We start from the raw sequence: 144179 nt of genomic DNA, 5'->3' as shown, positions 1-144179 counted from the left end.
CTCTACCCAGATCCCCCCCGGGGGTGGTGGTCCACCCTCGAAGGCTGATGGAACCCAAAAGGTTCCAGGAAGCCCTAGAGGGATACATGGTTGGAAGTGACGGCGACTCTGTTGATGCCCTGACTGGTATTTGGAATACCGGTTTCTCTAGGGCTATACACAGCATCGCTCCCAAGCGCCCTCTCAGACCCGCTTCCAAGTGCAAGCCCTGGTATACGGAAGATCTCCGGGCAAGGAAGCGGGAACTGCGACAGCTAGAGTACCGTTGGCGGAAACACCTTCGCTTAGACGACAAGGCTCTCCTAGACCAACTGTTAGAGGACTACGGAGAGGCGATACGAGCAGCTAAGAACTCGTTCTATGGTGCTCGTATTGCGTCCGCGGAGTCGCGTCCAGCAGAGTTGTTCAGAGTGGTCAGAGAGCTAACTCAGCTCCCTCCCGCCCTGAACCAGATCCTTGAACCTTCTAAGGCCTGCTGTGACCAATTTAATAACTTCTTCGCGGATAAAAACTGGGGTCCCTCAAGGAGCCATTCTGTCTCCCATGCTATTTAACATTTACATGAAACCGCTGGGAGAGATCATCCGGAGACATGGGGCGCGGGGTTATCAGTACGCTGATGACACCCAAATAATCTTCTCTATGTCTCCGACTGATGCAGTGACTGAGGATGGTGTCTCTCCTCTCGTGGCCTGTCTGGAGTCAGTAATGGGCTGGATGAGGGAAAACTGACTCAAGCTGAATCCAGAGAAAACGGAGCTACTTGTGATAGGTTCCCCTGGTCCAGGAATGGCGGTGGTTCCACCTGTCCTGAACGGGGTCACGCTCCCTGTGAAGGACTCCGTGCACAGTCTGGGGGTGCTTCTTGACTCGTCGCTTCACCTGACCGCTCAGGTGAATGCGACGATCAAGAACACCTGTTATCAGCTTCGGCTTATTCGCCAGCTGCGCCCATAACTGGCCCAGAGGGACCTTGAAACTGTGGTACATGCTCTGGTAACCTCGAGACTGGATTTCTGCAATGCACTCTACATGGGGCAACCTTTATGCCAAACCCGGAAGCTACAAATGGTGCAGAATATGGCAGCCAGGCTGGTCACTGGTACTTCCAGGGCCAGCCATATAACACCGGTGTTAAAAGACCTCCATTGGCTGCCCATTCGCTTCCGGGCACAATATAAGGTGTTGGTGATTACCTATAAAGCCCTAAATGGCTTGGGCCCGGGGTACCTGAAGGACCGCCTCTCCCCGTATATTCCGTCCCGCACCCTCAGAACATCTGGGCATCAATTACTTAGGGTACCAGGGGCTAGGCTTACCTCCACCACGAGGAGGACTTTTTCCATCGCCGCCCCGGCCCTTTGGAACACGCTGCCCACAGAGCTCCGCTCGGCCACCTCCCTGGCCCAATTTAGAAAGGACCTAAAAACCTTTCTATTTCAGTCTGCATTCCCCAAGTAAAGTCCTAACAGACCTCCCTTCCTCTTTAAGAGCAAGAGGATCGGCTAACGGGGCTTTTAGTTTATTTTTATTTCATTGTATGTATTTTATATTAATGTATGTTGTTTGCTTGTATTGTTTTTATTCTACTGTGAACCGCCCTGATCTTTGGAAGGTGCGGTATAAAAATAAAAATTTTATTTATTTATTTATTATTTACTGGCTCAGAGTTTGGGGGATTTTAGTCCTCCAAGTAATATTTGAAAGCTTTGATTGATACTATTGGTTTTCATGAAATATTAAAACGAAATACCATACCAAATGGACTGGGGTGTGTGTGTATTTCTTCAAACCCATGGGTTTCCCCAGTCTTTTTGATATCTTCTTTTTGTATGTGGACAGTGTTGCATTAGCTGAATAGAAAGAAAATAATTAAACACATGCAAAGGAGTATTTGGGGTGCAAATTTATTTGATGTACATTAAATATGTACTGTTGAGAAAATTCCAGCACCCTCTCTTCACCTTTCTCCTGCTGTTAAGAGCAAGTGAGGTTTAGACAGAATAGCACTTCCTGCATAAGAAATTCTTTCTTTTTACCCCAGCAAAACTTTCCCATTTGCTCATACTATCCTTTTAAGTGTATGATCATAAATATCTTTTGTAACCAAGTAAATAGACCACATGACCCTGAACACTTCATTCCAGATGTTCCTCACACAGAGACCTCTTCTTCTCAGCCACACTTCATCTTTCTTCTTCTCCTATACTTCTACTTTTACAGATCACTAAGCTGGTGAATTAAAAACTCAAGCTTTTTCTTTACCTAATCTATTCATTAGTTAGTTATGATGTAGGCCTCCATGTGCATATGTAAATGCAAGCCAATAGTCAACCTTTCAAAGTTTGTAACCTGAAACTGCCTGACTTGTTTATTTTAGTCATTTTCAGTTCTCAGAGAAGCAGTGTCAGATTGAGACAAAATTTTCTGCTGCTTTTCTAAAGATAGCTATAATAGTTTTAGCTTTTATATTTTTGATACTTTAATAATAACCAAGGCTGACAGCCTAGGAAACTTTAATTCCCAATAGGTACAAGTAATTTTGCAGATAGATAGACAGATTGGTAATCTTAAATTCCTGTGATGCTGTGAGCCACAAAACTGCTGCTTGGTAGTACCATTAAGAAAATGTTGAGTAACAGGAGGAAGCTAAAGTCCCTGCAGCAGATGCCATCTGTCCTAGATATACCCAGGCAGATGTCACAGCTGTGCCAATTGCTCATGTCTTTCCTGCACGTTCAAGGTTCTCCTAACTTTCCTGTGACAAATGTGATTCTTTTGCCAAGAAGCTATCCTGCCAAACAACCATCCTTTATAACATGGAATCATTCCCTGGCTGTCAATTATACTTGAAGTCAGAATGTTGGCACAGTTTACCAACATATGCATTCAGGATTACTTTAACAACCAGAGAGCAATTGTGTTGTTATCACAGTTGTACACATAACCCTTTATGTCCTGTTAATGTAGCCTATGTAGCTCTGCCCAGAGGCAGCTGCCAAGCCAAAATAGTCTCTCTCACATGTGCTGGGTCCAATAATCATTTGGAGCTCATTTTAAAGGATAGATGTTTTTCTTAGTCTGAATCAACAGGTGTGAAAATGTTCTGGACAGAAAACAAGTGTTTTATAAATTAGACACTAGGAACAGAGTGGAAAGTATGACACACACACACACACACACACACACACACAGAAACATTATATTTTATTTTATAAAGTTTAAAACAACAAAAGTAGAAGGATGAACATACAAAACAACTGCATCATCCCAGTAATTCCAATTATAAAATAAGAGCAGAAAGAAATATAAACTGGTCAGTATAATAATTTGTATAACCCAGGGGTGGGACACATTGGGCCTTCAAAATAATCTGTAAAAGAGTTCCCATACTTTCTTATTAACCATGATGGCTGAGATTTCTAGGAACTGAAACCCAAAACAACTAGGAGCTAAAGTTACTGCACTCCATGCTTAACATAGAAGAGACGGAATAAGAAACTTGGCAGGTTTGATGAAATAAAATTGGGGCGTAAGAGAGAATAAAAGCATTTGGAATGAATTCCAGAACCAGAAGCTTGCTTCATAACCAGCCTAATATCTGTAAAACAACCAGAGTGTTGATGGCCATCTATGATTCTATGATTCTATGACTGGGCACTGCACTTGTACAATGTACACTGGGTCCTGTACATGTGCAAATATCATAGTCTCACAGGTTTTAAGTGGAGAAGAAGAATGTATCTACCAATTCTGTTATACTTTTCTCCAAATCCCTAGTAAGTGCACCAGGTACCAGTTGACAGATCTGCCTGGCAGGTTAATGAGTAAAGGTGAAATCAATCTCAAGCTCTCATCCTTGTAAAAGTTACAGAAAAATAGGACATGAATTTGGAGACTCTACAGAACCCTTTTCACAAGGACAAACACATTCTTTATAATTGACTCCTTTGAAGCGGCTCTCTAATAAAGCAGAAGGGATAATACTGAAATGTGTGCTGGTGAATGCAGCATGATATTTTGGAATGGTTAACTTTTGATATTTGGGAATGGCTAACTTACCCCACCCCTCAGGATTAAATTGTAGCCCTAAAGTAATAAAAGAACAGGTTGTATGGGCAGTGAATACAGAATATTGTGTATCTGTATCTTCAGTGTGGTATGCCAGGGTGAGATATGCCTGGGTAAAATCCTGTGTAACATGAACATTTTCTAAAAAAAACAGGGCTGTACTTTTTCTCCAGTCTGACTTGTCTCTGTTCCCCCCTCCCCCCCCCCCACACCCAAGTCCTTCCTAGCTTCTTGTGAAGAAAACATATTTGGGAGGCAAATTCACCAAGTAAGAACATTCTTTTTTGCATAAAGAATATATGTAAGAAAACTGCATATGGTTTTCCTTGTATCCATGTATGCAAATTATGTAAATAAAATGCACTTTACATAAACACAAATTCCTATGCAGAAAAGCCATATGTAGTGTGTAAACAAATTTTCCCTAATGAAGTCCCTTAGTACAAAGATTCTTGCAATAAGTCTGCTTTTCCTTGGTAGGATATCTTGAGTGTTCAGACTCTCCTTTTTCATTGAGAATGCAAATATTAATGAGTATGCTTTGCACTTCGATAGCTTGGGTCATTTATTTCATTATTTGAAAGAATTGGTTCAGGACAGAAAGTAAATGATAAAAGTTTGAATGAGTAAGCACAGGATGCAAAGGTCTTATACTGGGAAGGGGGACAAAACGAGGGCATTACCCCCACAAAATTTTCCTTCAGTCCTTAAATTTCTAGGATTGCAGAGCATTCACGCCTTGAATATCTATCTTTCCTTTATTTGCATTCCCTTGGCAAATTTGCCTGACCTTTTAAATTGCTACAATGCTAGAAATTTTGGCAGTGAAGGCGATCCCTTTTCGGGGGGGGGGGGGGGGGGATAGGATCCTTATTTGAAGGAACAATACTCCCTTCCTACCCACTTACACCTTCTTCTGTTGATTTGCTACCTTCTGTCATAGGACAAGTGTAAGACTCCCCTATTGACTGCTACAGGGTGGAAAGTTTTGCAGTTTCTGCTTTGGGTACTTTTTTGTTGTAATCTTGCACTTTAACTCTGTATACTGTGGAATGTTTGATGGTATGGTGGTCAGGCCATTGCATTTCTAAATGAGAGTGAAAGGGAGATTTTTTTTTCCTTCTAAAATGAAACTTGCGATCTGTAATTTTTTTATAGTTGGGCTCAGCTATGGTTGGTCCATTTCTCCTTTGACTCCTTGGCACACATAGGCCAACTCAGGTCCTAGGCTGCATGCTGACTCAGGCTCATTCATTGCACCCCTGATCGGAGCTCTGTGCCTAAACCCAGTAACATATTGCCCTCTGCTAAACCCTTGAAATCACTATTAGCTACTACCTTTACATCATTAATTCTTCCATGTATGGTGTGTGTCTTGTGTGAAGGTCAATTTTCTCTTGCTGTTATAAAAAAATAAATAAATTAATTTGGAATCTGCAGTCTGGAGTTCTTTGTTTTTGAACCATTATACATAGGCTAGACCTCAGCTTTAAAATATTACCCGAAGCCCTCTCACTGCTTCCTGTTGAGCTAGGCTCATTTGTCTATTGAAAACAACTGCAGGTGCCCTCTTGGAAACTTTGTATTTTGGGTAACACAAGAGACAGAAGAAATCGTTGTACTTGCTCTTTCTGCCTTTTTAGGGGCACAGCAGCATAGTCATTAAGCTATTTTTACTAATTACTGTATATACAGTCCACCCTCCCCATATGCAGATGATCCGCTCTGGACACACACACACACCCGTGTATGGGGAAAACAGTGTATGCTCAAGCCCCATAGAAAATAATGGGGTGCTTGCTCACGGTAGTGCATGGGGTGTGTGGCGCGAGTACATGTCCCATTATTTCTGTCAGGGCTTGCCTTCCACATAAGCTCAAAGCCATGAAAGGCAAGCCCACCTATAAGGAGGGCCGACTGTACCTATGTATAAGTCTAGAAATTTTAGTCAAAAAATTGATCCAAAAAACCTGAGTTGACTTATCCATGGATCAATCTAAGTACTGCACTTTAACTCTTATTGTAAAAGGAACAATTCCCTGGTGAAAGTCAAGAATGTAATCTGTCCTGGAAGCACTGATCTCCGTCTGCTCTCTCATCCATCTAGCCTTTAGTGTGAGCACAATTATGCCTGCTGGAATTTTGTAAATTCTTGGTATTATTTTCCGTTGCTTCATCCTTTACATCCTTTGTTACATGCCCCTAAGTCTTACCCTCAACTTATCCACAGGTCATATCAAAATCCATAAATCTATCCCCAAAACCTACCCTTGACTTATACATGAGGTCAACTTATAGTTGAGTATATATGGCTACAATTCCCACTATCCCTTACCATTGACTGTGCTGGATTGGGCTGATGAAGGTTGAAGCCCCCAAAAATCTAGTAGAAACATACTTGCTGCCACCTGCTGTGAATGAATTGCAGTAGGTTCTAACTGCTTGATGACGAAAAACATCTAAGCTTCAAGGGTGGCCTGAAAGACAGGGCTCCAAAAGCAGGGTCCTGTCTCTTTATTTCCTGGGGCACTGGATTTTTCTCAGACAGATGATGTTGGCTTGATATAGAGGTGGGCAACTGTGGAAGGTTAGAGGAACTTTCAACCGAGCTAAGTTTGAAACGGAACATGTATAAGAAATGGAAAAAGGGGGAAATCACGAAAAAGGAATTCAAAGAAATAGCAGGCATGTGTAGGGGTAAAGTCAGAAAAGCTAAAGCGCAGAATGAACTCAGGCTTGCTAGAGAGGTTAAGAACAATAAAAAGGGCTTTTTTGGATATGTCCACAGCAAGAGGAAGAAGAAGGAAACGGTAGGGCCACTGCGTGGAGAAGATGGCAAAATGCTAACAGGAGATAGAGAAAAGGCAGAAGTACTCAACACCTTCTTTGCCTCAGTCTTCTCAGAAAAGGCAAAGGGTGCTCAACCTGAGGATAATGGAGCAGAGGACAGAATAGGGGAATTGCAGCACAGAATAAGCAAAGAGATAGTAGAGGAACGCCTTGTTAATCTAAATGAATTTAAGTCTCCGGGACCAGATGAACTCCATCCAAGGGTATTAAAAGAACTGGCAAAAGTAATATCGGAGCCATTGGCAATCATATTTGAAAACTCCTGGAGAACAGGAGAGATCCCAGCAGACTGGCGAAGGGCAAACGTTGTCCCCATCTTCAAAAAGGGGAAAAAAGAGGATCCCAACAATTATCGTCCAGTTAGTCTGACATCAGTTCTAGGAAAGATTCTGGAGCAGATCATTAAACAGAGAGTCTGTGAACATCTAGAAGGCAATGCCATAATCACAAAAAGTCAACATGGGTTTCAGAGAAACAAGTCATGCCAGACAAATCTAATCTCTTTCTTTGATAAAATTACCAGCTTGGTAGATGAAGGGAATGCTGTGGATATAGTATATCTTGATTTCAGTAAGGCCTTTGACAAGGTTTCCCATGACATTCTTGCAAACAAGCTTGTAAAATGTGGGCTAGACAAAGGAACTGTTAAATGGATCTGTAATTGGTTGACCGGCCGAACCCAAAGGGCGCTCAACAATGGCTCCTTTTCATCCTGGAGAGAAGTGACCAGTGGGGTCCCACAGGGCTCTGTCCTGGGCCCAGTGCTATTCAACATCTTTATCAATGACCTGGATGACAGAATTGGGAGCATACTTATCAAATTTGCAGATGACACCAAATTAGGGGGAATAGCTAATACCCCAGAGGACAGGATCAAGATTCAAAATGACCTGAATAGACTAGAAAGCTGGGCCAAAGCTAACAAAATGAAATTCAACACAGAGAAATGTAAGGTATTGCACTTAGGGCGGAAAAATAAAATGCACAGATATAGGATGGGTGACACCTGGCTGAATGAAACTACGTGTGAAAGGGATCTAGGAGTCCAAGTAGACCACAAGTTGAACATGAGTCAACAGTGTGATGCGGCAGCTAAAAAGGCCAATGCTATTTTAGGCTGCATCAATAGAAGTATAGTGTCTAGATCAAGAGAAGTAATAGTGCCACTGTATTCTGCTTTGGACAGGTCCCACCTAGAATATTGTGTCCAGTTCTGGGTGCCACAATTCAGAAAGGACATTGAGAAACTGGAGCGTGTCCAAAGGAGGGCGACAAAAATGGTGAAGGGTCTGGAAACCATGCCCTATGAGGAACGACTTAGGGAGCTGGGGATGTTTAGCCTGGAGAAAAGAAGGTTAAGAGGTGATATGATAGCCCTGTTTAAATATTTGAAAGGATGTCATATTGAGGAGGGAGCAAGCTTGTTTTCTGCTGCTCCAGAGAACAGGACCCGGAACAATGGATGCAAGCTACAGGAAAAGAGATTCCACCTGAACATTAGGAGGAACTTCCTGACAGTAAGGGCTGTTCGACAGTGGAATGCACTTCCTCGGAAGGTGATAGAGTCTCCTTCCCTGGAGGTCTTTAAACAGAGGCTGGATGGCCATCTGTCAGGGATGCTTTGATTTGGATTTCCTGCATGGCAGGGGGTTGGACTGGATGGCCCTAGTGGTCTCTTCCAACTCTATGATTCTATGATTCTATGATTGCATTTCACACACACCCGTACAACATACCTTCCCCCAAATGCCTTCTAGGGTTCATTTTCAGCAGGTTTTTAAGCCTTCTTGGGCCATTATAAGTTATGGAGAGGCCTTTTTAACAACAAGAAGTGAGCAGGTTATTTCATGTTCATCTCTTGCTTTAACAAAGGCCTCTCCTGGGCCTATGTTGATCCAGAAGGTCCAAAACAAGGTGTATATGCCCCCTCACTCTCTAGAGAACACTTGGGGCAGTTTTAAAAATCTCTAAAAGGCCCTCAAATATGGTGGAAATGCCCTCCACATCACATAAAAGGCATTTTAGGGGTTGGTTTTTTTTTTTTTTTTTTTTTTTTTACAAAACCTCCTGGGAGCGCTGGCTTTGAGGCCATACTTTGCCCACCTCTGGCTTGATGCGTGCCATCATCACAATGAACAGAGTGAAAGACTGCAGTTGGTTGTTCCAGGTGGCCAAGCCAACAGGGGAGCTGTCAACATATATGGACCACTTCAAATTCAATCTGAGCAACTCATTGCTAGAGCAGCCATGTAAACTGAGGACATGCAAGAACTAAATCATGATCACTAAGCCAGAAGGGCTCTTGGGAGCATAATTCTTACTGTCACAAAAAATTGAGAGTTGTGGATTTCTTGAACCAACAACAGGTTGGATTAGATGACCTTTAGAAACATTTTCAATTCTAAATTCTATTATTTAACAGGAAGGAAGGAAGGAAGGAAGGAAGGAAGGAAGGAAGGAAGGAAGATCATCAAAAGAGTGGTTTCAAGCTTTCTAATCTAAGTTTCGGTGTCGTGGGGGCTTAAAATCATTTAGAATATTTTCACTTCAGACTTCAAAATGAAAATGAACTTTTAAAAAAAGCCTGATTAATCGCAGACAATTTTTCAGTCCATTGCAAAGAAATTCATAAAACCAATTAATTAATTAAAGATGTCAATGGAATGCTATCAATGATTCAACTAATGAACCATTATTATTATTATTATTATTATTATTATTATTTAGTCATTATTAATGAGCCATTATTATTAATGAGCTTAAGGTGGGGGGGGGGCTTTGCTTGATATAGCTGCAGATTGCACAATGAAGAAGAACAGCCATAATTTGGAAGGAGGGTTAAAAATCTTTCTATTTTCCTAGGAGTCTGATTTTTATCTCACACATTTCCCTCACTTCAAAGAAATGGTGAATATATGAAATTTAATATGGCCTAGATAGGATCGCCAGTCCTAAAAGTAAGTGGACATTTTGCTAGCCGCCTCTCCAGAAACAATCTAGTAAGTTACCTATTTTTAGTTTGAAAAACCATTGACTTGGTTGTTCCAGAAGAGGGTGCAGTTCTCCTTTAGAAGGCTTCTCTTTAAAGACTTCAGGAATCCAGTGCATGCAACTGAAAACACCAAAGAAGAATTCCAGCAAAATTGGGATTGTTTCTCATTGGCATGGTGTTTTTAATAATGATGTTGGGGGGAAACAAAAAAAGGACAGTGAATATTTTTAGACACATACATTTATGTGTGCATGTCTTTTGTACCACATTTTCATTTTTAAAAAAAATTAAAATCAGCAGTAAATTCATTAGCTAAAAGTAATCAAACAGTAAAATAATGTACAATTTATTTAAAAATCACTGATAATTGATATGGTTAACAATTAGGAAGATGCACAAAAAGGTAACTGAAATCTTGCAAAGATACTTTCAAGACAAAGGAATATAATGGCATTCTGAAGTCCCTGTCATGTCATGGGATTTTGGTGTAAGATGTTGCTAATTTTCTATGCAGTATAAAGGTAAAGATGAGAGAATCTAAGATGTATTTTACATGTATTAAATAATCAATTTCTTTTGTTATGTTCAGCTTTTGATAATAAAGTATTGTTTTATATTTATATGCTTTTAACCTCTGGAAATGCTATATGTTAGAAATAAATAATAAAAAAAATAAAAATTTTATTTATATACCGCCCTTCTATAAAATCAGGGCGGTGTACAACAATCGTAAAATACATAAAATACAATACAATGCAAACAAAATCTAATAAAAACACTCCAGCCAGCTTGGATTCAGATGTCATGTCTGTAGTGCCAGCAGTGGATAAAGAGGGGTGATGTCCAGTGAGGATATAAATTGTATAATATTTCACACATGTGACTTGAGGGTATCTAGGAGGTGCCCACTGTTGACGGTGCCCATTGTTGATGGCAGCAGGTGCCTGCTGTTGATGGCAGCAGCAGTAGGACAAGAGGAGGTTCTTGCATTGGTAGCAGAGGTGGAGGTCAAGGGAAAATCCTCGCTCACTCCTGGTGGCAACAATGAGATTTGTGGAAGTCTTCACATTCAGTGGAAACAGAGATTTAAACAGAACTTTACATCTGGGGGGAAAGCAGCAAATTATGATAAACCACCACAGTCCTCCATAACTAAGTAGTTGATGGTTATGATGCTATGACATCCCAGGAAGGTGGCCAATGGATTAATTTGAGATTAATCAGGTCAATCAACTAATTAACAAATCAGGATCTGATCCAATTTTTGTGATTGACACACATATATATTTACAATCACATAAACTTCATATGATAGAAAGAATCTGTGAAAAGCTTCTAGGGAACCACTATAATGTAATGCATGCCTACTCAGTACTAAACACCAATGAGTCCAGTGCAGTTTGATGGCAGGTAAGTGTTCATAGTAGTAGAGGGAGAAATCCAGCCTTATAATTTAGCCTGCAAAATTTCATATAAGGTCTAAATATCCTGATGGCATTAATTCCTGTCTGATATTAGAAGCTAAGCAAGGTATGGTAAGAGCTTGGATGGGAGACTTAGGCCTGAAACAGACAGGGCAAAAGGAGCAGCTTCCAGCCACTTCGAAAGCATGGGGTGCAGATGACGCATGTCCCTGAAGTGTCTGGGAACTGTTCTGAGGTCACCTGCAAAAAGACCAGCAAAAACTTGCTTCTACCAGCAGTCTGTCTAGGACCATGGCAGAGGTCCACATTAAGAATGGGCTGTTTGGTCCTTGGCTGAATGTGGCCCAATTGTGACTGGAGTGTTCAGAGGCCACTCTTAGCCACTTGGTCTGTTATGCCCCTAACAAAGAATACCAGGTGTTAGAGGTTGAATTTAGAGAAAGGCAATGGCAAGCCACCTCTGAATATTCCTTGCCTGAGAAATCAATATGAAATTCATGAAGTCACCACAAGTCAACAGGTGACTTGATGGCATATATATACACAGAATTCCATATTCCATCTGTAGTTTTTTATTCATATTTTTGGTTGCAAAATAACAAGGACTCTAATTTGCAGGCAAGATAGATTATGCCTGGCATGGGAACTCTTGGTAAGAGAGTCAGTGTGGTTTAGCAGTTTGAGTGTTGAACTATAATTCTTAAAACCAAGTTTCTAATTCCCCCTGAACCATGGAAACCAACTGGGTGACCATGGGCAAGTCACACACTCTCAGACTAAAACAAATGCAAAAGCAACCCCCCCCCCCGCCGCCCAGGAGTCTTGCTTTGCAGACTTGCAATGTTTTACCTAGCACAGGAGCTCTTATTTGCAGATCAGCAATGTTTTGAATGCCTGAAAGCTATTTCACAAGAGCAAGTTAAAAAGATTTACATTAGTCGCCATCTCTTTTGCTTTGGCCTCATGCATTGCTGTAATGTGGTCCTTCAGACCCCTCCCAAATGGCAGTCAGGCAAAAAAAAGGACTCCTGATGTACAGGATTAGAATCCAAGGGCTTCATCTTATATTTACACTGAGGTTGTTAAAACCCAGGCTGATCAGTAGACATCAGCTGGTATTTCTTGCCTGCTCGGTGTGGCTGCTGTATTCTAAAGACTAATGAACTGCAGGTAAAGTAGATAATTAACTCTTCTGAGACAAGCATTTTCACCAAGGAATAGTGGCACTTCATTTCCAAAAGAAAGAAAGAAGGCAAAAATTTCCTTCACAAATTCCCCCTGATAAAGGTTAATCCTGCAGTCAGTCCATGGGTTAAATCAACATGAGTTCAAAAGACAAGGGGGAAACTGCCCTCTCTGTATGAGAGAGTTTTAATGTTTTGTACCTATTTTCAGACGCATAACCCTCATGACTTGCTATAACAGGATTTGGGAGAGGATCTAGCCTGACAATGTAATGTTTGTTCAAGATACAGGAAAGCAAGAGGATTATTCTGAAAGCTGTATTTTTTTAAAAGATGAAATCTTTATTTGGAATGCAGACACCATGTGAAATTCTCGTGGCTTAACATTTCCATGAAAAGATCACCTCTGTTTCTAAGGAGGTACTATACCTCAGTAAGCATGTCCAAATAGGATTGCAAATGGGCTGGGAGAAAATACTGATGTGTGAATGTCTTGTTCTCTTTTATGCTAGACAGTTATATCATTTTGCTAGCCTTTTAATTATCATGCCTAACTCCCACAGAACACTTTATTTCCTGAGGTACTTGAGCTCTCTGGCAGAGAATTCTAAATCCCTCATGAAACTACAAATCTAGGATTCCAAAGGATAAGGACATGACAGTTAAAATGGTATCAAAGTGTTATAATTTTGTGATGTGAAAGAGACTTTAGTCTGTTTTGATCTGCTCTTCTACCTTGCAGAGATCAACCAGCAGGTTTTTTTCCTCCCTAGTGTAAGAGATCATCTGCTGTAACAAAGCAGTTTGACACCACTTTAACTTCCATGGCTCAATGCTATGGAATTCTGGGATTTTTAGTTTGGCATGGCACCAGAACTCTATGACAGGGAGAGCTAGATATCTCACAATACAAATCCCCAAAGTCCATAGCATTGAGTCATGACCCTTAAAATAGTGTCAAACTGCTTTAATTCTGCAGTGTGCCAGGAGCCTAAATCACCTAGCAGCTAGAGATACATAAATAGGAGCCATTAGAAGACATTAGCAAGCCTATTTCTAAACCTCATCTTCACTTGTTTCCATCAATAGATTCAAGATAACAAGCATTGGGGCTGGAAAAGACCACTACTTAGCTGTGAGGTAGATTTGAATCATTTGACTTGGACTCAAGTCACTTCAATGACTTGATTTGGTCTGAACTCCACAATAAATGATGCACTGACTTGACTCCAATTTTTTTATATTTTTAGCAACTGAATTACTGGTCTAACTTCATCCATTTGCTATTGCCTTCCCATGAAGCTGAGATCATGTGACTTGCCTAACAACACCCCATGGGTTTTATAGCTGAGCTGGGAATCAAACCCTAGTCTCCAAAGTCACAGTCCAAGACTCAAACTACTACACCACACTGGATCCTAGAATTAAATAGTGTTCCAAAGGCCCTGTGCAGACTGGCCTTAATGGCCGGGGGCAGAATCAGGGCATAAATTGCTCATGATGCATACCCCGACTCTGCCCCCAGGGCAGTGTGACACCGTGTGCCACTCCACATGGCTCACGGTATCACAGCACTCCTCTGGTACTGTGTCCACATGATGCAGCACCAAAGGAGTGCTGTAAAGCCACGGCACCACAGCTATTGTGCTCTTTGCAGAGCGCAAAAAGGACCTGCTTTTTGTAGCTCCTTTTTGCACCCTGCAAAGACCAGATCGGGGCTGCAATGTGTAGTTGCTATGGTCCCAATTTGGCTGTAAAAGGAGTGGCTACAGGCCACTCCTTAGAGGTTGTCTGCACAACCCCTAAGTCTGTCCACTCAAGATCCACTCATACTCACCCCAACCCATTTTTTCCCATCCACTGTTTTTAGATACTGTTTGTATTGTTTTTATCTTGATGTATTTTTACTTAAACTTGTACGCCCCTTTGATCAAAATTGGAAAAGCGGGATATAAATAAACTATTTATTATTTATTATTATTATAGTCCAGGACAAAGGGGGGGGTTGTATTCTTTTTGTTGTTGCTATTATTGACATAAATGCCAAGTCAGAAATCATTACTGATCTATTGTCCCATTCCCCAGTAAGAAAAGACACTGCCAGCACCAAGAAACAAGCAACTGCAATACACATTTCCCCCCCTGAAAATGCTACAAGGCACATTTCTGGCCAGCTGGCCAAGGAAAGAGAGAAACAGTGGTGGCAAAGAATACTTGGCAGATTTTCTCTGAGCTTTTTTTGAAAACATTCATATTTCACAAAAGGATTAAGCCTTTGCGAGTGTTCGATTAAAATGTTCACAAAGCCCTGATGCCCTTTGAAATAGCAGTGGGATGCCTGTATGATCTTAGAAACAGGAAACCAATTACATGGCCCTCCTAAGGAGCCCAAAGTCGTGATATTGTGCCAGTAAGCCCTGTATGGAAAGGTGAATCATGTTTCTATGACTTTCTGACTGATTCCTTTCATGGAAATTTGCCTAGAAATCTCACTAGGTTTCATGAATTCTAAAATACAGTATGAAAAAATGGGCCAAATTTCAACAGTCCATGGCCTGGGAAAAAACACAGTACAGTCAGCAAACAGGACTCCAAAGAAAGCAATAACAAATGCAATGAAGATAATACAGGCCTCTAAGTCGGAGGACCACAGAAGTGGGAGCTGAATAGAAATCAAAGTAAGCAGCTGAAAACAAATATGATGCCTGCCATCCTTAAGAACCTGGAGAGATCTCTTGCAACTTTCCAGTGTCCTAATGACAAGGAAGGAGGAACAAGGATCAGCAAATCCCCCCAGCCTATGAAAATGAAAGAAAGACTCACCAAGTGGACTGCCAAGGTCCTGGGGGCAATACTGGCACATTAACCATACCAAAAATTGGAAGACAGTAATAGAACAATAGACCAAAAGGCCTGAAGGCCTGAAATAACTTATGGCTCATATAAGCCCTGTGTGTGGAAAGAGCCAGGGATGAAAGGACACCCTGCCTCACAACAGACATCTAACCTCCCACAGGTCCTCTGAAAGGTGATTGGCAGAACTATATAAGGCCCCTTGAACCTCTGGCATTGGTGGTGGCAACTCCATCCTTTCTGCCAGCAGCTGCTTGGGCAGGGCCCCCTGAGCAGAATGGCTGCTGGGAAACTGGGGAGTGAGAGCACAGAACCTTGGCATGAGGACCCCTGCAAACCTCACAGCAGTTCTCAAACTTGCACTGTGAGCGAGAACACTTGCCAGCATTTAATTCCCAACATACCAGTCTGCTTGAATCCTTTTTACCAGACCCTGGGTGCCAACCTTGAGCAGCCAGATTTCATTATGGAGGAGATCCCATCGCTCCCTAAAGTTTTGGGAAGCGTGTTGTCGAAAGGCTGCCTCGTAAGCAATAGCCGCTGCTTCACCTGCAAAAGACTTAGCCTGTAAGACATTTAGCATGTGGCTATCAAGGTGCCAAGCCCTCTCGGGTAAGGCCATGGCGATGACAGCCCTGAAAATAGAAAAACCTTCTAACCAGTTAGAGAAGCCCCCAAAACAGGCTCTCCACCAGCCTGAAAAATATTCTGTCCCCCGGCTTGCCAGGCTCTTCAGCTCGGCTCTGCACTGCTCAGAGCCAAGCTTCAAATGCCGCCCAGGGTGAAAGCCACATGGCCTTAAATAGGCCAAGCCCTGTGAGGAGCCAGGAGAGAGGCAGCCCCAATCCCAGGCAAGCCAACAAATCAGCTGCCCAATTGAGAGGGTCCCTCCATCTCCCAGAGCAGCCCTGGGAGGCGGATGTCCCTCCTCTTTTCCTCCCAGCTGGCCAATCACGGGCCCCAGCGCTCCAGCAAGGCATGCTGGGGCACAATTGGGCCCGCGGGGAGCAGTGGTGGCAGTGCGCCATCCCCAGCAGCAATGCAGCCTGCCCGCTTAGTCGGGTGGCCATCACTCTTCCCAGAGACATTAGACTAGCATGGTATTAATATCTTTCTGCACTCAAGTGAAGATGTTTTTTAAAATTCTAGCAGCCCTTTGAGAATTGTAGTTTTTAGGGGAAATGGGTCCTGAATAATGCTTTGGATTTTTATTTGATTTTTTTAAAAAGGTTTATAGTTTAAGTGATTTTTATTTTTATTTTTTATTGCTAAATTATGTTTTAAATTTTGTATGCTGTGATTTGTAATTCCCAGATTTGTTTTAACTGTTGGAAGCCACCTTGAGTCCTGAACCAGGAAAAAGACAGGATATAAACAAACAAAGAAAAAGACTGGCAGATGTTTATAGTGGCCATATTGAAGAACCATTGCACCCTAATAGAGAAAAAGCACCCACAGCCTTGTTCTTTTATTGTATAAGAGAGTTAAATTAATGTTAAGTCTCTAGTTCTGTCATTCTCCTCATGTGGAAAGTTATGAACTAAAGAACTTCCATAAGCATGGACTCACTTCACACTATTGGGCAGATAAAGAACTGAATAAACAAATAAATAAGCAAACAAATAATCAGAGTCCACAATTCAGGTTCAAGTCCCCAATAAGACATGGAATTCATGGAATTCATTCTCACTTATCTTGACCCATTTACCAAGTTGTTATGAGCTGCAGTGTAGAGGAAGAGAGCCATGTATATCAAATTGAGCTTACTGGAGGAAAGGTGGAGAATACAGTGAACCCTCCACATTTGCTCTAGTTAGGGGTGAAGTACCACCATGAATGTATAAAAATCACAAATAATAAATATTAAAAAAAAATTTAACCTGAGAGAACACCTCTCCAGCACAACTCTATGGTCAACATCTGCCAAAAAAGTGACCATAGAATCATGCTGGATGACCTACAGATGCCCAGGGAAGTGTTTTCTCTAGTAATCTCTAGCTCCCCCAGCACAACTTGATGGTCAAATTTCTCTGGAGGACCTAGAGATTCTTCGAGAGAACATATTTATCAAATCCACAAATAATCAAATCCATAAAAGGCAAAGGCCCAAATGTGGAGGGCCAACTGTACATTTAACAGGGGGAAATTATGCCATTTCTTCTCAGTTATTTTGTAGCCTACTTTCCCAATTTTGTTGGACTTCAACTCCCAGAAGTTCTAGTCAACAGGGTCAATGATTCTGGGTTTCTGGTCCAATAAAATGTGGGTATCCAAGTCTGAGAACTATTGCATAGCTTCTTCAGGTGCAAGTTCAGTGACATGTTTGCTGCAGCTGCAGCAAAAGTATGATTCATGTTGTTCTTGCCTGAACAGGCACAGATAATAGTTTATGTAGCCCAAGCCAGGGCCACTCACAAGATTTATGAGGCCTGGAGCAGAAGTCACATTAGATGTCCAGCTTCTGCCCCGTAAAATGACTCATGTGTCTGGTGAGCAATGAGGCAAAACCAGCTCAAGGGTCAACAGCATGTACACGAGCTGAAGAGAAGAGTGGAAGCATTACTTTGGGGAGACTTAAGGCTGGTTTCTACTACCTTTCCCAATCCAAGATTTGTCCCCAAGTGAATTTAAGCACTAAATTGTTCCTTGTCTGCTTAACATACAGTTACATTCTCCAACCTTTAAAGTTTATTTTATTTCCAAGCCTTTAAATCTAGAGAAAGAAAATGGTGTGGTTATCTTCAGTTTTCTTATCACTATTTCCATGTAATTTCAGTACCAGATGCCTTTAAATAATGTCACCTTATCCAGCCAAAGAATGCATTGGAAAATAAAGCCATATAGCTATAGCAACAAGAGCAGTATCACATTACACACCCTCTTTTTGCAGCACACTCCTGCTGTTGGAAAATGGAAATACCTTCAAACTGTCAGCTAAGACAGAACTCTACACTTGATATAATCAAGTGAGCCAACAAGAAAAAGTGCCTCAGAGCTGGAAGGTTTAGGATTCTGAAGGATAATTTTGGCACACACAATCACATGAATATTGGTGAATGACAGAAATAATCTTTCTGGAAGGGTGGGGTAATAAAAGCAACATTAAAACATTAAGAGCAAAGACTTTTATAGAAACATATTGTGCTCATAGGAGGAATGACAGGGAAATAAACGGAAATCACACCAACACCACAGTTAACTACATTTCAAGGAAAAAAAAAAGAGTGAATGAAACCCTAGTAAACTTAGAGTATTGCTAGATGTAGAAAAACCATAACAAAGCATGGAATCCAGAGACATAAAAGCCTATTTACCAAAACACCTGGCCCATTTGGAGGAGTCTAGACATACAATATTGATAAGTGGGATATTTTTCATTTCAATTTTTTTTACAAGTGGGGCATGGTGTTCAAATGATACCCTTTCTCCCAAGCCACCCAGAGGTTACTCTGAAGAGAATCTAAAAAGCTGATCCTGCCAAGGGCCCGTTAGGGACCACCACAGTTACCAGCTTGGGGACCACAGCATCTAATTGCTGCAGGCCCAGAGTGATAGGAGCAGGAACAGCCTCTGGCTGCTCCTTTTGCCCTATCTGTTTCATCCCTTAGAAATGAAGTCCGTTACAAGAGATCTAAAGATATTTTGGGAGACAGGAGTAAGGGGTCTGTATTGGGAAGACAAGACCAGCCCAAGATATTTGGCTACTTGAGACAAAGGACAAAATGGCACCCCTTTCATTCCAAGAACTTGACTGGTAGTTGAAGCCTTCAGTACTATCAATGGAAAATGAGTTCCCACTATAACTTGGGCATAACAGTTCAAGTATTCAGGACAGTCTGTGTGGCATATACATGTTATCTTTCAAAAGGAGTGGGATTGCATTGAGGCCTTAGGAAAAACAGCTGAGTTTTGCCAGTCCGGTATCTGGCATGTGTCACTAGTGGTAGTTGACTGCCCAGTATTACATTAGACCTTGACATGCTTGAGCAAAATCATATATATATATATATATATATATATATATATATATATATATATTGGTATTATGAGCACAAATTATATTGCTTATGATTTGCATAGAACTTATCAAAAGGGCTTGAATTATTCCTGATGCAGAAAGGCACAGCTATGCATTTAATACAGTTAATCTAAAACAGTTAAATCTAATTTTCACTGGGTTCTCTACTCAAAGAACTATAATATTCAGCTTCCAGGTGGGTTGGAAGAATGGTCAATGATAAGGGAACTTATTGTGGAAATGAATTCGTTAAAATCAATCCTTTAAAAAAATGCTATAATGCACCCAACCATTTAACTCAAGAACTCATCTGATACCACAAGCACAACAAAATGTGGACTGTGTGTCTCAAATTCTTCCTTTATATCTGAGTGGATTCTCCACCTAGTCAATTAATGTGCAAGCTGGAGACGTTCAACTTTTTAAGCCTTTGGGGATGCCAAGAGCTCTCAAATATGACACTGAAGAGGGAGGGCAGCTTTCCAAAATAAGCATGCTGACGTCAGGAGTTTTTTGTGTTGCTAAGTGAAAAGAATGAGCATGGCTTGGGAAAAGCATGCTGTTTCAACAAACCCCTGCCAGTTGGCGATCAAACCTGGCTAAAGATAACAGGGAAGCAGCGCACAGCAATACACCCCAGATTGTTACATCAGCCTTGGTTACATGAGCTAGTAACAAGTGCAACATCAGTAAGGATTGTGCCTGAGAAGATGATCGCCCTCTGGTTCAAGCTGGCTTCAGAGATGCCAGGATTTTTATTTTATTTTATTTTATTTTATTTTATTTTATTTTATTTTATTTTATTTACTGACAAACTCCCCAATTGTTTAAGCTGTAAAGGAGGAGGGTGCATTACCAAATGTTAATAATGTACAGAATATTAAAGATGATTTAACAAAAGAGAAGGTGTTAATCACCTTCTTTTTAGCCAGAAAGTGATCCAAGGTTTAAAGATGCAATTATTATATAGAATTTGGCTTGATTTTTCTAATTCTTCCTAATGTTTATTATATTTTACACAGCCTCTTTAGGGCCTTTCAGCTTGCAGGGCCTTTTCATACTGCTCAATTATTGAGACATGACTTTAACCGCCATGGCAAAATGCTATAGAAACTAGGATTTGCAGTTTAAGGAGGGGTATTTAGAATTCTCTGCTAGTGAGCTCATGGAACTCCCAAAATGACAAATTCCAGGATTCCACAGGATGCAGTCATGACAGTTAAAGTGAAATCATAAAATGTTTGTCTGGTTTGAAAAGAGTCACAGTCCTTTGATTTCTTAACTGAAGTAACTAGTATATCATTGCTATCCATATAATTAAGGCACTAGAAAACATCTTCTCTACTATTATGATTGTGATTATTATTATGATGACTATTACTGTTATTTTACACAATAATTGTAAAAAGCACCATGTTCCACATTTTAAATAACTGAATGGAGAAGAAACTTCAGCTTCGTAATCAGGCTAGTTAAGATACCAAAGACTTCTGTAGGGATAAAGGCTTGATATAACTGTCTGTCTGTCCAGCCAGCCATCCTGCCTTATATCCAAATATCTCTATCCACATATCGTATAAGAAAAGAGATTCCAACTCAACATGAGGAAGCACTTTCTGACAGTAAGAGCTGTTCAACAGTGGAACACATAGTGTGTTAGAATCTCTTTTGGAAGTTTTTAAACAGAGGCTGGATGGCAATCTGTTAGGGGTGCTTTGACTGCAAATTCCTGCATGGCAGAACTCTATGATTCTATATCCAAAGACTTCTATTCAATTGGAAGACTTAGAAGATTTTCATACCAGCCCCTACGGCTGGTAAATTGTTGCTAAAACGTTGAGGAAGCACACATGTGTGAAAGCCTGGTGTGCTTCCTCAACATCAGGGAATCGTTGGCTCCCCTCCAGCGTCACTGAATCATTCGGGGAGAGAGCATTTCCTCTGAATGCAGTTTCCATTCAGAGGAAATTCTCTCTCCCCAAACGATTCAGTGATGCTAGAGGGGAGCCGATGTTTCCCTGACGCTGAGGAAGCACGCCAGGCTTTCACACACACACACACACACACACACACACACACACACACACACACTTCCTCAATGTTTCAGCAATGGATTAGGAGCACTTACCCCATGGTAAGCGCTGGTATGAAAATCTTCTTTGTTTGTATGGTCAGCTGATGACTGATGCAGGAAAAAGAAACTGACATGCAGAGAAAATGAAAAGGAATTTCCTGACTTGTTCTAAATTCTATTTTTCTGCTAAAAGGAATGTTTTCCTCTCCCCTGCTTTGTCACTAAGCCCTGAAATAACTAATATATTGAGAAGAACCAAGTAACTAAGGGCTTGTTTTCATTACTTATGAACCCTGAATTCCCTCCAGGCTCACTGTGCACTGTTTATAGCAAGCAGGCCCCAAACCCTGAATCTGCTCCAAGCTGTTTTCAGAATGCCCAGACCTGATTTGGCGTTTATACCTCTTGTCCCTCATTTAAAATACTTACCTAACGTGGTGGCGACAGCCGACTCCCTTCCCACATAGTCAGAACAAGGTGTCTGACACTGAGAACATGGCTGACATCCTTGTTCTGACCTCAGAGCTACTCACACCTGCAGCATTAGCACCAGCCATCTTGCAGGGACAGTGTAGGGAAGGTGACAACCAGTCATTTTCTGAAAACCAGGTTAGACATGCTACTGCTCTGTAATGATGTACTATAGTACAAGAGGAGGGAAAGTATAATGTGAAAGTGTCCTTATAGAGTTGATAAAATTTTGCACTTAGTTGCTCAAGAATTAAAATGTTGCATTTTCCTAAAGGCAACTTAAATTCATGATTACATTTGCATTCATACATGTGACTATGCAAGTTTAAACAAGAGAAAATTCTTTCAACATCTTTTTGGCTTCATGGATGTAATAAACAGAAGTTAAAACTTAGTTGTTCCTTGATTTTCAGCAGGGCTGGCCACAAACATTTGCAAGTTAAGACAAAGAACATAAAGATGATTGGATTCACTGCCAGTTGTATCCTTGTAGTTTGTTGTGGGCACCCAAACCCTCTCACAGAGAAGGCTAAATATCTAACAAGACTACAAATCCCAGAATTCCATAGCATTAAAATGGTGTCAAACTGCATTATTTCTGCAGTGCAGATTCAGCCTTTGGGGGGTTCTCAGAGATATCTGTTCTCTGTTCTGGGATGCTGAAGCTGTTGATACCTTTAATTTGATCTCCTCTAAAAAGTAGATGTCTTATAAAACATTTAAAAGAGAGAAATGAAAAATACTCATGCATCTTTCTGTTAGGGGCTGGGTGTTTCCTCAACCAAGGGACTAGTAACCATAAAAACATATTAGATGCCAATTGATGTGTGGATTAAATAGAAACATATCCATGCTATATCTAAATTAAACTCTATACATCAACACAGAAAGTTGCTATGCAAAATCAGAACTGCTCATTTTTGTCCTCTGAGAGAGCTTATGGCTGTTGCTGAGACAGATGTATGATGATAATATTTGCAAGCAAATGTGTTCAGATAATATATAGCTGTCATTACACATTGATCTAATCCACTGTTTTCCATCCTCATAAACTTTTCACTTATGTCAGCAATAACATGGGCTGTTTTTTTTTCTATTGGTTGTGACAATACAGTTTTGGCTTTACATTTTCTCTCCATATGTTTAGTACATGGATTAGTTAAAATAAGTAGACGAAAGAAAAAAAGAACAGCTGGCTGACCTCTTGTGTCTACTCCTGCACTGAATTTAATTCTTGACCTGGAATTATTTTGGAGTTGAGAGTGGTTTCTATAACATGTGGATTGTCAATAAAGGAAAAGAAAGCAGTGAACAAATTTTCTGTCCTGGAAGACCAGAACCCAAAAACATAAAATAAATTCCAGCGTTCAGGCTGGAAATCCCAGGTGGCTATGAGTTTTTGGATGGAAAGGTGTTTCTCAGAAAAAGAAACCTACATAAGGGAAAACACCTGCCCTATATCCTATGCTGTCTTCTCGTCCAACTTCCGTGGTATACTTCTTTCCAGTGACTGAGCCATGTGGCAAACATTTCAGCTCTGCAAAACCTGCCAAACTATAAGAGTTATCCTTTTTTAAAAAAAATAAAAAATAAAAGTCATCTACATTATACATTAGATATTTATTGACATTGGAGTTTTGTAGACAGTCTTTGGAACAGATGTACAAAAAAGACAGAGCTCCTGCATGTATAAAAGCTGTGTAGCAGAAGGCATTTCAGCAGGTAAAAATTGTCATGTGAAACACATATTCTGAATTATTTCTTCTACATGTCTACTAAAGGTTTAGAAGTCCTGACTACTCTTTCCTACATCTAACCACCACATTCCTGATCTACATTTTTGTTTAAAGATGGGGAACATGTAAAATGCCTGGCGTTTGAGTGTTAAATGCATGCTGATGATGCCCAACTCTATATCTCCTATCCACTGAAATCCAAGGAAGTGGTTTCAGTTCTAAGCCAACATCTGGCAACAGTAATGGAAGAGAAGAAGAAAAACAAGCTTAATCCAGACAAAAGAAAGGTACTCATAGTCAGTGAACTTTCCAAGCTCTGGTTACAATATCCTGCAAAATAACTATGTGAATTGTAGCAGGAAAACTGAGTGTAATAGGGGCTGTACAGACTGCCCCTAAGGGCAGCCTGCAGACCCCATTATCTGTGCTGGATTGGGGCTGTGGCAATTGCATGCCATGGCCCTGATCTCTCCTTTCCATGGTGCAAAAATGAGCCGCAAAAAGAGGTTCCTTTTTGTGCCCCAGAAAGGGTACCATAGCCACCAGCACATTGATTTTTCATGCTCCTTTGGCACTGCATCATGTAGATGCACCACCAGAGGAGAACTGTGATGCTACGTGCCATGTGGAATGGCACACGTTATCATGCCATCCTGGGGGCAGAGTTGGGCCATGTGTCATGTGGACGCCATGTCCCGACTCCACCCCCAAACTGGCCTTAATGGCTGGTTTCTCAAGCCCCTATGTTGCTTATGTTGTTGCTGCTGTTGTTTGCCTTCAAATCATTTCCATTTTATGGCAACCTGAGTGACTGTGGCATGCCTAAGATATATTTTCATGGTTGAGCAAAAGTTCTAACCCTGGTCTCCCAGAGCCCTAATCATGTGCTTAAACCACTATATCACACTGGATCTCTTAACAAAAGTTCCCATGTCATGCAAAACCTGCCTGCACATTAGAGTTCTTGACTTTTGGTATCAAAAAAGTCATAGTCCAATGCTCAAACCACTACACCATGCTACACCCAGATAATGTGAGCAATATTTGGAATGATTTAAAGATAAATATAATTCTTAAGTTTTTAGAAAGCAGCAAGGACAAAAAAAAGTTGTTGCTAATTTTGGTGATCATTATGGCTGCTATCTGGCTTAGCTCCCACAATTTAAAAAAGAAAAGAAAAGAAAAGTTTGTGTATTCAGGGATTCAGTTTAAATATCCCTGTGTTTCCATGGTTCAAATGGTCCCAGAGAAATAGTTGAAAGTGCATGCATGCCATGCCCTTAGGCGTTTGGTGAAGCAATTTACACACACTGCCAAAATTATCATATATGGAACTAATCAAACAGGTTCTTGTCAGTCTCAGGTTGAACTCATAAAACCTTTGAATCCACAAGTAAGGTGACTGGTTTTTATTCACCTTGTCTCAAATATGTAGGAATCATTTGTAAAAGTTACTGGTTTTCATTTCTACAAAAATACAGGCAATGGGAAAACTAACAACATTTTATGCATCCTAGCCTTCCCCAAGAGTAATGGCAGGGGGATGAATGCCAGACTATAATTAAGCCTTATATAATATCATACTATGACTTAGCTCAGGTGTGGAGGAAATTCAGTCCATGGTCTTTGCGCCCTCAACCCTCCAGACATCCCCCATACTCTCAGACATCCTCCCTAATTTTGGAGACTCAAAAATTTGTCCAAATATTGTCCAAACTGCCACAAAATGGTGCCAAAATATGACTGTGCAGGCTACTTCCTTTTGCCTATCCCTTTAAAAACCCAAAATGCTTACCCCTCACCAAAATCACAACTGAAATTTACTTCTGGGCACTTTGAGGCTGACACAAATCAAGGATCGCTGAAAAATAGAATTATAGAGATAGAAGGAAGTACAATCCCTTGCCATTCCAGAATTTGCTGCTAAAGCTCAACTGGCAAATAACTGTCCACAATGGCATCACTAGCTATGGTGTCACCCAGTGTGGAGGGCTGCTGGCAGTGATCTGCCCCATCTCTTCCTGCTAACTTGGACACCTCCCCCCGTCCCCAGCCACTCAGTCACCGGCTGCCTGGCCAGACCCTGGAAGGGTTGCCAGGTGGCAGTCGACTCCCTTGCCTCTCCTCCCTAGCCTCTGCATCTTCCTGGCTAGGCAAGTGAGGCAGTGGGAGGCACTCTGTCCCCCCTCTCCTCCATCATCAGGCTTCCTCTACAGGCAGAAAGTCTGGCAACAAAGCAGGGAAGGGTGACCATTGGCCTTCCTGCACTGAAGGGGGAAGAGGGCCCAACTGGGTGTCACCCGATGTGGTTCCCCCCACACACACACACACACAACCACCCAGTGATGCCACTGACTGTTTAGCCTCTGTTTAAACACCTCTAAAGAGAATCCTCTACCTTATGGGGTTGTCTATTCCATTTTCAAATAGTTCTTGTCATAAAGAACTTAATTTAAGTGGAACCTCTGCTCTTAATATTTAAATACCGGTTTAGGTTGTAGTTTCTGGAGCAGCAGAAAACATGTTTGCTCCATCATCTACATCACATCCCTTTGAGTATCTAATTACAGTGGGCCCCACTGGGTTTGGTTCCACCCCCCCCCCCAAGTGGATACCAAAATCCATGGATGCTCAAGTTACATTAAATATAAAGGCTTAGTAAAAATTGTGTCCTGTATATAAAATGGCAAAATCAAGATTTGCTATTTGGAATGTATCCTTTTTTTAATATTTTCAATCTGTGGATACTTGAATCTATGGATAAAGAAATCTGTGGATAAGGAGGGCTGACTGTATTATTTAGTCTTCCCTTCTCCAGTCTAAAATATCATCTTTCCTCAATGCTTCTTTGTATGGCGTGTCATTCCATCTTGTCAGTATACTTCTTGAAATGTGGTACCCAGTGTATGTATGTATGTATGCACCTGCAGCAGTCCCAATGGAGTTCTGGAGGCCCTGCGGCAACCCAAATGTGGTGCTGGAGGCTCCATAATGGCCCACACGGGGCTCTGGAAACCCCATGGCAGTCTAAACAGGACTCTGGAGGCCCCGCAGTGGCCCAAAGTGCAGCTCCAAGGCCCCAAGAAGACCCCATGGGGGGAGGTGACTGACTGGATGTCACCCCATCAACGCCCCCTTCTGGCATGTCACCTGGTGCAGTGTGCAAGACCTGCATTCCCCCTGTGGTGCTACTGTCCCTGATGATGTAGCCATTACATACTTACTTATTTATTGCCCCACCTTTTCCCAATATGGGATGTAAAAAGCTTATAGTATAACATGAAACACAATACAACTCAAACAATGTATAGTAATTTTTAAAAATAAATAAATAATCAAAATTAAATTAATTTTTAAATATTTTTAAATACATTTAAAGCATGAAGATAAAAGTTCAACACACACCCTCTTCTGTTCAGCAGTCTCTTCTTCCTGACTTCCTGCCCACAGTTGAGCATCTCAAGTCCAGAGCCCTTCAGCTCATTCCTGCACCAGTCTGGAGGCAGTTTAACTGCTTGATTGTAACCTGGAAACTTTTGATGACAGGAAATATTTGAAATGGCACATAAAAAAATAACACAACAAGAAGTCATTTAACAACTGAAGATAACATAAGTGAGGATGTATTTCCAAATCATTACAGTCCTCCAGGCTAAATATGGCTAGCAGGTGACTGTATAAGCAAAATATCCCTGGGAAGCCAGTGGTGATAAATTGAGATCCTCCAAAATGCAAGGGAAGCTCTATCTGTTATCTTTGCCCACAAGCTGAGGTACCAAAAATGGATTAAATTTTATAAACTTTTAAGTATGCACCCACTTTGATCTCAAGAATCTTTATCTGGAATTGTTTTAAATTATCGTATTTTCCAGCGTATAAGACAACTGGGCATATAAGAAGACCCCCCAACTTTTCCAGTTAAAATATAGAGTTTGGGATGTACTCACCATATAAGACTACCCCTCTTCCAACGCACACCTAATAAAAATGTAAAAAACATCAGATTTAATTTCAATATGATAATTTAAATTCAAATGCTTATGACATGCAGGTCATTAGCAGGAAACCTTGTTGTATACAAAGCCTGCTTGGATTGGTCAGCTCTCCCTGCCTGCCCAGTGCTCCCTGTCTCCAAGATAATCAGAGCAGTAGCTGCTTTCATACGATCGCCGCATACAGCAGGGATGCGGCCATGGCCGTTTTTGAGCTCCCCCCACCATATGTGGCGATCGCAGATTCTCCAGTCCAGCTCGGAAGTTTCAGCACCTGCCCTATAATATGACACCTGGCGTATAAGACGACCCCTGACTTTTCAGAAGGTTTTCCTGGGTTAAAAAGTAGTCTGATACGCCAGAAAATACAGAGCAGCAAATAAATTTAAAGTAGATCCTGATGGCAAAAAAAAATGGATCCTTGAGTGGATCAAACCAGAAATCTCCCTGGAAGCCAAGATGACAAAACTGAGGCTGTTGTACTTCAGACATATCATGAGAAGGGAAGACACATTTTTTTTTTAAAAAAAACCCTAATAATACTGGGAAAGGTGGAGGGAAGTAGAAAAAGACAAAGGATGCATGCAATATAGATGGACTCTATTAAGGAGGCCATGGGTATGAGTTTACAGGAGCTAAGCAGAGAAATGGAGGACAGGGGATGTCTCATCCACAGGATCACCATGAGTTGAAATCAACAACAACAACAACACCGGGCCACACTGGAAACCTGACGTGCACCTTCCGTTTTTGACCTGCCAGGGAGGGACAGTTTTGTTTGGCTGTTCAGCCTAGTAGATCCCTGAACATTCAGCATTACACCCAATGATGACAAAAGAGTCAAAACAGGGAAACAAAAGACTTTGGTTCAAGAGTATCCCAAGGCCTGGGTCTAACGTGAATAATTCCAGTACGATGGAATTGCCTTTGCTTCCCCTGGCTGCTGCAACCTTCAGTACTCCTGTCACTCCAGTCTCTCTGTTGCTGTCAGTGACTTTAAACTCAGAATCAATTTGAAAACATAAAAGATTAATTTTCAAAATTAAAATACATTCTGGCAGACATTTCTGATAATTTCATTATACTATATCAACTGCTGTAAATGGCCTCTGCAGCATATTACTGTACATTGAAACCCAACTGTCTCTTTGATCTTGCTTGATCCATGAAGGTTGGCAGCTTTTGCAGCTCCATGGGAGTTAAAGAGGAGATTAACTTTTAAAGAGTACAGGAGTTCTCTCGTGGTGTAGAGGCAAAAATTCCACTATCACCCCTTGCCCACTGTTCTTATTCTTCCCTGCCTATTCTTTCAATTTCTGCTAAAAACTCACAGCTCTGCCGACTCCTAGACCCTATTTGAGTTTTACTGAATGCTATTTCTTCTCAGCTCTTCCTTTCCATCTCATATTTCCACCACCCATAACTTCATCAGATCCCTGGGTTTCAGCCAGCTATTTACTCTGTTCCATTTCCTTTTGACTCTCTGCCTCCTAGCTAGCCTCTTTCTGTTTAACATTCTTACCTCCACCTCCTCTATCCCACTTCCAGAGAGCAATATAATATTGCTACTACTCTCAAATTCTGTGAGAACCATTTTCAAGCTCCCTTTTATTGGACTCACATTTCTTCAGGTTCCTCTTATCTGTCCATCTAGCTCCCAGGCTTCTTTTTGACTCATAAACCTATTTTTTTTTCAGGTTCCCTTTCCTCACCCAACTCACCTCCATAGTTCATACATAGCTTTCGTACCACTTGAGAAACTTTTGCCTTCAGTTGTAGTTGGCATGTGTTCCTCTTCAGGATTTTGACCAGGCAGCTAGCCACACCCTGCTTGAGGATACTCCATTCCATTGCCCATGAGAACTCTATGATCAGTGAAGATGGTTACTATTAACTGAGCTGTTTACATACAACTGGGGGGGGGGGGGGGATAGCTTTTTGTGGTCTATGCAGTCAAAAGAATTTACTGTAGTCAATGAAGCAAATGCAGATTTCACAAGGAATACTGAGGCTTATTAATGGTATTTGTGTGATAACTTTTTTTGGAACTCAATAAGCCTCTATTTTTTTTTAATGATAGTGTTATCTCTTTATTCTCTCTCTGGCTTTTCTTTGCAAACGAAGATTCAGGAAGGACTCATTCCGCGCTTTCTCTTTATTATTTATTTATTTATTTATTTATTTATTTATTTAACATGAACCCTATCACTCCATACATGTCCAAATGCCTACTAATCAAATATTCACCAATACTTTAAATTACAACTCAGATCATTTGCAACAGTATGCTACTGCTTGGAAAGTGTGTTTTGCTTAAAGTACTCTGAGGACTGTTAACTAAATTCAGATGAAGAAATGGAAAACAGAGGTGAAGGCAGAAAATGGCAGCATTGTCACTGTTACATACTAGCACTGTGAAATCTGTAGCAGCACTAATCATTTGCCTGGGACTGTCCTATCTTTAAAGAAATGTCTTTGTTCACTCCAGATTCATACACATCACATATACACACACACAGTGAAATGGAGAAGAAAGAAATACTCATCTGCTGGCTCCAGAGTCCTTTCTATTCATGAACAGAACCAGCATGACTATAACTGCAGACACAACTTTCTGTGGGCACCACTATCTTTTGCAGGGTTCTTGAACCATTGAACCATGGAACAAGAGTACCTCATACAAGTTACACTGTAGAGGTCTCCTTTATACAAAGAATCAAGTTGAAATAGCAGATCATTAGATGTCACCATGCAGTCACATGAAAAGTACTCCAGTAAAGGGAGTACAGGAGGGCTGATGAATAACCTTTGGGCAAACAAGCCCACATCAAGACTTGTTATTGATCAAATGAATAGCATTTCTAGCCTCAGTTTGAAAATGCAGACCTCAATCTACATTAAAACCACAGAGAGCTTTGAATGCACTGGGCTGTTCTTTTGTTGGACTATTCCTCTTTCATGGCCCAGGACTCTCCCTGCCCTCCATCAAGCACAGAATGTGCAATTTTCAGGCTGTCATTGCCTCTGGTGAGAATTAGATTGCATGGAGAATGCAAGAAAGATCACCAGCAGGGTAAGTTCACCAAGAACATTAACTTTGCTGATAGTTTCAGAATCAGAAATGCTTTGTGCAAGGAAAGATGGCATTCATCTTGTATGTATACTACCATAAATCCAAGGCAACCATTATAACTGAGACAGAGTAAGCCCCTTTTTTTGCACGGTGTTGCACATTGTGCTAATATAACCCGAATGTTCATTTTAGGGCAGTTTTGTTTCTTCAGCCATCAAAGCACAACTCTGGGAAATAAAGTTGGGAAGCAAAAGCACCTTGTCATTTAAAAGGACCAGGCACTGCACAACAAATATGATGGCAAGAAGTCCCTTTTGGAAGCCACCCACATTGAAGTAGGTGGCACACTGCTTGCTGGAGAAAGTAGGAAATGAGCTCTCAGCTACTGGGGAAAATGGTGGTGAACAGGATGTGAACAGAATAATATGCCATGCCTCTGTATATGCCTCTGTATATGCTGGGAAGCTGTAAGGAGCCAGGGCACCAATAATTTCCTTGAGGGCTCCAAGCAGCCTGTGAGCTGTTCATTTTCACTCCTAATGTAGGGCAAAGCATGCTGATTCTGCACTAACAAATACCAGTTTGCACTGCCATAGTTGAAGCAGCCCTTTGGAAACATCAGACTGTAAAAATGTGTCCTGAAAAAGTTTTATGGAGAAACAGGAATACATTTTGAACAGAGGATAACCTCATGCAATAGTCTCATATTCTATTCCATACCCTTTAGCAGGCAGTATAGCATGAATTCCCACGCACAAAGACCAAAAGAATGGAGCCAGGATTACAAATATATCTAACTGAGGTGGGTTACAGACCGCCGAAAAGCGGCGGTCTGCTGCCGCCGCTGGTTGCAGCGTCAAGGAACCGCAGCAGCCAAACGGTGCGGTTCCCGGACACTGCAAAGAAGGAGCGCAAAAATCGCACTCCTTCCTGCACCCTGGAAGAGACGCCGCAAGTGCCAAAGCATGCACTCGTGGCGTCATTTCTGGGGCATGGCGTGCGGACGCAGCACATCCGCTACATCTGGATGGCGGCGGCCGTGTGGAACGGCCGCCGCCATTTCATATGGACTCAGTCCATACTAGGGTTAGGGGCATCTGGAAGAGATGCCCCTTTCTAACCCTAGCACGGACTGAGTCTGTGCTAGGGTGCCCATTTCTAATGGGCCTGAGTTTATTTTGTCACCTGCAACTTTTGGTCTGGCATATATAACAGTGTAATACTCAAGTAAATACTATAACACATTATTAATGGTACATACCATACACCGTTAATGGTGCATGCTTTAATGTCAGCCATTGAATCTTTCCTGATAAATATCTGATGTTTAGGTTTTCAGATGAGTGATGGATGATCTACCATGGAATAACAAGACCAGGCACAAGAGGCTGAGTAAATAAGGATCACTTTATAGACCTAAATCTATTTTAATTGTAGTAAAGCAGCATGGCAAAAGTGGTTTGAGTGTTGGACTAGGACACTGGGAGACCAGGGGGTGATTCCCCATTCAGTCATGAAACCCACTGGATAACCATCAACATTGTGATGTGGCAGCCAAAAAGGCCAATGCAATTTTAGGCTGCATCAATAAAAAGTATAATGTCTAGATCAAGAGAAGTAATAGTGCCACTGTATTCTGCTTTGGTCAGGCCTCACCTGGAATATTGTGTCCAGTTCTGGGCACCACAATTAAAAAAGGACATTGAGAAACTGGAGCGTATCCAAAGGAGGGTGATTAAATGGTGAAGGGTCTGGAAACCATGTCCTATGAGGAACGACTTAGGGAGCTGGGAATGTTTAGCTTGGAGAAGAGAAGGTTAAGAGGCGATTTGATAGCCCTGTTTAAATATTTGAAAGGATGTCATAATGAGGAGGGAACAAGCGTGTTTTCTGCTGCTCTGGAGAACAGGACCTGCAACAATGGATGCAAGCTACAGGAAAAGAGATTCCACCTCAACATTGGGAGTAAGGGCTGTTTGACAGTGGAACAAACTCCCTTGGAGTGTAGTGGAGCCTCCCTCCTTGGAGGTCTTTAAGCAGAGGCTGAATGGCCATCTGTCGGGGATGCTTTGATTGAGAGTTCCTTCATGGCAGGGGGTTGGACTGGATGGCCCTTGTGGTCTCTTCCAACTCTATGATTCTATGATTCTAAGTCACATTCTCTCAGCTTCAGGGGAAAGCAATAGCAAACCTCCTCTGAAGAAATCTTGGCAAGTAAACCTCATTATAGATTCACCTTAGAGTTGTCATAAGTCAGAAATGACTTGAAGGCACATTATAACAACAAGAACACCTGGATGTGTACAAGAGCAACCTGATATGGATCCAGGTGAGGACAGGTGTTACCCCTTGACTACTTCCTCAGCCTTCCCCTGGATGAATACCTGGGTCCCAAGGGCAATCTAGTAATTGGGTTGCTCCCTGGACAGCCATCTACTGAAAGGTAAGACCAGGGCACTCCCACCTGAGCTCCAGAACTAAAAAGTGAGAGCAAAATCCCCAGGTCTGCCTCAAGGGTAGAATCTTTCCCAACCCCCTGAGTTCCAGGATCTAAAGAGGAAGTTCTAGAACCCTACACTTTACCAAAAGGGTGCCTAGGTGTACACAGAAAATCTTATATTCTTACCCCACTGTGTGCCAAGTAACAGCCTATTTAATGACATCACCCACAGCCAATTGGCCAAGTCCCCCAGACATAATTGGGATAGGAGGAAAAAAACAAGTAAAGGGGAGAAAAGTTCACACTGTATTGGAGTCATGGGTGGGCCAAAGTGACAAAAAGCAAGAGGAACATGAAGTGACAGAACAGCCTTATGCAGGCTATCTCTCTGCCTCTTAATATAACCAGCATCTTGACACATCCATCTGGTCTCTCTCCAAGGAGACATGTTGTCTCCAAAGATCAAAGATGGCTCCTCCTTACAGCATCTGCACCATGTGGATCTGGGACCATAATTGGTGGTGTATGCATGTTCTAATGTATTTATATTATATGTTAACATATTAACGTCAGCAACAAGCTGAACATCACCCACCTTAGTAGTTTTCACCCTAAAGAGCTGCAATATTCCATGAATTATTTTTCCATAAGAATAAGGGCTAAAGTCACTAAAATAGAACAGAAACTTTGTAATTCATTATTTCCACATGCCTATGGAGTGATCCCTTGGTATCCACAGATTTGGCAAGCTTGTTTTTTGTTTGTTTGTTTTTTGCTGCTCCAGAGACTAGGATGTGGAGCAATGGATTCAAACTACAAGAAAGGAGAATTCACCTAAACAATAGCAAGAATTTGCTGACAGCAAGGGCTGTTCTACAGTGAAATATGCTGCCTTGGAGAGTGGTTGAATCTCATTCTTTAGAGGTCTTTAAACAGAGGCTGGATAGCCATCTGTTGGTGGTGCATTGACTGTGAGTTCCTGCATGGCAGGGGCTTGGACTGGATGGTCCTTGTGGTCTCTTTCAACTCTATGATTCCTCATCAACAAATTTACTTAAGGAGATATGTTGATTAGAACTTAATATTCCTACAGTGCACTGAGATTTTGCCTTTTTTTTAAAGAACCCACAACTTTCTCCAATTTAGCATTTTACAAATGCATCCCACTACAAATCCCAGCAATTCCAGACATTTGTAATCCAACACATCTGGAAAATTTCTGCCCTCATCTGTCCTATCCCTGAACCACATAGCTACTCCTTGCCTTGATGCCTTTAATTTCCTTTAAGTTCTGTTGTCTCCTCATGTTGTTGTTGTTGTTGTTGCTGCTGCTGCTGTTATTGTGTCCCTTTAAGTTGTTTCCATGTTAGGGTGATACTAAGGTGATCTGGTGGTGGTGGTGGTGGTGGTGGTGCCTTCAAGTTGTTTCCAGCTTATGGTGACCCTAAATTGAACCTATCACGGGGATTCTGGGGCTGAGAATATGTGACACGCAAAGTCACCCAGTGGGTTTGCAGAGCTTTGCAGGGAAGTGAACCCTGGTCTTCAGAATCATAGTCCAATGCTCAAATCACTATACCAGCTGCTGATCTTGTCTCTCTTAAAGATCTTTATATGTTCAGGGTTATTGCTTACATATTTACATATGTGGTCCATATGCACATGTGAATAGGGCATCCAATTGGTTTGTAGTCTTGCACAGGCATCTGATCTCTCCCTTTCTCTCTCATTAAATAGAAGGAACAGATCTCAGTCCTTCCCATGACTGTTCTGATTTCTAGTTCATAGCCATTAGTTGCTGGAGCTAATTTATTCTGAAAAATATGTTTTGTTTGTAATATCTTTTCCTTGACACACATCACAGGACTCTTCAAAACTAATTTTTAAACTTGTGTTTCTTCCCTTTTGGCTGCCTAGCTTACTCACTAAGGAAGTATTGGTGCAGAATGATAAAGGAGGATTTACCAGTAGTTTCTTTTCAAAGGAGGCCATCTAGTATCTTATCACTCTAATGTATACAAACATGCAACAAAATATCTGTTATAATAATGATATACTGTTGAGGTGGTTTTCTGTCACCTTAATCCAGATGGTTTGTAATAATTTAGACCAACAACATTTTATACTGCCCTTTAGCTATCAAGCTAAATTTCTTTAAATTATAAATTATACTAATTCTGTATCATAAATTACTCTAAATGATATTTTTTAAAAACAAATACATTAATGGTTAGTGCTCTTTCAAAATTATGCCTCTTAATGTTGACTGGAATTAAGGAATTACGAGCAATATAGTTAACTGTAACCTCTTATTTCTTTGATGAAGAAAAATAAGAAGTTAGATTTCAAAAGTAATATTACAAGTGGAAATACCATCTTTTTGGTCCAAAAATACTTTCTTGTTATTTTTAAAATCTATTTCTGGAAATTTAAGCAGGATATTTTCAAACAGGATGTTTCATTTTTTATGTATTATTTCTTTGCACAATTTCTATATTATATTTATACAATATATATTTATACAATTTTTATTTTAACTTTTTTCTTGCCGAGGGACCCAAGGTGGCTATCAATTTTGTCTTATCAGACCTAACAGGGTGTTTTTAAACAATAAAATAAAATAAAAATATAACCTAAATTCATCAGATCCTGTAGGATTTTGGAAATTTAGCAGGGTCAACCCTGGTTAGTACTTGGATGGGAGACTATCAATTAATAACAGGTGTTGTATGCTATATTTCAGAGAGAGAATCTGACAAAACCACCTGTGTAATAACATAACTTATGTAAAGAGTTACATAACAAATTACTTTTTAAGAGGTAACATTCAAAGTGTTGTCATCATCTCAGAAGTGCAAGCAGAGTTTGGAATGTGACCTTTTAAGAAGGATTAATGTAGTGGTCTGTTGAAGCAGTCCATAACTAAGCAATGGTAGAATAATTCTCAAACTAGACCTCTGATCTCAATTTAATGGCATATAATCAATTAAAACCACTGTCTGCCACATATATGATTTGATTTTCTCGTTATCAGAAACAACATTCTCCTTTACAGAAGGAAACACAGATGCAGAGTACCTTTTTTCCCAGCTACTGAGATCAAGGATCTGATCATTTTAGAAGAATGTACTGATTCCCTTGTATTTCAGACATGCTATTATTTCTCACATGCTACAAAGCTTCTGGACAGCTCCCTTATTCTGCATGTTGAGCAACTATGTACTATGTGGTACCTGCAAATCTAGAAAACATGTCTATGCTATGTTGGCCTTACAGCAAAATACAACAGTGATACTTTTGTTGCATCAACCAAAAATGCACAAAATACACAAAGAATACAAAATACATTAAGCAGCCAGTGGAGATTCCAAAGCTTGAATAACACATATAGTGCATTTTTGTTAGTCCTATAAAGGTATCACTGTTGTGTGAATTTTGGATGTTATTGTATTTAAAAAGTACAATGTGCAATTTAATAGACCTATATATTAAGTAGCCATGCCCAAGGGACAAATACTTTTCCTGTAACAAGTCTGCTTGATCTATGTTAAAGCTGTTTTCATTTCTATAGGGATTTCAAGATTTTTTTAAAAAAAATAATCACTACAAATGGTTTAAGGGACATATTTTTCTCAATTTCTTCACGAATATATCCCAAAGTGAGCCCTTTAAGCTTTGCCAAGAATATCAATACTTACTTATTTCTGTTAAAGCCATGGGAGGTGGCCAGGCTGGGTTTGGGTTTAACCATTTAGTAACCAAGGTTGTCACTAGGATGTGGACCACACCAGGTGACACATTGGGGTTGTATACCCAATGGAGTGGTATACCTGGCAGGATTAGTGCAGCTGCCAGGTAAGTGAGAAAGGGCATTGCTTCCCTTTCTCACTCACCCAGCAGCCATGCCAGACTTGTTGTATTAAATAAATTAGTTTTTATTTTATATTATTATTACTGAGATGATGTATTGGATTTTTTAAACTGTATTTGTATGTTTTTATCAGGTTCTAATATATTATTATTATTATTATTATTATTATTATTATTATTATTATTATCCAGGAAGCTCTTTGGGCACCTGACTGGGTGACACCAACCCTACTGACACCACTGTTAGTACCCAAAGAAGACACAAGAAGCGCATCTCAAGAATGCTCAACAAGGATTGTTTTATTAGCACAAAAGCTATGTGTACTATGTTTACTCTTAAGGTCTCATTTGGGGAAGGTGTATAAAATCATGCAAGGACAATGCACAAATATATAATATCATATGATGCAAAATCATTGTTATATTTGTACATGGTCTGTGGCCTGATTGTATGTAATGATATTATATAGCCACCCCCAAAGAAAGCCTTGAGAGTACACCTAGGCTAAAACCTGTCAGGCTTTTCTACATATAAACACTCAACTTATCTTTTGAACAACTTGAGGCATGTCTCTGCTTTCTTCTGTGGATTCCATTGCATGCTCCCCAGTTTCTGCTTCTTTCACTTAGCAACCCTAATAAATTTTAACACTTTAAATGACTGCATTTAGATTAATGTGTTTTACAAAATGACATGGCTCGTGTTAAGCAGTGATGATTCAAAATGTTGAACACATTTGGCTGATTTAATTTGTTTTTTGTTTTGTTTTGATTTGGTTTGGTTTTTGCTAGGTGGCTTAGATAAATATTATTATTATTATTATTATTATTATTATTATTATTACCCCGCTCTTCAGCCAAAAGGCTGTCAGAGCGGCTTGCAAATTGTTAATTAGACATTTCCCTGCCCTCAGGCTTACAATCTAAAGAGACAAGACACAAAAGGAGAAGGGAATGGCAAGTGGAGAAGGGGGAAATATGTGAGTTAGATGCATGTGATGTTTTCAGATGCTGCTACAAAACCACCAGAAAGAATTATGTACTGTATTTTGCTGTATCATGTCGGTGTAATTCCCTTACATAAGGGTGCATCTGCTGATGATGCATCTTAGCTGTTAATTGGACCTGCTTTGTTGTAAATTTTATACAGCTTTGCACTCACCATGGGTTTTTAAGAAATGATTGAGAATAACTTTGTTAAACTGTCTAACAAATTTATTATTGAGGAACATAACAGATGAACATAAGAGATGAGAAGGTGATATGCACATAAATACTGGTATCTCCATTGCTGCCTGTCAGGAAAAACTAGGGCACATCCCTACTGAGTAACACAGAATAAATACAATTTTATGAAGTGCTTTTGAGGATCTTTTTGCCGAATGTCAAGGTATCAGACCATGAGATGGTCAGGCACAGCTGTGGATTCCTTTTGGGATCCTGAGCCTATGTTGTTCTACAGATAATCCTTTTAAAACAATAAATAAATACACTCTGGCCTGGCTTTACCAAATGCTATATTACAACAGCATCACTCATGGCATTCTAGTTTGCTTGAATGGAGGCCAGTCAGGGACTAATGCGATTACATGTCCAGGATCCTTTTAAGAAGAAAATGGTTTAGAAACCTGCAATTGGATTGAATATATAATCCCCTGAAAGCGAGGTGGCTTTTTGAATCCTGATACTGAATAAATATGTCTAGAAGCCCTTTTTATATAGAAAAGGCAGCAGTTTTTTTCTTATGAGTCTGAACCTGTAATACATTTAAATGCCTATCAGACTGGTATTGATCAAGTCTATATATTCACTTCAGGCATCTCTCTGAGGCAAAACTTCAGTCATCTCTCTGTTACAGCATATATATTATCTCTTGAACAATTATGCTGTAGGAGATGATCCTTAAAATCCATGTTACACCTATTCATTTCAGCAGCTATGAGTAAAGGAACTAATGCAAAAAATGTCTATCCAGCTGTGTGTTTCTCATGCAGCCAAATTAGAATTACATGTATTGGAAAATGGTTTATTATCTCTGCAGGAAGCTACCAAAAACTAGAAACTGTTTATACAAACCTGTGCAGTTTAGCCAAACCACTTAGGATCACTTCACGTGATGATACTTTTATGGATTGGATTTTGCCACCTTTCTTACTGGTACTACTCCTATGCTTTCACAATAGTTTCTCACACACATCAAGAGCAAGAATAAGAATACAAATGATTTTTTCCCCCATGGTGAGAGCTGGGAAGAAAAGGTTCACGTGCTGATTTATGTATCTCAGGCATAACAGAATGAAAAAATCCAAGAATGAAGATTGCATGTGTTTGTTTGCTAGCTGATCCTGTAGCTAACATATCCCATTGGGGCTATGGCCAAACCTTTACACCATATGTGGGGTGAAGGTACCATTTGTGGGATTAAAGTGGTTCTACTTGAGGTGAACCATTTTAGTACAATGATTCACCAAATTATCATTCCATGTGGTCTGTCTTAATGGATGCCCCCACAATGCTGGCACTAACAAAACTTGATGGCATCTATCAATCCATATGATGAGCTGTTGACTACTAATGAAAAGGTACACACAGGTGATCTCAAGCAAGTGAACATTTTCAGTAAAGTGAGCCTTCATTTACAGCAAGATAGACTATATGGGCTTATGTGGCCAAGTCTACATCAGCTCCTAAGAGATTATTATTTCATGATGTCTGTGCATTTAAAATACATCGTGTTCTTTCTTTTTCAACTGAGAGGATTAGGTATTCATTCAGCCTGAGACTAGCATTAATCAGTAGTCTTTTGGAATGTAGTTAAAATGACTAAACAGCTTGGTCATGCCTACTCAACCCCTTAAAAATGCTATCTCAATTTTCTTTGGGGATTCTGTGTAGTATAATCATAATACTGTGATTCTCTGTCATTCATGGCCCTACTGAGTATAATAGCATTTAGGAAAAAGAAATTACATAAACAAAGAAGTGTATTAGTCACTAAAAATTCCATAGTATTAGACTCAAGCGTATAGTTGCTCTCCAAATTGGAATGTGACCGAAGCACTGGAGCTATTTTTATACACTGCCCACATACATTCCTCTTGCAATGTCAGTTGGCTTAGGAACTTGTCACTTCTTGTCCTGGATATCTTGTAGGCTACATTTCTTCGCTGTAAGGGGAAAAAACAACAACAGTGACATGACCCACATTTCAACAAGGGCTGGATTTCAACAGGGCAATCTGTATAGTTTAACCCAGAGAATCACTTTGCCTTAAAGATGGTGCAGGCTGAGTACTGGCCACCACTAGTGAACAACATCTGAGGAGAAAGATGGGTCCTTAACTGAAACAATGAGGCAATTGAGGCAAGGGTGCTTTGACAGCACTGTTCTAGGATATGAGTATCGTAAATGGCTTGAAGTTCTGGCAGTGGCAGCTACCCAAGTTGCTACTTGCCATTCAGCAGGCACTGGAGTGACTCTGGATAGTACTGACAGAGCTAATCCCTGCCTTGCGTCTTCCTTCAATAGAGACCTTCTTCTCCCTTTAGTTGCTTTTCTCAATAGAAGTGACACAGTATTTCTTCCCATGTAGGGCTTAGAGGCCAAACTGTTTTCTGGAGTGCCAATCTGAGAGCCTTATTGATGGACACTTCACATCTTGGGGATGAAACTAATTTATTAACCCATTGCACACATCACAGTGAGTTAGAATGTTTAAAAACGAAACAAAATAAAACAAAAAACTTCTGACCTACCATGAAGCAGCAAACATGATAGTATAAACTGTTCTGTTGCTCTCACTTGGCTCATATGTCAGCAGGAATAAGACAGGGGTTCTATTGTCCAATTTTTTTGTGCAACATGTGAACTAGGGTCTCCTAACAGACTAATCATAATCCAAAATTTGTTTTGGGGATAAGACTCTAACTTTTTGGGAGACCACCAAGCCAAAGCTCCCTGTTCAGTTGGCATGCTAAACAAATTACAGATGGAAAATCCCTGGGTTGTTTTGCTACTCCTCTTTAGTGTTGTACTTTTCATTACTAGGTGGATCTAAGTCTCATTGGTTCCTTGAATTAATGACCAATACACTTGGATGGTGTATTGGTCCAGACTCTTGTGTGACATTGTAAAATTGTGTTTTCACGAAAATTTTGTTTTCACAGATTCTATGTTCTAATACATTCATACTCTCTCTCCATGCCTCCTAACTCCCACTCAGGTATGTAAAGAACTTAAATATGCATAGCAACAATGTTCTTCCCTCCTCCACACCAAGAATTTGGGGAAAGTGTGCATTAACAACTTTTCCTTACTCTCTAGGGGAGCATTGTAGTTGGTGTTAGACTAGGACTAGTGAGATTCGCCACAACTTTCCACCTAGACATGAAGTTTAATGGGTTGACCTTGGGTCTGTCACTATTTTTAAGCCTAATTTATTTTACTGGATTGTAGTAGGGTTAATGACATAGGGAAGAACCTTGTACTATCTTGAGACCCTTGGAGGCTATGTAATGGCGGGGGGGGGGGGAATTGTAGCAAGATGAGGCTAAAGACACCTATGACCTTCATATTTATGTGTATGTACTGTGGCTCTTCCTGCCAACCCAATTACACATAGGGTGGGAAGAGGGTGTGGAACATTTCTGTGATGCCATCTTGGTACTTCACCTGCCACCCCATGACTAATGGTGCACATGTATGGTTAATGTGCTTGTTGATTCCTTTCATAGATGGCTCATACAGGGATGTATTTGATAAGCTACAGTTATACATGAACTCTGGAAGAGTTACATCCCATCCCTTGGGGACAAAAGAGGATAAAAACAAATAAAATAGTTGCCTAACTGGCTGTTCATGTTGCTACACTAACATTTGTTGCTGCCAGTACTTCAGCACTTTTGGTTTTGTTAGTAAGGGACCAATTAAATTGCACCATTTTTAGCCTTATTGTAGTGATTATGGTTACTCTACCAGGACTGGCCTCTGGTCTGTACTAATCTGGCATTCCTGTTTGAAAGACAAGATGTTTTTTTCAATTGTTTGTGGAGAAGAAAATTCACCTTCTTGTTGGACTCCCAGCCAAATGAGAGTCCTCATGTCTGTGCTTCTCCTTTGCAAGTAAAGAATGTGCTGGAATGGGAAAATCTCATACTGCAGCATTTCCAACAGGTTCAGATCTGGGCTCCCTCTTCACCCATAAGCTTAGAAAGGAACAAGGACCCTCCAGTTTCAGATGTACACATAAGTTTAGTAAGATACAAGTTGAGGAAGGAGTAGACAAAGTGCAGCCCATAGGTCACATGTGGGTCCCTGGGGCTTTTTTAGTGGTCCCCAGACCTCTACCCAAGATTTTAAAAAATCAATATCTAAGGAGGATAGAGGGCATATTTCCACAGTTTGTCCCCCTTGGTCATTTTAGGCCAAGGAGGCCTTTGTTAAAGTGAAGTGAAGAGGAATGAACTCTAGGTCACTTCGTAGTGAACAAGGGGGGGAAAGTCCTCTTCTGGCCTCGGAGATGACAAATATGGAGGGGGGGTGAGGAGCCCCCAATGCACTCAAACATGTTTGGAGCATTTCAAGGGCAAATAAATAAAATAAAAATAAATAAATAAAAATGATATTTTCTTTGCAGGGGATACAGTGGAGTTTCTTCTCTTCATTCTCCTGGGGGGTTACTGTGACCACCTATCCACTGATAGGTGCTTACTCTTTGCTTTCAGGCATCATAATATGATGGTGTGTATGTGCCTTTAAATCACCTGTTGACTTATGAATTTGATAGGGTCTTCTTAGACAAGGAATACTCAGAAATGTTTTTGTCAGTTCCTTCCTCTGAAATATAGCCTACAGCACCTGGTATTCCTTAGCAGTCTCACATTCAAGTACAAACCAGGACTGACTCTACTTAGCTTCCAATATCAGAAAGAATCTGGTGCCTTTAGAGTATTTTCCAACACCCCCCCCCCAAAAAAAAAACCCAAAAAACCCTCGATATTTCATTTTGTCATCATTAGATCAATAAACTTTCTAGAATATGGTATGCTTTGGAGCCTCTTAAACTGACATAACTTAAGCCTGCCTTGGTCTAATATTTTGGACATTCCAGTGGATTTGTGACAAGACAGACACTCAGCTGTTCTCCACCCCTGTATCCAGAAGTGTTGGTGATTACCTTTAAAGCCCTACATGACTTGAGTCCAGAATACTTAAGGGAACGGCTTCTTCCATACTGCCCATACTGCACATTAAGGTCCTCAAGTAAGAACTTACTTCAGCCAAAAAGAACTAAGCTAACTTCTGTCACTCAAAGGGCCTTCTCTACTGCTGCGCTGAAGTTGTGGAATGACTTTCCGGAAGAGATCCACCATATCTCCACTCTCACAGTCTTCAAAAAGGCTCTTAAAATGGATCTCTTCCAGCAGGCCTTCCCAAACTAGCTAATAAATTCTAGCTTCCTCCCTTTGTGTATGTTTACAGATATGATCTCAAATTTGTGATGTATGTCTCTCTGCCCGCCAAATTGTTTTTAATTTTAACCTAATGCTGTATAGCATTTTATTGTTTTTAAACTTTGATTGTTTAATTGTAGTTTTAATATTGGGGAAGGGGTTGGGAAGGGATTAGTTAGCATTTTATTGTATTTCTAATGCATTTTTCCTGTTGTAACCCACCCGGATTCCTAGTGATTGGGTGGGCTATAAATAAATCTATTATTATTATTATTATTATTATTATTATTATTATTATTATTATTGAAGAGAGGATGGAGAGGGGGAAGTGGGAGATTCCATAGTAGTGTCTTGGGATTTGCTCCTGTTAGGCTGAAGCACATGAATGAAAGCTGAAAATGTAGAAATAAAAGCAATGGTGGGGCTCACATTTGCTTATCATGTCTGTCATACCTCTGCTCCCCATTTTTACAGGGCTTCTGAGTTACTCTGCAACTTTGGTAACAGACTGAAATACTCTGTTCTTAATCACCTGAGTGATTTTTCCCCAACCAATATCTATGAAAAATCAACCATAATGTGTATCAAATGGCAGCAGGACGAGTCATGCCTGCTTGCAAAAGAGTTTATTATTTTTACACTTCATCCCAAGTAGAGTTGTTGATAAGGTTGTATAGTGCTTGAGGGGAAACAGTGTTTTGTAAACCAACAATTATCCTTGAGCAACCTGGAATTATTTTGATCTAGGAGAATCTTGCCAAAGGCAATGACTGCTAAAAATACATCCTGTGAGCACCCCTACCAGGGGTTGTGTTGGATGTTATTATGAACATAAACTGCAACCTAGCTTTAGAGTATTTTTAAATTGCTGCTTATAATAACTGGATCTCTCTCTCTCTCTCTCTCTCTCTCTCTCTCTCTCTCTCTACACACACACACACACACACACACACACACACACACACACATCCCAATTCCTGTTTAGATTACTGGTTAAAGGCTTGCAAGAATATCTCACCAAATGGAGGTATGTTGGCCTCACTTCCACTATGTTTTAAACCATTTTGCATATCAGTTTGAAGCAATTTAAATCACCCTGGCTCGCACTTGAACCGAATCGCTGAAGTGAATTGGAGAGGAAGCCATGCACTAGACTCATTTATCTGCATCTTTTTGATGCTGATTTTTTCCACGTCTTTTTGGAGAAATTGATTCTGTGCAAGTGTGAACCAGATGTGGATCTGAATCAATATGAAGAATCGATGTGAAGAATCAAATTCACGAATCAATTCAGTGTCAGTGTGAATGAAATGCAGATTGGAATCGATTTACTATGATGTGATTCCCCAGGTGGGGAAGCAGAAATTAATAACCTGTGTTCACCCACCCTTCGACCCTTGTACGGAAGTATGTAAATGTGATTGCAGTGATGGACAGAGAAAAAAAATCCTGTTGAAAAGGCTTCAGATTGAACCAATTCTTTTGCCAGTGTGAAGTACAAGTGGGTTATTTTGAAAGACTCCTACAGGAAACAGTTTAAATGGAATAAATTCATTCATCAATATGAACCACAAATGGGTTATTTTATTTTATTTTACAGCAAGAAAATGTGATCGGGGCAAATGTAGTGTGAACCACACTCCACTGCCGAACCAATCCATCGATTTGGATCACAAAGCGATTTATTTGTAAGTGGAAATGGGGCCTTTATTTGTCTATAATCTCAAAGCTATAATATATAGGCATGAAACTCAGTTTTCAATCATTGGGCCTGCACATATTTTAGACTTCAAATCCCAGAAGTTCCTGAAGCTTCTGGCCAGCATGGCCAATGGTCCAAGATTCTGAAGTTGGAGTCCTAAACATCTGGAGGACCTCCAGAACTCCATCTTAGACTTTTTCTCAATATGGAAGAGTCTTTCATCTGGAAATTTATTAAATTTGTTAATATTTGCTATATGAAAAACATGTGCCCAGTGTCACACATTTGAGAAATGGCTACAAATAGGATATAATAGTAATCCAAGATGGCAGAATTATACTCATTGGATGATTTAAAAAACCTCAAAAAGTTTAATTACTTATCATGAAAGGTAATAAAGCCTGACAGTGTAGCTTAAGTGATAGAACATACCCAAAGGACATTCAATTCATGCAAATTTTTCCTGGCCTGTATGTATTGTTCCATCTAAGGTTGCCAGGTCAGCAGTATCCCATTCCCTAACATTTCAAGGCCTATCCCCAAAGCCAGAAGGCGGGTACTAAAGATGTTACAATGGCAGATTCAAATAATGTCATAGGGATGGATCTTTGTGATTGCTGAACAGGTAAGACTTGGCAGAGAGGCTAGAACAAAATATGAGTCAGCTGATTTCAGAAATGGAAATGAAGCCAATCTCAATATTTGTATAAAACCCAGTTAACTGTGTGCTATGGAAACCCAAAGAATGAAAATACCAACTAACCACTTTGGGGCAGCCAGGCAGGATGCAGCTGTTACAACCATGTCTGCTACAACCCATATTTTCTACCTCTTTAACAACAACACATGTGACATCCAGGGAATTTCTCCAAACTCTGTAGTGCTTCTGGGTCTTATGGATGTTTCATTGCCAGATCATGGAGACTGGTTCTTCTTCTTGTGTCATTACTTCTAGGTTTTGTATGACAATGAAGGCTAATGAATTATGATGTTGCTGTTCTACTACCTACCTTGCTCCAAATGAAGAAATGGATCCAAATGTGTGCACCCACTGTTTCTGTTCCTGGAAGAGTTGTCATTTAAGGATCATCCAAACCCCTGGGTTTTCCAGGCCAAACCACGAGACCAACTACAGTTGCAGACAGCTTGCAAACAACATTCAAACACACACCATATTTCTGTTTGGAAATTCAGACTCAGCTAAAGGGGCTGTTCCCAGATAAAGGTGAAGTGATTATTCCTTCTTACTTACTTCGGAAGATGAGATGAGGAACATTTAATCTAGACTCCTTGCTTCTAGAAAGAGGGCATAGAGTTGAGTGTGAGCCCTGGCATTATAATGACTGCAAGGAAAGGACAACACTCGCTAAGAAAATGCATAGACAGACATACATACACACTTCATGGGTCTTGAAAAATTGCAAGGACAAGAGAGGACAACAGAGAATTTATACCCCTTTCTCCTGCTTGGAGATGACCCATGAAAACTAGAGACTTAGGGCCATGCCCTGAGATCTGACAACCCCACTCTCTAGTCCCCTCCTATTTCTTCGAGCTTTCTGATGGATTAGCATTGAACAAGTATTACATGGGGAGGACTAAGAAGGATGCTTATATTTTAAAGTAATCTCATATGCAAAAATCAAATTCTCCTCCAGCGCTGCTCACTCAGAGATTTCTGTCCCTTCCTGAACACCTGGAGAAGCAAAAGGTTTCCCTGAAACCTCATCTGGAACTCTGGAACCCTTAACATCAGCTACATATAATTCTATATTAATAGTTATATATAAATGTATATTTGCCAATATACAGTACAATACAGATAACTATACACACTGTATATCAGAAATGGGAATAATATGGCCTCAATATGTTGTTGGACTAAAACTCCCAGCATCCCTCACCACTGGCTATGGTGGCTGGGGCTGCTGGAAACTGCAGCCTGACATCTGGAAGGCTGCATGATTCCCACCCATACTGTATATAGTGTTGTTGTTGTTGTTGTTGTTGTTGTGTGCCGTTAAGTTATTACCAATTTATGGTAAACCTAAGGCAAACCTATCATGGGGTTTTCATGACAAGATTTGTTTAGAGAAGGTTTGCCATTACCTCCTTTGATGCTGAGACAGTGTGACTTGTCCATGGCCACCCTTTGAGTTTCATGGCTGAATGGAGGATCAAACCCTGGTCTCCAGAGTCGTAGTCCAACCCTCAAACCACTGCACCACACTGGCTCTCTATACAACCCTCACCTATATTTAGTCATACATTCAGCTAATGAAATCCTTAAAAACAACACTCCATCATAGAACCTTTTAAAAAATCATTTCTAATATTTTCCCCACTTTATTTCACAGAATAGATTTGTTGTGAGCAAGTGGCAGTGGTGGAGATCTGGCAAGAGCATTATGAGTATTTGCATTTCCTAAAACGATAAGAGCTTTTAAAACTTCAGTTCTGTAACCTGATGCAGTAAGAATGCTTTCAACTGGAATAAATTGTTCTGAATGTTTAATATCCATCTGCATTCTTCTACAAGAACAGGACTTCATCTTACCAATTGTATTTTGCCTTATCATTACCATACATTTGTTGGGCCATGAGTCCTGTGACATATAACACACAGGCCATTCATGTCTTGTCACACACACACCACACACACACACACACGCATTAAAACTCTTTCCAGTGATGAACAGTTATCATACAATCCCTTTTCAAAGTTCTCTCACCAGGAATGCTTATAAAACCACAGATCTGTTCTAAATTTGGTTACTTTCACAAAGGACAACACTGGCCAAAGTAAATGACCACAACAATGATCAAAGAATTTGATCTTGGCTAGCCTTATGCCATTTAAAAGGGCTTGTCCTGAAACACATAACAAAAGCCAAATCCCAACCTTTTTTGTTTTTTAGACTAGTATCCCTGTGAAAAATATGTATCAGATTCTAGATGTTAGATGCTATTTTACTGGATTGGGCATTAAGAAATTTGTGTGCGGAGATGGCCATTCCACTGAAGAAGGTTGGGTGCTTCTTCCAATTATGGTGGTAAAAAGCATCCTGTGCACATTTATTTTATTTTATTTACTGTATATATACCCTGTGCTTCAGCCCTAAAGGCTCTCAGAGTGGCTTACAGATAGTTATTCAGAAGGTTCCCTGCCGTCGGGCTTCTGGTATGAGAACAGCTAAGGTCCAGGGCACAATGAAACACATTTTAGATATTTCCTTCCCATTAGTAACATTTATGTGCTAAATGTAATTATAACAGCAGGCTGAAATGGAGATTTGCAACAAAATGTCTATATCAGCCCCACTTGTTAATGAGAATGGTGTGCTTTTGACTGAGAACTTTGTCCATTGTTCTTCAACTGGCCACAATCCAATGGGGCAATACAATAACTATAATTTATTCTATTTCCTTCTGTGCATGAATGGGAAAGTACTTACAACAATTCCTCACTCAGTGTTCCACCTCCTTTGCATAAAGAGACTCCAAGTTTCAGGGTGTAGTATCTTCAGTTAGAAAGGTCTGAGACCTTGTAAGCTGCGGTGAGTTGGAATGGACAGTACTGGAGTAGATAGACCAGTGGTGTGACTCAGTATAAGACATGCTCATATGTGAACACCATGCAAGTATGAACATTAAATAACTGGATTCTGCAACACTGTTGTTATGTACATAGTATTCACTTTTTAAGACAGCCCGGTTGGTGTAGTGGTCTGAGTGTTGGACTGAGTCTGAAGGCCAGGGTCTCAGATTCCACTAGGCCATGGAAACTCACTAGGAGACCTTGGGTGAGTCACACTCTCTCTGTCTCAGAAAAAGGCACAGGCCAAACTCTATCTGTACAAATCTTGCAAAAAAAAAAAAAAAAAAAAAACCACAAAAACAACCCAAGATAGGGTCATTGTAAGTAATAAGTGTCTTGAAGGTACACAAAAACAATATTCACTTTCTAAAAGTATTATATTGGAGTAAAAAGCCGTTGTTCACTTTTCTAAAAGTGAAATGTTCCACTTGCTGACTAGAAGATTCTGGGCATTATGTACTATTTTTTTCTCCAAGTCTCTGAGATGATCATAACCATTCAATTGGATCTTTCACTGATTATTCCAGCCAGCAGCAATCAAGTATGTTCTCTTCCACTTTGCCCCATTCCAGGTAAAGTCTGGATCAATCCACATTTTACCTTTTGTCTTTTCATATGTTTGTGGAAATCAAATTCCATCATCCCTCAACATTGGCTGATGGGATCTGCAAATCATCTGGAGACCTACAAAATGGAACCTGTTTTTACAAAGTTAAAAGAAAAGGTAGCATTTTGCTGTACCTGGAGTATAGTCAATGACCAAACTAGCATGAAGCTCAGCTCTTAAATAGAAGTATTTTATTTGTGTAGCATCACACACTCAAGACCAATAACATCCAAGTGAAAAAGTAGTAATGTATCAGGAATGAGGTGCATTAGAACACAGTTGTACTCTGTCAGAACTAGGAAGGTAATCAGCTTTAGCTATCTGAAGAAATGTCATTGATACAAAAGTAAATATTTAATGGAGAATACAGAGATGAGTGCATAAATGTTAAGAGCTAAGTACATTACTAAAGAATCTGCAAGGGCAATTAACTTTTGGTCTGTTTACATGTAGCTGGGGCTGTCTGCATTAATAGTCTGATTTATTGAATGTGCCTTGTAAGCTTTTGTGCTAATGCCTCTTTGATTGTTCAGTTATTGGAAATATTTACGTTTGCCAGAACAATAAAATCTGAAGGGTTGGGCTTTAAAGTCCACCGAAATGCTAGTGCTGAATTGCTTTCTTGTGATACTGAGATTTGATTCTGTTGTACTTATGAACTGACTGACCCAGAAATGAATTTCTTTTGCTTGAGTAGGATGTTTCTGCTTTAAGCAATTGAGTTGGATACAAAATTGTAATTGTAAGCCACAATGTAATTAACCTTGGACCTTAAAAGAACCTGTTTTGCAAACACTTAAAACATGATTCATTGTCATAACAAGCAGAGGATGTTGTCAATGATGCTGAAATACTAAGAGAACTGACTGTATAATAGGCACACACCTCAGTTCAGGGGATTTATTTCCAGAACTGATATGTCCACTAAATGGTAGAAGAGTTTACATTAGAAAGGCTCTAGCTGAGTAGCCAAGTAAATTTCTGTCAAAGTTCCTCATTGTAGCCAACATTGTCCCATCTCATCTGTAACTCTGGCAGGCTCCAGACCTTCCTACTTCTTCTACCTCTCCTTTTATTGTTCCTTCCCTTTTTCCAACTTTATTTTCCTTCTTCCCTTAGACATTTCCCACCTCCATTTCCCTTTCCTCCATTCTCCTGGGTCTTCACTTGTTTGTATCCTGTTTTCCCATCTCTGGTCTTCTGCTCCCCTATACCTTGTTTCCTAGTTTACTCACCATCTCCATAACTCTATGCAAGTATTCATAAAATTAATTAGAATAAACATGAGGTGGGGAATTAGCCCTGCTCCTGCCATCATTATTTGTATTGCCCTCTGAATATGAAGAGTAACTTCTGAAAGGAAGTGATTTCACTATCCACAAAAGTGCTTTACAAAAGCCATAGACCTGTTCACCCTGTTTTACTGTTTTTCCTTGCTACAGCTCCTGAAAGGAAAGGGTATTTGAAGGCATTCTTCCTTCATCCCATGAAGTTAAAGGTTAACCAGAGAATGCCAGTTTCCCCTTCCTTTTGTCTGACAATAGTCATTTCAGCCATGGCGCCCCCTTCTATGGCGCCCCCTTCCATCGCCAGAAATGATCCAGTGGCACCTACCTTATCATTTTGATACCACCCAGAGGCTTTAAAACACACACACACACACACACACACACACACCTTCCAGACCTTTACAATATTATAATCTTCTGTTTGATTTGTTATATTACTTTGACATACAGTATGTTTTGTCAGGAGATAGCACACAGAAACATAGAAATGTGTGTATATATATATATATATATATATATATATATGTTCACAACTGAGTCTACAGACTATTTAATGTGCATTCTTTCCCCTAAAGCAAAATTCTGAACAAATGATATCCACAAAGTCTGAGATCACAGGCAACTGATTAAATTGTCTATGCCCAAATAAATATAGCACAGGTGTTATATTTTTACCAAGTGTTAGTGCTCCCCCCTATTTAGAAATATTAGCAATTATATGTTGTTTAAATATGAAAGAAAAAGAATCAATCACCAGAATTGTTATAACATTTATCTTGATCATCTGTCAACATTACGTTAACATTACATTATAAAATAAAGCAGGATTAATTGAAATCACATGCAGATTCTGGACTCGTGCAATTGCCATCTGCAGGAGAAACTCTGACTCATTAATGTAATGCGTATGTTTGAACAAGGTCCAGAGTCTAGTGGTTGTGTTTATATGATAAATTGGATGGTAACTTGGCATACCCCATGAATCACACAAGTCAAACAATGTAACGTCACATTCCACTCTCCATCTCTCTTATAAGGGAGAAGGAACTTCACCATGGTCCCCATATTTTATAATCACATAAACTTCATTGATTTCCAAACAAATAATAAGCGGTTTGTCAACAAACTTAAATGCCAAGGCCAGGTCCATTGGCTGTAGTGTTGCCCTGTCCCACTAGGCACATCATCTAAAAAGGAAAGTTCATAATCACATCATTCAGATGGGGAAATGGTGAATATCAAGGTGACAATATGGTGGTGTCCCCATTCATAAGGCTAACTTTCTCTGTTGCACTGCCCCAGAGAGAAAGGATGATAGAACAGGTTGATATCTCTGCTCATGCTTTCCCTCTAGGCAATATTTGTGGACTTCTGTTCTCCTATTTGTGGTGCTCTGAAGGGCAAGCAGGAAATATTAAGTAGGAGCTGCCACTGCTTTCTTTTGCACTCAAGTAGTGATTGGAGAAACTCATATTTTTCTCCTCGTTAATGGAGAGCTTGAGGAGAACTTTTTAAAAAAATATTCGTTCCACAAATCCCCTTTTCAAAGGGTGATTTCTTCTCTCCCTTTCAGCAGCCAGGGAAATATTTTTCACAGATTTCTCTGAATGACAATAAAAGACAAGGCGAATAATTACGCTAATTACTTTGCATTTCAAACTCAATTACCATCTCAAAAGGAAGTTTGGCAGAGGTTTAAAGAACATTCCTATGCTTAAAAACCCTGAAGGCACACACACAAAAGGGGGGAGGGGAATCCCAGTCTCAAAAAATAAACTGTGAAGCCCCAGCAAGAAATGCTAGAGTTGAGGGGACTCAAGGACCATCCAGTCCAACCCCTTTCTGCTATGAAGTAACACATAGGAATACATGGCATACTAGAGGGCATGTAGTCTGACCCCTGTTCAACATCAGGATGACACTGGAAGATGGGACAAACTGAGGGTTTTCTTGGCATAAAGAGGAGTTTTGCCATGGGATGCCCCTGAAGCTGAGATAGTGTGACCCCCACAGATGAGAAGGGGAGGGGTCGGGTGCCAAGTGGCAATGCTCTTCTGCCAAGCAGGAATCCTCAATTAGGAGCAGAGTAGGGTGTGATGGCAAGAATTCTGCCATGAATAAAACCTACCATGAAGGAATACTTAGGAGTTGGAGTTGAAGCTGAGAGGATGTGACTTGCCCAAGGTCAGCCAGTGAATTTCTAGGGTGAACTGGGAGGCTAGAGTCCTGATCCCAGCTCAGCCATGTAAATCCACAGGGTGACATTGAGTAAGTCACACTCTCTCACTCATGGATATTCTGCACTCTCCTTGCCAATTATTATTATTGTTGTTGTTGTTGCGTCACCATGGGAGAGGTGCAGAGTTGGAGTTGAAGCTGAGAGGATGTGACTTGCCCAAGGTCAGCCAGTGAATTTCTAGGGTGAACTGGGAGGCTAGAGTCCTGATCCCAGCTCAGCCATGTAAATCCACAGGGTGACATTGGGTAAGTCACACTCTCTCACTCATGGATATTCTGCACTCTCCTTGCCAATTATTGTTGTTGTTGTTGTTGTTGTTGTTGTTGTTGCATCACCATGGGAGAGGTGCAGAGTTGGAGTTGAAGCTGAGAGTAAGTGAAATAATAATAATAATTTATGCCCAGCTCTTCAGCCAAAAGGCTATCAGAGCAGCTTACAAGACCTTTCCTGGCCTGCTAAGTTTTGAGACTTGAATTTCTTGTCTTCTGTAAGAATTTGAATGTCAGAGCATGGCATAAAGGGCAGAAGGCCTCACCTTTTGTTCTCTTTTGTTTTTCAAACCAAACTCTGCCTGAGCAAAGTTGGAGTGAGAATCATCCTAACAAAAGAAATAGCCTCCAGGATGAATGGTAGCTTTTCTTACACAAAATATGCAAATGCTGGCTATCCGAGAGTCAGTTGAAAGTTTTGTCTCTCCCCCTCATTTCGAAATGACTAACAATCAAAATTCTTACTCATTGATAGAGAACTGCTTAGAATTTCTTTTCTCTAACATGTTATAGAAATTGTCGAATTAGGCATATTTCTCCTAATTTTCGAATTTTGGAGAATATTCTTTACATCCCTACACTCAAGCTTTCTCACCCATATCCCCAAATGGAAAAACTCAGATGAGGTGGTACCATGGGACTCAGCAGGAAGCTTAGATGCTACCTGCCTGGGAATCCCTATTTTTTTCTTCAGCCTATGCTAAAGGAGTAGCAGAAAGATAAATAAATTACAAATTGTTATAAATAAAATGTTATTTATTCAAATACCAAGGCCAGGTCCACTTGTTGCTGTGTTGCCCTGTTCCACTAAGCACACTGTCTGAAGAGGAGAGTTCAGAATCACATCATTCAGACTAGGAAAGGGTGAGTGTCAAGGTGACAATATGGTGGCATCCCCATTCATAAGGCTAACTCTCTCTGTTGCACTGCCCCAGATTCATTGTAAAGAAAGATTAGGTAGAAGTGGCAGATCCTACCTAATTTTCTTTACAATTATTAAGTTTCATCTCCCAAACAGCTTCTATCTCTTCAAAAAGTGTTATGCATATGGTTCTTACGTATTGTAACTCTCTGTGTACCATTGCAGGACCATTGTTAACAATCTTTTTAGGTGGCACAATAAAGATCTAGGGGTGGACAAACCACCACAAAAGGGCAGATTGAGCCCCCTCAAAGCTAGTCACTCCAGAGCCACAGCAAACTCATGCCACAACCCCAATCTTCCCTGACGCCCACCCAAATAGGAGCAGTAAAAAGCCACCTTAGACATGCCCGCTGCAACCCCAGCGTGGCTTCAAGCCACTCTGGGAGCATGTGGCATGTAAACACTACGCCCCCAGAATGGCTGGAAGCTGCCCAGTTGGCCAGATCGGCTTCTGGATGTCTTGGGGGCGTATGGCATCTAAACACTATGCCTCCAAACCGCCCAGAAGCTGGCTTTTCAGGCTGGTCTGTTTCAGTCCTTAGTTCACAAGGCACAATACCTATTAGAATACTTAGAAATCTGATGAGGCAACTACTCATGAACAACCATGGATGTAGCACCACCGAAAGAGGAGGAGGATACCTTAGATAGCAGAAGTGGCTGCTTCCTCTCTTTCCTTTGACTGAATTCACCTACAGGCCCAATCTATCCTGCTACAGTAGCAATAGCAGCCTCATTTATATACCACTTCATACTGCACTAAGCAGTCTCTACATGGTTTACAACTGTAAACTAATTGCCGCCAACAAGCTGGGTACTTATTTTATCAATCTCGAAAGGATACAAGGCTAAGTTGACCCTGAGCACTCCTGTTTTCACACTTCCTTGCTTGTCTCTACAAGGTTGTCACAGAGAAAGGAAAGAGTGAGAGAGATATAAAGAAAGGAGTAGTAGCTATTTCTTACAAGAACAGTTCCCAACAATTATTCCACTGTTCTGTCCCTTGATAGAAGAACTGGGGAAGTAGTATTGCTCATCTGCTCAGTTCCTCTGGAAACCTTTCCACGTATAGTTCAGTTAATGAAGTAGATGCATCTGTGTGCATTATTACCTCTTTAACAGACAATCTAGTTATGTAGAAATAACATAGAAATAATAGAAAAGACCAAAAAAAGCACAAAGTAATTCAAGATATTTCAATGAGTATTTTATCGAAAATTTCTAAATATGCATGTGTGAAATGAAAAAAACCAGTCAGGTAAGCCTTACCCAAGTAAATGAAAACATTTCAAACCTTCCAGAGACCACTTAAAGTCTCATTTGGGATCACAAGAAGAGCTATTTTCCATATATATTAGCAATCTAAATGAGCAGAGTTCTCTGAGGTTTCTGTTGAAGGACTCATCTGAGTCTCTGACAATTAGAACACAAAGGGTTAACCTATGTCTTACTGAAGTAGGATGGGGCTTTGGGAATCTCAGCGTTCCCATCTCTCTTCATGTCATTAACTGCCTCATAGGCAGAGTTAATCAGCTCTATGTTGTAAATATGCTTTATTTCCAGTTCACCTTTGTTAGCAACATAAAGAATAAGGGGCTATACAGATGAGTGACATGCAGCCGCCCCTTTTCACCCCAAATCGGTGCCATGACAACTGCATGCAGTGGCATCGATCCGGTTCCTGAAGGGAGCAAAAAAAAAAAAAAGCTGCGAAAAGCAGCTTCTTTTTAGCTTCCTGAAAGGGGCATCATGGTGTGCCATGATGATGCCCCTTTGGCACTGTGCCATTTGGGCACTGTGCTGGAGGTGTGGCATCATGGCACGCACTGTCTAGAAGGGCACACACTAAAATGGTGCCCAGGTATCATTGTTAGGGCTTGGACCATGCGGACGCTCAGCCCTCACCCCGCCCACAGGCCAGCACAACGTGCCGGTCTGTATAGCCCCAAAGTATTCTTCCAGATCTGCTTTTACACATATGGAGCTGATTCGCACCTGTTTAAGCTCTAGGATTCCTTGGGCTGATCATTTATAAACTTTTAGTTCAAAAGCCTTGCACTTACTTGCACATCCTTTCTCTTTGGGCAATGCAATGGGAAGTAATGTACTTTTGTTGTTGTGTGCTTTCAAGTTATTTCCAACTTAGGGTGACCCTAAGGCAGACCAATCATGGAATTTTCTTGACAAAATTTGTTCAGACGTTTGCCATTGCCTTCTCCTAAGGCTGAGAGCATGTGACTTACCCAAGGTCACCCAGTGGGTTTCATGGCCAAGCTGGGAATTGAACTCTGGTCTCCAGAGTTGTAGTTAAATGCTCAAACCACAAAACCACACTGTCTCACAAGTAATATACATCAGTATATACAGTCGGCCCTCCATTTTTGCAGGCTTGGTGTCTGCGTCCCTTGAAAATATGCAAGGGGCAAATGGAGGGCAACACAATGGGGCGAGCGCAGGAGCAAACTACCACTGTAGTCAGTAGGGACTCCAATATCGAGGATCTTAAGTTTTCGTGGGGGGGTCCGGAATGGCTCCCCCGTGAAAACGGACTGGCGACTGTATTACTTTCTATATCAGTGAAAACTATTTATTTATGTTTTTATTTATGTAAGTATTTATATCCCACCCTGTATCCAAAGATCACAAGAAACAGCATGGTGTAGAGGTATGAGTTCAGGGGTAGGACTCTGGGAGACTAGGGTATGAATTTCCACATGCCCGTGGAAATGCACTGGGTGAGAGGAATGCAATGACTAAAGAAATATTGCCAAGAAAATATTATAGCCTAGCCTTAATGACTTGGAGGCACATAACGAACAACTGTTGTAACCAACACTGAGTCCTGAACTGGGAAAAGGGTGAGATATAAATATAACAACTACAGGTTCCAAAGTGCTCAGGGGGCTTTACAATAAAATTGTTTTAAACAATTTAAAATATAAATCAAGAAAAGATAAAATACAGTCTAAATCATATTATACTAGCACACTAGAACAAGTTAAAATAGTTAAAAACCATGTACATGTACAAATTGGTTAAACAAAGTACAGGTACTGCCTTATTTTAATTAAATAAAGTGCTGCTACCTTTCCCTGTTCATTCATGCTTTCTGGATTTTGTTGCTGTTGTGTACCTTCAAGTCATTTCCAATTTATGGTAACCCTAAGGCAAACCTATCATGGGGTTTTCATGGCAAGATTTGTTCAGAGGAGGTGTGTCATGGCCACCCAGTTGCTTTCATGGCAGAGCGAGGAATCGATCCTTGGTCTCCAAAGTCCTAGTCTAAAACTCAGACCACTACACCACACTGGCTCTGGATTAAAATTCTGGATTAGTGGGAAGTTATTAACCAACTAAACAGATGGAACACCAACCTCTCTTATGAACTGAGAATCTAAGTCACATAGCATACTAGTATACAAAAGTTATATTTAAAAAAGTAAGCTGTGAATAAGGAAAATCTATTATGGAAATAGTTATAATATTCACCAGCTGGGGTCTGAAATTCACATGCCTCCAGACCCTGACATGTAGTCTAAAATGTTTTGGTGTAGTGATCAGTCAAATATTGTCCCTGATAGGAACTTGGGTTTATTGTTGATATATATGTAAACACACAGAGTACACCTAACAGGACATACCTCAATTCACCACAAACATTTTGATCATACTTTCTTAGTTTGTACTAGGGTCCAGCCACACCCAGTTTCAGATGAACTTTACTTCCAGTGCTCACAGATAAACCCATCCTAGGTACAAACTTCATACTTCATCCACTCCTCCTATCTCACAAGGAGCAGAACTTGACCCTTATGAAGGAACTTGCATTGTAGCAATCGTGGCAGCAGTTTGGATAAAGAGATTATATCAATCCCTTCCTGCATTATTATTATTATATTACAAAGCCTGCATGAATTTTCTTGGATGTAAATCTTATGGCAGTCAGTGGGTTTATTCCTAAGTAAATATGCATAAGATTGCAAACAGCCCAATTCAACATGTTTATTCAGAAGAAATTCCCACTTTATTCAGTGCAGCTTATTCCAAAATATATTTAAAAATTGCAGTCTTCATTCTACAGTTAATTAGGGTTGAACTAACAATTCCTTGTGGGCAACTAGCTTGCCATACTTGTTACCCAAGCTTCCATAGGCTGTGACACATAAGAGCACATGACACAGTGTTTGCAAATAGGTATAATATTAGTTTGCATTTGTTTGATGAAAATGAGACTGTGACAGAATGCTTTTAAAGCATTACATATAGGGCATGAAGACTCTTCTATTGATTCATCACCACTCTCTCAGGGTGACCAGATATACTCACTGCAAAGGAGGGCAAGGCACCATAAAATGTAGGACTTTCAAGAAAAATGTAGGACATGCCTAAAGAAAAACTGGGAAAAAACCACTCATATAAATACAAATTCATGCTTCTTAGCTATGCTCAAAATGGAGGACATTTTGTAATTCCTCCTAGACAGAATGCTGAAATGTCAGACAAGTCCTGGAAAAGGAAGACTTCTGGTTATCTTGCACTATCTGGTTTCTGTATCCAGTTCATGAGAATTTATATTGCTGTGTCACACAACAAATCATGAGTCACATTGGAAAACAATCACATATGAAATTTTTTAAAAAAATATTCAGCTCAAAAACAAATGTCAGGCTGTTTAAAAAATCTTTTAATTATACAAATTTCAGGGATTTTTGAATCTAACAGTCTAGATCAGGGGTAGGCAACCTTTTTGAGCCGGGGGCCGGGTTTCTGTCCCTCAGACAACTGGGGGGCCGAAGCCGGGGGGTGGAGCTTCCACCCTCCAGGGGCGGGGCCAGTGCTGCAGGCCTCGCCCTCTTTCCGGGCCCCTGACGGGCCCCAGGCCCTTTCAGGGGCCCGCACAAAAGCCAACGGCAGGCGCCAGCGCTAGAGGCCTGGCCCTCTTTGCCAGACCTGCCACCCCCCATCTCACATTCATTCTCTTTTCTTCCTCCCTTTTCCTTCTTCCATCTCCTTTTCTCATTCTCCCACTTCCTTCCCTCACTCCCACTCTTTTTCCTTCCATCCATCTCTCTCTTCCTCCCTTTTCCTTATTCTTCCCTTTCTATTTCCCTTTCACCTTCTTACTACCCTTCCATGCCTTTCTTCCTCCATTTCCTTTATTCCCCCTCTCTCACTCTCCCTTTTACTCTTTCTTTCTTTCCTTCCATTCATCTTTCTTCCTTTATTTCCCCTTTCTTCCTTCCCTCCATTCCACCTCTTCCTTTATTTCCCTCTCCCTTTCTCTTCCTCTTTCCTTCTTCCTTCCCTCCTGTCTTCCTAGCTCCCTTCCCTTCCCCCCATCTCTCCACACCTCTTTCCTTCCTTCCTTCTTTCCCTTCCTGCTGGAGGCAGAGGTCCATCCCTTCTTCCTTCCCATCTCCCCTTCTCTTTCTCCTTCCTTCCTGCCCTATGTCTCCCTTCACATCCCCCTTTCCCTCATGTCTGTCTTCCTCCCTCCCTTTCCCATCTCTCCCTCCACACATCTTTCAATCCTTCTCGCCTTCATTTCCCCCTTCCTTTCTTCTTTCTTCCTGGCTCTCTTCTCTTCATCTCTACCTCCACACAGCTCTTTCTTTCTTTCTTTCTTTCTTTCTTTCTTTCCCTTCCACTCTGTCTCCTTCTTTTCATCTCTTTCCTTCTTTCCACCCATCTCTCTCTTCCTTTTCCTTCCCCCTCCCTTTCTCATTCTCCCCTTTCCCTTTCTCTCCCTCCCTCCACCTCTCTTCCTTCCTTTCTTTCCTTCCATCCGTCTCTCTCTTCCTTTTCCTCCCAGCCTTCCTTTCTCATTCTCCCTTCTCCCCATCTCTCCCTCCACACCTCTTTCTTTCCTTCCCTCCTTTCCACTCTCCTTCCTTCCATCTCTTCTTCTTTCCCTATCTTTCTCCCTTTCTTTCTCTCCCTTCCACTCTCTCTCCTTCCTTCCTTCCTATCCTCACTTCCCTCACCTGCTGGAGGCAGAGGTCCAGGAAGGAGGAGGCCAGCGGCTCCCCAAAGGCCCCACCCACTCATGTGAGAGACCTTTGGCCTCTCGCGCGAGCGAGCGGCGCCTTCGGCCTCTCGCGCGAGCGGCCGCTTGCGCGACAGGGAGGAGGCCGGCGCCCCCCCAAAGGTCCTGCCCGCTCACGCGCGAGACCTTTGGCCTCTCACGCGAGCGAGCGGCGCCTTTGGCCTCTCGCGCGAGCAGTGGCTCATGCAAGAGGGAAGACGCCGGCGGCCCCCCCCAAAGGTCCTGCTTGCTCGCGAGACCTTTGGCCTCTCGCGCGAGCAGCAGCTCGCGCGAGAGGGAAGAGGCCGGCGGCCCCCCCAAAGGCCCCACCCACTCGCGCGAGAGACCTTTGGCCTCTCCCGCGAGCGAGCGGCGCCTTTGGCCTCTCACGCGAGCAGCAGCTCGTGCGAGAGGGAAGAGGCCAGTGGCCCCCCCAAAGGCCCCACCCGCTCGTGCGAGAGACCTTTGGCCTCTCACGCGAGCGAGCGGCGCCTTTGGCCTCTCGCGCGAGCAGCGCCTCGCGCGAGATGGAGGAGGCTGGCGCCCCCCCAAGGGCCTGGTGCTGCTGCCGATTGCCGCCGCGGCAGCAGCACTGGCCGCAGGCCAGTCCCCTGGCCTTGGCGGGCCGCATGTGGCCCGCGGGCTGGGGGTTGCCGACCCCTGGTCTAGATCATATCTCAGTAAAGATAAAACTATGTCATTTCACTATTTTGGCTGGGTTGGGCTCCATGCTGTGGGATTCAAAATTAAAGAGAAACCACTTGTTTCTAAAGTAAAATAAAAATACTGTTGTTTGACTAAAGAATAAAATTTAACACACCTTGTTACTAAGTTTATGTTTGAGTTCAAAACAAGATATTTACCTATTTAGCATGTGCCCTATGCTGCAGTACAAGCTCCGTTTCCTAATAACATCTTTGCTGACATCCTGACTCTATCCTATCATTTTCACTGTAGGGATAATTACCTTTGCTTATGAGATACCTCAGTCAGTTATTGAGGTGAGATGCTTCTTCAAATATTTATGGACATTTGGGTTATCAAGATTACTGGTCTTCATGAAAGTGGTATTAGCAACAATGATACATACCTTATTTTTTTAAAAAACAACACTAGACTGTACAATACACAGTCAATCAACTCTAGATCCCTCTTCTTTTGCAATATGGTGGTTTTAAGAGAATCTGAGTTTTAGCATTTTTGGCCCCATTCCCACTGGCAATTTTGCTCCTGAAGGAACTGGGCAGATTCAGGGGGCCCTCTCCCGAATCTCAACGTAAGCAAGTGCCCACTACAAAATGAGGGGTATTTTAACCCAAATGACTTCTTCAGAAATCAGGTTTAACATGAAGGCGCCTGTTGTCAATCAAGAGATCGTCATAGGTGACATTTGCAGCACTCATTGGGGCATCAGAAGTGTGCTTCCCCCCTCTTTTTTTTAAAGAGCCAAGCACAAAATGCACCAAAATGCGCACATTTTGTCAAATTTAAAAACCTCTTTTGTGTGTATGTGTGTGCGTTGTGGGCATTTGGGTCAGTGCAGGTTATGATCTGCCCTTGGCCCCATTTTCAACCCCAAAATGCAAGCTAATACATCCTGTATCCCCCACTCCTTGCCCCCCGAATGCCTCTTACACATGTAATAATAATAATAATAATAATAATAATAATAATAATAAATTCCTCACCTCGGAAATGCCAGAAAAGGATGCGATTGCCATGCATTGTTTTTTGCATTTAAAAGCAATTCAGGGCTACCTGTGAATTCCTTAGAGACAGTAGCAAAAGCATGTATCATTTTACCAATTTGCCAAATTGACAAGTGCAACAAATGTAACATTCGAATTGTAGCATTCATTCGCAAATCTTGCCCTTTGCAACATTTCCCCTTTGCTGGTAGTGAGCAAATAAAAGGGAAAGGGAACAAGCTGCTAGCAATGTTCTATCCATCTATATATCTGCCTCAAGAAAAAAAAACATGCCCATATTTTGTCAAAAATAATTTTAAAAAATAAAAGGGGGGGGGAGGTGCCTGGTGCGAGCTCCGTTCATGCCCTGCCTGTGACCTGAACTGAACTGACCCCTTTCCTCCTACTACATTCTCTTCAGAGGAGCTTTGCCATTGCCTTCCACTGAGGCTGAGAGAGAGTGACCTGTCAGTTCCAACTGACCCATGGAATCACTTGGGAATAAAAAGGAAATGCAGCACAGGCATTCTGACTGTAGCATCCGCATATAACACTACTACTACTACTACTAATAATAATAATCCAGCAGCAACAGGAAATGAAAGTAACACAAGCAAGCACACAGACATGTCACCCAAAAAATCACGCACATAAATTGTCAAAAATAAAAGAGGTTCCTTCTACAGCCTGATTTCCCTACATCCCTCCTCCGGCTTGGCCCCACAGCCCAATTTCCCTTGGCAATCCTCCTCTTCCTCTTTCCTTCTGACCCTCCCCTCCCTCTGAGCTGCCCTGGCTCCTTCATCCTCCTCCTCCTGCTCCATTACAGAATGCCCTCCATGGCTCCCTTTTTCCCATGGCTCCTTCATCCTCCTCCTCCTCCATCACTTTCTCCATTCCTCCCGCCCTCCCTCTGACAGCCCTTTGCAGCCCCCGTCAGTCACCCTGATTTCCCCTTTTAGCCTTTGCCTCCAGATTCCCCTTTTTCCTTTGGCTCTTTCCTCCTCCTCCTCCTCCCTCTCCCCTCCGATGAGGGGAGGGAATGCTCTGACCTCTACCCGCCCTCTGACCTTAATCCCTCCCTGAATTTGCCCCGATCATGATCGGGGGCAAGTTCATATTTCGCGGAACCCAGGTCTTTTCAGAAAAGACAGATTTTAGCCCGAATCTCGATACCCCATGCTAAGGGGCATTTCCTTGTGCATGCCTTGACATGGATTGTGACAGAATCGGGCCCAATATGAACTTCACGTGAAAGAATCGATTTCAAAACCGGGTTAAAAGGTAATGTGAATGGGCCCTTTGGAGGCTGCAAACTTATAGCACTTTAGTAAGTGCTTAGATCCAATGCTTCCTCTAAAATTCTTGGAGGTACCCCTGGGGTTCTCCCTCCCCCCTTCCATCCTTGGATCCGGCAATCCAGGCATGGCAGGGGTCCGGGAGGGATACGCTTACATCACTGATGATGCACAGATGATTGACATGCATTTTAAAGTGGTACAAACTAGTGAGGATGACAATTGAGCCAAAAAAGAAGTGATTACAGGGGGGTAATGAAACAATCTGCTTTTATAGTGGGAACAAAGGGGCCTTTTAGAATCGATTTACCAACATGGAGCGAATGCAAATCGCACTCCGGTTTCAATGTAAGCGGGAATGAGCCCAGTATCTCAGTTTGTCTCCCTCTCCCCATTTAAATGGTTAAACTATTTTGAAAGTGTTGTTGAAGTCTTTAAGTTGCTTAAATATTTGGATTATTTTAGATCCCTTAAAAGTGATTTTATTTATTGTACCCTGCTTTGAAATCTGTCAATAAAGGGCATATTAGAAATACTTAATTAAAAATATATACTTACATGAATACTTTCTACCTTTGCTACCTTCCTCTCTACAGACTCCTCTCCTCTTCATGGGAATTCTCTATTAATCTAAGGAGAAGAGTTTGAGGCATTATGCTCTCAGTGTTATCTTTCTCCCCCTGTTTTGCTATCAGTTGATCCAGGGCCTCTGGAGGTTTTTCAGCTTTCATTTGTATGTTGGAGCTATTTCTAGAAAAAGAAATACGGACTCATGATGGCACTCTGGCATGATATCTGTTAGTATAGAAACTTTCACAATTATGGAAAGCCTCTGTGAATCAGAAATAATACCATGAGATATATGTGCTATTGTTCTGTGTGATAATGGCACATGAATGCATATACACATTGCACTGATGGTGCAAGCTGTGACCAACTGCACCATTTTAGATCATATCTACACAACAAGCATGTGCTTGGCACAGGTTTCATCAAATAATTTTCTACACAGAAGGAGAGAAATGAGAAGGATGGTGCCCACCTTCCAAAACCAAAGACAGTTGGATTGGCAATTACAAACCATTTTTCTAAATAAAGCGTGGAAACCATGTAGCTTTCCAGATGTTGCTGGACTACACCCACAAGTTTTCCTCTCCATTGGCTTTGCTGTTTTGGGCTGATGGGAGTTGCAGTTCAAGACTGTCTGGAAGACTGCTTGCAACATGGTTTTCTATGCAACCCAAGATTTTTTATGATGTCATTCACCCACACCAGATTTTCCACTACTTAACCCCACTAGCTTCCTTTGAGTATCTTGAAAGATTATCCCTATGCATTTCAAGTATCTTCCCTGCATCTTCCAGCCCATTTGTGACTTGCATGTGGCCACACCAGAGAATTTGTAGTAGAGATTAATTTTTTAATCCAGGGATGATTAAAAAAAATGACTTCACAACAAGCCACTTGCGAATTGACTCCATATTCACATTGCAACAGGATTTGTAACTTCACTAGTTCTCCGAATTTACCCATTTTGGGGTTGAGTCTTCATTGTGTTCAGATTGGCACTGGATCCCATTCATTTCATAAGCCCATTCACATTAATGTGAAACCCCATGATTGATTCTGTATTGCATTCTATATTTGTATAATGAACTCATTTGAAAGAACGTGAAACCCCATGATTGACTCTGCATTGACCCTGGGATAACGTTCCAAATTTGCCCTGTGTGAAAGAGCCCTCAGTGCATGGACAAACTGCAGTCAATACAGCACCTAAAAATGTTTCCTAATGGAAAAACATGGAGGGCTTCTTTAGAAATTCAGTGCTCTCTGCCTAACACAGGAGCTTGTAAGCATCACAATGGACTGAGGCAACTTGGATCTCAAGAGGATAACCTCATTTTGTCTTGCTAATGGAACTTAGATTTTATTTCCTGCAGTACCCACATGGCCAGAAGGAACAGGGGCCTGTCTGCATGAATGTTCTTCCAATACCACCTGAACTGAGAATGGCTGCATCTTGACAAAATGCAGGCTTCGGACTAACTCTGACTTTTTTTTTCTCCTACACGATTTTTAACACTTGTCCCTGTTGAAGAAACCAGTGGAGCTTCAAAAGCTTGCAACATGTACAGTGGGCCCTTCTTTTACACGGGGGATCTGTTCTAGACCCCCCCCCCACGTAAAAGGAAAAAACGCGTAAGCTTGAGCCCCATTAGAAGTAATGGGGCTCGTGCCTGCCGTGTGATGCTGTGCGGCGCCCCATTACTTCTTCTGGGGCGCGCGAGCCTTTTTTCCAGCTCAGCTTCTGGCGTATGCTGGAAGCCACATGTAATGCGCCCGAGTACAACGCGGGCACACTGTACAGTCAGCCCTCTCCTTACAAGGGGGATCTGTTCCAGATCCCACTGCGTAAGACGAATTCCGCCTATGCTCATGCCCCATTGGAAACAATGGGACTCGTGCACGTTGGTGCGGCAGCGCGCCATGGGTGCGCACCCCCATTCCACCCCACACGCTTCCCGCGGCTTGAGCGCATACGCTCAAGACCGTGTATGGTGCGCCCGCATATGGCACGGGCGCGCTGTATTTTTGTGGGTTTTGGATATTATTGTTAGCTGCCCTTGAGTCAACTTTGACTCATGGTGACCCCATGGATGAGACATCTCCAAGCTTTCCTGTCCTCTGCCTCTCTGCTCAGGTCCTGTAGGCTCAGGCTCATGGCCTCCCTGATTGAGTCTAACCATCTGGCAGTGGTGTCCCTCTCTTTCTACTGCTCTCTACCTTCCCCAGCATCATTGCCTTTTCTGGACATTATCAGACAAGGGAAACTGGAAGTATAATCCAATGGCAATCTGAACGCAATCATGGGTTTTCATGTTATTGCGTGATAGACTACCACATGCAATTTCGGGCAATGGCAAGCTATTTTTGGGCAATGGGAAGTCAGTTTGAATGCAGTTCTACAGTGCTATATAAATAATAATAATAATAATTCAAATGCAGGTAAATTCGCTGAACTAGCGAATTCACATGAATGCGTTCTGGCCCACTTTCTTTTCATTTGAAATTAAGAGAAATTCCTCCCGTGTGATAAACTCCTCTGATAAAATATGCCTTCTCCTGATGTGACCAAAGTAGGGCAGTCTCAATTTAGTGATCTTTAGTCACATTTAGTCACACACTCTCAGCCTCAGAGGATGGCAATAGCAAACCCTTTATGAAGAACTTTGCCAAGAAAACCTATGATAGGGTCATCATAAATTGAAAACGTCTTGAAGGCACACAACAGCAAAGATGATGATGACGGAAGCAGGGTGACCAGATGTCCTAACTGCAAAGGGGGACAAGGCACTGCAAAATGTAAGCCATTCCAGAATGATGTAGAACAAGGCCAAATAAATATAAACTCATATAAATGTAAATCCATGCTTCTTAGTTGTGCTCCCAATGGAAGACATCATGAAACCCCTCCTGGACAGAAGGCTAAAATGCAGGACTTGTCCTGGAAAAAGAGGAGGCTGTCTGGTCACCCTGACTGTAGGACCTTCCAGAAAAATCTAAGATGTGACCAAACAAAAGCTAAAAACACTGATATAAATATGAACTCATCTAAATATGAACTCATGTTTTTGCTTAAATGGAGGACATTTTCAAAATCCCTCTGGACAGAAGGCTGAATGCAAGGATGTGTCCTGGAGAAGACATCTGGTCACCCTAACTGTAGGACATTTAAGAAAAAGGGAGGACATGACCAAACAAAAGCTAAACAGCAGTCCTATAAAGATACAAACTCATACTTCTTAGTCTTGCTCCAAATGGAGATTTTGGAGGCCCTCCTGGACAGAGGCCTGAAATATAGGGATGTGTCCAGGAAAAGGAGGACCTCTGTTTCCCCTGAATATAAGACATTCAAGAACAACAGAGGACATGGTCAAACACAAGCTAAAAAACAACTTGTAATAATATAAATGCAAATCCATGCTTCTTAGTCCTGTTCAAAAGGGAAGACATTTTGGAGTCCCTCCTGGGCAGAAGGTCACCCTCTGGTCACCCTGAATATAGGACATTCGAGAGAAACACAAGCTAAACAATATTCATATGAAGCCAGAACTCAAGGAGAGAGCTGTGTCAGTCTGTACAGAAGCAGCACGCAGGGACGAGGAAGAGAAACATTCATGCTCCTTAGCCCTGTTCTCAGTGGAGGACATTTTGGGCTCCCTCCTGCTTGGCATGGAGGGGGGCGTCCTGGGGGAAAAGGAGGACACTTTGGACTCTCTCCTGGGAGCGTCCTGGGAAAAAAAGGAGGACCCTTTGGGACCCCATGCAGACTGGCAGGTAGGGAGGCGTCCTGGAAAACAAAATCTGTTCAGCCCGGACGTTACTAGCCACCTAGAGGGGCTCCCCAAGCGTTTGTCTGCTTCTGCTGCTGCTGGGGCTGCCTTCCTCCTCCTCCTTGGCCCCTCCTTCTGCCCTGCCCTAAGTTGCCAGGCTTCTTCTTTCTGCAGCAGCTGCAGGGAGCCCCTCCCTCCCTCCCTCCTTCCTCCTCCTCCTCCTCCTGCTCCTGCTCCTCCCGCGTGCCACCGGCTGCCTGGCTGCCTGGCTGGCGAGCGAGCGAGCGAGCGAGAGGCCGGCCTTGGCAGCCCATTGTCTGCGCCGCGGAGCCCTGGTCCAGAGGCCGAGAGAGCAGCAGGAGACCCGACCGCGCTCAGCCCAGGCGCAATGCTGGGCGTCCGCCGCTTTGCAGCTGCTGCTCCCTCTGCTCGCCTCAAGGCAGGAGACCCGGGCAGCTGCTGAGAGGAGGAGAGAGAGAGAGAGAGAGACCCACCACCCCAGGACTGGAGCAGCCTCCTCCACCTCCTCCTCCTCCTCCAGCCCTTGCCTTCCCTTATGGAGACCCTGAGCGCAGTGAGGGCCAAAGTGGGGGCTCGGAGCCCCGGAGGCTGCGAGGCGCTGGGAAGCAGCGGAGGAGCGGCCCAGGACTCCTCCACTGCCGCCTGCTCTTCCTCCTCCTCCTGCTGCTGCTCTTCCTCTGCCTACAGACTGGAGGACCTGGAGACCTTGGCCACTGTGGGTGAGTGACTGAGGAGGAGCCCCCAGCAGCAGCAGCAGCAGCAGCAGCAGCAGCCAAGGCGCCACAAAGGGAGAAGGAGGAGGAGGGGAAGGGGCTCGGTCTCCCCCCACTCCTCCTCCGCCCCAGGGACCCCCACTGGGCCTTTCCTCTCCCAGCCCAAACAGGGCTGGGAGTTCTTAATCCGGTTTGGCCCCACTAGAAGTGCCCCAACTCCAGGCTCCTGGGGAGAGCGGTGGGTTGAGGGGCCCCAGGCAGCCCAGGAAGAAAGAAAGGAGCCCCAAAGAGAAGCTGGGCGACAGAAGGGGGGAGGCTCTGGCTCCTCGCTTTCTTCTCCCCGCAAGGCTCGGTCCCGGAGGATGGGGCCGGCTGCTGGCTTCCTCTGTAGCCCTCGCCCGCCCTCCCTCCCTCCAGGCGCCGCCTCTTGCCTTAGACCTGGGCCAGCTTCACACCGTCCAAGCTAAGCTGCTCTCCTGCCCTGTCTGGCAAAGGGAGCTTGGAGCACCCCAGAGACTGACTGACTGACTGACTGACTGAAAGGATATGTAAATGTCTGTGTTTGTGTGTATATATGCTTTTTATTATGATGTAGACCGTTGTCCCCCCCTATATTTGCAGATATGGGTGTGTATGTATATGAGATACACACACACACACACACACACTTGTCCATCCATATTTGATAGAGCTGGGGCACAAGACCCCCATGAATATGGAAAAACCGCAAATAACAAAAACACCATGTTTTTACCTGAGAGGACACCTCTCTAGGAATCTCTAGGTCCTCCAGTGCAACTCTGTGGTCAAAGTCCAACAGACACTGACCATAAAACTGAATTGGAGGAGCTACAAATGCCTAGTAGAGTATTCTCTCTAGGAATAATCTCTAGGTCTTTCAGTGCAACTTTTTGTTAAAGTTGACCACAGATTTGCACTGGAGGACTTAGATATTCCTAGAATGAACATATTGATCAAATCTGTGAATAATCAAATCTGCAAATATCAAAGCCACAAATATGGAGGGATGAGTGCATGTAATATAGACATTTGGCTCTCCACATTTGCAGCTTTAATTTTTGCAGTTTTGATTATTTGCGGTTTTGATTAATATATGTTCTCTCTAGGAATCTCTAGGTCCTCCAGTGCGACTCAACGAGAAGTCAACCATAGAGTTGTGCTGGCAAACCTAGAGGTTCCTAGAGAAAACCCTTCTCTAGCCATCTCTAGGTCCTCCAGCTTGATTCTGTGATGGCAGGTGTTGACCATAGACTTGCACTGGAGGAATTGGAGATTCCTAGAGAGGTGTTCTCTCTGGTAAAAAGTTTTTTATTTGCAGTTTTTCCACATTCATGGGGGTCCTTCACTCCTAACCCCAGCAAATCTGGAGGGACCACTGTATGTATACGCACACACCTGTATCTTTTTTAACACCTATGTCTGATGGAAGAAGCCAGTGGAGCTTCAAAAGCTTGTGCCACGTATAATATGTGTTTTGGTTGACTCAAACCAGATACAGTCGGCCCTCCATACCCACGAATTCTTCATCCACAGATTCAAATGTCCACGGCTTGAAAATGTTTAAAAACTATATAAATTCCAAAAACAAACCTTGATTTTGCTATATTATAGGTTGGAGACGCGAGTTTAATCTGCCGTTGTATTTAATGGGACTTGGGCATCCACAGGTTATGGTGTCCACTGTGGGCCCTGGAACCAAACCCCACAGATACCAAGGGTCCACTGTGTCACATTTTTGTGGATTTTGGATGATGCTGTACTTTGCAGCTATTCCTGGATATGTGAAAGAAAAAAGCTGAGAGCATGAGCTTTCCTAGACTTGAGCTTTCTTCCTCAGACATGTGAGGAAATAGGCTCAAAGTCTACAGACTCAGACAGGCCAAAATAAAGCTGCTTTGGGCCACTTTGGAAATGTGCTGTTTAAATGACACATGTGTCCTAAGAGGCTGGAAGCCACGCCAAAGCCACGCTCCAGTTCTACGGACTGAAGTGCAGCTTTGGTGCAGCTTCTGGACTCTTAAGATGCGTGTGTCATTTCAACAGCATACCTCTAAAGTGACCCGAAGCAGCTTTATTTTGGCTTGTCTGTTCAGGCCCACTGATTTAGGGCATGAAAACCCCACTGAGTGACTTTGGGCAAGTCACACTCTCTCAGCCTCAGAGCATAGTAAGGGGAAACTCCTCTCTGATGAAACTTGCCAAGAAAACCCTGTGGTATGTTTGCCTTAGGGTTGTATAAAATGACTTCAAGGCAGAATCAACACAGCAGCTTATACTACCAGCTTCTTTCTTTTGTTTAGTCTCAAGGGTGCTACATGATCCCTTTGAGACTGATTTTCCAGACTAACACAGCTAGGTCTTTGAATCTTTCCTGCTTTGTGATCAGAGCAGCATGATACTTTTACCAGCAGTCCAGGATTTTACAAATGTCCCCTGAAGAGCTGGCAGGTGGCTTCAGAACCTCAAACCCAATTAAAAAAAAGTCTGATAATCTTTCCCTCCCTATGTCTCTATACACATAAATGAATTTTCCTTTTGATTCTCTGTATTGGCATGAAACTCCACCAGTTTTGTCAACAGTGTGTGGTCTTGTTTATCCAGGAATACTAAAAACTACTCTTCAGTTTGCAGCCCACAAACCCTTTGAATGAAAATATTTGCATGCAAAGTGGTTTAGAGTCCTGGTGAGGACAGTGGGTGTTCAGCCTAGATTAACTGAATAATATCTTATTTAAATGGTGCATGCATCATGGCAAAGAATGGTTCTCGCTTTTGTGAGACATTGAGGTGAAGTACTGTAGTTAAACTTGGTATAATATGTCCATAGCTCTTCAGGTTAATGAGGAGTATTTGTTAAATGTATGTGTGCTTTTCATATAAATTCCACCCAGACTCTTGTTTATATCTTGAATGGTGGGTTTATTCTTCTGTTCAGCTCCTTAGGTTTCATTCCATCTTAAGCATTTTAGAATTGTTCACGTGACAAGCTGGAATGCATGTATTCATTTTAAAATGCAAGTAATTTGTGGAATTTCTCACAGGTCCAGTGATAGGTGAGTCCTCCATGTAGGCATAATGATCATTCCTAGATTTCTTCTCTTTGATGAGTATTTGCTTCCAATTTTCATAGATGATTATTTTGTTAGGCCTTGGCTACAGTGCAAGAGGAAGAGACAAACAGAGAAACAAGAGAGGGTATGATGATTGTGCCACATGATACATGGGAAAATCTAAGGGGAAACAGTTTGTGAGAGAGCACATGTAATCAAAACAAGCTCCACCTTTTGGTTAGACACGATCGCTTTTCGGGAATTATTCTGTGTAGAAATGAGTGCGTATAGGTGAGGGTTAAGTAAGCATGGCTCCTTGTTGTGTGGAAAACATCATAGTTTCATTTCAGACATTGAAAGGAATGTGTGGATCTATGCAGGGCAGGCAGCCCATAGCACATACATACATTTCTGTACAGTTTGAAAAAAGATGTAACAACAGATAGGGATGCCAGAGTATTGTCATCAGTCCATTCTGTCAAGTTTCCACATCAATCCTCACATTTGGGGGAAAATACAAGAAAATGTGACTACTTCCCCTAATATGTATATTTCTGTGGTCAGTTTTTGAATAGAGAACTTCTTGCAAAATTTAGAAGTTGTGCAGTGGCTAAGTGTGTTCCAATGCAGGTGTTAGCCTAAGAAGTGTCTATTAAACTGGGTTGTTTACACTAAATGAAATTCTGGCCGGTTTCTAGCCAAAGGCAACAATGAATTCCATGTAGGCAATTATGCGGTATTGTGGAGATGCATATTTCCATCCTTTCTTTGTTAATCCGTTCCATGGAAGGATTTTTCGGACTGTCTGGTTAAGAGGTTATTGACCTATGTTTCGTTGCTGGGTTTAGGGCTTTCCTTCCTAAGCAACCTGTCTGCATTACTCTTGCTAACCTGTATGTTTATTAATGGTGTCTGACCTGACAGCTTGTAAGATGACTTAGGAGCGAAGCAGACTGGCACAATACACCAGACAGATGGCAGGCATCATTGCAGCATTCAGCCAGCACAGTGTTTATATGTCACATCACAGGAGTGCTGAAATGCTGTCCTTTTTCCAGCAACAAGGACCGACATTTTGCTGCTTATAGTTGCCACAGCCCTGATCCAGCACTCAAAGGGGCTGCATCATGCTGCTCCTTTTGACCCTTAGTTTACTTGCATAGATTCTCATTGTGCAAAGTGAACACAGTTGGGTATGAGCTCTGCCTGTTCTTCTCTTGTATTTTATCTGTTTTGAATTAGCTAAGACACAAATAGGAACCAGCATGGTATAGTGACTTGAGTGTCAGATTATGACTCCGGGAGATGAGGGTTTGAATCCCTGTTGGGTCATGGAAACACTCTGGGTGACCTTGGGCAAGTGACACAGTCTCCGCCTTAAAGCAGGTTGCCTTTTGTTGTTGTTGTGTGCCTCATTATCACACGGAACCTTACTGTCCCTGAAATGTGGCTAAATCATCCATAAAGTGTGCAGGTGTGATAGCCAATTGCTCTTGCCTCCTGTGATTTAATCGTCATTGGGGCTTTGGACTCTTCTCCCATCCTCAAATCTTTCGTGGGGCAGCCAATTTTCAACAACAGGAACTTCTGTTATTGGAGAAATGGCTACTCCATGAACACTTTGAGGACAGGAGAGAAGCCTGACACCTCAATGACGATTAAATCATGGGAGGCAAGTGTGATTGGTTATCACACCTGTGCACTTTACGGATGATTTAGCCACGTTTCAGGGAGGGTAAGGGTCCATGTGATAATCATTTCTGACCTATGGTGATCTTAAGAAAACCTGTCACTGGTTTTCTTGGCAGAATTTGTTCAGAGGGAGTTTGCCAGTAACAGAAGTGTTTAAGAATTCATTTCCTTGTGAGATCAGTTGGGGCTATGATACTGAACATTAAATATTAAAAACAACAGTAATGACTTTATGGGCATGAAGGGAAGAATGACATCATGTGATTTCCTTGCACCCACCTTGGCCTACTGTTTGCTATGGACAGTTTAACTCAGATGTCTGCACCTGTTTGGTTATGGTAGTATTTCCTGAGATATCTGTGATGATGGTGGCGATATGCCCTCATTAGTCCTTCCAGACTAGGGAGATTCTGCACAGTTGGAGCTATTGGCTCATGAGTTTGTATCCTTGTGTTAAAAAATCTTGGTATGTCTTTGTGTCTCTATGTGTTTTTCCCCATTTTTTTCATGATAGCGAAGGCTATCCTTGACAGCTTTAAGAAAATAGGCATGGTTAGGCCTTAGAATGGAATGGCAAAGGAAGCATAACATGAAAATGAGCAAATGAGTATTTTCTCAGACAAACATACCATTCTTTGCAGTATTCCTCTGGAAAACATGTAAATTTGTTTCAGTTCAACATAGTTCTGGATGTGCTTGATGATGTTCATGTAACCACTTGTGTTTTCAGACTTGATTTTACTGTACTTATACTTAAATTCCTTAAAAACATTGTCTTCTCTTGCTGTATAGTGTCTTTAGTGAATGCACTGAATAAATATTTCTACTACCCTTTTAACTGTATATTTCAACTTTGGGGCACTGATTTTGAGCTGTAGATTTCATATTTAATTTTATATACATTTGGATGTTTTTCCATTTATATCAAATGGAATTGGGCCCATTCCCACTGGGGGAATAACTCACATCCATTTCAGGGTTTGCCACAGGGAAAACCCAGATTCCAAAAGACCCCTCGTCCCCATTATGTAAAGGGGGCCTGTTTGGAATCGGTGTTTTTTAAACGCTTGTCATTCCCATTGGGGAAGACCAGCAGCCATCCCTTTTCTTCTCCCTCTCCCCCTTCCTACCTTAAGATCCAGTGATCCAAGGGTGCCTCTTCCTCTTCTTCTTCCTCCTCCTCCTCCCCTCCCTTCCTTCTTCCCCAGCCTCCCTGCCTACCTGGGTGCTGGTGGCTGGGGCCCGGCGGCGGCGGTGGTGGTGATCCTCACCTCCGGTCTTCGTCCTCCTTCTCCATGGTGCTCCCCACTTCCCAGCCTCCTTCTCCTTCTCTGCCCCGGTAGGCCTACATTAGAAGGAGGCTGGTGGTGGAAGGAGAGAGACAACAGGCCCAGAGGACGGAGGATGCATGTGCGTGTGTGCCTCCGTACGCCTGGCTTGCATCTCTCCCCTCCTTTGCGGGGGCCTGGAGGCAATCACACATGTGTGTTCTCCATTCTCTGTCCTGTGTCCTTCGGGCCTGCTGCCTCTCTCCTTCTGCCCCGAGCCTCCTTCTAATGTAGGCGTACTGGGGCAGAGAAGAAGAAGGAAGCTGGGCAGCAAGGAACGCCATGGAGGAGGAGGACTGGAGGAGAGGGCCACCAGTGCCATCGCTGCTGCCCAGCCCCAGTCATCAGCACCCAGGTAGGCAGGGAGGGTGGGGGAGGGAGGGAATGACAGTGACAGGGAGATGGCAGGGGCCATTGCAGCTTCACCTACCATTTTGCTGTCACCGGTGGTGGATGCGAATCAGCCTGTGGTTTCCACTGGGATGAATCTATTTATTTTACAATAAAACGATTCATCCCAAAAAACACCACTTTGGAAGTGGTGTAGGAAACCTTGGGATTTTTGAGTCTGACCCGCATTTTCCCCATTGAAATCGATCTGATAAGGATAAGGATCAATTTCAAATGAGAACTAGGGTAATTTACCTTGAATCCTGCTATAATTTATATTGTAGTGGAAATAAGGCCTATAGTGTTTTTCCCCAGAGAAATCACATTAGTACTAAACAACAGGTCAAAAATTTTAATTCAGCTTGCACTCAATATAGTGTGGTATATGCCAAAGTAGCTCTTGATTGTTATTGTCATTATTTTGCTAATTGGTCTTGGTGTATTTGTAAATGCAAAAGGGAATTAGAACAAAAAAGCATACTTGAATTGTAATGTGAACAAAAAGTATAACTCCCTAACTTGACTACATTCATCTGAAGTTTGAGACTTGACTTTTCATTTCTTGTTACTCTTCATGTTCTGTCAACTGGGTGTAACTTTTGAAATTGATACAAATATAGCTGTCAGATGTGCCTCAAACTCAGGCATATGTTGACATTCGTAGGTTGTAAGATAAGCATGGTCAGCATTACTACAGATTTTTACATGATTAACTTGTGAAGGAAATGAATGTAGGCTTCATGTTTACTTGGAAGTAAGCTCTGTTGAACAAAGTGAGACTTGACTTGTTCTGAGTAAATACACAGAGGATCACAGTGTAAATTTGTGGTATTGCCTATAACTTTTATCGAAATAGCAGACTGAACCCATATTGTATGTCACCAAACAATAGACAACATTTATGATTGCAGTCTTGCAGACAGGTTGTTTCTATCCCGTTGACTTTAGTCAGTTTGAAACAGCTTAACTATGTGTGATGAACAGCAGCCTTCATCTTAAGAAATAAAGAGTCAATTGTCCTGCAAGGCATTCCTCTAAATAACAAGGAAATTAAAAACTGGCAGCTACAGTCTTTAAAACAAGTAATCTTTCAGATTGTGAACTGAGCAATTGTTTTTGTTTTGAGCAAACTTTGCATCTTCACAGCACAGTATGTGGCAAGAGGGCATCTTTTAAAAAAATCTTTTATTAGTATTCTGTATTTGAAATTGCAGCAGAAGGTGGAAGAAGATAGTAAGGTGATACATTGGTTAAAATGAATTCCTGTTGTTCTTTGTCCACTTGTTTCTCAGCATAGTTAAATTTTCACCTAATAGAATAGTTAAGGGTGTGTGTAATACACGCACAGATGTGCACAGTCAGACACACAAGTGTGTGTGTGTGTGTGTAACATACTTTAATGCATCACATATCCAGGGCTTTGGCGCAGCATATATATTTCTTCATGCTCTCTATTTTGTTATTCTCTCCCCTCACCATCTATACTGGTTCAGGAGTGGAAGAAGATGTGAATGAGTGACTAGCTTAAGATTTCTCAGTCAGAATATTCTCAGACCTTTAAAAAATTTTGGAGTCTGCATGTCTGTGTACATATGGAATTCACACATTTTGGTTTGGGTTTGTGGTTCAGTTGTTGCTTTTTCTTTTAAAAACTGTCTTGGGTTCTCGGCCATATGCAGAAACCTCAAATAATAGCTTGTGTCTTGTTGCATTTTGCAGCAGGCATTGGGGAAGGTCACTCGCAGCAGAAACACCTGCTCACCCTCTCCTAAGCCTGATATGAAGTGAGAGAAGAATGCTGCTTCTTCTCTAATGAAGCTAAATCCTTTGGCGCAGGGTAAGGTTTCACTTCTCACTGAATTCTTTTGAGAAGGCAGACGCAAAAGCAGTTTGTCACAACACTTCCACCACTCTAAAGCTCAGTGGAAACTGAGGCAAGATTTTGCTGTAATGACTGGATTAGATGAGTTGAGCTGTTTTTAAATTATGTTGAATTCTTCTGTGATGGTCACATGTTTCAAACTCTTATAAAGTCTAACAGTAACGCTAGTAATACTAATTGCAGTAACACTGTTTAAAATAAATTAAAAATTATTAAATGGGCTATGGGCAATATGTTTTTGATCTTCTGTTTCCTCACTGTCTGCTGTCCATGTCACTTTTCACTTTTATCTTCTTTGCTTGATCTGACTTTCATGAAACCATTCACTCTTACTCTGATTTTCAGATTAATTGGATTTCTCTATGATTGCACAGCTTTTTGTGGTTTCATGTTAAAGGTATTATGATCGCTTTCCACCTGCCTTGACTGACAGTTTTGGTATTCTAAAGGCCGTATAAGATTTGAGTAAGAGGGCTGATTAGGTACTCTACACATATTTTGGGGTGTATCTCCTTACAGTCTGTGGTCACTGGCCTTGTTGGATGGATCTAGTGAAAACTGTAACAGAAAACCTTTGGAGTATGCTTTACCACTGTTGCTATAAGGATTACTAGAAAAACCTTGATTCTCAGTTTCAAGATTGTTGGCCTAAATGAAATGGCATTTGAGGTTAAGACATGTGCTTCAGAATAACACCTTAGGGGGCCTTAGGGGTACAGTGACCTTGGCACAATGGAAAGCCTCTGCTTTTTACAACTTGCTCTTTCTACATTTGCAAACTACACACAAGTTTCATTAATTTGACTAGGGGGCCCACTCTTTTGTCAGTTCTTCTTGCCTATGAAAAACACTTGGGACCCCTCAGCTACACGTGCAGTCCCAAGGCTTACCTATGGAAAGAGTGCATCTCTCCTTCAATTAATGGAACTTGTGTAGTTTGCAAGTGTAAAAAGAGAGGGGTTGTGTCAGCTTTTCCTATGGAGGCTCATTTTGGACTGCTTGCATGTATGTGCTGCTTGTAAAGCAAGCTGAGAGGGGAAAATGCAATGCAAGCCTCTCCACAGCAATCCAAAACAAGCAGTGCTTCACACCTTTTTGCTCCTCTCTCTGTGTTCAGTCCATAGTGCTTCTGAGATTGTGAGCAGTGTGTTTCTTACAATATAATATTGCTTTACAGTATTTTTGCTTATAATACAATATAATATTATAATAAATAATAATAATAAAATTTTTATTTATACCCCGCCCTTCCAAACGATCAGGGCGGCTTACAAAGGCAACAAAGTGCAAACATCATACAAAGTTAAAAACAGCCAAAACCATAAACATAACAACAATCCTTAAAAACAATAAAAAGCCCCTTAGCCCAACCTCACGGCCACGAGAGAGGAGGGAGGCCCATAGGATATTTAGTCGGGGAATGCCTGATTAAATAGGAAGGTTTTAAGACCCTTCCTGAATTGGGCCAGGGTGGTAGATGAGCGGAGCTCCATGGGCAGCGTATTCCAAAGGGCTGGGGCAGCTGTGGAGAAGGATCTTCTGGCAGTAACAGCCAACCTGGCCCCAGGCACCTTCAGGAGTTGCTGCCCAGATGTTCTGAGGGTGCGAGGCGGAATGTACGGGGAGAGGCGGTCCTTCAGGAAACCTGGGCCCAAGCCATTTAGGGCTTTATAGGTAATAACCAACGCCTTATATTGAGCTCAGAAGCGGATGGGCAGCCAATGGAGATCTTTAAGCACAGGTGTTATATGGCTGGTCCTGGGGACACCAGTGACCAGCCGCGCTGCCATGTTCTGCACCATTTGCAGCTTCCGAGTTTGGTATAAGGGTTGCCCCATGTAGAGTACATTGCAGAAATCCAGTCTCGAAGTTACCAGAGCATGTACGATAGTTTCAAGGTCCCTCTGGGCCAGGTATGGGCGCAGCTGGCGAATCAGCCGAAGCTGATAACAGGTACTCCAGACCGTCGCAGGAGTTCTAACGTGCACGCGTGGGGGCACACACAGAGCGTGATGGGAACCCGATGGGGCCCAGAATGCTATTTTACTGCACAGCGGAATGGTGCCGTTGCCACCAGGCGTTCCCATCGTGTTCCCATTGAATTCCAGGGGACTGGGAACTAAAGCGCCCCAGAAATGGCGTCCCCTGGAACTCAATGGGAACGTGATGGGAATGCCCAGCGGCGAAGGCGGCGTTCCACTGTGTGGTAAAAGCATTCTGGGCCCCATCGGGTTCCCATCACGCTCTGTGTGTGCCCCCACGCATGCACGTTAGAACACATCGGGGAACATTGTAAACCTGGTGCGATAATCTTCCAAATATATGCTTCTGGTAATTTTACTTCACTTGTGTGTGCATATACAGTGCGCCTGCGTCATATGTGGTTTTCAGCATACGCTGAAAGCCGCACGGGGAGGAAGGGGCGCACAACCCATAGGGACAAATGGGGCGTGCACCCATGGTGCATGCGTGCCGCTGCACCGCCACATACACGAGCCGCATTAATTTAAATGGGGCTCGAGCATAAGCGTTATTTGTTTTACGCGGGGGAGTCTGGAACGGATCCCCGCGTAAACAAAGGGTGCACTGTATATAGTTCATTGTTTAGCTTTTACACACATTCAAACGTAATAGTGTGTTGTTTATGTTTTTGGCAACCAAAATGCATTTGTAAACTAATTCCCCCCCCCCCCCCATTCCACTTTTCAATTGATTCCACTTTCTGATAGAATTCTGGTTCCTAACCTACCAGATAAACAGGGGCATTCTGTATAATGTTATGGGGGTTTTCCTGGCATACATTAAACTGACTTAAGTTGTATTATTCAAGTTATGTGGTCTAAATCTATTTACAAGAACTACTCTTGTAATAATACTCAATGCCGGTGAGACAGAACTTTTTCCTTTCATCACCGTGCAGCCCTTTGATGCCACTTGAAAACCAGTTCCAGAGGGATAAACAAGTGTCTACTTGAAGTCCTTCCATCCTCCAGTTCTTATTCTAATGAAAGAAGTTCTATCAGCACGTGTCTCCCATTAGCTGACAGATTTACATAAGTGCTGACTTACCATTAAGCAGTTGATTCAGTGACTGTATTCTGGCTGGGAGTAGCACTTCTGGAACCATTGCAATGTACAATCACCCCTCCGTTTTTGCAGGGGATCCATTCTGCCCTCCCCCTGTGAAAACAGAAATTTGCCTATATTCAAGTCCCATTGGCTTGGATGAGGATGAACACCTGCATGCACCCATGGGCGTGCACTATAGACACATGCTCCATTTTGTCCCCCTCTGTTTGCCGCCCGCAAACAGGTGAGGGACGTGGACTTCAAGTCCTTGAAAACAGAGGGGCAACTGTAGTTTGAATGTTGGAGCAAGAGATCAGGATTGTAATTCCCATTGAGACAAGGAAACCACTCGGTGACTTTGGGCAAGTCATATTCTCTCAGACAACGGCAAACTGAAACCCTCTGAATAAATCTTGCCAAGAAAACCCCATGATGTGGTCATCATAAATCAGAGTCACCTTAAAGACCATAACAACAAAACATCTGAAAATACTTTGAAATTTAATTTTTAGCAAACATATTTAAAGGAAAAAAGTTATTTAAAATAAAAATCAATGTTGGGGAAGCATGTACCAACTGCAGTTTTGATACCTGGAAAAACCTGGTTGTGTAGCATGTAGATAGGATAAGAATGTGAAAATGCTCAAATACTATGGAGATAACAACTCTTTTTCAACAGAAAGCTAGCTTATTTATAGCCTCATCCTGTGTTTTTGGTGATTGAGACACAGAGGCCTGATACAGACAGCCAAAATAAAGCTGCTTCGAGTCACATTGGAGGTATGATGTTTCAATGATACATGCATCCTAAGAGTCCAGAAGCCGCACTAAAGCCATGCTCCAGTCCTAAGGACTGGCATGCAGCTTTCGTGCAGCTTCCAGACTCTTAGGACACACGCATCATTGAAACACCATACCTCCAATGTGACTCGAAGCAGCTTTATTTTGGCTGTCTGTATAGGGCCAGAGTTACTTCCTCTTCTGGTTGTATTTCAGTCTCGCTATCTGCACTGTATTAAAAATTATGCAACCAGTTTTCTTTCTCTTATTTTCATTGTCCATAGTTTTATGGATTTGAAACACTTTAATGCTTGGAAAATTCACATATTAAGAAAAAACAGATATATAACAAATTATGGGAATTTTAATGCATGGAATAAATGTTCAATTAAAAATTAATTTCACTGTTAATTCTTTAAAAACCTTATTTCAGCATATCTTTCAACAAACTCGACAGTTCATGAGAGAAGAGACCCAATGTGCAACTGGTATATCTTTTTACCTTCCTTCTTTCTTCAGTCCAAAGATTTTCTTTTGTCCCAAGATCTTGGAAATGAGTGTGTTTACATGTGATACCAAGCCATGGTCAATACTACAGGAAGTGCACTCATGAAGTAATTAGTAATTATCATACCAGATAGATGAGAAAAGGAAAGATTATTATAAGAAACACGCTTGTTACACTGTATTGTTTATGTATCCTTTTACTAAGAGGAAGTTGTTCTTTTGTTTGTTTTTTCATTTAAAGTGCTAATCATGTGATTCTATTATCAATTTCCTTAGACCTTATGGTATTTAGGAACCCTGGTGGCGGTGGCGCAGTGGTTAAATGGTATTTACAAGTTCATATTCTGATGTCCTTTGGAAAGAATTTTTGTTGCATTCTATACACCTTAGAAGTGTGACCCATTGAATTCATATATATATTGTATATTTGTATGTAAATGGAGCCATAGAGAAATAAGGGTAGATACAGTGAGTTTATTGTATAAAATTGCTCATTGTGGAAGAGGAATATAGCTCTTTATAATTCTATTTTCCCATCATAACACTGTTTGATTTTCTTTTTCAATTTTGAGAGGTGATGTCTGGTAGACAGTGTTGCCTGCTATCAGAACCTGACACTGAGATCCAAAAACACTGCAGGAATAATCCAGTTTGAGACCACTTTAACTGTCCTGGCTCAGTGCTAAGGAATCTTGGGAATTGTAGTTTATTGTGGCACCAGAGCTCTCTGACAGAGAAGGCTAAATGTCTCAGAAATCTACAGTTGCCAGAATTCCCTAGCATTAAGCCAGGGGAGTTAAAGTGGTCTCAAACTGGGTTATTTCTGCATGGTGTTTTAGACTTGAGTCTCAGGCCTGACTCCCCCCCCCACCCCCGAGCCTCAGGACAAGGAGAGGATCTGAGGACAAAAACGTTGTCCTGAAAGCACATTTGTACATTTTTATTTTATTATTATTTTTTACTATATGGGATGTGAGCATGGGATCTGCTCAGTGTTTTATCCCAGACCTTAAATGGATTATCTAAGGTCCAAAGCACACTTCAGAAATAATCCAGTTTGAGACTGCCCTGGTTCAATGCAGGGGAATTCTGGGAACTGTAGTTTTGTGAAACATTTAGCCCTCACTGGGCTCATTCCCACTTGCAGTTTAGACCGATTCCCTATTCGCCCTCACTCCGTGTTGGAAATCGATTCCAAAGGGTTCCTTGTTCCCACTATAAAGCAGGTCTTTTCTTACCCCAGTGTAATCACTTTTTTGGGCATGGCACCATTTCAATTCAGCTCAGGGTGAGGAGGAAACGGAGGAATGGAGGGAGAAGGAAGAAGCTGGGGACAGAAGGAGGAAAACGGGGAATGGAAGGAGAAGGAGCCAGATGGGGACAGAAGGAAGAAACCAGGGACAGAAGGAGGAAACCAGGGAACAGAGGGAGAAGGAGCTAGATGGGGACTGAAGGAGGAAGCCAGGGACGGAGGGAGAAGCTGGGGAATGAGGCACGAGGATGAAGGGAGGGGGGACAATGTTTTTTTTTAAAAAAATAAAATTGATAGAATATTCAATTGATTGATCCATCGACTGATCAATCAATCCATTGATTGATCAATCAATCAAATATTTTATCAATTTTAGTTTTTTTAAAAATTCACCGGCACAAATACAAAGGCAGTGCTGAGAGGGGAGGAAATGGTGGATCTGCCAAAAACTGAGTAGGGATCGTAAACACCCCTCTACCATTAGTCCCTCCCCTTAAGAATGAATCGATTCTGATCTGTCATTCCCACTTATTGAACCCGCTTGAGAATCAATTCTTCTCAAAACAACCTCAATTATTATTATTATTAACCTTTATATAGTGCTGTAGATTTACACAAAATAACTGCTACCAAAAAACCCTGGGCTTTTTCTGTTTGCTCCACTTTATTTCCCCTGGAATCGATCCAGTGAGGATTAGAATCGATTTCTAGTGGGAACTAGGGGCATATACATCAAATCAGGATTCTGAGATTCTTGTAGTGGGAACGACCCCTCTGTCAGAGAGCTCTGGTGCCACAACAAGCTACAGTTCCCTATCATTGTGCCAGAGGAATTAAAGCGGTCACAAACTGGATTATTTTTGCAGTGTATTTTGGATCTAAGACATTGAAACCTATCCCTAAAATAGGTTTCATACCTTGGACAGCTCCGTTAAGATCTACTTACGAGGAAGCCATGGCCATCATCGATGCAGGTTGCTTCAGAGTGGCTTCAGTAGACAACTATGGGCACTTCCAGGTCTGATGCGCCTCTCCCTCAGCAGCCCCTCAAACCACAGCAAACACCATATCTCAATGAGGTAATGGTTGGTTTAGGAAAATACTGAGCTGGCCCAGGGCTAATTCCCTCAGTTGTTGTTGAACATGGTGATACAGGACTGCAATCTTTTGGTTTTTCCTATCTGATTGTTAACTTGTTCAGTTTTGTTCTCACTTTCTACACCCTACACTAAATGGCTGAAGCTGCAGTAAAATGTCTTTTCTCCATCTGAGGCTCATGTGAATTGCACTACTGTCAGCAAAACCTGTTATATCTGCCTTTTTTCTTCAGTTCTGCTTAGGCATTTGATTTCTTTCTCTTTTAATTCTTGATGTTACTCCTCTTTCTCTTCCTCCTTCTCCATTCCCCCACCACACAGCTCCAGCTAAGCATCTTCTTCCCATCTCTCTCTTGTCATTTTTTTACCCTTCCCATTCCCATAATCTCTGCCTACCCTTCCCCTCTTTCCTTGGTCACTCTGTTTCTTTCTTGCTCCTTTCTCTGTTCCACCCTCCTCCCCACCAATGCTGATGACAACTTTCAGGATGAAGTCTTCCATAACCTGACTTTAATTAATAATAATAATCAAACAATGGGTATTGGTTAATGGGCACAACCCCATGAAAGCAAAGTTTGGAAAACTCTATTTTTGCTTGAAAAAGTTCCTTTAGTTGGAAAGCAACTCTCGTTATGTTAAAAATGTGTCAAATTTGCAACAGTACTTTTACAAGAGAAAATGTGAATGTTTCTCTTCAAAGTAGAGCCTGAAAAACTTACTCTGGATGGACTACAGTTGCCACGTGATGTTAAAAACAGTTATTTTAAAATAGAACTAGAATAAGTTCCTCTTTTCTGTTCTGTGTTGAACTTCAAAAATGTAATTTTCAATTGGAGAAGTTTCTTCTCATTCATTAAAGTTTATATTTTTTGTGCTCTGAACAATTGTAGTTAATGCTTAATAAATAATGCTTAGTTACAGCACCAGGACTCTCCCCAGTGAATCCAGTTTTGGTCTGAAAATCTCAGGGCCTGGAGTGCTTTGGACTTGGCCCTCATGATAGACTGTGGCTGAAATTCACAATTATGGTTATGAATGTATAATGTAGAGTTACACATTTGTAACCAATTCATACTCATAATCCTGACATAATTAATAGTGTAAGAAATATGTAGGAATCATAATAGTTTCCCAGTCCTAGCTTACTTGACAGAACCCATTTTGAGCAATGGTTGTTTGTTCTCCTGTTGATTCCAGATACAGCAGATTGATCTCTCTACTCCCTCCTGGCAGCTGTCTTTGGTGTGAGGAGGAATTGTGAAAGGGATCTTTCTTCTGAATGTTGCACCAAAGATCATTGGTGGAGGTGGAAATGTCAGGGCAGGGACCCAGCTTAGTTAAATATACTTAATGAAATAGCTTAACTAAAGTCTCAAGCAGACAGGGGAAAAGGAGTGGCCAGAGGTTGTTCCTGGCCTGATTGCTGCAGGACTGTGGCAACCACACATGTCCGGTCCCGATCCAGGCCGTTGCCGCAGTCCTGAATCAGCCACCGAAAAGGAGGGGCTTTTTCCGCTCATTTTTCGCCTCACTTTTCTGGGTTGGGGCAAGCTCAGTATAGTTTCTGGTCACGTTCAGGGCATGCATTTTATATTATTATTATTATTATTATTATTATTATTAACCTTTATTTATAAAGCGCTGTAAATTTACACAGCACTTTTAATTAGATGGTTCCCCGCCCTCAGGCTTACAATCTAAAAAGACACGACACAAAAGGAGAAGGGAGTGGTGGTGGGGAAGGGGATGAGGTCTAGCAATTCTTCTCTACCTCCGAGGCCTGGACCAAGGCAGATGGACTGGAGGGAGGGCTTGGCTTCTTAATGGATGGGTAAACTTCTTCCAGGGAAGCCTGTTGGAGCTAGCCTGCCTCTCTACTAGGACAATACGTATAAAATACATAGCTATACAGGAAATGATTCAATAAAACAGGACACAAAAGAACATCAAATAGCAAGTGACAATTATGCAATGCCTGGGAACGCTTCTCTGAACAGGATGGTCTTCAACTTTTGAAGCTGGTTAAAGAAGTGATGGCTCTTGCTCGCGGGGGAAGAAGGTTCCAGGAGTGAGGGGCAGCGAGTGAAAAGGGGCGAATCTGTGGTGGGGCAGAGGAAATCATGGGCTGAGACAGCTGACCTTGACTACCAGAACGGAGGGCCCGAGTGGGAAGGTGAGGAGAAAGAAGGCCTGATAAGTAAGGAGGGGCCAGCCCATGGAAGGCTTTAAAAATGGACAGCAGGAGCTTATACTGAATGCGGAAAGGGATGGGGAGCCAGTGAAGGGATGCCAACAAAGGAGAGATATGGTCAGAGCGGTGGGCAGATGTGATAATGCGTGCAGCTGAATACTGGACAGAAATTAAAGGACGGAGGTGAGAAAGAGAAAGCCCAGCCAGGAGGATGTTACAGTAATCAAGTCGTGAGACCACTAGGGCATGGGTCAGAATCTTGGCAGTAGAGGCGGAGAGATATGGTCGGATTTTGGCAATATTGTACAAAAAGAATCTGCAAGCCTTGGCTTATAAACAGCATTCCCCCAATGCAGCCTGATGGCAGTCTTTCCAGCCTGTCTGTTTGGGGCCAAAATATACTTAAGTAGTTGATCTACAGGGTGTTCAAAATTATCTTTACTATTTGAATTCTATATACAATTGAAAATATCAAGATAATTTTCATAGACCCTGTAGAACCTTGGCCTATATCTTTAATTGCAGAATCGGCATTAAATTTTATGTAACTGTCACCAAAATTCTCACACCTAGGTATAGGTATAAACTAGATATAACAACAAAGCTAACTAAAGGTGGGATCAAGTACTTTCACATGAACACTGAATAATCCATGAGCCAGCTATAGAGAAGTGCTCTCTCACTTTCTCTCTGTTTGTGTATGTTAGCACAGTTGTGGTGGAATGAAAAATATATTCACGGTAGCTCCATGGAATACTTGGGCTTTTGCAGTCACTTTTAATGCAACTCAAAATCAAATATTCATGTACCAATTCTAACAAACTATAAATAGTGCTTGTAATACTTCTGAAAGATACCCAAAACTCTGCTCTTCCTTTCAAGAAAACAAATGAAAATGGAAGATATTCATATAACACAAAAAATACAGATTTTGTGTATAAAGTCTGCATGTGTATGCTCAGCAGTTTCAGGACTGGAGTTAATGTTTGAGAATTAAGCCCAGTAATCTAAAAGCTGAAAATTTCTACCCTGCATCAGACTCAGCTCTGTCCAGTTTCAGATTCTTCTTTCAGTAGTCAGCCAGCCAGATGCTTGTCAGAAGCTTATGCAAATAGGGCAGTGGTAGGCTGGCGATTTCTGCACCAAATCAAAGGTGGTAGTTTTAACCTACTAAAGCTGCAAGTGAGATGGCATCAGTTTACTGAAAGAGCACCTTCTCCCTTAAGATGTCTTCCGGGTGCAAGCTAATGGAAGTGAAGTGGGTCAGTGGCTAGAGAGAAAGACATTTTGGTAGTAACATCCTACTCATTTAAATGTTATATTTTAACTTTTTAAATGTTTTTGCATTGTTTTTAATTTGTATGGTTTTAAATTTTTTGTGAGCTGCTTGAGTCTCCATATCAGGAGAAAGGTGGGATATAAATAAAATAAAATCATCATAATAATAACAAAAATAATTATGAAGCAGACTTACCAGGGAAATTTTCCTTTTACTATCAGTTATGATATTTTGGTCCCAGCTGAACACCATTTTATTCTCTTAAACCTTTTCATAATTCATGATGTCTTGGCCATAGTTGATTATCATGATAAGCCAAGAGTGTCTCAAACTCAGACTTACAAGTAATGAGTAGCATGTTGGTGCTCTTTGCCCAGTTACTACTATTGGGTGTTTGTTGATGTTGTTGTTTGCCTTCAAGTTGTTTCTGACTTATGGAGACCCTAAGGCAAACCTGTCATGGGATTTTCTTGGCAAGATTTGTTCAGAGGAGATTTGCAGTTGCTTTCCTCTGAAGCTGAGAGCATGTGACTTGTCCAAGGTCACCCAGTGGGTTTCGTGGCTGATCCAGGATTCCAGCCCTGGTCTCTAGAGTCATAACCCAGTGCTGAAACTACTACACCGTACTGGCTCTGAGTGTTTCTTAGGAATGGCTAAGAAAACCACAGACATTCATGGTTTGCTTCTCATGAACTCCAAACCTAGGAGTCTGGCTTCTCTCTCCAAGCCAGATTTATTAGCTTGGGTTTGCTGTTGCTTATGGCTCTGGCTTCAAAGATAAGATAAGAAAGATAAGGCAGAATCTTCAGTTTGGTGTTCATGATAAGCAGACTACGCATGGATATCCTGTGCTTTAACCACACCTACATTCAGGACAAGCCAAGGCAGTTTATGCTACTAAATCCAGATCTCCAAAACTCTGGTTTGTCATGTCATCCAAACACAGCTACAGTGTGATACTCTCTGTTAACAATAGCTATACTATACTTTCTAATCAGTTTTTGTTTTGTTTTTTATATTGTATCTGTTTTGTGAGCCACCTGGGGACTTTGTGTTACAAGGTGATACTATAACTATATGTATATAAATGAATTTAATGACTGTTCTAATATTTGATGACATATCCTGTATGAGCTTGTTCTCTGCAAAGATTTGGCTTTCTAGGGTAGTAATCCTTACTGCCTTTTGTGCCACAGAATTTTATAAACCGATTTCACCATATCTTTGAACTTGGAACAGAAATTGGAAGGAATTATAGATGATGTATGAGAACTGCGGATTAATTGTGTTTTAAGGCTGATGTTATTGAATGGATCCTGGTTTGACAATCCCACCCTTCTGTCATCAGTCAAAATTTGCTAAGTCAAGGGTCAGAGAGCTTGCATACTGCTTGCAATTAGATATAAGCAATTAGAAGGGAATTGGTGAGTGAAAAATCAGGACTGGGGAGTAGGAGTAAAGAGTAAAGGAGTAAGAGGTTTTTACAGGAGTAAGAGTAGGAATAAGGAGTAACAAAAGTATAATAAGAGTATAATATGAGAAGGAGTAACATTAAGAAAAATATCTTACTCTGGAGTAGGACAAGGAGTAACCCCAAAACCACCACTACTCCCCAGCCCTGTGAAAAATAAAGAGCACTGAAAGGAACAATGGAGCATCTCCTACTTTTCCTTTCAAATGTGCATTAATGATTTGACATCCCATCTTTTGTTCTTGTTGACTGCATTTGTGTTGGAACGTGACCCATGAGAACCCTGCTGATGAGACATCTCCAAGACCCCCTGTACTCCACTGCTCTGCCAGTTCCTGCAAACTCATACTTTTAATAGAGTTCATACAGCTAGTATGTGGCTTTCCTCTCTTTCTGCTTCCCTCTACCTTTCCTAGCATTATTGGTTTTTCCAAAGTACATCAGGCTAAATTTTGTCATCTTGGCTTCCAGGGAACTTTCTAGCTTGATCTGCTCTATGGCCCATCTTTTTGGCTGGTCACGAAATCCCCAGAACTCTTCTCCATCACCACATCTCAAATGAATTGATCTTCTTCCTTTCTTCTTTCTTAAATGTGTAACTCTCTCATCCATACATGGTGATAGGGAATACAACAGCTTGTATGATCCCATCTTATACTATAAAAATTCTACAGGAACTCTTGGCACTTTCTGGCAGTTTCTTGATCTGCAATCTCTTTGTAGTGATCTCCTTCATCAGCTGTGAATTTACTAAATTAGGCTGTATGTTATACTGGTAAAGAGTCTTCGGCCTGTTACAGACTGCCAAAATAAAGCTGCTTCGGGTCTCTTTGGAGGTATGCTGTTTAAATGATGCATGCATCCTAAGAATCCGGAAGCTGCACCAAAGCTGCACTCCAGTGCTTAGGAATGGAGTGTGGCTTTGGCACGACCTCTGGACTCTTAGGACCCATGCATCATTTATATAGCATGCCTCCAAAGAGACCCAAAGCAGCTTTATTTTGGCAGTCTGTAACAGGCCATAGTGTTCAGCTTCAAATTACGTGTTTTAATTCATATTTCTGTGGCAGCTTGTGGATCTATGCACTCAAATTCAATTAGAATTTTGAGCTCTATTGCTTACTGCTCAGATTCTTTTCACCTGGTAACATGCTCCAAATGAGAACATGTTCAAAAAGCAAGTTTGACGGGCTTATTCGTTTAGCTGTTCTCTATGATAACAGTTGCCCAGCATTAAACTGCAGTCCAATCTCCATTAAAAGTGGTAGGACTTGCATCTGCATACTTCTTGTACAGGATTATAACTTTGAAGTATGTTTGTTTCATTTGCAAGAAACATGTTATTTTAATAACTGATGGACTTTGAGTAGATCATGTGCTGTGCAATACCATACTATTGTTGACATAAGCAAAGTTCTATATCTCTGACCTTCAACTACGAAGTTGTCTCATTGAATTTGACATTGTTTATACTATGATTTATACTGTAAAGACGACGGTATATCAGATTTTTATCTACAAAGCTCTGTATTAAAAATCATCAGACATAAATAGCTTGGTATCTTGCTATCTGCCTATATGTTATACTAAACGCTACCAAACCAGTTCAGCAGCATTCTATAAATGGTTGTGTTCAGCAAGAAAAAATTGTAGGTAGAATTGCATGGTGGTAATTTTAGTGACACCACTACAAAGTCTACCTAGTGTTTGCTGCTAAACATCCTGCTTATACTGCTTTTGTACAATTACATTAATAAGTCAAACTACTTTCCATATGGCTTCCACTTAATGTATACAGTGGATCCTTGTTATACACGGGGGATCCGTTCCGGACCCCCCCCCCCGTATAACAAAATCCGCGTATGCTCAAAGCATATTTGTCCCAATGGCGGTGCGTGTGCACGCGCACCGCCATTGGAACAAAAGTCCCTTCACCCACCCCTCCCTCGCTTCCCTCCTCCCTCCCTCCCTTCCCTTCCCCTTACTTACCTGAACTCCCTCGGCGGAGCGGCTTGGCCTCCGCCGCCGCCGCTGCAGGGAAGCTGGGTGGCGTCGGTGGAAGAGGCACCCATTGGGGACAATTTCCTTCTCCTCCCTCCCCTCCTCCCTTCCCTTCCCTTCCTTACCTTAAGTTGCTCGGAGCGGCTTGGCCTCCGATGCCGCCGCTGCAGGGAAGCTGGGTGGCGGTGGCGGTGGAGGCCAAGCCTCAGCTTCCTCGCCGCCGCCGTGCAAGGGCGCGATGGCGGTGCTGGAGGCCTCTTGGCCCCCAACAGCACCGCCACTGGGCCTTTGCCACAGCGGCGGCGAGGGAGGAGGGCTGCCGCGCCGGAGGCCTTTAAGGCTTCCCGTGCCAGCATCCAGCCTCCTCCAGGCCGCCGCCGCTGTGTAAGGGGCGGGTGTCGGTGCTGGAGGCCAAGAGGCCCCAGCACTGATACCTGGCCCTTCCGTGGCCGCGGAGGCCTGGAGGAGGTGTCGGTGCTGGAGGCCTCGCAGGCCTCTGCTGCTGCTGCCCTCTGCGCCTCCTCTTCCTCACCTCCGTGCCCAAAAAAAGGCGCGGAGGTGGGGAAAAGGAGGCGCGGAGGGCAGCAGCGCCGGAGGCCTGCGAGGCCTCCAGCACCCACACCTGGCCTCCTCCAGGCCTCCGCGGAAGGGGCGGGTGTCGGTGCTGGGGCCTCTTGGCCTCTAGCACCGGTATCCAGCCCTTCCGCGGTGGCGGAAGCCGGATGCCACCCTTGGGGACAATTTCCCCATTTGCCATCCGCGGATGCTCAAATCCGCGTATGGCAAATCCGCGTATGGGGAGGTTCGATTGTACAATCGAAAGTACAAACCGTGTGCTTGTCTGGGGAAGAAAATACATAAGACAAGCTGTCTGTGTTGATATTCAGATCTACTATGTTAAGTCATTTGTTTGGTCATGAATAGTATTAATGGATGAACAAATCCATTGTATCTTATAGTAGTGCTTATTCCACATAGGTAAATATGCCAGTGGCTGAATACACATTTGATACAGTCCATATTAGATAACCTGATATCATCACAACCGAAACAGTGAGTTTTAAACACTTGTAAACAGTTTTCTGACTTATCTACTTCAAGGATTCTACTTTGCTCTGAAAGAAATTCACTAATTAGACTTTTTTCCACATAATTCTGCAAAGTGTGTTGCAGCGATATCATTTCATTTGTACAGTACTTTAGAAACTAACGATATCCTTATTAGATCTAGACATGGAAGATGTGGTATGTCTTGCTTCACAGAATATAGACTGCTGGTGGTGAGAAATGTGCTTTGCAGTAATGAAGGAAAAAACAGGAATCTCTTTTTACTTCTACCCTCAGTAGAATCAAGCCAAGCATTTTCACTTCTACCATCAAAACAGAATCAAGACTGCGAAATTTGAGTCCTTTTTGGTGCAGAGGGAACTGCAGAACTCAGTAGCTGCTGTGAAGAGTAGTTTCCAGATTAAATGATAAAGTCAGTGTGACTTTAAGCTTTTATATGAATAGTTAGCTAGTAAGAATGCTGTTCTTCCGTTCAGCTTTTGTTGCAAGTTTTAAAAAAATAAAAGTCAAGATCATAGAAGAGACCACAAGGGCCACCCAGTCCAATCTCCTGCCGTGCAGGAACTCACAATCAAAGCATCTGTGACAGATCACCATCCAGCCTCTGTTTAAAGACCTCCAAAGAAGGAGACAAATGTTGTTATTCTAGAGATGAAGAAAGAAACCAGAGAATTTATGCCCTACTACTTGCTACATCACAAAATGACGTAGAAGTGAAGGCAAGAATCTTATCAATTGTGTATGATGGAAGCCAGCAACATTAGATAAATATATTCTCCCTAGCACTTGTAAGTGTAGAGGATGAACAAAAGAAAAGAATGTTGTTTCTCTAGGTTTTTTTTTTTAAAGGCTTATCTTGGGGGATGTTGATGTCTTCTTCCAACAAACCAGTAATATTTACATATATTATTTTAAAAAGACTACGGTAGAAAAACCTATATTAAAGACCTTCCTGTTTGGGATTGCATTCCCTGAATAAGGTCCTATAGGCCTCCTTCCGCCGCACTGGCAATGGGACTGGCTAACCTGGGGCCTTTTGTTTTTATGTTTCATGTATTTATTGTATGATTTTAATGTTTATTGTTTATTGTATTTTAATTGCTGTAAACCGCCCTGATCTGATGGAAGGGCGGTATATAAATAAAAATTTTATTATTATTTATTTATTATATATTACTGCCTTGCCATTTCATAGCAAATTACTGTTTTCAGATCCTTTAAAGTGAAAATAGAGATACATAGGAATGATCGCGATGTGCAGATATTACAAGATTGTTGTTGTGCCTTCAGGTCTTTCCCAACCTATGGTGACCCTAAGGTGAGCATATAATGGAGTTTTCTTGGCAAGTTTTATCAGACGGAGTTTGTCATTGCAATGCTCTGAGGCTGAAGCAGTGTGACTTGTCCAAGGTCATCCAGTGGGTTTCCATAGCTGAGGGGTATTTGAACTCATAGTCGAATGCTCAAACTACTACACCACACTGGCTCTCAAGCACTTACTCATAAATGATACCATAAAAAGGAAAGCCAAATAAATGAAAAGAGCAAAAGAAAAGATAAAATACCATATCTTAAACATGGTAGGGTGTTATAAGTATGCATAATCACAATGCATCATATAGGTGATTTCTGGTTCTTTTAAGGTGATAACATCTGTACGTCAGATGAAACTTATCCCTAGGTATGTTCCAGAGTTAAGCCGATGTATATAGTCTAGTCTAGAGACAAATATTTGACTATTTCATCCTCACAAGTGAGGACAAATAATTTCTGTAGTTTCCCACTTGCTGCAGGGAAAATTAATATTCTTGCTACAGGAAAATTTATATTTTCTGTACAGTTCTTACCTGGTATTTGTATATTCCAATGTGTTCCACAAAGCTTTCTGCACAAAAATGGTGGATTTTATGCAAAATTTATAATTACAAATAATTTATAGCCATAACTATACATTTCAAGGAAATTAGTAATTGACAGAATTCTCAAAACATGGCAGTTTTAGGGACCTGAAAACCAGATGCCATGAGAAACCAGGCTGAGTAGCAAGATTAGATGCACAAAATTGTTAGGCAGTCTACACTTAATGGAGTGTATCTCTGTCCATTTTCTTGTATGCTTGTGCAATTCATTTCCTTTGTCTACAATGTCTTGGACCGACTGGATAATTTGAGTGTTTGAGACTACCTTACAAAAATGTCCAGTGTATCACTGCATGTGGTAGACAGAAAAATGCTTTGATCTGTTTTGGTCAGATCTCACCAGTTTAGGGTACCACTTTCAGGAAGAATCAAGAGAAAGGAGACCAAAATGATCAAAGGCCTAGAAACAAAGCCTTATGAGGAATGTCAGAACCTAATTCATGAATGTCACTAATGATCTGACAACTATGTTTGTGGGTCTCTAAAGAACACTGTTAAACATGTTTCTCAATACATTTCAGGTGATTCGCTAACCTAAACCTTGCTTTCTCATTTGTTGAATGTTGAGCTGATTTTTCATTCCTTTTTGTTTGTTTGAAACTGCTACATACCATGTTTTGGTATGATCTAGGTGAAAATATTTCAATGATATCACTGTGATGTCATTCAAATAAGACATCTCATCATGCTGTGTGACTGGGTGTGTGATAATGATGAGTTAATTGTGTTAATTGTGGAGTAGTGTTGACTTATAAAAATAATTTGTTTTGGAATCAATTGTCCAGGAATTATAATTAGAACTGAATAAGTTTTGCTATCTACTTGCCTTTCTTGGGATGAATTAGATTTGTCTTCAGAGCAATTTTTGGCAGTTTAGTTGGTATGAAATAAGGTAATAAGGAACAATGAAATGACAATATTTCAGGAATCAACTCTTCTAGAACATGGCCTCATAGCCTGAAAAACCCACAAAAAGCTATAGAAATGACAATATTTTTTCACTAATTTTGAGTCTCTTCCAGAATAACATATCTTTACATTTCTTGTTTGTTCGTGAACCTATGAAAAAATGTGAGTCTGATAAATTCTTTAAAAAGCCCAAACTAAATGAAAATCTCAATAAATGAGCATAGTGGTTATAATCTCTGAACACTTTACATTGGTTGAAATTGGTTTCTCTGATCCACATGCAAGATTCTTGTGTTGTGATAGGTTCCTTCCTTCTTAGTGTTGAGCTAAACAAAAGAGACCCCCACCAAATATTCATTGGTTAATGTCAGTGGGATTTGAGCTTGGAGTTGCTTATCTGTTTCCTGCAGTGGGCCTGTGGAGGGTTTTTTGTTCTGTTTTTTAAAATTGTGCCACTGGTGTGCCCTGTCCTCTACCCCCTCCTTTTTAAAAATGACAATAACAGAGCTCCTTGTCTCCTGTATAAGTTGCCCCTCAGAGGCTGCTAGTTAGCTGATGTCTGTGTTTTGTAGCCTGGGAAACAACAGCACTTAATTTTTTAATCTGAGAACTGAAAACAAGATTTCAACTTTCTCTTTAAATAACAGCAGCCTCTTCTCCTTATAATACACGTAACCCCCCCCCCCCCACAAAAAAAGCTAGTAGACTACAGAGTAGCTATTTTTAAGTGACTGTGGGATGAAACAGACGGTCCTTTTGTGCCACCTTCTGGGTGGCTTGGAAGCATGGCATTTACACGCCACACTCTCACAAGCCGCCCGGAAGCCACCCCACTGTTTATACAGGGGGCAGCTTACAGGCAGTCTGGTGGCACAGTATTTATATGGCGCTGGAACACCTTAAAGCCAGTTTCCAGTGCAGCTCTTTGCTGCTCATTTCTTGGCTGGCAAAATGGTAGAATGGGGCCACAGTGGGTGGTTGCCACAGCCCCAATCCGGCTTTGGAAGGGGTGGCTTAAAGCCACCCCTTTGGGGCAGTCTGTTTCACCCTTATGACAATCATTTCAAAATAGTTTTTTCACATTAATTTCTGCCACAGTGTACACACAAGAGGCTTTCATCAATTAAGCAAACACATTTATAAGAAAGTAGAAAAAATAATGGTAATTATGTTATCAGGCAATTACACTTTTCAAAGATATTTTAGGGGTGAAACAGACCACCCCTTTGCACTGGCTTGGGGACAATGTCAGAGTGCAACATTTAGACACTGCATGCTCTCATGCCACCCCCAAGCCGGTGTCATGCCACCCACCCCTCCCATTTGGTGGGCAGCTTTGTGGCACTCTGGTGGCATGGTGTTTATATGCCGCATGCCACAAGAGTGCCGCGAGGCTGCTGCAGTGGCAGAAAAGATGGCTTTTTGGTGGCTCAAAAAGGAGCAGCATTTTGCTGCTCCTTTTTGTACCAGCAAAAAGCTGGGTTAGGGGCGTGGCATGCGGTTGCCGTTACCCCAACATGGTGTTTAAAGGGGTGGCATTAAGCCGCTCCTTCAGGGTCATCTGTTTCAGCCCTCAGTGTCTGTTTCAATACTTATAATGCAAATTAACCATATTTTTCAAAGGCATGTTGAAAACCAAATCACCTTAATTGCTTGATGGTTTTATACAAAGTAGCATTTCTATTATATCTGTGTCTCTATAAAGTGATTCCCAAGACTTTTAGACTACATGTTTTCCTCTTTCTTGACAAATTGAACTACTAATTTTCAATTAGTTTAACATGTCCATGGTCAGTCAAACTTACTTTGCCAAATGGTGAATCTTTCCATTTTTAGAGCAAATGTTTGCTAATATGAATGCAAGTTCTGGATATAAAGCATGAACACATTTGTCTAAATCCAATTGTTAGTGCCAATTAGTGTTGACCCATTAAATCATTGGGAATGTGGTAAGTTCCATTTGTTCAGTGAGTATAATCTACCTATTGTGGAAAGCTATTTTCTGAGCACTGTCATGTAAGCATTCTTGCTAGTCATGCATCTATGGTGTTTCAGCTATGATAAGAGTAGTCTTATACGCCAGAAAATACAGTACTTTTTTATTTGAATCTCTGCTGACTGAAAACTGAGAACTGCATGTACAGAAGGGGGGGAGACTAGTTCAGCATGCATCTAGGAATGTAAGACTCTGATATTGTGCCCAAGTATAGCACTATACAATATGCTCCGTAGAGTATAATAGCGCCGCAGAATCCTGGTTGAAAAAACCTGATTTAAGCTCACCAGTAGTTAGGACATGGCTTAGCAGGAATTTGCTTCAACTATATATATAGTACAAAATACATAATTATGTGTGCAAATTGGGTTCCCTCCCACCAGTGGAACTACTTTTCCATGATGATAGGATTGTGTGCTCCTTTGAGGCAAGAGGTTATGCTAACAACAGCAGCACTGCTGGTAAGTTCTCCCATGTCAGACAAGCAGACAAGCTTTTGCTGAGGAATAAGTTATAGGTACATGAAGTATGAGGAACATGCATCGGGGAAACCAGACATAGTAAAATGGAATATAAAAGATTGCAGTACTTGGGGAGAATGAGCTAAAGTGGACAGGAATGGGACATTTTGAGTCAGAAAATTATACAATGTTTTATTCACAAAATTAAGAACTAATATGAAATGGGGTGGCATTAATAGTGAGGAGAGATTTAGCAAAAGCAATCAAAGGATATAATGCAAAGTGTAACTGAATAATATCAGTAAGACTTTAGGGAAGACATATCAGTATAACCATGATTCAACTACATAAGCAAAAGGGAAATTTATGCTCCAGCTACAGAAGCAAAACAGGAAGAATTAGTAGGATGTAGTCCAGGAGGAGATTGATCACAAACCACAATAAGAGTTCTTGCTAATCCTAGGCGATTGTAAAGCAAAAATAGGAAACAGCAGAATCAAAGACAGGAAAATTGAACCTATCAAGAAATGAAGCAGGAGAGAAAGGAGACTGAATTTTGTAAGGCCATGAATTTGTCCATCACAAACACATTCTTCAGGAGATGACTATATGAACTGTATACAGGATATCCAGTGTAGAAATGAAGTAGACTAACTAATTGGAAGCAAGAAGATGGAGAAACTCCATCCCATCTGCAAAAACAAAACCAGGAGCAGACTGTGGCACAGATCATCAACTGCTAATATAAAAATTAGAGTAAAGCTAAACCGACTATCATGCAAAAAGGGATCTGAAGAACATCCCTGTAGAATTTATAAATAATTTAAACAGTGGATTTGCACTATTAAGCCGAATTGACCTGGAGCCAGAAGAACTCTGGACTGAAGCTAGGGACATTGTCAGGGTGGAATGCACAAATATACAATCTGCAGCCAAAATGAAAGATACCGTATATACTCGACTATTAAGTCGACCTCATGTATAAGTCAAAGGCAGGTTTTGGGGCCAAAATTATGAATTTTGTTATGACCTGTGGACAAGTTGAGAGCAAAAGTTAGAGGCATATAGCAAAGGATCTAAAGGATGAAGCAAAGGAAAACAATGCCAAAGAAATTACAAAATTCCTGCAGGAATAACTATTTATGTTTATGCTAAAGATTAGATGGTTGATGGAATAGAGGGGATTGGTGCTTCCAATGACAAATTGCACTCTTGCCTTTCACCAAGGGATGGTTCCTTTTTTTATTGAAGTTATAGTACAATTCTTGAATTGACTCATGGATAAGTCGATTCAGGTTTTTGGGGTGAAATTTTTAACTAAAATTTCTAGACTTATACATGAGTATATACAATAAGCCTCAGTAGATGACAGATGAAACCCTTCAAGCAGTTAAGGAAAAATGAGGTGTCAAAAGGAAGGTGTCAACAATAGAGTCAAGACCCTGAATGCAACTGTTGAATGACTTGTGTGCCAAGACAACAAGAACTGCTATAACAGTCAGAGCATAGAAATAGAAGCGGATGACAAAAAAGGAATAACAAGAAACTGTTTCCACAAGATCCAATAAAACAAATCAGTTAACAAGAACCCATACTTTTCTTTAACAGGAACATCTGATTATTGTAATATTGTGAGTGGGATGGAAACATTTGGCATATGTGTTGCAATACTAGCCAAGAAAAAAAGTACAATTTAGAGAGAAAAAATTAGCAATAAGGCAGTCATAAGCATAATGATCTTGTCAAATAGAAATGAATGCTTTAATAAGCAGGTTATTTTACAAACAGGAAACCTTTCAAAGCAGGCTCTTCCAAAATCAGGTGCCAGAATCTTTGGTATGGAAACTTGTTGAAGTTGTTCAGAAAGTGATGGATTGTTTGTTTAGTTTGATGCCATTTCTATGGTACCGTTTAGCATAAAGTTGTTTGGGTAGCTTGCAAGTCATGACTCTTATGTAGGACTAGCTACATAAGCATAGTACTGAGTTCTGCAAATATCCTGAAGACTAGATTTTGAGGCTCTGGAACAGAAAAAGATGGTAAAGAATAGGTACAGAAATGCTTACTAAGTTACTGTCTTCCATGTTCTGATGAGTACCAATGCTCCCCACTTACCTTAAGTTGTTGTGGTATGTTTTAATCATGTTCAGTGCAGCATTTTCTGCAAACACAAAAATGTAATTAATGCTTTTGATGCATTTACAACCATATAATTAAAACCTCAAGTTATGAAAGGTGTCTGAGTGACTATTGTCTGCTTGTTTATTATTAGAATGGCAACTTTGCTGTTGGCATATTTAATAACTTCGTTGATGCATTTTCCTCGGAGGAAGATAAGGAAGTGTAATTGACTGAATTTATCAAGAGAAAACTGAGATCTCTATAAAAGAACTTGCTTATTACATGCTTTTCTATGTTAATATGGGCTCAGACACAAGGATTTTTCTATAGCTGGTGTAACAATAATTAGTTGGTTTTCAAGACTATGGAGTTTATCACACTAGCGAGATCCCACTGGAAAACGGGAGTTAAATTAGATTCGATTTAAAAAAAAAAAAAACAACTTGCAAATTTGGGTAGTTTATCACACTAGGGGACTGTCAAAGTGAAATAATGTGAAGTTAATCTGAACGCAAAGCAGAGAAAAATGGCAGCTTTTTACTTTTGGAACTACCTAAAAGTAAAAAGCTGCCGTTATTCTCTACTTGGCATTCACATTAACTTCACATCATTTCACTTCAACAGTGACGTTATCTCATAAATTTGGGGCATTTGTGGGGGGTGGTGGTTTAAATCTAGTTTAACTCCCGTTTTCCAACGGGATGGTCTTGTTTAGTGTCTCTTGTTGGGGAGAAAGCTTCTTGGAACAGTGATGCATTCTTGTTTGCTTCTCCATTTTTCCCTAGAGCATAGAAAGTATCAGATGTGTGCCACATCTGTAGAATAACCTTTCAAACTGATTCTAGAGACCTGTAAATAGCAAACCACTTTTATTTATGAGAAGAGCCTTACTTGGGGGCAAGTCTATCAGTATTCATCATTTGCAAAAGAAATGGCATTGGGAGAAGTAATATAAATAAGTAGCATATGCAAAAGAAATATTTAAATCCATGACTTGGGACTTGTCACACACAGTGTAGCCTGTTCTGGAACCTAGTAAAGTCTGGCTCTACTGAGTTCCTAGGAAATAAATGCAGCAGGGTGCTCTTTTCAGTTTGCTTGCAGTACCAGCACAGTCTGTATTTGATATGAGAGAATTCTTGTTTGAGGCATGCTGCCTTTTTCAAGATAAAATGATTTTAAAAAGAGCTGGCATCCTCTTTTGGATGGTGATATAAGTCTGGTTCATGCCACTGCAATTCACTTTTAGGGTTGCAGAGTAATTTGGAACCCCCCCCCCCCAATATCTGCCTTTTGAGGAGATCACCCCCTCCCCAAACACAGCCATTTCTATGTTTTGAGAGAGCAAGGAGAAGAGCAGAGAGGTGTCCAGCTCTTTTCTTGCAGCTGGATGTCCCATTTATTCTCCCCATTGTCCAGGACCACAGGAGTAGCCACAATTGGGGGTACTGTTTGGCTTAAAAGGCAGTTTGGAGGGTGGCATTCAGAGGCATAGCTATATCTTGCCTTGAATCTCATCGATCCAATAGAGGGAGAGGTGGGATACAAATAAATATCATCATCATCATCATCATCTTGGAAGAAAAGCAGGATACAAAATAAGTAAGTAAATAAATAAATAAATAAATAAAATCCACATAGAAATGTGTGTTGATTCAGAATCTCTGCCTATGTCTCTTGCCTGAAGGTTTCCCAAACCCTAAAGTCTGAACATCTTGTATTTTGTGAAAACACCTGTATTAGTGGCCTTTAATTTTTGCAAATAATTGTAAACAATGAAATGCAGCAACTTGTGAGCATCCATTCATATATCTGTTAAATCATATCATCCAGTTTGGTCAGGGACTTTGTTCACTTAAAAGCTCATGTTTTAAAACTTGCCAGGAGAACTGTATTATTAAAAGATGAACTACAGCATGACTCAGAATTGCACAGATCACAATGTTGACAAAATTAGTGTTGTGTTGCAAGCCCCCCATAAAAACATAGTTTTTACTGGCCTGTTCACACAACATTACAACAGCATTAAGAGATTTCATCACATGTTACATTTCCCAGGGTGGTGAGATAACATAGTTGAAACTAAAAAAGGGGGTATGATAAGCAACTGCTGTTAAATCAATTTGCATTTAGAAGGCTTTTGATCATTTTATGACTTTGGCTATGTTTTATTCTGTTTGCTTTTTGATAAGTGAGTTAAAATACTCCTTTAGGAAGCCCTCCATAGAGGGAAATACACTGTAATAGACTACAGACACTGAACAACTGTCTTCATCAAGTTCAGTTGTTTGCTTTAATGCCTGGACAACTGTTTTATTGATGTGCATTTTACATTATTGACATCATATTTTAAAGTGTAGCTGTGAAATGAGGCAAAGATTTTAATCCTGTATTTAAATGCAACAAATCTAGTGTGAAGTGTGGGTAGGCTGATCAAAGTTCTATAGAATTTTAGCTTAATTGCCAAATGGAACAGCTTTAAATCAGTGTTTTGGATTTGAATTTATAAATTGGAGCTTTCTGCTAAGCACTGAAAATGCCATGAGTGTTCAGTCTGTATCAGTGTTGTTTGTGCACTCTTACATACACATATCTGTTTTTATACTCAACGCAAAGCTATGCTTAAGTAATTACTCTGTATTCCTAAGAATTAATGTTTGGGTGGAGTGGATGAGTGTGCCTTTTTAACTTTGACATATTTGCCCTAGGGAAGCTTCTGCCCTCAACTTCTATCTTTATTAATTTGAGCTACCTGTTTTTAGCAAATGTGATTTTAGTGTGCTTAAAATGATTATAATGACTAGCTTAAATTTTGTTTTTGCTGTTGCACTTTTGAACAATAGCAGTAAAGGTCTTAACAATGTGTATGTATTAAGTAGTAGTTTGAACTGGGGAAGGTATAAAGTCGTCAATCTTCTTAATAGCATAAACCAGTGTTTCCCAAACTTTGGTCTTCCAGGTGTTTTGGACTACAGCTTCTAGAATTCCTGACTGCTGGACAAGCTGGCTGGCGTTTCTGGGAGTTGAAGTCCAAAACACCTGGAAGACCAAAGTTTTGGAATCATTGGTGTAAACTATGGTATAGTAATTTGCTGCTCTCAGAATAAAAAATGCAGGATTGGCATTAGTGTGTGTGTGTGTGTGTGTGTATTTTCAAGTCATCTGCCAACTTATGGTGAACCCGTGCACTTTATAAAGTTTTCTTAGACAAGGAATATTCAGAGGTGGTTTTGCCAGTTCCTTACAGCACAATGTATAAAAGGCCTTAGTTTAGCATGCATATATATATATATATATATATATATATATATATATTATGCTTTATTTATATACCGCTCTTCCGAGATGATCAAAGCGGTTCACAGAATCATTTAAAAATTTCACATCTTAAAAAGCAACCATCACAACATATCCATCGGTAATAATCAATAAAAACCGACAGTACATTGGTGCAGCCGATGAAAATGCCCTCTGGTGAGTTGCTGCTAGTCTCACCTTAGGGTGTACTAATACATTTTTTCCTGATGTTCTGAGAGTGTGGGGTGGACTATATGGGGAGAGGCGTTCCCTCAAGTAACTCGGACCCAAGCCATATATACACACACACACACACACACACACACAACACACAAACATTGGTGGTTGAATAGGTATTATACTTTTTTTAAAAAAAGTATTTATTTATGTGTATTATTATTTGTTGTTGTTGTTATTGTTAACTACCCTTGAGTCAGTCTCAACCCATGGCAACCCTGCCTTCAGAAGAGAAGGCCACAGCTCAAAATCACCATGGAAGAGGCATCTTCAAGACCCCCTGTCCTCCACTGCTCTGCATATTTCCTGCAAACTCATACTCGTGACCTGCTTAATACAGTCCAACCATCTAGCATGCATCCTTCCCTCCACCTTTCCTAGTATTCTTGTTTTTTCCAGCAAGTAGTGCCACCTCATGATGTTGTAACCTGGATTGTATACTTGGTACTCAAGTACCAATGTATGTTTGGGAATTGTGAATTAGCTCTATGGTAGTGGCTTGGTTACTGTGCCATGGGATGTAGTTTTTTTTCCAGCAAGTAGTGCTCATGATGTTGTAACCTGGATTGTATACTTGGTACTCAAGTACCAATGTATGTTTGGGAATTATGAATTAGCTCTATGGTAGTGGCTTGGTTACAGAGCCATGAGATGTAGTCCCTATGTATACCAAGTCCAGAGACATGAGGAATTCCAGAGGCAGGTTTCTAATTAGTTTATTTTACAAGGGGAAATCAACAATCATTCAAAGATTCTTTGATCATAAGGACTAAGAAAATCAAATGTGTTACATTGGAACAGGGAAGGCCAAACTAATGGAAATACTGGACCTGAATAGAATAAATGCTCTGTGTGTTACAGTTCCAGAGATGAAAAGAGCTCATTCGCTCCTGGGGCAAATGGAGGTTGGCAAGCAAGAGAGGGGTTAGCCAAGTAGACTGGCACCATGACTTTACTAACTGGACAACTGTGCTGGTAAGGAGGTTATCACAGGGGGAGGCTGGCAATTGTGATTTACTGACAGGAGAGGGATAGGAGAAAAGCATGGGGGTGTGAACCCTGCTTGCGATATTTGGATGCTTTAAATTCAACTTAATCAAGTGAGGACAGAAGCCTTCCCGTGTGATAATCTCCAATGTGTCTGAAGTACAACAGCCTCAGTTTTGTCATCTTGGCTTCTAGGGAGATTTCTGGCTTGATCTGATCTGGGACCCATTTGTTTGTCTTTTTTTTTTTTGGCTGTCCAGGGTATCCAAAACATTCTCCTCCAGCACCATATCTCAAATGAATTGATTTTCCTCCTATCTTCTTTCTTAACTGTCCAGCTCCCACAACCATACATGGTACTAGGGAAAACAATGGCTTGTAAGATTCTGACTCTTGTTTTTAGTTGTATATCTTTGCATTTTAGAATCTTTTCTAATTCTTTCATAGCCACAGTTAGCTGCAGTTCTTAAAAAGTCAAATCAACCATCACCCATGTCACTGGGCACTTGTGGGCAGAAGACCTGCAAGGCATCCCTAAGCTGCTTCTTCTCTCTCCAAAACAAGATACCATTGAATTCAGACAGGAGGTCTTGCCACATTTGGCAAACTCCCTGAGTGATCATAATCTTGTGATGTGGCTTGCTAATTCTACAAGTAGCATCATGGAAATGCATAAGGAACACCCTACCTGCTGCCACAAGCCTACAGACAAAATTTAAATGGCCAGTTAATTCCTGAAATTCCTTAAGTGTAGCTTTCCTAAGTTTATGAAAGTCAGCCACTCTGGCTGTCATGTCCTGAACTTTCTCTTAGGGCAATCTGCACAACTAGTTGATGAGGTCACTTTCAATTCCCAGAAAAAAACAATAGGTGGGCAGGGCCCTCTGTCTTCTCCTGATGTAAAAGAACAAATACCATAATTCCTGCAGTAAGCCAAACCCATTGAACAAAAAGGCACAAAAATCTGTACCAAACTCACCACTAAACAGGAATTCAAACAAATAATGGACCCCCCCCCCCAGTTTACATTTTAAACATGAGAGCCTATACAAGGAACATTTGCTATTCAAAGGTTGCACACAACAAGGAGCACCTTAAATGTAGGGCCCAATCCAGGTAGAACTGCCTTCAGAAGAGAAGGCCACAATTCAAAATCACCATGATAGACTGGCAACAGCAGAAACATGATGTCACATTTCACTAGCTTTACACCAGTCCCTGACTTCCCTAACCACAGCTTCAAAGGTGGTCCTGATTTCCCTCTTGGAATATAACAAATGGTAAATAATCTTATATTCACTTAGCATCTTTTTGGGCACCAAACCTAACAGGTGCTTTGCTTGGAGGAAAGCAAATTATAAACATAAATTGTCAGTGTGTGTGGGGGGTGGTGGTGGTGGTGGTGGTTAAATATGCATACTAAGATTTGTATGTAATTGAGTTGTATATAATTGAAATTCTAGAAAAGTAATGTTTTGGACATCCATTACTTTATGCTTCCATTATTTTGTCATTTGTATGTTTTGGTCCCTGCACTTGTCACAGTTAGGAAACTTTTCCCTTTGTGAGAGGGACTCTGAATTCTTTCAATTGTTGTTTGTTGTTGTGTGCCACCAAGTCATTTTTGACTTATGGTAACCCTATCATAGGGTTTTCTTGGCAAGTTTCTTCAGAGGGGATTTGCCATTGCTGTCCTCTGAGTCTAAGAGTGTATCACCTGTCCAAGGTTACCCAGGGAATTTTTATGTTCAAGCAGGCTTTTGAACCTTTGATCTCCAGAGCCATAGTCCAACACTCAAACCATTACGCCATTCTGGCTCTCTTAACATTTATTAAATCTTGACTGCTTTGCTCCAAGTCTGTATTATACATTCTTAACATACATCATTGCCCTTAATGTTAGACACTCTGTAGACACCTTTTCTCTTTTTTCCCACCAAAAAAATCGTACTCGTTTTTATTAAGACATGACTACCATAAAATAAGGACATTTAGGGTTGCCAGATTGAAAACTGGATACAGTGCCTGTATTTTTATTGGTTATGCAGAAGTGAGAATTTTGAAAGGCATTGCTTGTCATGAAACCAGGATAACAAGCAACACTGATGAAATTTCCCCTTTTACCTAGCCATTAAAGGTTCAGTCACTATCTCAAGTTTTCACTCTGGCAGTCCCAGTGACATCATTAAATAATTGTTCAAAAAGGTGGGTATGACGTGGGTACAAAATCAGTTAACTTTCTTCAGGATAGCAATTATTAAAGAGCTGAAGAGGGAGAGGAGAGAAGTGTTTTAGACCTGTGTGCTATAAAACAGTGCTATAAAATCTGGAATTTTGAAATGATTTTAAAAGATATGAAACTGCAAATTAATCAGACTTCTAAAACTGCTTTTCACCACTGCAGTCAACAACAACAAAGGAGGAGGAAGTTGTGTGAATGTGTGTGCACAAAGTCTCTCTTTGTATTAAGGCAATGTCTTTATTAAGGAAACTCAGGGTCTGAGTACTCCTTGCAGTTTTCGTCAGGTAAACAAAACAAAAAGGACACAGGAAGGAAAAAAGTGATGGTGATTCAAGTTATGAGCCACTGTGGTGTAGTGATTTCAGCATTGGGCTATGACTTTGGAGATCCAGTTTTGAATCCCCACTCAGGCATGAAACCCACTGGGTGACCCTGGGCAAGTCACACTTTCTCATCATCTGAAGATGGCAAAGGCAAAGCCGCTCTGAACAAATCTTGCCAAGAAATCCCTTGACAGGATTGCCTTAGAGTTGCCATCAGTCTGAAACTACTTAAAGACGCATAATAACAACAAACCCAAGTCATAGGAGATTATTACATGGAGGAGCAAGCAGATTGCTTCCGTCCTTAGCCTGTGGTATTTGCACAATCGAGGGGGGAGGGAGGAATTATCACATCCCCACATGTTTATCCCATTCTTCTCCCATCCGTAAGGAGTAATGGCCTCACCATTTGGTATTAATAGGAGTTTCCATTAGAGTCTGCATCTAGTTGCAGTTTTAAGAGGAAAAGTAGAGGGAGCTCCCCCCTATTACATTTTTTTTTCTTTACTGTCTTACCAGGCAAAATATTCTGAAGAACCTGGAAGCTTGAACAGCATTTTTAAATTGGCTTAATATTGGTGTTTATCCTGCAATGGATTTTGACAATTTTCTTTTCTCTATCTCTTTATTTTTTTATCTGAACAAAGTGACTGTAAAAGGACATTGATTCTTTCAACTGTATGAAAAATGAAAAGTTTTACTGCACAGTTATTATGTAGATTATTATGTAGCTCATCTACACAAGCATTCATTTGAACAACTAAATTCTAGGAATTGTGAACATCTGAAGCACGTAATTTCATTCACAGTGGAGCAATCCTATCTCTTAGTTTACTATGCCAGTATTCACTGTCCTTCAGCTTCTTCTCATTTTGCAGTATTACAGCCTGGATGTACAGTGGGTCGTTATCTGCTGGTGTTTGGTTCCAGGATCCTCTGTGGATAACAAAAGCCATGAATGCTCAAGTCCCATTAAATAAAATGGCATATCAAAATGATATCACTTATATAAAATGGAAAATCAAGCTTCGCTATTTGGAATTTATACTTTTTTTTAATATTTCCAAGCCATGGATGCTTGAATCCATAGATAAAAAATAAGTGGCTAGGAGGGCTGACTGTATAATTTGATGCACACAAGATATTAAACACCGTGAAAGTGCCAAGTATATTTATTGTGGTTCAAAAATTAAGTAAACAGACAAATGGACACTTGTTGATTGCTTAAGTGTTTAAACCCCAAATCAATAGTGAAAAAAAACTTTGTCAGCAGTTATGGCTGTGAGGCTTTTTTAAAACTAAGTCAGCTAGATTAGTGTAGTGGTTTGATCATTGGACTACAACTCTAGAGATCAGGGTTCAAATTCCTGCTAGGCCATGGAAATCCACTGGATGATGACAAGGCACACTTTGTCAGCCTCGGTGGAAATCAGAAGCAAAGGCAACCCCCCTCTGAACAAATCTTGCCAAGAGAATTCCATGATAAGTTCACTTTAGGTTTGCTATAAGTCAGAAACAACTTGAAGACACACAACAATAATTTTGTCAGTGCATATTTGGATCCTCCATCTGGAGATTACTGATGAACAGCAACTTTCAAGTCCTGTCATAAACTCTCATTTGAACTGTGATCTGGGCCTGGATTGGGCCATTCCAAGACATTCAGGTTTTTGTTTTTAAAAACTGCAAATATCAGAATATGTTTATACATTTCACAGCAAAGCTGGTGAATACTTCCACAACTAACAAGTGCTGTTTTATTTTGTTTATTTAACTTTTGTTTAAAAATAGGTTGCATCTTCCCAATGTTGAGTAACACAACAACGATTGGAAAAGTCACTAAGCCTCACATATACATGGTTTTAAACAATTCAAAATAATTTAACCATTTTAATACCTTTTAAACATTTTAAATTATTATTTTTATTGTTATTTTTATTTACCTTTTAAAATAATTGTTACCTGTTTTGTTTTAAATTAGTCAGGTTAGTTTTGTTGTACGTAGTCCTGACACTGCAGAAATAATCCAGCCTGAGACCACTTTAACTGCCCTGGCTCAATTCTAGGGAATTCTGGCAACTGTAATTTTGTGAGACATTTCACTTTCTCTGTCCAAGAGCTCTGGTGCCACAATAAATTACAATTCCCAGGAGCTAGGGCAGTTAAAGTGGTCTCAGAGTGGATTACTTCTGCAGTGTGTTTTAGATCATAGACATGAAGTCTACTTCATCAGATGCAGGCAGCTGTTAAAGTTACTAGTAATGCTCTAATTATATAGTAATGTAATATATATCAGTATTTTTATGATGATTTGCTGCTTTAGGATATTAGTTATACACCCTTACTACAATATGTTTTCCCGAAATGACATATTTTACTCTTTAATTTTCAGGGACAGGTACCTTTGGGCGGGTTCACCTGGTGAAAGAGAAATCAGCCAAAGCCTACTTTGCGTTGAAAGTAATGAGCATTCCAGATGTCATTCGACTAAAACAAGAACAGCATGTGCACAATGAAAAATCGGTCTTGAAAGAAGTGAATCATCCATTTCTGATCAGACTGTAAGCTTTCCCAATTTCAGTTTTTATATTGTAATGTTCAGTTCTAACATTCAATTTTGTGTCAAGAATTTTGAGTAGCAAAAATTAAACTTACTTCCTCTTGTTTCTTTGAAATACTTTTGGCATATCCATACATGTTTTAAAAAGCACACAGAAGCATAGGACTAATGTGCCATGTTAAACAGTACACATTTGATGAAGAGCTAATCTTTGAATTACACACAACATGTAGAAACAGTGTATCTCTTCATTTTTTGTTCACTCCATAGTAAGTGTTTTGAGCACTTTCTAGACCACAATTCCCAGGACGCAAGCCATCACAGCCACTGACCATGCTGGCTTGAGAAATTCTGAGAGCTGTAGTCCAAGAAAGCAACTATGCCAAGTTCAGTGTAGTTCCTGAAATAGAGATGTTCACAAACTGTAGCACAACTAACTTATTTTTCTCCACCAATAAACAAAAATATGGATTTAAGATCTTTAGGCTGCTGCAACTAGTATACTAATCAAAATTGACCCCCTTTTTAAAAAAATATTGTTACAGTTTATTAATAGAGTATATCTTGTAGTACAAGGAATTAAGCATGTCTCTTAGAGTTTTTAAAAATATTAGTGTGGAGATACATAAATCTGGGTCCCTTTCACACTAGATAATTATATAACTGATTTTGTTTTAATTGCCATGGTCCCATTCTATGGAACCCATGTATTGGCAGTTTTAGGAGGAATATTTAGAATACTGGGCCATTCTGAGAGCTCAAATATTTCATCCAACTACAGATGCCAGCATTCCATAGGATGGGATTATGGCAGTCCAAGTGGAATCATACTGCTATGATTATGCAATGTGAAAGGGCCCCAGATCAGGATGTTTCTCAGTTTGTGTAATTAAGACATCCCCAAATTCCTCTCCCCCCAACTTCATTTCTGCATTCTCTTGGGTTATACAGTGGGGCCTTGGTATCCATGGGGGATCCCCCCACGGATGTCAAAAAATGTAGAACCTCAAGTCCCGTTGTTTGCAATGGGTGTGCACTCCTGCCCATGCCGGTGTAGGTATGCATGAGAGCACTTGCCCATTGCAAAAGCCAGGACTTGCCATCCACAGAGGCTCAAATCCGTGGATGGCAAGCCCACGCTTGGTGGGGGCACACTGTATTTTTATGTGCTCTTATGACATTCTGGAAGGATCATGAATCCACAAATGTAAATATTTTTTCCATGTATGGAAGAGCCTCCAACTAAGCAATCTCTTGCTGATTTAAGAGATTGTACTGCATCTGAAGCATTGTGCTTATATCTACAAAAGCTCAAGTGAAAATAAAACCAGTTTAGTCTTTAAGGGGCTGTCTTGTTTCTTTTTTTGTTTTGTTCCTTCCCTCTTCCTTCCTCCTTTTTAAGGGGGGAAAAGTGATATTTATTCATTTGTTCACACTATTCAAGAGGTTCCCCAACTCTATCTGAAGATTTGGACCCGGCATAGAGAAATACGGGGGAATCTGCAAAAACTCTCTTTCTCTCCTCAGAATAACTCTCTCCAAGCATGCCTATTGCTAGAGTTCTGATTAGAGATTTTGGATTGCAAACCTTGGTTGTACAGTCAGTCCTTTGTATCCATTGGGTTCCATTTCAGACCCCCACCACCACCACCGCAGATGACAAAAAATACTGGACCTCAAGTCCCGTTGTTTTAAATGGAGGCACACTGCATGTGTACTCACATTTGCACAGATGTGTGCACATACTACCATTGGGGAGAACAGGGTAGGGCCATCCTGGATGCTCCAGTCCACAGATGGCAAGCCTGCAGTTGGGGAGGACCACCTGTATTCCTATCCCACAGTCTTTTTAAAAAGAAATTTTTAAAAAGTATAACATTGTAGTTGTTTTGTTCTGTTTTTTTAAAAGCAGAGAATGGAAACACCCATTAACCTGTGAGTTTTTGATAAGTCTTTGAAAAATTGTATTTTCATTTTGAGTTAATTATCCCAAGTGAGAAATATAGCAATTTTGTGTAAAGGTTGGCAGTACTCTTTATTAGGAAGGAATTTATTTTTAATATTATTTCTCCAGGAAAACATGGTTATCAGTTCCCTAAGGGCTTTAATGCTGGCTGTTATATTTTCTGGTGGGTACAATGTTATTCCCACATAGCATAACTGCATGAAATCTGTTCCTATATATGCCTCGGTGCTTGTTTTGAATATATGCCTCAATGTTTGTTTGTGGTAATGGGTGGAGTAATATACACCACCGGAAATGTCAGAATTTCACAAGTTAAAGTAGACAAAAGCAGAGGGATGTGGGTACATATTGCAAAATAAATTTCATCATAATATGCTTGCACTCTGATAAGGTGAAGGGAAGAAAGAAAACAAAGATAGGCAAGTGCAGTCAAAAATAGCACCTCTAGTCCAGTAGCAAAGGCTACTGTAGTCCCACAACATTTGGAGGGTCATAGGTGGCCTACTCTGGGGCTGGTGGAAAGTTTAAAGAAACGGATTTAAACAAAAATTTAAGCAAACAGAACCTCAAAATAGGTACATTTAATCTTAAAGAAACACTCTGGGGGCCACAAAAGGATCTCCTTCAACTAATACAGTAATACAGACATAAATAAATGTCTGCTCCTACATATACCTCATAATAAACCAATGCAGTATAAAAAAGATAAAACAAAATTATCTTGATAGTGGCAGTGGAACACATATCCAGGATGTCTTTCTTTCATACACAAAGCATTGCTTGCTTGCTTGTAGTATAATATGTAGATCTTTGTCCATAAATAACACTTGAGCATAGTGTATTCTGCATTAGGCAATCTTTACACTATTACCACCTGGATCTGATGCATCTTGCATTAGTAAAAATGTTGGACTAGATCAGGGGTTCCCAACCTGTGCCTCGAGGAGCCATTCCAGGAAAATGAAAGAAATAAAAATTGAATGAAATTAAAGAATAAGAATATGTCCTTATATATACCCCTCAACATCATTAACTTGTACGTCACAGGGTAGGCCTCTTAGGGGCTCTGCCATAGAAATAAGGGCTCTGTGAATCAAAAAGACTGGGAACCCCTGGAGTACATAATTCCTAATCTTTTGTCAGATCTTGCAGTTCTAGGATACTGTAATTATATAGTGGTCCACCATTCTGCCCCTACTCAATGCTTGAAGGGAATATTCTGGGAGTGTTTAACATTTGATTTAATATTCGGCAGTGGAGGTTGTCACTGCTGATTGGAAAGGAAGCTTCTGGTTCCTCAGCTGAGTCCAGTCACTATGTTCTTCATACCAGTTTTCTTCTTCCTTTCTCTTCTGCCTGTTTTTTCTAGTCATCTTCTTGTCTATGAAAAACCCTTCAGGATTAACATATTGTGCTCAGACACCTGTTGCTGTTCCATACCAGAAGTTTGAGAAAATTGCTTTGTGTGACAGTTCGTGCAAAATTCAGTTGTTGTTTCAAGTAGTACATTTCTGGCAAACCTAACAGTTTCATAAGTGAACTCAGTTCCAGTAATGGGGTCTGTAGGCATGGACAAATCATTATAAGGTTTCAGAACTCTTAGGTGTTTGAATATTGGCCCATGTGTGTGGCGCAGCTGAAAATATGCTTCCTGTGCTATACATTCAGCATCACTACTGGAAATTTGTTCCATGTTTATATTTTGGATTTTTTAAAAAAATGTTTCTGTAGATGTAAGTTATTCTCTTAGCATTTTAATTTGTGTATCTCTTTAATTCCAGATTTTGGACTTACCATGATGAACGCTTTCTATATATGCTGATGGAATATGTACCTGGGGGTGAACTTTTTAGTTATCTGCGCAACATGGGACGCTTTAATAACAGCACTGGGCTGTTTTATTCTGCAGAGATTATTTGTGCAATAGAATATCTCCATTCAAAAGAAATTGTTTACAGAGACTTAAAGCCAGAAAATATTTTATTGGACAAAGAGGGGCATATGAAACTCACAGATTTTGGATTTGCTAAAAAACTGGTTGATCGGTAAGCTCTTTTATCCTGGCTTTTATGGTGCTGGTGGTGGAGGGGTAGATGGGAAGAAGCTAGAAGATAAAATTTCCTATGAGGTAGTGCTATCATCAGTGAAGCAGAATAACACTCTCTAATTTTAACTAAATGGTTAACTGGTATTGTACTTACATACTATTATAAGTCAGGAGTGTGCAGCTCTGGGGAGAACAGGGTTGCCAGTTGAGGAAATTTCCTTAAGATAACAGATAGGAATTTCCTTTCAGTTCTTTTTATGATTTTCAAACCTTAATATTAAAGATGAGTGATGTGAATCTCAATTTTGACTGTAATAAAACATTCAGCCACAGCAGAGGACACATACTGGCACTTTTCATTTGCTTTCTAGAAGCATTTTCATTTCTTTAGTAGTTCTTTTCCAATTTATTATTTGGTGCACGGTGATGGTGCCTTATGTGTGCATTCCAATCTCCTCCAAAATGTAATTTTGAGCATGGACTTGAAATTCAAGCTGCTCCACTCCAAAACAAGCACCTGGAAAAAGAGATAATTTAATTAAGGAAAAACAATTACATAATATTTGTAAGAGGAAAGAAATCAAGAGAATTGGCCCAGATAGCAGATACCCAGATAGCAAAGACAAAAGGATGTTCAATTGTGTTGTTTGTTGCTTAGTTTGTCCCTCCATTGAGATTTGCATTGGAAGCAAGGAACATGAACATGAAATAACTACTGCAGTTGTCCACATAGAGTAGCACTGATAAAGTGCTTCCTGTGACCTCCCGAAGACCATTATAGGTCTTCAGAGATTCCACCACCGCCTAAAGGAACAGTCTTCTTTTTGGTGGGGGGGGGGGGGCAGGGAAAGTCTAGAAGGTCACTGGGCCCCCATAAGGGTAGTTTTTTAAGCCATTCTCTCCCAAACTGTAAGAATATCAGTATAGAGGCCACAGCTTGGCCTATATGAAGAGGAGATGCAGACTCTCAGATCCCCACCCTTGTTCGAGAGTTTATGGCTTGAAGCAAGCTGATCTGCTGAGCACTGTACATGCACAGAATGAATTGTGTTGTGCATTCTATGATGAGAAACTTGTGGAATATATTATGATATTACTTGCAGGACAAATTTATAAACATAACAAAGCATGAATTTAGCCAAGACTACTTATTTTTGAGGTAAGCATACTTCAGTGTTAAAGTAAAGATACTGCAAAGAGAGATCTCCAGATTTGTTCTAGAATGCTCACCAGAAAACATATCTCAGGTAACAAAGGCAAAAAGGATCTCTTCCTAAAACATTGTAGTGCAGTTGCCAGTAAGGATAAACATTATTGGCTTCAATAGTATATTAGGCTGATTCTGAATGTGACAGTTGCTTGTACCCTTATAAAAACATACCCAAGAGATATGAACTAGAAAAAAAGAGATGTTAAATTCAGCATAGGTAATCAGCTGCTATACTCTTCAGACACCCTCATTTGCATTGGTGTGAACTGATTCCATATACTAATCAAGAGCAAAACCCAAGTTCTTAAAAATAAATGTCTTGTTCCTGCATGCAGATTCAAAATACATATTTTCTTGCCTACAACTGCATAATATGTATGGTGAACAAAATAATATTTTATTATAATTTGTGTGCAAATGTCATGTTGTTCTGAACAAATAATGATAGAACATGAAGGAGGCACAGTACTGTGTAATTTTAAAGGAAGGTACGTACACACAAGATTTATTTTGACAGTGGACTTAACAGAAAGCACTGTATTACATAATAGGGGGAAATGAGTATACTGTATCTAAAGTTTGTCCTGCACATATTAATTCTACAGAAACTCTTCTTTTCAGAGGGCTGTTCTGCTCCCCTACCCAGCTAATGTAATTAAGGGTCCACAAGCACATTGTCCAACTTACACTAGGGGCTGTGTACAACTTTTTTCAACATACTGTTAGGAAAAATTCCATGTCTTTCCTTTCCGCCTCACTCTGATCTCCACAGTTAATGTGAAACACTCAGAAAACAGCAACAGCCCTTTTAGGGCTCATTCCAACAAAGATGGATTTTTTACCCAATTCAGAGCAAGAAGTGATAGTTGGATCACCCCATAGTTGTATTACATCCTAGCAATGTCTTGGTGAGTCCTCAGAAGGCCACAGGAGTGGCATAGTTGAGGAGGACAACCCTTACCAAGCTATCAAGGACAGCCAAAATTTGTGGTTGCTTGTTTATTTAGCTTCTGTGGATGGAAATTTAAAAATATTAATTGACAAACTTTTATTGTCAAATCTTAATTTGCCTTACCCCAATTAACAGCCTAAGTACAGTGCTACCTCGGGTTACGAAATTAATTCGTTCCGCGGCGCCGTTCGTAACCCGATACATTTCGCAACCCGAAAAGGCTTTCCGTTAGCGCTGGAAAGCCGCTAGCCGCGCTTCGGATTTGAATTTCGCGCCGAAATGAATTTCGTAACCCGAAAAATCTTTCGTTACCCGGAACAGTTTTTTCCAATCTAACTTTTTCGTACCCCGGAAATTTCGTAACGCGGTCAATTCGTATCCCGGGGTACCACTGTATTTCATTCAGAACCAGAATGTTTGTCACTCCTGTGAAAAATTGTTCTGCATAGAATCCAATGGAAGTCTTTCTTTCTATTGTTGTTGTTCTTCTTCTTGTTGTTCTGTGGTCCATCTTTTGTTCAAGAAACCAAAGCAGCATACATAAGATTCCTAGAATGTCTCCTGTATCCTGTCTAGGAGATGAAGACATAAAATAATTATGGTAGCTTTTAAAAAAAATATTTTTAGAAAGTTAAAGGATTTCAATTTCTCTTAGTAGGTTTGTTTCAAATACATTTTTCGTGCTGCTATGCAAAAATGGATGCAGGAAAAATTAGAGTTCACATATTCGTACATTACACTTGTATTTTAGAGTTATTGGTGATATGTGATCAGCCCCCCCCCCCCCCCCCCCCCCGGTTTCTGTGTCTGTGTTTTGTTAACTGGGTCTCTGAAGGTGGCTTTGTTGTGCCACTGAAGATTTTTTTATGTTTGTTTTTAAGACTACAGTACAGTAAACTGTATTAGTGGCGATGACAAGGTTTGTTTCAGTGTCAATGACAAAAATGACCCCTTTATTAAATAGTCAGCTTTACTATTGTCTTCACTGGGCACATTGTTGAGTTTTGTTGAAGAAAGTTTTATTCATTGATCATTCAGTATGTAATTCAGACATTGCTGATGACTGTGTTACCTAAAGATGAGGAGGAAGCAAGCCATCATGTGTAATGCTATAGGTATTTTTAGAGCAGAGTACTGTGTAGTTAGTAATCTGCATCCAGGCACATTGGGAGTTACAAGCATTGTTTACCAAAAGCCTTGCATAATGGTGTGGAATATAAAGCCTCTGACTGTCTGGAAAGCCAGTCCAGAGTTATACTTTAAAAAGAAACAACTCCACAACTATTTTCTATAAGAATTAAGCACATATTTTAATCAGTAGGACTCAGAAGAGTTTAACCTCTAGATTGATCAAGGCCTTTTTTGAAAGTCATATTAGCTATGCATCCAGGTTTCTCAATATCATCTGCATTTAAAACATATGCACTCCATAACCTTACCTTCCGTGTTTATATTTTTAATGAGCTTGCATATATTCACAGTCTAACAAGCAGCGATATACAATTAAATACTGGTATTGTCTCTCTATCAAACTACCTTCTGTGGAATCCCTGACTTTCTTTGCAAGCTCAACTTGAATTCCCCACCAGAAACTTAATAATGGTAAATAAACTTGCCTGAAAAACGTACTGCATACTACTATCAACCTTCCTAGGTACAAAGAGATGCTAAGAAGAAGTCTGAGTTCTTGCATGAGTGAAGAGGTCTGACTGGCCCTATTGCTGAACTGACTGTGTAGAATACAACATGTTCTAGAAACATTTAAAATGCACAGAGCTTCTTTGGCATAGACAGTGGACTTTATCACATGGAAGGCAAGTGTCCTCCTCCCATGATAAATCACCATTAAATCCTGTTAATAGCATGATCGGGGGGAAGATTATCATACACCCATGTACTTCTCCCATTCTTGTCCTGCTGGTAAAGAGTAATGGAGGTATCATTTGGTATTAACGGGAGTTTCCATTTATACCAAATAACGCCTCCATTACTCTTTAAAAATGAGACAAGAACGGGATAAGCACATGGAAGTGTGATCATCTTCCCCCCATCATGCTATTAACAAGATTTAATGGTGATTTAATCATGGGAAGAGGATGCTTGCCTCCTTCGTGTGATAATCGATAGAAGAGAATGTCTCAAGATGCAGATGTCTCAGCTGGTGAATGTCTATACAGTTGGCCCTCAGTGATTTTTTTATACATGGATTCAAGCATACATGGTTTGAAAATGATCAAAAAAAGTATAAATTTCAAATATCAAACCTTGATTTTCCATTTTTTATCAGGGACACCATTTTGCTATGTCATTATATTTAATGGGACTTGAGCATACACAGATTTTGTTATACACGGGGATCTTGGAAACAAACCCCAGCGTATAACAAGGGTCCACTGTATATACAGTGTGCCCTTACTTTACATGCGGGAATCTGTTCCGGACTCCCCCACGTAAAGCAAATAACGCCTATGCTCAAACCCCATTTAAATGAATGGGGCTTGTGCATGCGATGGCGCATGTGCACCACAGGCACACGGCCCATTCATCCCTATGGAATGTGCTGCCCCTTCCTCCCGCACGGCTTTCAGCGTATGCTGAAAGCTGCGTAAAGCGTGCCCGCGTATCACATGGGCGCACTGTATAGAGAGAGAGGTTGAGTATTAATATGAACGTATATATAGAGATTGAGAATAATCTCAACAAAGTCTATATAGACAGGTTGAGTATAAATATCAACAAAGGCTACACTGAGAGGTGTAACATTTAAAATATTGTACAAGGTGAAACCTCTCAACTCATAGCTCACATTTGGCCTACTGTTCTTGCTAGAGTGATTGTTCCACTGTCCTACCCTTCCTTAGTAACATGAAATAAGTTTTTTTCCTGCAGAAATTCAAGGACAAGGCCATGATCTAAGATAGAGGTAGGAATACAGCACGCTCGCTCCATATGCGTCTTCCACATTTTGCCACGCTGCCATGCAGGGAATGGTGCACAGTCCTATAGCGCGCATGCGCTGCACCATCGCAAACACGAGCCCCATTCGATTGAATGGGGCTCATGTTTATGCGGTATTTGCCTTATGCGGGGGGGATCCGGATGGTTGGCTACCAAAGCCCTTGCCAGTGTTAGAAATGTTGGGAGTTGCAATCCAACAACATTTGGACAGCCTCTGGTATAAGGCTACATTTCTGTGTATACATAAACTGGAAGCAATACCCATGGATCATAGTGGGATTTATTACTAAGTGAATATAAACAGGATGGGTTGGCTACCAAAGACACCGCAATTGCAAAATCCTGTTCTAAGCCCAGAATAGGGAAGCTAAGTTCTTATTTGGCAATGTATAGCACAGTGATATAGTTCAAATCTGTCTAAATTTGAAATAGGTAAGAAAGGTTTAAAACTGTACGTGTGTGTGTGTGTGTGTGAGAGAGAGAGAGAGAGAGAGAGGGAGGGAGGGAGGGAGGGAGGGATTTGCTCTTGTATGTGAATATTTTTATAGAGAAATTGATTACTGAGTGTATATTAGAAATGGGCTTTCTCAGTTGCCCTTTCTTCCTTGCTAAAGCTGAAGATTTGCTGTAATACAACTGAATTTAGAGAAGAATGGGCATACTCTAATACTTTGTGATAAGGTCTCAGCATTATCTATTCCTGTATGTCCTTATCATTTGTGGATAAGTCATTGAAAACAGTATATCTCAGTCATCCATTCCTCCTGGTTTGGGTTAGTGTGGATTTCTCTGATTAACTGTGGAGCTGAGGAGGATGAAGTGGGAGGTTAGATGACTAGAGAGCCATTGGTCCTTGACTCATACTAAGGCTAACAGATTGTAGCTCCCATGTGTGTTTATTTTTTAAAGGTTATGAGTGCTGCAGTGTTTACAGAAGCAAGTTTCCCCTCTGTTGTTATTAGGTCTGTGAAAAACTGCCCAGCAAAGTGATTCCAGTATATGAATGGCCTGATAAACATTGACTCTCTTTACCTGGACCCTGAACCATCTCTCAGCTGTTTTCCAAATTATAGTGGTAATCCTAAACACACTTTCCAGGCATATATCTCATTGAATATAGTTAAACTAATTTCTAAGTGAATAAGCCAGGGATTGCTCTGTGAATCATTTATGTGTGGCTTGCAGTTGCTGGTTGAGACACAAGCTGAAGGCCTTCATAACATAAAAAGGGCTCAGAACACATCCACAGCATTTTCACAACTATCTTATCTATCTCCCACTGCCTTATTTGCTACTACCTGCTTGTAGAGGAGAGTTCACAACATGACTTGCAATTGGATGCTTAGGATGGAAGCAACACAGCCTCTTCCACCTGCCTGTGGAGCACTTTAAAATTAGTTTGGTGGAACCATCAGCAATAGAGTACAAGACCTATCTATTGTAGTGCTTGGAGCCGGTCTTGGAAGATCCTGATTCAAATATTCACTTTGTCATCAAACTCAATTGGTGACCTTAGACCTATCAGTTTCTCTCTCAGCCCGACATGATATCACAGAGTTGATGTAAATATAACATGAGAAGAAGAAAAATTCTGTAAGCCATATTGAGCTTATTGCAAAAAATCCAGGATATAATTGTGACTAATAAAAAACAAGATCATAGTGCTTTGAAGCATCTTATATCTGTCTCCAACCAGGTAGTCAGGTTTTTTTCCCCAGTCTGATGATACTTCATTGCAGGGGGAGGGGGTGTACGTTTGGGGTTTTGTTTGTTTGGTTGGATGGCTTTGGAAACAATATCCGTAGATCACTGCATTAAATGCTGGTTGATTTTTATTCTATTGGCAGCTGCCACATGGTAAAGTTAGTTCTTATTGTGTAAGACATTGTGTAAAAATACTTTCCCAGTTGATTAATGTGAAGTGGAAGAAAGTACTGGTTAGGGAAATCAACATAGGCGCGGGACAGACTACCCCAAAAGGGCAGCCTGCCGGCAGCCTAATTCCCTCCGAACAGAAGCAGCAGCCGCCAAACCATGCAGCTTTCCTCCAAAGGAAAAACAACCCAGAAAAAATGGGTTCTTTTTGCGCTGCAGGGCGGACATCATGAGTGTGCCAATGTATCACTTCAAAAATGTAAGTTGTTTATAATTATTTCATTCAGGACCAGACTTTTCATACTTTTTCATTGCTGACTTGGTGCTGTTTTTCCCTTTTCCATTGCACATCAGACATTTTTTTAAAGAAGACACCCTATAAACTATTTAAGTTCTCTATACTATTTATTTTTGTGTGCCTTCAAGTCATTTTTTACTTATGTCAACCCTATGTCAAACCTATCACAGGGTTTTCTTGGCAAGATTTGTTTGGAGGAGATTTGCCATTGCCTTCCCTAAGGTCAGGTAGTGGGTTTCATGGCTGAGTGGGGAATCAAACCATGGTCTCCAGAGTCATAGTCCAACACTCAAACCACTATGCCGGGCTGGCTCTCTCTGTATACTGTAGAGACAGCTTAAATGTCCTAAAGACACTAGAGCCTGTTTGATCTTGGAGGCTAAGCAGAGCCATCCCTAGTTAATTTTTGGATGGGAGACTGTCATTGAATACCAAGTGCTGTAGGTTATATTTCAGAAGAAAGAATTGGCAAAACCACCTCTGAGTATCCCTTGCCTAGGAAAACCTTATGAAATTCATGGCATTGCCAAACGTCAACAGGTAATTTGAAGGCACTCTCACACACATGCCTTAGAGACTACTGCCTTTCCTGTGTTCCATCATGCAATATTTTTAGTTCTGCTAACACTGACACTGCCTTGTGAAGATGGGCAAGAGTCCACATTTTCCCCTGCCCTGCTCCTCCCTTGACATTGCAAGTACAGTGCGCCCTTGGCTTACGCGGGGGATCTATTTCAGACCCCCCTGCATAAGCCAAATACCACACATGCTCATGCCCCATTCAAGTGAATGGGACTGGTGCATGCAGTGGCGCAGCGGAGCGGCAGCAACCCATTCATCTGAATGGGATGCGCCGCCCCGTGCGCTCCTGCGCGGCTTTGCACATATACTCAAAGCTGCGTATAAAGCTCCAGTGTATAACGTAGGCGCACTGTATTTCATTATCCTCTGTCAAGGAGGATGGGAGGAGCTCCAGTCCTCCCTCTTTGTCTTGGAGCAAAGGAATAAATGGTGTTCCCCAGCAGAAGAGCTAAGGTTAACAGAGCCTGATACAGTGAAACAGATGAACTCTATTCCCTCCAGATACAAGCTAGAAAGGAAGGTTTGGGTTGGTGTTTTTGTAGTGGGTGCTTTGGCTAGTACAAGCTGAGTATGGTACAGTTCAGGGCCTCAGGTTATAAAAGCAGTTCAGTTTTTTGTTTTGTTTTTGGGAAAACCCTCTAAATATCAAGGTGCACATTTGCAAGAAACTTGACATAGCTGCAGGCCTCAGCATGTCTTAATCCTATTGGGAACATCTTGATTGTCCATACCAAAACAAGTTCTTACCCTTTACCAGCAGTTCCAAAAAGAAAACCAAAACCAAAGCTGAATTCTCAGAACAAAATAGAATAGAAACTCCTAGTAAGAGGGTTTTTTTGGAGGGGAAAGGGGAAAAAAAGAAAGGGTAAGAGGACAGCAAAACAATATATAATGATCTGTACCTTTTAGAACTTATGATCTTGTTTTAAAGAAAAATACCTTATTAACCATAAGATAAACCAGTTCACCTGCTTCATATGGTGAAGTAGAAGACCAGGGTTTGATTTCCAGCTCGGTCATGAAACCCACTGTGAGACTCTGGGCAAATCACATGCTCTCAGCCTCAGGGAAAGACAATGACAAACCTCCTCTGAACAAATCATGCCAAGAAAACCCCATGATAGGGTTGCCTCAGGGTCACCATAAGTTGGAAATTACTTGAAGGCACACAACAACAGCAACACTCCCTATGCAATGGTGTAGCAAGCCTTCCAGAGTGGTGTCGTGTAGGACATTACTGATAGTTTCAGTCTTGAAGATGGTGGATTAAATACAATGTTTAGACTTTATAAACAGTTCTTATGAAAGCATCTGACTCAGTGCACAAACATTAGTGCTAAGATCTTATGTTTCAAATTCACTCTTCATGTCTTTATATTCATGGATGAGCTTAATTCAAAACTATAGGAATAAATAAATAGCAGTGGACTTTAAAAATAATATCAGTCATCACCACCCTTGCTGCTAGATGGCACTAGAGTACAGGGTTTTCACTACAGAAACAAAATAAAATTGCTTATCATTAAAAATCAACCTAAAGTTTAATGAAATGAAATATTAGCTGACAGCCTTTTGTTTCCCATGCTTTTGTTTCAGTTAGAGAAAAACATACTTGGATTTCCGTCTTCTAAAACTGTTTTGAATTAAAATGCAGCTGTAGTGTCAGCTTAAAACCTGATGGAATTGACTACATAGACAATGTATTTATTGCATTACAGAAACCTAAAAGAAAATGAGGTTATTATATTTAGATTTGTTGCAGTCTGATAGCAAGTGGAGAAATACTCTGGACTTCAAGCTTTTGTACCAACATATTTGCATGCAATTCATATTAACAATTAGTCATGTGTTTGGCTTATTTTACATTCTATTTGAAACAAATCACATCAAAAAGATCCATATTTGTTTAATGATTTGGTGACAAGTAGAGTGAGACACTATACTATAAACTGAATAACTATTCCTTCAGATAACTCATTTTTCTTATAATTTCATTGTTTGCTAAATGTCAGAAGTATAATTGTTCAGTTATGTTTGTTAATAGTAAAGAGGGATCTCAGGGAAGGGCGTGTGGAGGTGTGGAAGAATTCTTACAGTACAGGAGATTCTAGTAAAACATCTGAATGGGTCTCACTCAAAACTGTAGTTGTTTCTGTGAGGGTTCCCTGTAGTGAGGTTTTGAGTTACATTGATTTGTTTGGAAATATCAAAGGTTTTCTTGTATCTTGGTAGTATTTAATCATGAGCAACGCCCCCTCAAGAACTGTGTATGGCACCCTGTTAGTGACATGTGCACATGTAAGTGTGGTTTACATGTGTTTTAATTCTCTTTTTTGACAGCCTGCAGAGAGCTATTCTCTAGCCCAGGGATTCCCAACCTTTTTGACTCAGGGAGCCCTTTTTAGAATTAATTTATATGGCAGAGCCCCTAAGATGCCTACTCTATGTCTTCAAAGTTAATGGTGTTCAGGAGTAGTGTTACTTTTTGTTTCTTATTCTTTAATTTCAGTCAATTTTTATTTCTTCCAATTTCCTGGGGCTGCTGCAGAGTACTGGGAAGTGCACATGGAGCCCTAAAGGCCCCTCGGAGCACAGGTTGGGAACTACTGCTCTAGCCTTTTGTGCTGTGGCCAAAATAGACACACACTCCTACAACTGTCAAGCGCCAGGAGAGGATACAGGATATAGAGGCAATTCAGACACTGAAGATATGGCTGTTCTTGGCTGCTTCCCCTCTCCTAGATGCTTTTTTACCATCTGAATTTCTTCCCCTCCCTACCTTCCTACTCACGTCAGCAGTGGCAGCAGGGACCATTAGCAGGGTTTGACAGCTGCTGAGCAGAACTGCTGCTGGGTTCTTTGTTTTGTCCAGCAACATTCTGCTCCACCTGCTCAATGTAGGATCATGTCCACAGTAAGCATTTGGCCATTTGAGAGACAACACCAGTTTTAGATGCTTTCCCTATTGAAGCTAACCCATGTTATAGCTATCTCCCTCATTCCTGCTGTACTGTCATCTGCTTTTCATTCATTACTGAAGCTTTCTGGGGGAGGAAGTTTTCTGGCCTCACATAAGTTAGAAAGATAATTATAACAGAAGGCATGGGGAGGATAACACCAAATATATAACAAAATTTTGCAAAACCTGAAGGTCAGTTGCATTAGAGAGCTTACATGAACTTGGTTAGACAAGCTTGGGGACTGCACAGATCTTCTGTCTGCAAGGCTCCAGAGCTCCAGAAGTGGCCTGTATCTTAAAGTCATCCTCACTAGTGTGACTGGTCAAATTATGATTAGCATCCATGACTGCCACTCTTTTCAGTGCATATGCAGAATATTGACATATATTCTAAATTAGAGAAGAACCCTGAGAAGGGGCTAGTGGTGCTGTTAACTTTGAAATACAGTACATCTGAGCATTATGAACTATTCACATTCTTTTTCCAAACAGTCAGCCCTTAATATGTAGAGGGAGGGGGGTACCCCTACTCCTGCAGATGACAAAAACCATAGGATCTCAAGTCCTGTGGTTTTAATGGTCATACACATGCACTGTTATTAGGGCCAGTGGGGCTTGCCATATGCAGATGTTCAAATCCGCAGATGGCACACCCATGGTGGTCTGTATTCCATACAGACCACTGTGGTCTGTATAGCCTAGCCATGCTGTTGCTTCCTTACACTTTAATATATATTTCCCCCTGTACTGAGCAAGGAACTCGGTGTTTCTGAATTAAGTTCAGAGTAGCCTCCATTTAGTGCTACTGAGGTGGAAACAAGGTAGAAATGACATTGAATTCACTACTGTTGGGGTGTAGAAAGTTAAAGACTGATCAATATTTTTTTGGTTTTGGTGAAATCCTGGCAATTTGCATCTCTCAGAGGTGGCTGTTATATCTGGACTTGTTATAATTTGTGGCAACATATGGCTATCCATAAATGGTTACTTGGCATTTTATGGGTCACATGACAAGAGTCCTTTAAAGAGAGGGTTTTTTAAAAAATCTGTAGTAACTAACTTTCTTTTAGTATTGTGTGGAGGCACGGTTCAGTGTCCCATGTGTTTAAGAACTTCTGGTTTTTCTATTTGTAGATGAGCTAAGGTTTCTACTCAACTTTTTCCAAGTGATCAGACAATCCATATGTGTACTGGAGTGTTATCATGTGGGTATAATGTTAATAAATCTTAGAACTTTTTGAGCTGTTCTGATTATTTTTCCTTTACTTTTTAGAATAATTTGGGTTCTGTGTACTTAAATCTTTAATTTAAATTTCAGTTTCATTCCAGAAATTTAAATTCCAGTTTCATGGTCATTATTTCTTTTAGGACGTGGACATTGTGTGGGACTCCAGAGTATCTTGCCCCAGAAGTTATACAGAGTAAAGGTCATGGAAGAGCAGTGGACTGGTGGGCCCTGGGCATTCTGATATTTGAGATGTTGTCTGGGTAAGTTCCTGGAGAAGTGTGGAAAAAGAGGAAGCATAAATGGATTGCTTTTATGTTATAGCTAATATGGAAAATGCTATTCTGTAACTTAATTATCTCAGATATTCCATTCATGTTGTTTAAGAAAAAAATATATCTGGATGCAGGGAATGACGCTGTTTTGTATAACATCAAAGCACATAGCTATACAGAAAATCTGTCCTCTGGAAATGATAGATTATAAACTATGTTTCTTACACAGTCTCTCTGTTTTATGCAATTTGCAATTACATGAGCAGCTCCCATACAACTAGAGTAATATCTGATTGATCAAGTCATGTGGCTGGACTGATCACGCAGGCTGCCAATTTCATAGGTAAAATGTGGGTCATTGGCCCTCCCTGATAGATTAGTCTTTGCCCTGTTCTATCAGAATACCTGAAAACCAAACAGTAGGATCTTCATAGTTGAACACAATTCCGCTTTTAATACAAAACTAACTTTTATATAATTCACTCCTATGTTTGAATAAGAGAGAGAGAATAATTTAATGTTTGATAAATTGATTAGTATTTTAAATCCACTAGATGGCAGCATTTTCAGAATAATATATTTTGTTACAGGAAGGCTTTCTTAGAAATAAATGGTGCAAATGTCAACTCCGACTTCTTTTTTAAAAAAATCTGAGACTTGCAGTAGAATTTGTTTTCTATTACAGTTACTTGACAATTACATCAGTATGAATGATCGCCTGAGTATCTTCCATACCTCTGAAAGTATACTTTACCTTTCTCCAGTTAACTGTGTGCATAATAAAATGGGGGAAAATGAATATAACTGAGTAAATGACATTGCAAAAAGGACAAACACTCAATAGAGATAGTTATACAGTGCGTTCTCGCCTTACGCGGGGATCCGTTCTGGATCCCTCCACGTAAGGCGAATTCCGCCTATGCCCAAGCCCCATTGTAAACAATGGGGCTCGTGCATGGCGGCGCGCGGGGGTGCAACGGGTGCGCGCGCCCATTCAATTGAGGGGATAATGAGATCACTGCATGTGGGGGCAAGAGGGGGTTAACCTTTGGCTGAGGAGGAAAGTATATTTGTAGGTATGGGGAACATTGTAAGATTGTAGGTGTGTGAAAGAGAAAGAGTTGACAAGACAAGATAATAGTACCCCACAACCCCTTAGAACAACTTTTCTTTACATTTACTAGAGACATGCAGCCTCCAAACTCCCCTCCCCACTTCACTGTTACAGCCCCGCTTTAGACAATGAATAGAATTACTATAAATCTGTAGGCAATGCTTGCTTTAAAAAACACTGAGTTTATGTATAGTATTATATAGTTAAGTGTTTTGGTGCCATGATGTAAATTTAATTCTCTAGACTTGTTTAAAAAATAGCTTACTTGAACTGATACTGGAGTCCAGTAGATCCTGGTGAAATTGTAGCACAGTAGATTGCAGCTATATTAACTGAACTGTGTTCATGCTAATGCTAAAGGGATTTAAATCATGATTGTAGTAGGGTCTACGTTAAGGTTGTGAGTTTTGTAACAGGGCTCCAAGGTCGAATACCCAGCTTGTGCAGGCAATTGGCTTACAGATTATAAATCGCTTAGAGAGTGCTGAATACACTGATAAGCGGTATAGAAATGTAAATGCTATTTCTATTGCTATTGCTACATTCAGGTTAACATAGTGTGATGCTAACCTGTTGTTGTTATTTTTAAAAAGTTGATAGTAACTCCATTCCAATTTTAAAACTGTACAGTGCATCCCCATCATATGTGGGTGCAATATACATGGCTTTCATTGTACGCTGAAAGCCACAACAGAAGATGCGCCACCACGCACCAGAAGGAGTAATGGCACCGCTGCGAGCACAAGCCCCATTACTTCTAATGGGGCTCAAGTATATGTGGAATTTCTCTTACATGGGGGGGGGGGGGTCCAGAACGGATCCCCCGCATAAGGGAAGGGACCACTGTATATACATTTCATAGTAGTGCCATTATACACAAGGTGAGCATGGGAATCGCTGTGCTCACTTACTGATTCCCAATACTTTATTCATATGCTCTCCCCTTTAATTATATCTCCCTGGTCAGGGAAGTGGAACCTCCAGTCCCTGGGCTTACTCTGAACTGTATAGATTCCCCATCTGGAGAAGTCCTTCCTAAAATTCTGCCCTCCCCCACAGTCACACATACCTTTGTGTGTGACAGGCACACAGGAAGATAGGAAAAACATGATCTCCCCACTTCATACTGTTTACCTTTCCAGTTGCAAAGGCGAGCCATGCATGGAAGCAAGCTAAAGCAGCCATTTAATTGCGGGCCTTGCTTCACTTAGCCAGTTGCAGACAATGATTGATCAGTAATCAAGAGAAAGTGTTGCTCTTTACAATTAATAGTAATGTCCATTGAATTGCATCCAGTTAACCTTCTGTCATAATCTTATGCTTTATTCCGTGATCTAAAATGGGAAGCTCAGACAAGAAAAGCTGAATTAAAGCACCTGTGGCCATAGCTTTATTTCCATATTTCCTGAAAGTCGTTATTTAAAAAGATTAAAAAAAAATCTTACCAACATGTGGTGTAGTACTATCAAAGTACTTCCTGCAGGGACCTTCCTATGGAAACTATTATAAAAACAGCCAAAGAGGCAGAGAAGCATTTTCCTGAGTAGTATTTTTAACACAGGATAGGAGATGTTATCTGACTAAACACACATCAAAAGAATATTGTACCAAAAGCCTTTTTACGCTATGTCAAGCCATATCTTACCATGAATTATGTATAATCAATCTGAAAAGATTGTTTAACGGAAACTTTTGTTAAAGAGAATTCCACTTCTCTTTTCCCTCATATGTTTTATGGCTTCAATCACCAGACTGCACACACTATACAATTAAGCCCTCAATTCCAGCTGTGCTAGATTGATACCAAACTTGTATGACAAAAGAAAACATAACTGAAAGGAAGGACAGAGCAGAAAGATTAATTAAAATCTGGACATTTTCTATGGTTTTCCTCTTCCTTTCCTGGCTGCAGTATGTGATAGAAAAAGCTTTAAAATCTTATCAGTGGGGTTTGGTTACTTCTGAATTGGAAGAACTCCTTTATAGTAAACACTTCTGTACATTTAGACAGATGCTAAGGGTTATATTTGAAAGCATAGTCACATTCCCTTGCTGGGACTTGAACCATTTTCTGTTCCTGTTTTAAGGACAGACCTTTTAATACAATTCAGTGCCTTATTTAAAGCTTTTTAAGCAAAGCAGTGAAATCCTACTCAGTGCCTCATTTTTTTATTTTTGTGAAATGGATATTTTTAAGGTAGCCTGAGCCTAAACTTCGTGAGAATGCCGTGGGGCCTAACATCCTATTTCTCCATTTGTTAGGGCCAGCAGGAATAAAAAAATTGGGAAAGAAGGGATGGAATGGTATCACCTCTGATTGGAGGTGCCACACAAAGTGTGTCTCTGAGACACCAAAGGTATATAAAGAAATTGAACTAGGGGTGTGCTTTCAGTTTAGCAAAATCCCAGATTCAATCAGGCTGATTCAGATAGATTCAGAAAATATCCAAAGTTCAACCAAAGCAAACTGAATATAAATCTAATCCATTCTGACTCTTTATGAGCAATTCAGATGTAGAGGAACATGGACACCAAGAAATATTATCTGCAAAAAAATTGATACAGTGCTTCCAAAATTCTAGGTTTAAGGAAGATGCTAGGATAGAATGGAGTCTAGTTTCGTGACTGACAATTTTAGTTTTTCATCACAGTAGATAGTTATATCCCAGCTATCCAATCCCAGTGCTTTAAACATGGCTGTATTCAATGTTGACTAGTTTCTTAGGTCAGCTCTTCACTTGCCAGAATACTCCAGGCTGCTCTTGAAGTACTCTGGACCCAAATTGCCCCTAAATTCCCCTGACCTGATCTCTCTTGCCTCAGATGTTGCTGTCAAATAACCACAGTACAACATGTTGGAAGTAAGGCCACAACTTTATTTGCAAACAATTGGTAGGGTTGGCACAAAGCATAAGGTCAGGATCTGTGCAATCAAACCACCCGATGTAGTCTGATTATCCAAACCGGGCACCCACCCGGTGCTTGGGATGACCTAGGAGCTAAGGAACACAACTTGACTGCAAACCTTGTCTTGTGTTCACCAATTCACAAAGCCCCTAGTCACCGGGAGGCGCTCCTGCGTTCTGGCCCCCGCAATGGCCAAACGCCTGCCCTATTCGCCCCCGGGTACCTATTGACTCCCAAACCAGAGCTCCATAGCCCTGGTACCACAACGTGCAGATCCTTGCCTATGCTGCCGCCAAGTTGTGACTAAAAACCACCTAACAACAGCGGTGGGCGGGCGGGAGAACCACCAAGACTTGCTCCCTTCCACAGCTTGGCTCTGCTCTGCTCGAAGCCAAGCAACCGACTGAGGGAAGGGGCCAGCAACACGGCCTTATATAGGCCTAGGCCCCTCCCTCCCTGCGTGCTGTGCGGGGCCCCGCCTCCAAGGCCCAGCCCACCAGTGGTCAGCCTTGGAGGACCGGAAGCCCCGCACCAACGAAACCGTCTCCCAGAGCATCGCGGAGCGGAAGGGCCACCCCTTCCGCCCCCGCGCACCAATAGGGAGCCGGGCAAGCCCCAGAGCACTCTGGGGCTTGTAGTCCAGCCGCATCTAGCGGCAAAACGGTCTGCCCGGTGAGGCGGGCGACCGTTGCTTGCTGTGGATTTTTGGCTCTTGCAGCTACCTTCCCACATGGCCACTATTCATCATCCAGCACTGTTGCTGAGGTCAGAATGAGGTGTCCAGCCACACTATCAAAGCTGGGTGCCTCGCACAGACCTCAGAGAGACTTTCACCCACAGTGGCAGCACCAGGCACCTTGCAAAAAAAAAAAAAAAAAAAAAAAATGCAGGTGAAAAGGCAACTGCCCCCTTTGCTGATAAAAGAGCTGAAAACCTACAGGAAAAGGTGAATTATTTAAACATAGGTTACTGGGCAGAAGCCCCAAATTGGGTGTGGGCATCGTGAAGACAGTCTGGACCCTGTTTCAAGGTTTTGACCCTGCATCATGTAGATAGGATACAGTGAGCCCAGCAGGGAGTGGGGTGGAATTTAAGGTAAATCATCTATATAGACAGGACTCAAGTCAAAATCCAAAGTGAGACCAATAGCTAATATCTTTGTTCAAAAGCCACTATTTGCCTTTACTTACTATGCAAGAAAAAAACTTAATATCTGCATAGTAGACACTAATTTTACAATAAGTTAATGCTTTATCATATATCCTTCTGTGCATTTTTCTGACTTTCTAAAGTCATAGATGTATGGTGTTGTATGTCCCTGTCCCACTTCAGGTTTCCTCCATTTTTTGATGACAACCCATTTGGAATATATCAGAAGATTCTTGCTGGGAAAATAGATTTTCCAAGACATCTGGATTTATATGTAAAGTAAGTGTATTAATATTAAATATGTTTATTTTATTTAGATTATGCTACAGTATTATTTTAAAGTATCAGACAAAATGCAAATCAAACACCACAATGGATGGAGTGATGTATCAAATATAGTCATTATTTAGGTGTTACTAAGCACTGACTGTTTATAGATTCTGGGGAGAAAATAATTCTTTCTTTAAGGTTAAAGAGATACACCAGTTTTTCCCCCTATAAACTTCAAGATCTGTTTAAAAAGTGGATATTCATTTGTTCAATAGCTTAGAATGTTCACTTATCCACAGATATAGTGACACTAGGAAACAGAAAGAACTAGAAATTTTACATAAGCTCCTTTCTTAATTAGAGATTTGCTTTGAGTTGTGCCTTCATAGAGTCCTAATACTGAGGTGTTTCATTTCTGTAATCTCTTTACCCTGAATAATTTAGAGGAATGAAACCTCCATCTTTTGCCATCTGTCTTGCACTATCTATTTAAATTTGTATTTGATCCTGGTAAAGACAGTTGGTGGATGGGTTTGTAGAACTGATTAGTTGGGATAATTTTATAAGTGTTTTATGCAGATGTGGTACGTAAGATATAATACACAATAAACATACAGAAACTATCTATTTCTAGGATCTCATCTTCATAACATTTTCACAGTCTGCTATGAATGTTGCCGTAAGAATTTTCAAAATAGCAGTACTGAAACTATATCACATCTTGAAATCTAAACAGGCCAGCATAAAACTTGTTTACTTTTTTACAAATGAATTTTGGACTTCTAAACAGTATTTAATTAATAGCCATGCAGAATTCACCCACAATCAGTTCATTTGGTTGTCTTTTTTAAACATTGTTAAGCAGGTCTGCTATTTAGTATGTCGTAAAAACAAGAATGCATTAAGGAAACACAGCATGGAAATAGAAGACAACTTATGTGTCAAAGCAGTAGAACTGCTTTCCAAAGGGGATGGGGAACATGTGTCTTTCCAGATGCTGTTGGATTCCAGTTCTCAGTGTTCTTCACCTTTAGCTATGCTGGCTACATACTGCTGAGAATTGCAGTCCAACAACATCTGGAGGATCTCAGCATTCCTATTTCAGCTTCACAGCTTAATAGGTGTATGATTTGCATGTGTGCGTGCGCGCGCGCATGCCTTCAAGTTGCCTGTTGACTTTTAGCGATCCCATGAATTTCATAGGGTTTTCTAGGCAAAGAATACTTCTGAAATATAGCCTACAGCACAATACAAACTATAACCTTCATTTGAGATCTCCCATTCAAGTACTAATCAGGGCTTACCCTACTCAGTTTCCAAGACCTGGTGAAATCTAGTGCCTTTAGGGTATTTAGGCTCTCTACTTGTTTTACATGGTGTACTGTTAAACTACATCTTTTCTTAATGGCAAGTCTAAGTCCAACTCATTTTTCATTGTTTGGGTTCACTTTTCTTTTGACTTTTTACTACAGAACTTTGAAAGTTTAGATATAGAAGTCATTTGGGCAAGACCCGATGTATGATTCATTCTGACCCTATTCATCATACATCTGGAATAGAAGCTTTTTTTGATATGGATTGATGCAGCTGTGGCTCAACCTAGTCTAGAATACATCTTTTTCCCACTCTACAAAACAAAAAAGTGGAGCCTTCTAGTTAATTAACCACTTCTTTTTCAGTTAGCACATTCTTTTTAATTAGCATTTAATTAATTTACTTAATTACTAGCTAAAAGGGCATTGAGCAGATCTGTATGTGCAATGGCATTAAGCTTTCATCAACACCATCTGCCAGATAAATAGTAACAGAAAGGGATTAAATTTAATTTTTGTTATTATTATCTTATCCAGTAGCTTTGTTTTATAATATCAGCTCTTATATGCCAGAAACACAAGTGTACCCCAGTATCAAGTTACGAACAACTGTCATGGGGTTAATGAAACAATGAAAAACATTCATTTATTACCATTTTGACTCTGTTCATATGGCATAATCCAGGTTGACATCACTTTAACTGCCATAGCTCAGTGTTATGAAATTCTGGGAACTGTAGTTGGTTGTGGCACCAGAGTGCTGACAGAGAAGGCTAAATGTCTCACAAAACTACAGTTCTCAGAATTCCATAGCATTAAGCCATAGCAGTTAAGTTGTGTCAATGTGGATTATTTCTTCAGTGTGGATACAGCCTTTGCTACAGGAGAGGCTGCCCAAAGTGATCAGAATAAACCCGACAGAAGGAGCTGTCTTGATATCTGTTTATTTAGGTGTGTGTGTTGTGTGCCTTCAAGTCATTTCTGACTTATGGTATCTCTAAGGTGAACCTATCATAGGGTTTTCTTGGCATGTTTCTTCAGAGGGGGGCTTGCCTTTGCCATCCTCTGAGGATGAGAGAGTGTGACTTGCCCATGGTCACCAAGTGGGTTTTCATGGCTGAGTGGGATTCAAACCCTGTTCTTAAGAGCCATCATCTAATGCTCAAACGACTACACCATTTTGCCTCTTTATCTTCCTCTAGGTAAAGGGGTTGGTGGCCCATGATCCTGCAGAGGTTGTTGGACTGTAACTCTCCCTATCCCTAGCCACAAACATGGAAAGTGGGAGTTGTAGGCCAAAAACATCTGGAGGGCTACAGGTTACCTCCCTCCCCAAACTAGTGGATTATCTGTTAAATAGTCTGTTCCACAGTCATGGGCTTTGGGCAAGGGCTTACATAAGGTCTTCTGTAGAGGTTTTAGTTGAGTTGGCAACTTCAAGTGTAGCCAAAGAAACCTGAGAACTTCACTGGGAGTTTACAAGACATGTGCTTTTCAGGTTAGGGGTCTCAGAGATGTTTCCTCCTGATGTCTGTCTTAAATTGAAATGTTGAACAGACAGTTGGATCACACTGGACATGATTTTCTTTCTGATTTTCACAGAAGCAAAAACAAAACTAGGAAGATTGTTGGTTTCATTGTAGTTTTAAGTGGTTAAAAACACTAAAAAAAAGCAGTGAAGATTAAGAAACAAGGCTACCTTTTGAGTAGCTGAAAAAATGATAAAGCTATACTTCAGCCAGTGGCTTCTCCATGTTTTCATATATATTTATGAAGTGCCAATTAACCAGATTGTGAATGCTAAAAAAATGATCTGAGTGGATTCATGAAGAATTTAGTACTTGGTGAAATGTATACCTATCTCTCCATATGCTTTCATTGCTACTCAGTTTATAGTTACTGTGCCATTGCATCACTGCCAAAAGCTTGTTGAAAGATGGATTTATTGTGTACTCCTCTGCTCCCAATCCCTGTTGTCTGTATAGAAATCTTAAGCATTGGAAGTTATTTCCTATACATACAATCTCTCTCAGGTTAAACTATAACTACATGAAAATGTAATTTATTTTGTTGCCTCATTTCTTCAGGGACCTTATTAAAAAGCTTCTGGTGGTTGACAGAACAAGACGGCTAGGAAACATGAAGGTATGTATTAAAAATTGAAAGTTTTTAATTTGGTCACACTCAGTGGCTTCAGTTTAAGAAAATGCTTTTCTTAGGGGTATATTTATATATATGAGGATATTTGAAGTTCTTATTTAATAATTCTATATTTTTGTAACAATTCTGAGATTTCCTTTGAGCCTGGGATAAATTACTTTATTGTATCTGATAAGCATGTAGTACTTTCAGTCTAAATGTAAACATTGGGTCATAGTTCAAGCCTAATTGCAATATCATGACTTCAGTAGCTAGTATATTGTTATTTCTGGAAATATTGTTACTGGTTACAGAAACAGAATTACTTATTTTCCTATTTTCTTAAAGCAGTATTTGTATTTCATCTTATACTTTTATGTCAATAACACTATTGACACAGATCTTCACAACAGATTGTAAAAAAAAGTATTAATACTCCTTTAGTGTCAGTATGCATCTGCCTACGTTTTTGATTGTCATGACAGATACCTAGAAAAGTGTATGGATGTGAGCAAGTTGTACTTTTTCCTGAAGCTTCTGACTTTAAAAGTTAAATTCAGTGAGAGTTCTAGCTAGAGTAAACCCATTGAGATGAATGGGCTATGTATATACTCATGTATTTAAAAGGCAACCAGAAAATATGTTCTCCTTGGAGCAGTGTGTGTTAGATGCATGTACTCTCAGAAATGGACCAGGAGATATCACTTTGTGTTGTTGCAATAAGTAGAATATTCACTATATTGTATATTGGTACAGCTTCACTTTAAATTCATAACTTTTATTTTTCAAAAGAATGGAGCTGATGATGTGAAACGCCATCGGTGGTTTAGATCTATCGACTGGGATGCTGTACCACAGAGAAAATTAAAGGTGAAGTGCACATAAACAAATGTACCTTTGGAAGGAAGGAAGGAATGTTATACCTATTTCATTTTATCCATTTTGGAATTTTCACAGCTCTTTGAAAGAGAGTCATGGAATAGCAAGGATGAACAAAGTGCAGCCTGTGGGCCAGGGGTCAGCTATTGGCCCCAGAAGGGCAAATTTGTCCCTCTGATGAGCATGAATTGCCATTTGAATGCTTGGTTTAGGCCTGAATGAGCAGTTTAGGACTGCCTTTTTCATGGTGGGGGTGAGGTGTTGGGGAGGGTGCAGATCCATCAATGTCCAGTCCAAGCAACGGTACTCTTAGCTGTCTTAGACATAGGAGATTATAAAACGGGGTTGGTAATGACAGAAGGACAAGAACAAAGTGCCATGCTCCCATTGTGTGATTGCTCAAAGATTAGACACATGGGGCTTATCCCATCAATGAAGAGGAATTGTCTCGTCACTTCAGTACTAACGGGTTATCCCATTATTAAGAAATGGAGGTAAATGATGGGACAATTCCTCTTCATTGAAAGGATAATCACAGGATAATTGCGACATCGTCTGATAATCTCTGCGCAATCATGCGACAAGGACAGGAGCGTCGTGCTTCGCTCCCGTCCTTCTCCTGTCATTGCCCCCCATCTGATAATCTCCATAGCCGAGCAGCTTCAGCCAGCATTGTGTCATATACACAAAGAAAAAACTAGGAGAAATTTTTAAAAATTCAAGATTTGCCTTCATTTGACCCAAAGTTAATTTTACTTACTAAAGATTAATTTTCATGTTTCATTTAGCCTCCTATAGTGCCGAAAGTATCAAATGATGGTGACACATCAAATTTTGAAGCTTACCCTGAAGATGACTGGAACAAAACACCTGCTGTACCTGCTAAAGATTTAGAAATTTTTAAAAACTTCTAAGTGTGAGACAGACAACATTATTAAGGTATTGGATATTTTGCCATTGCCACTGTTTTTCTGAATACCTGCTCTGGTTCTTCATCAAATCACCTTCATGTTAATTGCTTTATTTTATGTTTTTAAATACCTTGGGATCCTTTATGACTGAAAGGCTTTGAAGGAATTTTGAAAGACTATTAATAATTGTCTCAACTTGTCTTGACTACTATTAAGAACGATAGGAAGACATTTCTTGTTGACACTTCATTAGGTATAAATACAACACATTAGACCATGGACTTCTGGTCTAAAACAGTTAGTTTTCAGAAGTTAGAAACTTCTTCCTTTGATTGCAGATTAAAATATCTTTACTGAAATACCAATATACTGAAAACAATTTTATTTTTTTAATAGAAACTGGAAGACGATGGATGTGCTATCTGGGAACTGGAAGAGAAGAACTGAAAACATTACTGAATTTTTTTATTTGAAATTAATACAAAATGTTATTCCATTATGTATAGTCTTTAAAGAAATAAGGTTTAGAGTGGGGAAGGGACAGTACTTGTGCTTAGTTGTACAGATCTGGCATTAGTTCAGTAAACTAAAATATTAAAGCGCATCTTTCAGGTGGAGGCACTGAAACTGTTATAGGTTTTTAAAAAAACAAAAAGTTATTTTTAATTTTGTTTCATGCTATGCCCAAATCTTTTTTGCATAGTTATCTCATAGACTAACTTTATAAGTTTATATTAAGATTGTCTTTTAAAGCACAAATTAGTATATATGTATATAAGGAAATCAGTACAGTTAAAGCACAGAAACTGTGCAGAAATGTAAAATTTTGTACTTTACAGATTCTATGGTTTTTATTCTTAAATGTTTTTCAGAATGTTTTTAGAAATAAAAAAAACTTGAAAAGATAGGTTTTTCAGCATCATCTATAATTTTATAATTCTTTGTAAAAAGGAATATACACAAAAAATTGAAGAAATTGTAATATTTCCAGTGCTTAACACCTGCAGCCATACTACTTGAAAGCTGAAAGAGAAACCAGACCTTGTTATATATTTTAATTTATATTTAATTTTCCTTACACTGCATCTTATTTTATTTAAAAATTTGACTTAAAATGATGTGCACATCATAATTCTTCGTAACTGCATACTATGTGAAATCATAGCAAGATTTTATGTGTCTGTGTCTGTCTTTAGCATTGATTGCTAATAAGGTCTGTTATCTGAATGTATATTTACTTGCCATACTTGCAGGGATCTAAAAGTCACATAAGCTATGGTTCCCAATATGCAACTCCCCACTACCCCCCATTTTGCTCTTCAAATCCCAGAAACTAAGCAAGCACATGAGTTGTAGGGATAGGTCTTAAAAGTCAAAGGTCAGGAATCACACATATCTAAATCAAGCCACTACCCTAAGTACAGATTTGTGAATGTTTGTGTGTCATTAAACAATGACAGCCTCAACCTATTGCTTGTTGTATGGAAAAGTCACCAGAGATCAAGCATCACAGAGAGTCTGTGTTACTCGAATGTGTTACTTTTCACACATTGAGCTGTGACTCATATGATGATTAACTTTGAAACATAATCCTCTGCATATTAAGTCCCTATAAATTACAGCCCTATAAATTAAAGCATGAAATTTGTACTTGAATCCCTGAAATTAATGGACTGACATTTCCCCAGAACAATATACAATTGTCAAGTTATATAATGTGGCTTTTGTGTGTATTGGGAGAGGAGATTGTTCAACCAGAAGTCTGAATTTATTCCTACCCTATTTATGAACAATAAATGTTCCGAAATAGTTATGTCAATCTTTCAAAAAAGTTTTTTAACAATAAAGTAATAATTGTATTAAAAACATTTTAAAATTTTATAAATTTTAATAATTTTACTGTTAACTGCTGGACTTTTTTGTTTTGGTAATTCATTGTTATTCATTACTTTTTAGACATGCCTTTATTATATAGCATCCTCACGTTTAACCTTCAGTTAAAATGCAGAACATAACAGTTCAGAGTGGGAATATGCATATACCAGATAATCTGAATGAAAATAGCGATTGTTGAGTTGTACTTTTCTAAATAGTGCTACTATTAGGGTTGAAATAATTCAGATGTTCTTTCTCTGCACATCTTAAGATATTTTAAATTGATCATTTTTAATTTCTTATAAAGATTGAGCTACAGAGTTGTCCTTTTTTATTTAACAAGTTAAACAAACACTGTAAATTAGTTCATGCAGAAAATTACCCTTCATCTGAATCAGGTGCTTACTGGAACATGCCTTCCCAGAATAGAATGTTCCCAGAATACAGAAGATGTTGTGATGCTTCAGTTCAAAATGCACTCATGATCCAAATCAGCTATCAAGCAATGAAGTCACAGACCAAAATCATATTACTGAATCAGCAGTAAAGTGTCGATAAATTGTTTTAACAAAAAACAGGGTAGAAATAAAAGTTTTATTTAAAGTAAATAAACACTTTTCTAAGATTCAGAATGCATTTACACTGTAGAAATGGTAGTTGGACACCACTTTAAGTACTGTAGCACCATCATATGGAATCCTGGGGCTCGTAGTTTTACAAAGTCTTTAGCCTTCCCTTCCAAAGAGTAATGGTGCCTCACAAAACTACAAATCCCATGATTCTGTAGGATGGTCTTGCCAGTTAAAGTAGTGCCAAACTTAATTATTTTAGATGGTGCACACTCAGTGGATCTACTCAAGTTAAACTAACAATAGGATTCAGCCTTAGAGGTTTCCTTACTGGATAAATTAGCATTATACCACAGACTAGAAATAAAGATGGTAGAGAAATAAATTAATGAATGGAGTGGGATTAACTAGTCACTGGATTGGATCCAATTAGACATGTATTTTATTGACACTAACGGGACAAGTGAGTTATGAGTTGACTTGATCCCCAGTGAAATTAGTAGGTGCTTCAGTTAAACTAACGTAGGCCGGTTACAGACCGGCACTTTAGTGCGTGACGAGCACGCACTAGGGTTACAAAAGAGCGGTGCTTCCGCACCGCCCTAATCCTAGTGCGTGCTCGTCACGCACTAAACGGCGGCGGCCCTTCCATACGGCCGCCGCCGTGAGGACGTCATGGCCGCGCCGCCTCTAGACGGGGCGGCGCGGACGTGACGTCCTTGCTCCGTGCCAGGGCACTTAGTGCGCCCTGAACACGGAGCAGGAAGGAGCTCCGTTTCGGAGCTCCTTCCTGGTTCAGTCCGCTGGGCGCAGCCTTCAGACGGCTGCGCCCAGTGGACTAAAAGAGAAAGGGGCCAAGCGGCCCCTTTCTCTTCTCCCCGCCACCGCGGGGTGTCCTTGGGGCTTGAAGCCCCAGGGACACCCCTTTTCAGGCTGGGGGGAAGCGGCGTTTTGCTGCTTCCCCGCAGCCTGAAAAGCGGCGGATCGGGGCCCCAGCGGCTGCCATTCTGGCCACTGAGGCCCCGATACTCCGGGGAAAGGGGCGGGTCCAGACCGCCCCAAATGGGCGGTCTATAACCCGCCTCAGTCTGAACATAACTTTATATGTTCATCTTGCAGCTTGAGTCTCTTATTTGGGCAAGTACTAATTGGCACATGGATCACATTTTTCCGGAACAGCTTACAAATGTCTAGTTAAATAATATAGTTGTTTGTTTGTTTGTTTTGGTCTGACTAGGAGTTTGAGGCTACTTCTATTTCATTTATGAACAGGTGTCCTGAAATGCTTGTGTCAGTTTAACAAAAACAAAAGTTTTGTTTTGTTTTTTAAAATTATTACATTACATTAAAACAATAGAATAATTAACTTTTGTCACTAATTGTTACACATTACTTTATAGACATGTATATCATTACTATGTAACATTTTCTAATTCAACCTTCTTGAAAACATAGCTTTAATAACAGCTGCCTTTTGGAACTATTTGCCCTTTAACTTAACACTGCACAAAAGAGCCAGCTGCATTCATTTACTATAGCAGTGTTGTGCTGCCCATTTCTTTTAAATGCTTTATCATAATCCAGCTTCACAGTTAGACACAATCCACTACCTGGACTGACAATGGTTTTTGCGTGCTAGAATATTACTGGTGACCCTACCCTAAAAAGTATTGATACAATCAGTACAAAACAAAGTATTCCATGTGAATACTTGATTTGTTGATTCGTCACTGAGGGTGGGAAGCCATCAAAGCAGTTACCACTAAACACAGAATCATGCATTTTAAAATGGATATTTACTAAAAAATAATAATATATCAATGCCTCATTATTCAAATTATGATACAAGTGGCAAAGAAAACTGTCATCCTTTTGAAGGCAAAGAATGATGCACCAAATAAACACAACCAATTTTCAACATTTGAATTTGTCTAAATTTTTCAGATACCTATTGACTGATTTCTGTTAAAACTTACGTCCCTATTATTATTATTATTTGCAGCTATTATTATAATAGTTAGATTCTTAAAAGAATTTCAACTAGAACATGTTTTCCCCCATTTCAGGTGAAACAAATTGTGATGGATCAGTGAGTGAAGCTAAAATATCTCAGGTCCAAAACAGATTGCAGAAATAATCCAGTTTGAGACCACTTTAACTGCCAGGCTCCGTGCTAGGGCATCCTGGGAATTGCAATTTATTGTAGAACCGGAGCTTTCTGACAGAGAAGGCTAAATGTCTCACAAAACTACAGTTCCCAGGATTCCCTAGCATTGAGCCAGGGCAATTAAAGCAATCTCAAAATGGATTATTTCTGCATGGTGTTTTGGTCTTTACTTCTAGGCCTTCATAAAATACCTTCTAAAAATTACACTGCGGATTACTGGCATGTTTTTGTAACCAAAAAATATATGATGTATTTAAATGGTACAGTTGATTATCCTGTGAATTTGCTTAAATGAAGAAAAACCTTTTGCTGTTCAGTTTTAATTAAGGTGATCTGGTGTAGAAGAGTAATTATAATTTATCAAAATATAGGTACTAAACTGTGTTTAGATGGATAAACAGATCTTGAAGGGAAAATAGGAGGTAAAATATATCAAGCTTAGTGTCTTGCCATGAAGGAAAGTTAATGCTTCCTTTACGATAGACTTTTTCAGCTTTCAAGAACTGTAGCATGATTCTTTTGTACTGTACTGTGTACAGATTTACTATGTTTTACACTTTTCTATGGCAAACATGACAGCTTTATATATATTATGTTGTACAATAAGTAAGGGATAGTTCAAACTATGTACAAAACCAAATTGAGCAGATAAAAGATTTCAAGGCTCATTTGGACTGATGTCAGAAAACTGTGTGCTTGTTTCAACTCATGTGTATAAGTACTGTACAAATGTATAAGCCAGTCCTCATTGCACATTGAAAATCACTGTGATCTGTAAATAAAGCCTAGTTCAAAAATAATTCTGCTGTTTAGTGTTATGTTATTGAATAACTCCCAGTTACTCCTCCAAAAAACCAGAAATGATAAAAACTTTTTGTTGATTTATAACTTGCTACAATGAATAAGATATTTCTGTACTATTTTTTAGCTGGGAAAATGTTTTCAAGCTTTTTAAAGAAAATTCAATTCTTCATAAGATTGGTGCTTTGTTGTTTTGCATAAGATGCATGTCCTCTACCATATTAATACTTGCAATGTAAGGTCTGACTTTTTCTGTTCATATTTATGTACTGGGGAGTGGGGGAACACCTCCAACATACAACTGAGGTTTCTGCATAAACTTATTTAGAACTAATTTCCAGTTAAGTAATATATTCAGATTCATTGCCTTTCCCAAGATCCAATTGTGTGATCTGTCTTGCCTCTAAAGGAAGGGAGACAGGTTTTCAGGCCCCCTGCATTCCTAGTTTTGGCTTGAAGCCCAGATCCAGTTGAGGAAAGGAGCACAGGCAGATCCTGCTCTAGGCAATGAACCTTTGTCCATGGGAAGGAAAATCATGACCAGCTTGGGGGTAGGTGGCTTCACCCCTCTCTCTGGTGATGGGAACCACACAGTAGCTTCTGTCTACATGCAATCTCATTTCTGTCATCCTGGGGCTACCCATTGGGTGGGCTGGGTTGCAGTTACCATTGGGTGGCAGATCTGACCATGCTGAGCCAAATTATTTGCAGCTGTAATCAGTAGAGTTGTGGCCTTGTTTAATCCATGTATGGTTATCTGTGTATGTTTGGGAACCCCTTCCTCTCACCATGGTTCCCGCAATACAAGTGCTGTAAGAAAACCAAAGCTATGTTACAATAAGGAACCTTTATCTGATTATGTTTCTCAGAAGATCTTAACTGTAAATTTAGGAATATGACAAAAGGACTATGTAAATCATCAGAGGTGTCTGTATATGTTGCCATTTGACATCTTCTTCTAAAGAAATGCTTTAAAGAAATGTTCACAGAATATCAAAGAAGCACTTCAAGTGGCAGAGCTTTGAAAATACATGCTAAATTATTCTTAAATCTAAACAACTATATAACATATTTAATTCATTATCTACAAGATGTATGTTGTCTTTCATTTCTCTACCTTGTAAATCTTTATGTTGTTGTCAACAATGATTTGAATAATTATTGTTAAACAATGGTACTTCCATTTTACATTTGAATGCTAAAATAGCACGGTTTGTATTAAAGAATTTGAAATATGGTAAAAATATTAGCAGTCAAAAAGCTGCTGTGGTGGAATAGCTGGAGTGGATATGTGTTTTTAAGGTTCAAATCTCTTTATCTGTTACTGAATTGCCAAGCTTTGCTTTTTTCAAACCCTGCAGTCTCTCATGTGGTTGTGAGATTGCAGCACCATCCTGGGCACCTTGAAGGAAAAAGTAATTCAATAATTTAATATCATTTGGGGCAGCGGTTTGTAGTGTTAGTTATAACATTTACCCAAACATTTTTCTGACTTGAACCACAAGACGTTTTATGAGAGATGAACAAGAGTTTTCAAACATTGCAGTTCACTATCGGGATGGTCCCCCCCCCCCCCCCACACACTCAATGCCTAGACCTCAAAACAAAGAATAAGGCTTTCACTTGGTTCTTTGTGTTAAGAGGACAATCAAATCAGCCCCTCATACTAGCCCCTGGAGGGACACATATTTGTCCATTTCTATGGTAATAGCCAAGCCTATGTTTGTCTACTCTTTGCCTCCAAAAGTAGAGGCAGAAGCACACAGGTGTCTTGCTCCTGGAGGCAGAGCAGCAAATCATGTCTCCTACCCACAGACACCCCTTTCCAGGCCGCGGGGAAGTGGCCTTTTGCCGCTTCCCTGCGACCTGGAAAAGCGGCAGATCAGGGCCTCAGGGCTGCTGCTGTGGCAGCTGAGGCCCTGATCCGTCGGGGAAAGGGGCGGTCTGTACACCGCCAGTGACACAAATCTACCATAAGGCACTGAAGCAGTTCAACCAGCATTCAGTAGACCCACTCTCCAGAATTCTTCATGTCAGCAGGATCAAGCCACACATTGGTATGCCTTAATGGTATTGCTCTGAATATGTTTTTACTTTCATTTATTCTTTTTTCTAGAGCCAAGTTTGAACTACAGAGTACTGGGGTATAATTAGTGTTCTGTCATTGTGGTTGGATCTGCAATACAATAGCCGATTTTTTTATAACTGATAAAGCATATTTGTCCATCTACTAATGTCTAACTAGCAAAGGCTCTCCAAATTTGCAGTCCTCTGAGGTCATTACAGGCATGATTGCTTGACTGATTACATTTTAGAGATAGTGGGAGACTGGATCTGCTACCTTTACAACACGCACTTTCAGGTTTGAAAGTGCTTGACTGGCTTTTGTTTTTTCCCATGCAAACTCAGTCAACCACCATTTCATTATCTTACCCTATATCTATTTGCCAGCACTGCCTTAAGGTATTCTCATAACCCAGATGCTTTTAAATCATGACTAAATTTCACTGAAAGTTACAGGGTTTATGTTAAACATTACTTTTGGTTTGTTTGTTGTTATGTGCCTTCAAATCGTTTCTGATTATGGCGACACTAAGGCCAACCTGTCATTGGACTTTCTTGACAAGATTTGTTAAGATGAGGTTTAACCATTGACTTCCTCTGAGGTTGAGAGCATGTAACTTGCCCACGGTCACCCAGTAAGTTTCATTACTGATCTAGGAATTGAATCCTGATCTCCAGAGTTATAGTCCAACACTCAAATCTCTACTTTCCATTAATTTCAATGTAATTACTTTTTTATCTGTGTTGGGCCCAATATGTATTATTTTTCCTCCTCTAGATGTCTCCCTTTCTTGTTTTCTTGTTGTTGGTGGCACATCTGACACGGAAAGTACAATATTAACATATTATGGTAAACTATGAGAAATTCAGCCCTGTTGCTGTTTCAGGAGAGTAATGGCATGCACATTCATAGATAAGTTTCTCCATTTGGAATAACTTGGTCTGGGAGCTTGTCTACACTTGACAGAATACTCCGGGTTGCTCCTGCTGTATTCTGGACCTCGCATTCCCTCTGAATTAGCCCCCCTTTTCACAAAGGGTGGCTGTGGTCCCTGTGAGCCAGTCAGCACTGCCATTGTGGTCATGAGTTACTCTGAGGTCAGAAGGAGATGCCCATCACTGCCAGTTGTTGCTGTGTTTTGCTCTGGATTTTCTCAAAAACCTACAGTAAAATGTAAGCTTGTTAAAAAAAAAATGGGACAAATTGGGTCCAGGCATTATGTAAATAGTCCGGACCCCATTCAGGGTTTTAGGGCTTCCGGAGAAAATCCACATATAATGGGAATGTAGACAAGCCTTGGGTCTGTTAAAGATGGTAATCACTGCTTGGGTA

At 40.7% G+C, this 144179-nt stretch overlaps 1 protein-coding gene across 2 annotated transcripts; it reads left to right on the top strand.

The window, feature by feature from the left end:
* Positions 1-68025: 68025 nt before the first annotated feature.
* On the top strand, positions 68026-136154 carry PRKX (protein kinase cAMP-dependent X-linked catalytic subunit). Of its 2 annotated transcripts, none has more exons than XM_089508054.1 (9): positions 68026-68217; positions 108174-108342; positions 112089-112352; positions 124557-124676; positions 130042-130137; positions 133529-133586; positions 134373-134450; positions 135248-135398; positions 135767-136154. In XM_089508054.1, exons 1-8 carry the CDS (start codon positions 68034-68036, stop codon positions 135371-135373), a joined length of 1095 nt encoding a protein of 364 aa, XP_089364180.1. In that variant the 5' UTR covers positions 68026-68033; the 3' UTR covers positions 135374-135398; positions 135767-136154. The 2 variants fall into 2 exon arrangements, with proteins under 2 accessions (XP_089364180.1, XP_089364181.1); XM_089508055.1 differs by lacking the exon at positions 68026-68217 and adding an exon at positions 76489-76529.
* Positions 136155-144179: the final 8025 nt, after the last annotated feature.

Source organism: Sceloporus occidentalis, unplaced genomic scaffold (assembly GCF_023333645.1).
Source record: "Sceloporus occidentalis isolate IW3139 unplaced genomic scaffold, rSceOcc1.0.p SCAF_2, whole genome shotgun sequence".
In the NCBI taxonomy this organism is placed as follows: Eukaryota; Metazoa; Chordata; class Lepidosauria; order Squamata; family Phrynosomatidae; genus Sceloporus; species Sceloporus occidentalis.
The sequence above is the reverse complement of the archived record's forward strand: the minus strand, read 5'-3'. Positions and strand labels throughout refer to the sequence as shown.

What these genes read in the sequence shown, in the direction of transcription:
- PRKX (XM_089508054.1), top strand. Translation starts at nt 68,034, where the DNA reads ATGGAGACCCTGAGCGCAGTGAGGGCCAAAGTGGGGGCTCGGAGCCCC. An exon ending in ATATTTGAGATGTTGTCTGG is followed by an intron (nt 124,677 to 130,041) that starts GTAAGTTCCTGG and finishes GTCCCACTTCAG; the next exon opens with GTTTCCTCCATTTTTTGATG. An exon ending in GACGGCTAGGAAACATGAAG is followed by an intron (nt 133,587 to 134,372) that starts GTATGTATTAAA and finishes ATTTTTCAAAAG; the next exon opens with AATGGAGCTGATGATGTGAA.